Source organism: Carcharhinus amblyrhynchos, chromosome 24 (genome assembly GCF_965287045.1).
Source record: "Carcharhinus amblyrhynchos chromosome 24, sCarAmb.v2.hapA, whole genome shotgun sequence".
Lineage (NCBI taxonomy): Eukaryota > Metazoa > Chordata > Chondrichthyes > Carcharhiniformes > Carcharhinidae > Carcharhinus > Carcharhinus amblyrhynchos.
The window spans coordinates 22352858-22497036 of NC_137347.1; the positions used below are offsets into that span (position 1 = coordinate 22352858).

Sequence of the window (144179 nt, forward strand, 5' to 3'; positions counted from 1 at the left end):
GATATCTTGCTGGTCACATTTGTGTGGTAGACAGAGGGGAACCAGTGGATGTGGTGTTTTTAGATTTCCAGAAGGCGTTCGATAAGGTGCCTCACAAAAGGTTCCTGCGGAAAGTCAAGGTACATGGAGTTGGGGGGAAGATGTTAGCGTGAATTGAGGATTGGTTATCTAACAGGAAGCAGAGAGTTGGAATCAATGGGTGCTTTTCTGGTTGGTAGTTGGTGACTAGTGGAGTGCTGCAGGGATCGGTGCTGGGGCCTCAGCTGTTTACCATTTACACAGACGATCTGGAGGAGGGGGCTGAGTGTAGAGTAACAAAATTTGCTGATGACATGAAGATGAGTGGAAAAGTAAATTGCGTGGAAGGCACGGAAAGTCTGCATAGAGATCTGGATAGGCTGAGTGAGTGGGCGAGGACCTGGCAGATGGAGTATAACATTAGCAAATGTGAGGTTATCCACTTTGGTAGAAATAATAGTAGGAGGGATTATTATTTAAAGGGTGAAAAGCTGCAGCATGCTACAGTGCAGAGGGACCTGGGGGTCCTTGTGCACAAATCGCAAAAACCCAGTCTGCAGGTGCAGCAGATGATCAAGAAGGCGAATGGAATGTTGGCCTTTACAGCGAGGGGGATAGAATATAAAAGCAGGGAGGTTTTGCTGCAATTATACAGGGCACTGGTGTCGCCGCAACTGGAGTACTGTGTGCAGTTTTGGTCCCCGTATTTGCGAAAGGCTATACTGGCCTTGGAGGGAGAACAGAGAAGGTTCACCAGGCTGATACCAGAGATGAGGGGGTTAGCTTATGAAGAGAGATTGAATAGACTAGGTCTGTACTCGTTAGAGCTTACAAGGCTGAGGGGGGATCTTATAGAGACGTACAAGATAACGAAGGGGCTAGATAGGGTAGAGGTAGAGAGATTCTTCCCGCTTAGAAAGGATAGCAGAACTAGAGGGCACAGCCTCAAAATAAGGGGGGGGGGGGCGCAGTTTAGAACGGAGTTGAGGAGGAACTTTTTCACTCAAAGGATGGTGAATCTCTGGAATTCTCTCCCCATTGAAGTGGTGGAGGCTACCTCGTTGAATATATTTAAGCCACGGGTAGATAGATTTCTGATAGACAAGGGAATTAAGGGTAATGGGGAGAAAGCGGGAAAGTGGAACTGATTCACTTCAGATCAGCCACGATCTTACTGAATGGTGGGGCAGGCTCAAAGGGTTAGATGGCCTACTCCTGCTCGTATTTCTTACGTTCTTATGTACGTTTTCCCCTCAGTCAGCAGGTTAAGGGTCCAAACCGAACTTAAGGAATACATTCAAACTCACGTTATTATTTTGAAGAGCAGGGATTTTCACTCCAGTACCCTGGCCCATGTTTTCCCCTCAATCAACATCTGCTCTTACATTACAAAATGCTGGAATTACTCAGCAGATCAAGCAGCATCACACAATGTTAATTTCTCTCCACTGACACTGTTTAGCCTACTGAGTTCTTTGAGTATCCTTAGTTTTAGTTCAGATCTTCAGCATCCACAATATTTTGCTTTTGCATTGATAAAACTGATGATCTGGTTATTAGTATGTTGCTGTTTAAGGAGCATGTTGTGTATAATTAGCTACCACATACATTACATTACAATATTCCAAAAAGTACTTAGGCAGCTGTGCAATGCTTTGGACATTGAGTTTGTGAAAGTCACTATATAAATGCAAGTGGCTCCAAGAAATTCAGAGCACAGTAGGCATTCATTTAGCTGATCCTGTCTTCACAGACTCATTGAAAGAGCACTTAGCCCCATATCCATGCTTCTTGTCCACACCATTCGTCATCTTATTTTGCATTGCCTATTACTCTTAACACAAACTTGCTTAATCTAAACTGAGAATTTATTATAGACTTATACTTTGAGTTCTAAATTCATCAGTCTAGATATTAACTCTGTTTTAATTTGCACTTTAAAGTTTGTTTTTAAATAAAAAATAAACTTTGCATTCACGTATCTTACAATGGTATCAGCCATCAGCTAGATTGCATTAAACCAATAATGGTATCTTATCTCATTAGACTATCTTAAACCATAACTTACATGCATCGCCACTTGCTTTACAATTATAGGAACAAAGCAGCATAAGCATGCAGCAATTGATTAGAAATCTAGTAATCACCCACTCCTACTGGCATTAGAAAACAACAAGAGGTCTCACAACACCAAGTTAAAGTCCAACAGGTTTATTTGGTAGCAAAAGCCACTTTCAAAGCGCTTTCAAAGCGCTGACTGTCTCTTCATCAGGTGAGTGCTGACAAACACCTGACGAAGGGGCAGCAGCGCTCTGAAAGCTAGTGGCTTTTGCTACCAAAAAAACCCGTTGGACTTCAACCTGATGTTGTGAGAATTCTTACTGTGTTTACCCCAGTCCAACTGCCAGCATCTCCACATCATTAGAGCACAACAGCACTAACTAAAAGACTTGCATTTATATATCATCTTTCACAATTTCAAGATGTTCCAAAATGCTTCACAACAAACTAAATAATTCTGATATGGAGTCACTGTCACAATGTAAAAGATACGGCAGTAATGTGTGCACAGCTAAAATTCCACAAATAGCAAAGTGATGATGACCAGATGTGTTTAAGGTATTACTGAAGGGATAAATATTGGCCAGGACACGAGGGACATTCTTCTGCTCTTTTTCAGAAGTGCCACAGTAACTTTTATATCCAATTGAGCGAAAATGAGTCCTTGGCTTCACGTCTCATTTGAAATATCATCTATGGCCATGCAACACTCCCTCAGTCATGCATTGAAGAGGTAGCCTCAATTTTAATGGTCAGATCTCTGGAAAATGATTTCAACTCAAGAAGCAGGAATGTTACCAACCAAACTATATTCCTGACAAAGACGGATTACTGAAATGACATTTTGAAAATTTGTTCTCGAGTGCGTGGCTGACATTGACAAGGCAGAATTTATTGTTCATCTCCAGTTGTTCTGAGAGGGTGGGAGTACAGCCACATGAATGCCAGGATGGCAGTTCACTTTCTTGAAAGAGCTTAAAGTGATCACATTAGGTTTTCAAGGGTTTTATGGCCATTCATTTCAGATGCCAAGCAGTTATATTACTCTTTGAAAAATTCCCCCTTAATTTGTTTAATAGTAGGTCATGGAGTCAGAGCACAGAAACTTTGGCCCACCACATACATGCCGACCATTAAATAGCGATCTATTATTCCCATTTACTAGCACTTGGAAAATAGCCTGATATGCCTTGGCAATTTAGGTGCTTGTTCAGATGCTTTTTAAACGTTGTACCTCTGCTTCCACCATTCTCTCATGGCAGCATGTTCCATATTTTCAACACCCTTTTTATGCCTTCTTCACCATCCTAACTACCTGTGTGGCAACCTTCAGGGATCTACAGACTTGTACATTAACATCCCTTTGTTCCTCAATACTCCCTAGGGCCCTACTGTTCATTGTGTATAACCTACCCTTATTAGAGCTTCCAAAATGCATCACCTCATACATATCAAGATTAAATTCCATCTGTCATTGCTCTGCCCAACTTACCAACTAATCAATATCAGTCTGTAGCGTCAGACTATCCTTGTCACTATCAATGATACCAATTTTCTTGTCATCTGTAAACTCATATCTTCTATTTTCACATCCAACAGCATATAACAAACCGCAAGGGTCCCAGCACCGATCCCTGTCGTACACCACTGGTCTCAGGCTTCCAAACACAAAATCTCTTTGCCCCCTAATAACAAGTAATTTGCCATGGATCCCATGGGTTCTAACCTTTTGGATCAGTCTTCCATGTGGGACCTTACCAAGGGCCTTACTGAAGTCTATGTAAACCACATCAACTGTGCTACCCTCATCAATATATTTATTTAGTCACCTTTACAAAGAAAACTTTAGTTAGACAGGATCTCCCGCCAATAAATCCGTGTTGACCATCCTTGATAAATCCCTGCCTTTCTAGGTGTTCGTTAATCTTGACCCTCAATTTTTTCCCACAATTTCTGTCACTGACGTATAATTACCTGGCTTATCCCTGCTGCCCTTCTTGAATAAAAGGTACCACATTAGCTATCCAGCACTGCACCTGTGGCCAGCAAAAAATTAAATATCTGTGTCAGGGCCCCTGCAATCTCTTCCCTTGCCTCCCATAGAAGTCTTAGATACATCTTATCAAGCCCTGGGGATTTATGCACTTCTGTACCTGCTAAAATATCTAATACCTCCTCCTTATCAACCTTAACATGCTTAGAACTTCACCATCCCAAATAAAATCTCCAGTTACCATGTCTTTCTCCTTAGTGAATAGAGGTAGAAAATATGCATTTAAGATCTCATCCACAGATTGCTCGACACAGATTGCCCCTATGGTCTCTAATAGGCCCCACTCTTTCCCTGGTTATCCTTTTTCTTAATACATTTATAGAATGCCTTGCAGTTTTCCATAATCTTATTTGCTAATTATATTTGTCCTCCTAATTTTGTTTCAAGCACCCTACCCCCTTACACATGCTATACTCCTGAAGGACCTCCTCCCCATCCCATTTTTAGGGCTGCCACATGCTTCCATTTTTTAAAATCAAACTTTTGATATCCTGAGCTCTCCAAACTCCTCACCCTTGTCCTTCATTCTTAGAGGAACATGTTGGCCCTGAAGTCTTGCTATTTCATTTTTAAAAAGACTCTGACTTTAGAAACATAGAAAAACTACAGCACAGTACAGGCCCTTCAGCCCATAAAGTTGTGCCAAACATGTCCCTACCTTAGAGATTACTAAGCTTACCTATAACCCTCTATCTTACTAAGTTCCATCTATTTATCTAAAAGTCTCTTAAAAGACCCTATCGAATCCACCTCCACCACTATTGCTGGCAGCCCATTCCGCGCACCCACCACCCTGAGTGAAAAACTTACCCCTGACATCTCCTCTGTACCTACTCCCCAGCACGTTAAACCTGTGTTCTCTTGTGGCAATCATTTCAGCCCTGGGAAAAAGCCTGAGAATCCACCCGATCAATACCTCTCAACATTTAATACACCTTTATCAGGTCACCCCTCATCCTTTGTCTCTCCAAGGAGAAAAGGCCAAGCTCACTCAACCTATCCTCAAGGAATGCTCTTCAATCCAGGCAACATCTTTGTAAATCTCCTCTGCACCCTTTCTGTGGCTTCCACAATCTTCCTGTAATGGGGTGACCAGAACTGAGCACAGTACTCCAAGAGGGATCAGATCAGAGTCCCATATAGCTGCAACATTATCTCTCGACTCCTAAACTCAATTCCTCGATTGATGAAGGCCAGTACACCACATGCCTTCTTAACCACAGCTTCAACCTGCGCAGCTGCTTTGAGCAGCATATGAACTCAGACCCCAAGGTCCTTCTGATCTTCCACACTGCTAAGAGTCCTACCATTAATATTATATTCTGCCATCCTATTTGACCTGCCAAAATGAACCACATCACACTTAAGTGGGTTGAACTCCATCTGCCACTTCTCTGCCCAGTCTTGCATCCTATCAATGTTTCGCTGCAACTTCTGACATCCCTCCACACTATCCACAATACCTCCAACCTATGTGTCATCAGCAAACTTTGTGTTTAAAAACTTTGAAGTGTTACTTACACAAAGTGTAGATTACAGAGATCAACACTTTAGTGTGTTATTAAGAAAGCTAATGAGACAGTGAATAAGGCAGAAAGTAAACGAGGGGCCGAAGAACAATGCCCAAACAAAGTAGACAAACACACAAATGGTGGCAACAGAAAGATGTGCCAAAAGCAATCGAAAGACATAAATTAATTCGAGAGTGGGAATCAGGAGAGTTACAGGAAAGGAGATACTTTTCAAACAATGAGTTATGGCACAGGATTAATCCGTTAGAATGAATTGTAAGCACGTACTTAAATATTAAGTTATTTCAATTCCGCCCAGTTGGCAGAATAGATTAGAAAAATATTTGGCACTGCAGAAACAACCAGCCTATTTTGTAATATATTGCACAGGGCATAGAAAGTGCCTCATCAAATAGATACTGACTTCAGACAAATACTTCAGTCAATGTTTCCTTCATCTTTATTCCTGTTCTCATTTTTTACGTGAACAGCAAATAGCCAGTGGCAATATGTAGTCCTTTAAAAGATTGAATAAATGGGGGAGGTGCATTATGAAAGCCACAAAGCGCTCTTGTTGAATGGATAATTCAATAGGTGGCTCACAAAGCTGTGTCCTCAGCTCCTTACTATACACTTATGACTGAGTGGCCAAATTCCCCTCCAACTTGATTTTCAAGTTTGCTGATGACACCACCGTAGGGGGTTGTATCTCAAGCAACGATGAGACGGAGGACAGGAAAGAGATTAATTTCACCATATCTCCATACAATCCAGTAAATAAATATTTCCTCTGTACCCATTTCCTGTTGGCTTAAAGCAGAAATGAAGATTTAGCACCCTGAAGTCCTGAAAAAAAAAAGACAAGTACACAACTCATCTACGTCTGTGTCACAACTTGGTGCTGATCTGTAATCAAGAAACTGAAATCCAAGTAGTGTAACAGACTGCAAACTGAAGAAAGATATTTACAGAGGCTGCAGCTTATTCAGTACGATTGTAAATTGAGATCTGCAAACTTGGACAAATAAAACAAAAGAATTATACTCCCAGTATAAAGTTCTCATTAGTCTCAAGATGATGTGGCTCAATTGAACAGCACTTTGGAAAATTTAGGAGATCCTTGGCAGTATACTAAAGATGTAGACGTACAAAACAAATAATTTATATTTTTCCATGTTTCACAAAACTGTGTTCTGTTTGAAGATGAAAAAAATTACCCATCATGTTAAAAAAAATTAGTATCTGCAGAAAGCATCAATGATGTTGCAGCAGGGATTAAATTACAGACATCCTCCATCTCCACAAGGGAGTTAAAAATGCACTGTGGGTTAATGTTGTTAAGTACTGAAAGAAAAAAAAAAATATTGTTACAAGATTTACTCCTCACACAAAAAAACAAAACATTCAATTGGCATATTCTAGATTTTATGCCAGTAAATTGTTTAATTTGAGGAAGTACAGGAAAAACACACAAAACAATCTGCAATATATGAACGAAGAAAAAATATCTGCATTACTCAAAGATGGCCTTTAACAGAAGCATGTACTTTCACCAGACTTTATATCCAACACTTGCTCAAGTCGCATTTTCTATTTAGACAAATTAATAATCGTGTTTAGACATTTAGAATAAAAATATTGCGCTTGGGTCTTAAACATGAAATAGAAAGGAAAAAGGACAAACAGGTCGACAATAATATATCACCTCAGCACATCATGGAAACATTCCGAAGTGATTAACAGAAAATGAAACACCAGAAATGGATTTAAAATAAATAAGCCACAGTGAGTTGCAGTTTAGAAGTGAGGTGAAATTTGGATGCCAGTGCAATTGAGTCACAGTATCATACTCGCAAGAGGTACCCATTCTAACTGAAACAGTGAGTTGCTGAAGGTGGGAAAACCTTTGAATATCTCGACTGGGTGTCACAGCAGCTGACTTCTTCCAAAAGAGGAGATAAATACATTAGCTATATGTATGTATGTTCTAAAATTGTAACATTACTTCCCCATACAACTCTATATTTTCCATTATCTCATTGACATTCTTGTGCAGCAGCATAATGCCAAATGTGACAGAGTGTGCTCTATCTGAAGTAGCCACAAGTCATTACAGCTATGATCATTCATTAAAAAAAATCATTTTTGGGGGATGAAGGATAGAAGGTTTGTTATCACCTGCACAATGTCAGGGAATTTGAGGGAAAATGAAAGATATTTTTATGCAGTAAAAAATTGCAAAGAAAGTGAGACATCTCAACAAAAGCAAAATACTGTGGATGTTGGAAATCTGAAATAAAAACAGAAAATGCTGGAAAAACTCAGCAGGCCTGGCAGCAACTGTAGAGAGAGAGAGACACACACACACACACACACACACACACACACACACACACACACACACACACACACACACAGTTAACAGTGAGTCCAAATGGCTCTTCCTTCAGAGTCATTGTCTCAAGACTCATATGGATTTGAAACATCTCCACAGATGCTGCCAGACCTGCTGATACATCCAAAGGAATTTTGATTGAACATTCAGGTTCAATCAAGACTTACTTTCAGTTCCTTTTTCATTTTGTAGATTGCTCCCTGCTTGTCCAAAAGAGCATTCTGCTTTTCATTGTCAGGTTTCAGGTGGCCTGATAGTTAATAGTCCATGCCATAGCCACATGGCTCGATCCCAAACTCAGAATATCATCATTTCAGTGCTGCATCCGTATGTCATTTTTAAATATGTTCAGACTGACGATTCAGATTTAGACAAATTATGCCACATCCTGGGACTTCTGTTCTATGGATTCATTCTCATTGGACAGCATGGTAGCACAGTGGTTAGCACTGCTGCCTCAGTGCCAGGGACCCAGATTCGATTCCTGGCTTGGGTGACTGTGTGGAGTTTGCACATTCTCTCCATGTCTGTGTGGGTTTCCTCTGGATGCTCTGGTTTTATCCCACAGTCCAAAGATGTATGGGTTAGATGGATCAGCCATGCTAAATTACCTCTTAGTCTCAGGAGGACTAGCCAGGGTAAATGCATAGGGTTATGGGGAGAGGGCCTGGGGGGGAGGGGGGAAATTGTGGTCGGTGTAGACTCGATGAGTTGAATGGCCTCCTTCTGCACTGTATGATTCTATGACATCTATGATTCTACTAAGAATTGCACTGATATTGTCCAAATTGATTTTTATTTTGGGCCACCAGAGCTGAAAGGAACAGGATATTTCTAATGACATTGGATTGGAAAATTATTCCAATATACAGTGCACAGTTAACTCAAGGTGAAAAATCAAAAGGAATCTTTGCCCTGTATTTATTTCAGATTCACAATTCTTGTGAACAATTTGTTTTCTTAAGGTATGTTACTGATTACAAAACATCTTCTGGAGGTGGACGGGATTTTAATACCTCCTGTCCAGAAGATTTTTGCAACCAAGAGCAAAAGTGAGTGAGTGCCAGCGAGAGCGGGTAATCAAGTGATTTCCTGGCTGCAAGAATATACAGAGATGCAGTTGCTGCAACTCCCAACTTATCAAAATATTTGAGTGCTCCAACTTTAATCTGCTAACGTTAAATGTTTCAAAACAAAATATAACTGGTTTAAAAAATTCTTCAGCATTAAAACTTGTCACCTGCTGGAAGCAGTACCAAGCTCCAGGAATCTTCAGATTATTGCGCTGGAAGCCTTACTTGGCCATTTCAGTTGGATGAGGTTGGCTAGTCACTAATTTTGACAGAGACATTGCTCCAAAGCTGACATTCCATACAGGTTCGCTTTCTCCTCACCATTATTCAGCAATATAATGTCTTTACATGGTTTGCTGTTCTTTGCCAGTTCAGCTAAAACACACTGGAAGGCAGCGATAATGTCAAACTCAACTGTCATGGGTGAAGCCTTATTTAGCAAGTCGAAAATGTCACTCAACCATTCTGATTCAATTACACTTTGTGGCAGCCACGGCAGTAAGGGTATACAACTACCGAAAGCCTGCATTCCCAGAAACCAAAGCTCTGAGATTTGATCCCAAGCTTCGTGGTATCTCTCGGTCACCACAATCTGCGTTCGGTCAACAACCTCCTCCAGCTGAGTTGTATGTGCTTTGGATAGAAAGTGAATCGCCCCTCGGAAAAAGCCCCTGGATACTGTGGTTCCTTGTAACACTAAAGAAAAAATAAATTACTTTCAATATATAACTTGGAAGACAAATTCAACAAAACCTTCATTACAAGTTTATGCCAAAAGATTCCTTTTGAACTGAGAACAACTTCTCGGCCTCCAAAATAGAGGACATGCATTTGTCTGTCTTAACATCCTCTTCACATTTCCATTCACGGTCTTTCCTGAATTTTTCAAATCTCTTACAAAGACAGCCCAGACTCCAAACCTTCTAGCTTCATTTAATCCATCTCCATGAAACCCAACTCCTTCACTGCTGATGTCAGTGACACCACTTTTTTCATCATTCTGTTCCCATCTGTCCCAGTATATCTCCTATAAAGACTCCTTCTGCCCTTGCAAAATGACCTCTGCTATCCCCAACATTGTATGCAAATTGATATCAAGCCATTTATTCTTTTCTCCAGCATTATACTTTTACAGATGCTCAGCACTATTTGTTCTATAAGCTTCTGTTCACAAACTACTCAACTCTTCTGGTTTTACATTGTATGCAGTGCTTGGAGATCGTGATGATGATTAAGGTTGGAGGAATGGTTAGGTTAAACAATTCACTTTTTGTACCTGGTGCGCCAGCAAGTATGCGACTCATCATCAGCCCCAGAGTGGTGAAGTTAGCCGCAAGAATCAAGTGACGTTGGCTATAAAGCAATGACTGCAGGGATTCCATTAACAAACTAAGTAAAGATGAGAAACATTCTTCCTGCCTGCAGCAACAGATAAAAAGGGCAAGGGTAAGCAAAACTTAAAACAGTGCAGGAACCTCCCCCCACCCTTAATAAATATCAGGTCTCACCAAGAATCATTGCGAAACCCATTCAACAGCTTAATTATTTTAAATACCATTTTCGGTCCTGAGGGAAAAATCAATAAATTGCCAGCCTGTAAGCAGCAGTTCATTTGTGAAAATGGATGTTGAATATTAGATACAGGAAAAAAGATGCCTGACCATTTAGTAAATTGAAACACTGAGTAAATAGTTTTAATAATGAATTTCAAAACTGTCAATATTCAGCTTTCTGATAACTCAGCAGATTAACATTGCAAGTTGTCAAATCATACCACCTGGGAATGACTCAGGATTGATCCATCAACTCACAGAACCATAGAAACCCTACAGTGCAGAAAGAGGCCACTTGGCCCATTGAGTCTGCACCAACCACAATCCCAGCCAGGCCCTTCCCTCATATCTTTACATATTTACCCACTAATCCCTCTAACCTATGCATCTCAGGACACTAACGGGCAATTTTAGCATGGCCAATCAACCTAACCCACACATCTTTGGACTGTGGGAGAAAACTGGAGCACCCAGAGGAAACCCACGCAGACACAAGGGAAACGTGCAAACTCCACACAGACAGTGACTCAAGCCGGGAATCAAATCCAAGTTTCTGGAGCTGTGAAGCAGCAGTGCTAAACACCGTGCTGCCCCTCAGGCAGGAATCTGCCTGCCTTACTTGGTCAAACCAATACATGACTCCAGTCCTATACAAATTGAATCTTAATGCTCATTGACCAAATAGGATAAACAAAAGAACTTGCACGGGATGATGGGCCTCATGTGTAATGCCCCACAATTGAATTATCTGCTAGCAGTCACTGGTAAAACTTATGCATGTGCCACAATAATTTGAACACCATACTACATCCCAGCAAAAAGTCATGCCTTCTGGAGAAGTGGAACGGATATATCAGAGAGGAATTAAGGATACATATTCATAAACTGTGTCTGTGCTTTCATCGAACAGCATCATAGGCAGGGCATTAATGGTCAGAGTAATTAAAACAAAATGGTGCCATGGGCAGCACGATGGCACAGTGGTTAGCACTACTGTCTCACAGCACTAGGGACCCAGTTCAACTCCAGCCTTGGGTTACTGTCTGTGTGAAGTTTGCACTTTTTCCTTGTGCCTGCTTCCAGGTGCTCCGTTTTCCTCCCACAGTCCAAAGATGCGCGAGCTAGGTTGATTGGCCATGCTAAACTGACCCTAGTGTCGGGGGATTAGCAGGATAAATATGTGGGGTTATGGGAATAGGACCTGGGTGGGATTGTGGTTAGTACAGACTCGATGGGCCAAATGGCCTCCTTCTGTACTGTCGGGATTCTATGATTCACTGTACCAACAAGTCCATCTCTTACTTTGTCTCAGCATTGTCAAAGTGGTTGATTTCCCTGGCTTGTTTCTGCCCTGACACTGGACAGGAAGAACATACTCAAAATATATGTCCAGCCACAGGAGCATTGCTGTTGCCCATCCTGGAATCTGGCCCGGAACCTGGGCCTTTAGCAGGATGAAATGGAAAAAAATTATAAACGTAGCTTCAGCACTGGACCTCTGCATGAAGTTTTCCAGCTGCTGGAGTTTAATAAGCTCATTTTGATCAACTCCAACACCAGACCGAAAAGCAACAATTTGCTGCAGCTTACATTTTGTATATAAACTGCAATTACCTGTTGCATTGAAGGATGTGGCATTGAGCACTGCTAAACTTTTGTTTTCTAACCACTGTTTTTTTCCCTCCAAATTCATTCACTAACCTTCTGCCTTCCATTTCAATTTCTGATTTTGTCTCAGCCAAATTCACCTTTAGCTTCCCAAACCCCTGCCAACAATTATACACTAAATATTGTAAACCTCCTGACTGGGGGGTGGGGTGCTGAATACCTGATCAATGCAGGCTCTGTTACCACAAGGTTTAGAAAAATTCCACAGGCCGTTCGAAGACTCATCTCTGCATCATCTGGCAAAATCAGTGCATTTTGAGAAGAACTGAAGACCTCCCACTGTTGTGTAAAATAACGAAGAAGCAGAACATGAAACCCATGTGAAATTAAGATCCTCCGAGGGATGTCCTCAGCTGAAAGGTGACAGAATCCAGGTAACAGGAACCTATATGTGGAGACATACCATTAGTAAAACACTGCAAGACACAGCTTTCTAGATATAATCTTCAACACAATTTTAGCAATAACTAAGTTAAAAATTGAGTTAGTGGATCTTTCATGGTTAATGGGTACAGTTGCACTACTGTTTCATCATTTAATTTCAAACCTCATTAATCTGCCAACTAAAGCATTTCACATGAACATTAGTAATAATCATGATGCTGAAAAGCCAAAAAGGAGGTAATTTTGCAGACTGATCTCCAAATTTATCAACAGATGGAATGGCCATAATTTTTCAGCAACAAATCAGATCATATATTCAAAACCCTATCTCCTGAGCACAGAAAGTCTGAAGCGTGGAATGGAAAACACCTAGGAAGTGTTCACTGATTCAGCCAGTGATAATTTAACAGTTTGTCTGTGAGGAGCGAGGTCACTTTAGCAAGATATAGCTGTGATAATTGTGGCAAATTATACATTGCTGCCCCCCACCAAAAAAAACCTGAGATTTGTTTGGCCATTGAATGATAGAAGTAGAACATCAGCCGAAGAGACGGTCTCACCCAATCAGGTTGAGAGGTTAATATTACAATGCACCATATTAGTGATCATTAAATGGACTCCATTTAATGCTGTATCATATTTTCATTCTTACCTCAAGGCATCTTTAGACCAGGTTGTTGCCTCGGAGCTGTCAGCCAGTGATAGCCCTTTCACTTGATTGTCTAGGTCATCAGATTTTATTGGACATTCAAACAACACCTGAGCATAATGAATCAGAAAAGGCAGTACGTCACAGATTTCCTGTCTGAGTGCATAAGTTTCTTCAGCCATCCATGCGCCCAGAATCCGCACTGAAGCGAATAGGAATGGGCTCCACAGCTGTTCCTCTGTAACCTACAGTATAGGAAGAGTAAACAAAGGTGAATTACATATGCTTTTTAAAATATATAAAAGAATTTCACAGCAACAATGTGTACTGTAAGAGATTGAAACTAAGCTTCGACACCATAAGTCAGAGTCAAAGATGTTTACGGCATGGAAACAAGCCCTTCTGCCCAACTTTTCCACAATGTCCCTTTGTTTTTAACCACTAAGCTAGGCCAAATTGCCCTCATTTCTCTACACCTATCTTACCCGTGTAACTGTCTAAATGCTTTTTAAAAGACAAAATTGTACTCGCCTCTACTACGACCTCTGGCAGCTTGTTCCAGACACTCACCACCCTCTGAAATAATTGCTTCTCTGGACCCTCTGTATCTCTCCTCTTGCATCTTAAACCTATGCCTCCTAATTTTAAACTCCCCTACCTTTGGGAAAAGATGTTGACTATCTAGCTGATTTATGTCCCTTATTATTTTATAGACTTCTACAAGATCACCCCTCAGCCTTCTACATCCCAGAGAAGGAAGTCCCAGTCTATCCAGCCTCTCCTTATAACTCAAACCATCAAGGCCAGGTAGAATGCTAGTTTTTTTTTCTGCACTCTTTCTACTTTAATAATATTCAATAATAGAGTGATCAGAACTGTACACAGTATTCCAAATGTGGCCTTACCAATGTCTTGTATAACTTCAACAAGACATCCCAACTCCTGCATTCAATGTTCTGACCAATGAAACCAAGCATGCCGAATGCCTTCTTCACCACTCAGATTGCAATAAACAAGTGAGGTCTGCATCATTGGAGATAAATTGGTGAAATGGCACCCACTGTTTCTCAGAACAAGAATAAATTGACTCACACAAGATTAAACACCATTCATTTTGTAATCCTAAAAAAATCTTGTAGAACAAGGAGGTAAGACTGAGCTTGGAAAATAGGTCTTAAATATTTACAACATTTGTAAACCTTCAACCACTGGCTGCCTGCAACCTTCATACTCATCTGATAGAAATTCAGTTTCCCCTCTGGCACTTGCTGTCTACTTTTCTTGGTTACTTTCTCTAGATCAATTATGGCCAACTGGACTGCACCAAGTGTACTGCACACTGTTCCAACTGAATCTGTGGTTTGATCATTTCTGAACTTTCTCAAGCAGTTATCAAATATAATAGCACAGCTGGGAACCAACTCCCTCACCCCACCCCAATCTGGCTGAGATCAAGGATTTATGATCTGTTGTGAAAACATAACAGCAGTGTGTGACAGCCTGATAGTTCTAAGAAATGATAAACTTCAAACAACAGCAATAAGAATTTCCACCATGCAAAATATACTTTTGGAGGTGAGACAGGCACTGTTTCAAGTCCACATCCACTACAGACCATAACACAAAATATTGAATGTGGGAAATGCATTATTTGCACTGCATTCATGAAATGGTTAAGGGCCTGCATTACACTAATCAAATATAAGAGACCCCTGAACTACGTTATTCTGACATAAATATATGATTACATTCACCCCATTAGGATGGCAGGGTAGCACAATGGTTAGCACTGCTGCTTCACAGTGTCAGGGCCCCGGGTTCAATTCCTAGCTTGGGTTACTGTCTGTGCAGAGTTTGCACGTTCTTCCTGTGTCTGCATGGGTTTCCTCCAGGTGATCCGGTTTCCTCCCACATTCTGAAAGACGTGCTGGTTAGGTGCATTGACCCAAACAGGCACTGGACTATGGCAACTAGGCTAATTTTGCAGCAATTTCATTGCAGTATTAACATAACCCCTAATTGTAACTAATAAATCAACTTTACTTCAACCCACTATCCCAAGTTTCCCACTGTGAGCAACATTGAATGAGCTAGATCAAAGGGGAAAATAATAGCCTGAACATTAGTGAATGTTTGAGTGCGAAGATTCAAAACCAAAGCAATCATAGAACATAGAACATCACAGCGCAGTACAGGCCCTTCGGCCCTCGATGTTGCGCCGACCAGTGGAACCAATCTAATGACCCTCTAACCTAAACTATTCCAACGTTACCCATATGCCTATCCACTGACCATTTGAATGCCCTTAAAGTCATAATTTGCACTTTTGACAAATGTGGTTATAAGAAAATACAACTTACAAATACAGTAAATTATTCCAATGATAGTCACATTTCCATACTTCACCTGCTTAAAATAGCCAATGACTGCTCCAAAAGCCTCCACCATTATCTGTACTAATTGGTTACTTTCAGCTTCTGTTAGACAGACTTTATCCCCAAGTACACAAACCATCATCCCAAACTCAATGATACTGTAACATGCTGTGATGACATCTGGCTTAGAGTTAGCTGCATCCAGGTCTGGGTCTTCCAAACAAATCCGAACTTCCACACAGGCCAGATTCACCATCAGTGCCAGAAATTTACTACTTGTTTCGGGATTTTCTGCCAGTATCCAGTCTGAACCATAGACAGTCAATAATAGGCCGGCAAGTTTCAGTGCTGGGTCCCGTTGTGAGATACTCAGTTTGCTGCTGAGAATGCTGAAGAGACCAGTGTGAAAGTTCTTTAAGCACCCAGTGAGAGACGGGTCGTCAGTTAGGATAGGTACAGCAGGCAGAAAATGCTGCAACACGTTACACAAGTTAAATTTGCGGTTATCTTCTTCTGTAGCAAACTGTTCACTGAGCTTGATCAGTACCTTCAAAAGATCGAGCTTACAAGTTTTCCAACACATGTTTTCCATTGCATTCAGGAGAGTGACAAGAAGACACAGTGCCTGCTCATGGCCATGATTTTGGCTTAGATAAGCCTGGCATAATGCTGACACTGTTCCTTGAGTTACTAGATGTTTCTGACCCTGAGGATGGGCAGAAATCGCATGGAGACATTGGTAACAGTCATCGATCATTGGTGTGAAGGTGACAACATCTGCTCCAGAGTCTACTTCTGAGCTAATAATTTCATTAAAAATAGGGATTTTGTTGAGGATTTGTGGGTGAGTAACTAATTCTGGATTTGTGGAAAAACATGCAAGCAGAGTAATGCCGAGAGCTCGGAAAATTTGGCTGGGACAGCCATGTGGTGACTCCTTGGTAATAAGAAGCCGGTTTGGGAAAGAGAATCCAATTGCATCAAATATCCGTCGACGGGTTCCCGCATCAATTTCACCTGCCTTCACCACCTTGGTCACCTAAAAGAAACACATTTAATTCAATGCATTGTCAAACACTGTGAATGATCCTGCACAAAACTGTCAGGAAGAGTCTTTCAATTGTCTAATCAGTTCAATGATAGTGTTTCTTTTCTCTGTTTTTTTTTCCCAAATGGAATACAAATCATAAGGTTAATTCTTTATTCTTTCATGGGGTGGATGGGTGTCGCTGGCAAGGCTAGCATTTGTTGCCCTTGAATTGAGAGGCTTTATCAGCCATTTCACAGAGCAGTTAAAATGCAACCACATTGCTATGGGTCTGGAGTAACACGTGGGCCAGAACAGGCAAGGGTACTAGTGAACCAGATGGGGTTTTATGACAATCAATGATACCTGTCATGGTTACAATAGCTTTATGTTCCAGATTTATTAATTGAATTTAAATTCCATAGCTGCCATGTTGGAGCATTAACCTGGATCTCTGGATTATTGGTCCAGTGATATTAATGTTGCGTTATCGCTCCCTGATAAGAAATAGCAGGTGTAGGCCAATCAGCCCATCAGACCTTTTCTGCTATTTCATAAGAACATGGTCAATCTGATTGTCACCTTAACTCCATTTTCCTGGTTGAGTTACCCTCGAGTCCTTTACTAATATTCTTTTTCTAACTCAGTCTCAAACAGATTCAGTGACTCAGTCTCCACTGCCTGCTGGGAAAGTTAATTCCAAAGATTAGCGATCCTCAAAAAAAATCTTTCTCATCTTCATCTTAAATTGGAACCAACTTAATTGGACATCTACTCTGTCGAACCACCTCAGAACCACACGTTTCAATCAGATCTACCTCATTTGTTCTGAACGCCAATGAATATAAACCTTTTCAACATTTCAACCTTTCCTCAGAAAGAGAACCAACCTCTTCACCCCAGGAATCAGTCATATGAACTTTCTCTGAATCATTTCCAACACGAGTATATCCCTCCAAAGTAAGGAGAGCAAAAACATTCACCCTATTTTAAGCGTAGTCTCAATAATAATCTATACATTTGTATCAAATCTTCCCTACTTTTATACTCCATACCCTTTGCAATAAAGGCGAATATTCTATTTGCCTTCCTAATTACTTGCTATAGCTGCATGCTAACCTTTTGTGCATCGTGTACTTACGATTGCTCTACACTGTAGAATCCTGCAGTCCCTCTCTGTTTGCAGACTCTTTTTATGCTCTTCACGACTTGCTTTCCCACTGATCTTCACATTGCAGCCAACAATCTGCCTCATGTCATTAATATAGTTGAGGTCTCAGTACAAATTCTGATTTGAATTTGCCTTTTCTGGATCACTCGTCCAGACCTCTGACTTACAAGCCCATCAACATGTCCACGATAAATACTATATTCCTAAATAACCTGGTTTCATAATTTAATCTTTTAAATCCCCGTTTTATTCTAGTGAACCTGCATTGACCTCCTGCAAGGCTAACATGCCTCAGAAAGGTTGTGTCCAAAATTGCGTGCACTCTTGATGGGATCTAACCAACTCTCTGTACAAATAGAATAACTTTCCCCACTTGGGCCTCTTGAAAGAAAGGACAAAAATCCATTAACTTCAAATTACTTCCATACTTGTGCATTAAGCTTCAGTGATTTGTGCACATACAACCAAATCCCTTTGATCATCTATAGTTACTGGTTTCTCATCAAGAAAATATTCAGACTTGTCCATGCTGGATCCAAAGTAGATGTCCTCACACTTCAGACAGCTACAGATTTGCTTAGAACTTAATCTGTCCATGTCCCTTTGCAACTTCTTGTTCCCATGTATACAATTTATTGTGCTCTTTAATATAGTATCTTCCGCAAACATGGGACTCTCCATTCCTTCATCCATGTCAATGATTGTTATGGTAAAAAGTGGAGACCCTAATTAGAATTTTCAATTTCCATACATTCTGACTACTAGTATCCAACCAATTATCATTCAGTATCATGAAGTTCTCTCTAAGTCTGTTTGCTTTCAGTTTTGTCAATAATCTCTTGCGGGTAAGGTATAGAAATGCAAGTCCCTGACTGGTTATATGAAGTAAGAAGTCTCACAACACAAGGTTAAAGTTCAACAGGTTTATTTGGTAGCAAATGCCAGTAGCTTTCAGAGCACTGCTCCTTCATCGGATCAGTGGAAGTTCTGTTCACAAACAGGGCATCTAAAGACACAAATTCAATTTACAGAATAATGATTGGAATGTGAATCTTTACAACTAATCAAGTCTTAAAGGTAGACAATGTGAGTGGAGAGAGCATTAAGCACAGGTTAAAGAGATGTGTATTGTCTCCAGACAGGACAGTTAGTGAGATTTTGCATGTCCAGGCAAGTCGTGGGAATAACAGATACTGTGACATGAACTCAAGATCCTGGTTGAGGCCATCCTCATGTGTGCTGAACTTGTCTACCAAGCTAGTAGCGTTTGCTACCAAATAAATCTGTTGGACTTTAACCTGGTGTTGTGAGACTTCTTACTGTGTTTACCCCAGTCCAATGTCGGCATCTCCACATCACGGCTATACTAACTCATCCACTTGAAACTCAAATTAAAATTATTTTTATTCACTTGTGTGCTCACCAATGTTGTTAGAGAACACAATACTTTTTTTTTAAATCACAACCATCTGCTCAACTCAAATCTCAGGAGGAACATTTTGCACTGTAATTTTCTCCCCCCCATAGGCACTTACATGTCTTCACCAAATAAATCTGCCAGCTAAGCACAAGCCTTTGTTTTATTGAAGCACTGTTTCACATAGGGAGTAGTGGAAATCTAGGACACACATAGGGAACATAACGAAAGCTCTCTTCCCCAACGGCTACTGAGGCCAAATCAATTTAAAATTTCAAAACAGAATGACAGAATTATGGTGCTGGAGGAGGTCATTTGGCCCATCGTAACTGCACCAACTCTCCAAATGAGCGTCATGACTTACTCAAAACAGAAGCGGAGAGACACTTGTTAGTCAAGAGTTTTCAGGATTATAGAACCAAGACAGGAAGATAAGAGTTAAAATACAGATCAAGTATGGTGTAAATAAACAACAGGGTGAACCCGATGACTGAAAGCTCTGCTCCTTTTCCTTTGTTCTTATTTTATATTGGTGATCAACACCAAGTATAAAACACTCAGAAATGTACAACTACTAAAGATGAAGATTTTCAGCTTTAATCGTGATGGCTTAAAGTTGGCTCAACAGCATACTAAAGTTACTGCAGCAGCCAGTAATGTTCATTTAAAATGGAAGCTTTTATTTTTAAAAAAACATATCCCAATTTCAGTTATTCTTCCCTCAGCCAGGATTGCACTAAATATTATTCAAATAAATTGAAAATATGAGAAATTAACTGCTTAATGAAGTGGTAATTCACAGCAGGCAAAATAAATGCTTTAATTTGATAAGTTGAAATGTAAAGTTATTTCAATACACTGGGAAACTTGGGTGTAAAATACTCAGACTGTTACTTTTAGTTTGAACAGAGAAACAAAAACAATATATTTGTATTAGACCAGAATATTAAAATGTTCTTACCAGTAAAAGAGCTGCAAACTGCTCACTATCATTTTTTGCATCTTGCAGAACCTGGAGACATTGCTCGAGTGCTTTGTTCCTTGCCCCATCTTCAGTCCCACATGGATTTTCTGAATTTGATGCCATTCGTGCAATCCCAACTACAATAAAATAGTGAACAAATTCTGAGCAGATTTCAATAAAATGGTGAGTTTTAACAGAAAATTATCCAGGCTTTGCAAATAGAAATAGATTTTTACAACTTGGCAAAAACATTTAGAAATACTTGAGTAAGCACAAGAATGACATAATTGCACCCAACACCAATTCTTTGTCAAAAGCTAAATGCTTTCATATCTGGGTAAGACAATAGTGATAAATAACCAAAACATCAATTCAGCTACAATCATAGAATCTTACAATACAGGAGGCCGTTCGGCCTATTGAATCTGCATCGAGCCACAATCCCACCCACGCCTATCCCCATAATCCCATGGATTTACCCGAGCTAGTCCCTTTGACTAGAAGGGATAATTTAGCAATGGCTAATCCACCTAATCTGCACACCTTTGGACTGTGGCAGAAAACTGGAACACCTGGAGAAAATGCACACAGACACGGGGAGAACATGCAAGTTCACACTGATGTGTGAGATTTATAAACATTTCAATTCATATAAAGGTACCATTAGCAGGTATAAAAATTAATTAGAGAAGCAATCTTCAAAAACAAATTGATTAATAACAAATAAACATTTAAAAAGTGTCCAAAAACTGTCCCCCAAACACAAATGTTTTTGAGTGGGAACCTAATCTAATGCAAACTTACACAAGTGAAACATACATCTAACTGATGAATAAATAAATTCTCCAACAATGTCATAAAGAAGAAATAGATCTCCCTTTGTGGAATTTTGTGCATTTGCAACAGTACTCTAGCAATACTTGCAGAAAAGTGAGGGATGCTATTTATCTCCAGTAGCAAACTCCAGTTCTGAGCCACTGATTCTATCTTTCACCCAGTAACTCTGAAATGGAACAGGACTATTTACAGTCTTGTTTTCATATCTGACACCACGATAAGCTTCCGGCCATGCATCCTTTCCATCAACAGGACTGACTCTTCCACTCTGCCCCTGCCTCAGCTCATCTGAAGCTGAAATCCTCATTTATGCCCTTGTTGCCCAACTTGAGTTTTTCAATGTTCCCCTGGCGAGTGTTCCACCTTCACCCTTGTCCACATCTCTACTGCTCATATTCTACCTCAACCCAAATCCTATTTATCCATCAATATCAAATTATGACCTGCATTGGTTCTCATCCCATAATGCGTCGTTTTTAAAATTCACATCCTCTTAATCTCTATAACCTCCAGCCCTGCTGGATCATTGCAGTCCTCGAATTCTGGCCTTTTGTGCCTCCCAGATTATAATTACTCCATCATAGATGACTGTGCCTGTAGCTGTTTAGGTCTTAAGCTCTGACATTTCTTTCCTAAACCTCTCCATCTCCCTCGTGGCATTTAAAACCATTCTTAAAATATACCTGTTTGACCAAATCTTCGGTCATCTGACTGAATCGCATCTAATGTGGCTTAGTGTCAATCTCTAGTTTTGTAACACTCTTCTGAAGCATTTTGGCAAGTGGTAGATAAATGCAAGTTAAGGTAGCTGCTGAAGAATGGAATGCTTCCCATTTCAGGCACGGGGATCAGATAGAGAGTAAAGCTTTCACTGCCCCAATTTCAAAAAGAAATTCAACAGTTGTAACACTTTCTATGACAGTCATATCCAATCACAAAGTGCTGCAAAATTGACCCACATCCCACTGCTCCTTAGAAACTGGACTAGACCACCAAAATTCAAACACTGCCAAAAAAATATTTACACCAGCAGAGTGCTGGATTTTGGTCAGGCGTTTAACCTAGAGATTAGATAATAAATTAATATAAACTGTTTCCAACATAAATAACTTTTCCTTGCTAAGGCTGATAAGCATGATGCTATCAATAATTTAATTTTATACGAAATATTCAACCACTTTCACCTGATGAAAACACATGTTGTAACAAAGCATCTTTTCCCAACATTGGTAGAAGTTAAATAAAAGATCTCCCATGCAAGAAATTCCAAATTTAATCCCCAAATTACATCAAGATGATGAATGGGATGGATAGGATAGAGGTGGAGAGACTCTTCCCGCTCAAAAAAGACAGTAGGACTAGGGGGCACAGCCTCAAGATAAAGGGGAGGCGGTTTAGAACGGAGTTGAGGAGGAACTTCTTCACTCAAAGGGTGGTGAATCTCTGGAATTCTCTGCCCGTTGAAGTGGTGGAGGCTGCCTCGCTAAATATTTTTAAGAAGCGGGTTGATGGGTTTTTGATAAGAGAAGGGATTAAGGGTTATGGGGAGAGGGCGGGAAAGTGGAACTGAGCCACGACAGATCAGCCATGATCTTATTGAATGGCGGGGCAGGCTCGAAGGGCTAGATGGCCTACTCCTGCTCCTATTTCTTATGTTCTTAAAAACAATTGTGATTTCTATCTCCAAGGTTCCATAATTCTGCAAGTTTTTTTGATCACCTATGTTGCAAGATATACCACACTATGGTATATTCATGACTTTGAACTGTTGGGGGCTAGGGAGCCAACCACAAAAGTTTAAAATGAAAGAACAACCTGGCAGCAGTGATGATCACTGCTGCCTCACAGCACCAGGAACACAGGTTCAATTCCAGCTTTGGGTGTCTGTGTGGAGTTCTATGTTCTCCCCATCTGTGTCAGTTTCCTCCTGGTGCTCCAGTTTCCACCCCACAGTCCAAAGATTTGTAAGGGGTGGGGGTAGCCATGGGAAATGTGTGGGGTTACAGGGGGTGGGCCCGGGTAAGACACACTGTCAGAGTCAGTGCAGACTCAATAGGCTGAATGGTCTCCTTCCACACTGCACAGATTCTAACTTTTTCTTAATATACTACCTAAAAGTACTTTAGAAACCATTGGTTATTTTGATGGGTAATGCTCACCGTTTTCCAGGAGCAATCCTGTACACAGCAAGATTCCACAGACAGCACAGTGACACAGTGTTTGGCACTGCTGCCTCACAGCATCAGGGACCTAAGTTCATTTCTAATCTTGAGCGACTGTGTTGCGTTTGTATGTCCCCCACCCACCCACCCACCCAATGTCTGCTTGTGTTTCTTCCAGACACTCTGGTTTCCACCCACAGCCCAAAGATATGCGGGTTAGGTTGATTGGTCAGGCTGAATGGCACCCCAGTGCCAGGGGGATTAGTAGAGTAAATGTGTGGGGTTACGCGAATAGGGCCTGGGTGGGATTGTTGTCAGTACGGGCTCGATGGGCCGAATGGCCTCCTTCGCTATTAGAGGGATTCTACGAAGCAGAAAGGAAGGAGCGGCTGATTTGATTGTGAGGATAATGGTGTGTGTGTGTGGAGAAGCGGGGGGGGGGGGGGGGGTGGAATTCGATGTGGTTGTAACAGTGACAGAGAACCTTCAGTCTCCACCTGAGCCACCTCAAATGGCCCAAGTGCGGCTTCAGAAAGACCTCCAGGGAAGCGGCACTAGGGTGGACAGTCAGCTGAACCAGGCTGAAGCAAAAGCCAGCAAATCGTAGACCACACAGCGGCACAGCTGCTCGGAACGCTCCCACTCAGGGAGAACCGCGCGGCCGCCGGCAACCAAACGAAATAAGAATAAAACAGAACCAGGAGCAGCCACTCACCTTGCGCCGCAGCAGCAACATCCGGGGAACAGTGAACTCTAACCTCCCCCCGACCGCCTCCCAGCAGCATCAGCCAATCAGCGCCTCCTGTGGGCGGGCGCACGACTCCCCCCGACCTATCAGAGCTCGACCCATCCCCCCGGCAACTGTCGCTAGGCGGCGGGCGGACCAATAGGGAGCGAGAGGTCCGCGGGGAGTCACGTGGGGGCTGAGCTTGCGGTTCTGTCCTGTTCAGTCTGACATTCGCAGCCCAGCTCCCGAGCCGAGCGCGCTGCTCTGCGCCGCAGGCGATGACTAGTTCTTAAACACCAGCGCGTCTGCAACTGCGAGTATTGTTGTTTTAAATCCCTCAACACTGAAGTCTGTTTCGTCTGTCCTGTTCAAACCTTTCGTGTTGAATTGGTTGCAATAATTATTCACCCTCCCTCCCGGAACCAATGTCCCCGGTCCCTCCGGATCCTGTTTGTGTGCGCACACATTTCGCCCTCATGGGGGGTTTCAGGCGCCAAGGAGAACCTGTTTCCCAGCTGATCTGTTGGTACGTATTTCCCTGACCCGCTGTCTGGTCGGGTATTGATCGGCGTCACCGATCCATTTATTTATAAATTATAATCGGGGTTTACGGGGGGGGGGGGGCGGTGAGGATCATTGAGCGGAAATGACGGAGCTTGTGTTTGAGATGCTGGAGGCGATGCCAGTTGGAATCCTGAATCGGAGGGGAGAGCGAGGGAGGATTGACAGAGAGAGGGGAGAGAGAGGATTGACAGACAGTGGGGAGAGAGAGGATTGACAGAGAGAGGGGAGAGACAGGATTGACAGAGGGGAGAGAGAGAGGATTGACAGAGAGAAGGGAGAGAGAGGATTGACGAAGAGAGGGGAGAGACAGGGTTGACAGACAGTGGGGAGAGAGGATTGACAGAGAGAGGGGGGAGAGAGAGGATTGACAGAGAGAGGGGGGAGAGAGAGGATTGACAGAGAGAGGGGAGAGAGAGAGGATTGACAGAGAGAGGGGAGAGAGAGGATTGACAGAGAGAGGGGAGAGACAGGATTGACAGAGGGGAGAGAGAGAGGATTGACAGAGAGAAGGGAGAGAGAGGATTGACGAAGAGAGGGGAGAGACAGGGTTGACAGACAGTGGGGAGAGAGGATTGACAGAGAGAGGGGGGAGAGAGAGGATTGACAGAGAGAGGGGGGAGAGAGAGGATTGACAGAGAGAGGGGAGAGAGAGAGGATTGACAGAGAGAGAGGATTGACAGAGAGAGGGGAGAGAGAGAGGATTGACAGAGAGAGGGGGGAGAGAGAGAGAGGATTGACAGAGAGAGGGGGGAGAGAGAGAGGATTGACAGAGAGAGGGGTGAGAGAGAGAGGATTGACAGAGAGGGGGGAGAGAGAGAGGATTGACAGAGAGAGAGGATTGACAGAGAGAGGGGAGAGAGAGAGGATTGACAGAGAGAGGGGGGAGAGAGAGAGAGGATTGACAGAGAGAGGGGGAGAGAGAGAGGATTGACAGAGAGAGGGGGAGAGAGAGAGGATTGACAGAGAGAGGGGTGAGAGAGAGAGGATTGACAGAGAGAGGGGTGAGAGAGAGAGGATTGACAGAGAGAGGGGTGAGAGAGAGAGGATTGACAGAGAGGGGGGAGAGAGAGAGGATTGACAGAGAGAGAGGATTGACAGAGAGAGGGGGGAGAGAGGATTGACAGAGAGAGGGGGAGAGAGAGAGGATTGACAGAGAGGGGGGAGAGAGAGAGGATTGACAGAGAGGGGGGAGAGAGAGAGGATTGACAGAGAGAGGGGGGAGAGAGAGAGGATTGACAGAGAGGGGGGAGAGAGGATTGACAGAGAGAGGGGGGAGAGAGGATTGACAGACAGGGAGGAGAGAGAGGATTGACAGAGAGAGGGGGGAGAGAGAGGATTGACAGAGAGAGGGGGGAGAGAGAGGATTGACAGAGAGAGGGGGGAGAGAGAGGATTGACAGAGAGAGGGGGGAGAGAGAGGATTGACAGAGAGAGGGGGGAGAGAGAGGATTGACAGAGAGAGGGGGAGAGAGAGGATTGACAGCGGGGGGGGAGAGAGAGGATTGACAGAGAGAGGGGGAGAGAGAGGATTGACAGAGAGGGGGGAGAGGGAGGATTGACAGAAAGGGGGGAGAGAGAGGATTGAAAGAGAGGGGGGAGGGAGAGGATAGACAGAGAGAGAGGGGGGCAGAGAGGACAGACAGAGAGAGACGGGGGCAGAGAGGATAGACAGAGGGGGGCAGAGAGGATAGACAGAGAGGGGGACAGAGAGGATAGACAGAGAGTGATGGAGGGAGGGCAGAGGATAGACAAAGAGAGGGAGGGAGGGCAGAGAGGATAGACAGAGAGGGGGGGGGCAGAGAGGATAGACAGAGTGATGGAGGGAGGGCAGAGAGGATAGACAGAGACAGAGAGATAGGGAGAGAGGATAACTAGGTAAGGAGAGTGGGGAGAGGAAACGGGAGAAGGCGAGAGAGGGGATAGGACACGAGGTACGAATGAGAACATAAATAAGAGGGAGATAAAGAGGAAGGAAGGAATATTAGACAGTAGGAGAGAGGGGAATAGAGAGGAAGGGATGCGAGAGAGGGATAGCTGACCAGATAGAAAGAGGAAGGGATAATTGATAAGAGGGTGAGAGACAAGGTGAGCCATGGGACAGAGAGATCGAGGGCGATTAAGGAGAAGTCGGGAGTAAGGAATATAGAGATGTGGGGGGACGGGGGGGCGATAGGATTGCAACAACCAGGTGACCGAGGAAGGAAAACCAGGGACAAGAGTGAGGGAGAGATCTGGACAGAGACTCAGAGAGCCGGTTACTGCAGCATCGGCATCGCCGGGGGCAATAAACAACAGTGATGTGTGCCAGAGTGTAAGCTTGACAGCCGGATATTGTTCCGGTGACACTCATCCTGACCAGGCGTCTGTGGAGCCCGAGCGGCAGGTGCCCGATGCGTTTTATTTGTTTTCATATTCGTTGCCCAGCAATATTTTTCTCACGCACTCCAGCTGAAGCAGAGATTTCACTGGCATTAACCCGTTGTTCCTCAGTCTACATTTACCATATGGTCGATGAATATTCTGGAAGTTGGTAGCAGCCGAATAAGCACTTGGAGTTGGGAAATCTGCTCTGATCATTTACCTGACTTTATACAAGTATTGTCACATCGGTTCAGTTGATTGTAGTTTTAAGTCTTAAACAGTGATGAGCAATAAGCGTTATTCAGTTGTGCTACGAGGTATGATAGGATCGGTGTGATCACTTGAATGGTCAAAGATTTTTTGCAATATTTGCAATAACATGCTTTTCATGTTGGAGATTTTTTTAAAAAAAACTTGCATTTTTATAGTGCTTTTCATTTCCATACGATATCCAAAAGTGCTTTATAAGTAAAGTGTTATAATGCAGTTGCTAATTTGCACACAAATGGCAGTGCTGGTTCAGAGGTAAAGGCTGACCAGCACAAAGAACTGCCATCTTCTTGTACGTTGAACAGAAGAATCTTGGTGTAGGGTCTTGCCAAATGGTTGACATTTCTGCTGATAGTGTTCCTTCAATCTTGGACTACAGGATCAGGTTAAACCAGTTACTCATACTCTGGAATGGGTATGAATCTGCAACTTCCTGGCTGAAGTGAGACTGCGACAACTGAGGCAAGCTGACATGAGAGAATTAATTAACTCTTTCAGGGTTTCAGAATCATGTTTGTAACATTTTTAACTTCTTTAATCAAATCTGCATAAAATTGTGTAAAATTTCTATTTGGATTTAACAGTTGGTGGCTAAAATAGATTTTAGAATGGGAAATGTTTTAGTGTTTATAGTTTAGTCGATGCATGGAAAATCTGAAGGAATGTTTTTTCATGTAGCCATGTTGTATAAACTCTGTTTCACCAATTAATCATGTAAAATGAATTATCCATATGGAGTTTATTGAGTAACTAACAATTCATTGTAGATGTCTTTAGCTAACACTGTTGGATAGACTATTCTGCAAATGATTATGAACTGATGATGAGCATTTTATGTAGTAATATTTAACTTAAAAACTTGACTATGCATAGCATTTTCAAAAGTTTCCAGAGATGCACAGTACCGTATTGTAGGTCACCTTTTTAAAAAGGAAACTAATAATGTGAATAGTTTTCAAGGGCAAGGTTCATTGCTCCAGAGAAAGTCTTTGGGAGTTATGCTCGGCATTTAAATGCAAGTACAATGTGCATATTTAGGAAATAATGAACATTATATTTGACTTGAACAATTAGTAAATTACATTGGGGTGTTTATTATCTAAATGCTATATGAGTGCAAGATGCTGCATTATCAAAATGTTCAACCTTTGAATTTACAGAAAGTTGGAACTCAAAGTTTATCATTTTTGGTTTCCTTCAGACTTTCACTTCTTCCACTATCATCTGTAGTGTGAGGAAACATGAAAGAGTGCATTCTTAAGTATAAAAAAAACTGAAACTTGCAACATAATGTGGATCATCCATGGTGGTAATCTCTTTCTGGTTTGCTATTTGATTAAGTGTCTTCCAGCCAACTGCAATACAAGTGTAAAAATGGCTGAAGCTTAACTCTTACTTAATTCATCTTGTTAAGTAGTCAGTTAATGAGGAATTGATACAGTACTTTGATGGCATTTGTGCTGTGAATTACTGAGGATCATAAGAAAAGTTGTAAGGAGCCCAAAAGGTAGCATGCTTGTGTAGCAGAGCTTGTTTATGCTTAAATCCTACAAAAATCCTACAATACTATGTCAAATCTCGTGTACCAGATGGTTATTAGATGTTTCCCCGACCCTTCACTTCTTAGAAGAAAAACGGTAAGCAAATTAAACATATTAATAACCAGCTCCAGCAAAATTAGGAGTAAATGGAAATTGATATGTGCAAGCCTGAAATTATACCTTTTACTGGAAACTCTCAGTGTAAAGGAGTGAGAGGGAATATGCCCTCCATATTGATTCCATAAAACATGTTTTGGAGGAACGGGCTAAATTAAAGTAAAGTTGCATAAATACTTACTTAGAATATAATTTAAAGTTTTCCTCCTTTTTGTTGACCTTGTATCCAGTTTTCATTATGATAATTCCTCTAACGGTAGATGGTTCAATTACTGATTATACCACAATGTAGACACATAAATGTATTTGTATAATTGTTGGGAGTAAACATGGTGAAATGTGGTTTATATATTGTCAAGCTACAAGTAGAGTGAGTCAGATCCCTAAGGTTAAAACTGCATCAAAACAGCATCATTTGACGTACCTTTTTAAACTAACTTGCCCTAAGATTTCAATGGTATTCAGGAGTCAAATGATTTGAAAAAGTACTTTGGCCTTCCTTGATGGTTACAGAATATAGTGCAATTTGTCATAGATGGTTAATTAGTTAACAGTAAAGCTAAAATTCTAATCATTGAAGACTGTGAGAGAGTGCTTTGATATTTACAGAGCACGCTGAAGGCTTGTCATAAGAAATGAAATGAAATGGAACTTCATTTCCAATCATGTAATTCATTTGACAGATCCTGTCATGCGAAGCTCTCCATCCTGATCCTAGCTGTGGGCAAAATTACATCCACTAAAAAGATGAATAAGGTCAACCCACAAGTTTCCCTTGCACATTATGTTCCAAACTGTATTGGTTTGGGCTCTATTTCAACAGCGACGGTGTTTTTTGGACTGTTGACAATCACAGTGTAAATAAAACGAAGCAGAGAAGTTTACTAATGTAGCTTTTCTCATGACAACAGTAAAGCTGTTCAAGCACTCGGTGACAATAAAATACTTCTTAAAGTGTAGTCACTGCAGTAATGTAGGAAATGCAGCAGCCATTTTGCACACAGCAAACTCCCACAACCAGCAACGAGACAATCAGATAATCTGTTTTAGCGATGTTGATTGCGGGATAAGCAGGAATAAGGACACTGGGGACACAATATCTGCCCTTTTTCAAATTAGTGTCATGTGACTTTTTTTCTCTAATATTCACTTGAGAGAATAAGTGGGTCCTTGGTTTAATGCTCCATGGCACCTGCAGTGGTACAGTCATCCTGCTCAAGTCCTGGATAACTCAAAGCCACAACTGACTCAAATGCACAACATATGTTTTAATTAACTAGAAGTCTTTCATATCTTTCTGGCTTTTCAGTGTCATGGCTCATGCTACACCTAAAAGACGCAATAGCTGCTACTTCATAGTGAGAGTAGAATAATTTTGCGTTGAACATGACTGTAGTTTTTTTTCCCTGAAAATCTTATTCACCTGCCATTTTCTTTTGTTGAGTTAGTAAATTTCTAATAGTCAAAATAAGGGTATATATAAAATTTCTTTACTTAATATGTTTGTCTCACTCTGAGCTCTGTGTAGTGAGCTGAATTTGAACTGTAGTCTTTTTGTCTAGTGAGCCCAGTCATAGTAGATTATGTGCCAACCTGGATGTTTTTAAACTTTTTTTCATCTTGAGCAAAGTCAGCAAAGAAATTTCAATGCTTCTTACTCATCAATGATAAATACAATTACCTAGTAAAAATAATGTCATTTTATTTCATACGGTCCTGAACAGTCGCTTTATTTAAATGGACTTCAATTTGAGGAGACGCTTGGGAATAATGAGCCAAACTATCAATGTAAAGTAACAGAAGGATTAACAGAGATGAAGGGTGATCAACTTGTATACATAAAACGTGATGTGAAGAAAAACATTGTTTTAGAGTATAAGTACAATTAATTTTTCTTAGAAACTTTAGATTTATTACAAAAAGCTTACCACATTTATGCTGGAAGTTTTGCTCTTAAAGTGGGAAATTTTTGAAAATTTGGATTGGGAAGTTTCCATTGTTTAATATTGATTTTACTTGTACAACTGTGTCACTTTTTTTTAAGCCTCTGCTCAGAAGAGGAAGGTGAAGGAGAGCTTCATTTAAGTACTGCCTATTCCCAGACTTGGGATACAGCTTCCCCCCGCCCCCCCAGTGATGCTCTTGGAACTGTGGCCACAGTTGTAATGTAGGAAACGTGACAGTCAGCTTCAGCATCGCAAGTTCCACAAACTGTACTGAGATGAATAGTTTTTGTTTGTGATGTAGGTTGAGGGATAGATATCAGTTAAGTCTGGGAGAACCTCCTGCCTCTTTGGAAAGCACCTTGAGTTTTTTGTGTCCTCCTGAGAGGGCAGATACGGCCTCAGAAGTTGCAGGTCCTGTTATCTGGTGCTTTGTTGGTTACCATGATGCAGGTGTAGGCTTCCATGTACTACCTGCCACAGTGCTTCGAATGTGAGTCCCAAGATAATTTTGTATGGCTAATTTATTTGGTGAAAATTCCTGTGTTTTATTATTTTTTTTGCTATTTCACAATAATCGAACTTTACAGAAATTTCTCTTAATACTGTATGACACATTTATATGTGATCGGAATAGAAAGAAGAGGAGATAGATGAAAAGCTGGTCCTCTTCATGAATAGGCTCTTTATGACCCTTGTGGGCTAAACTATGTGTAGTATCCCATTGTTCTGTAGTTTGTGTAATGAATCCAGTGTAATACAAGCCTGGCCTGGTTGCTAATGTCACAATTAATAGGATATTGCTGCTGATGCAATCTGAAATCTTATGCTCAGAATCTTAACTGACATGAGGGGTTTTTTTGCACTTAGTTGTTGCTCAATTAAAATTGAATGATCCCAAATGTTGTAAACTGTTCTGCTGATGAGGTTCAAGGAATGTAATAGTCAGTCCATTGAAATATTTTCTTGCAGTGGCACTGTTATATTTAAGTTTTTGTCATTTAGGCCAATTTAAGCATGGTTGATCTCAGCAGGTCTGACAGCATCTGTGGAGAGAGATTAGCACTAACATTTCAGAGTCTGACTAAGGGTCATCCAGACTAGAAACATTAGCCCCATTCTCTCCACAGTTGCTGTCAGACCTGCTGAGATTTTCCAGCATTTGCTGTTTTGTTTCAGATCGCAGCATCCACAGTATTTTGCTTTTATTTTGTTTGAGTGAGGTTAATTTTTGCATGACTTATTTCTCGGCTTTGCCAGTTGTGTGAGAAATGAGTGATAGTTCAGTGTGACAGCATAAAGTACGTGATAGACAGCTATAAATTTCTGCACTTTCCAGTGAATGACATTTAAAGAGAAGACTGGGCGGCACGTTAGCATTACTGCTTCACGGCTCCAAGGGACCTGAGCTTGATTCCTGGCTTGAGTCACTGTCTGTGAGGAGTTTGCACATTCTCCTCGTATCTGCGTGGGTTTCCTCCCACAGTCCAAAGATGTGCGGGTTAGGTTGATTGGCCATGCTAAAATCGCCCATTAGTGTCCTGAGATGCGTAGGTTAAAGGGATTAGCAGATAAATGTGTAGGGATATGGGGTAGGGCCTGGGTGGGATTGTGGTTGTTGCCGACTCGATGGGCTGAAGGGCCTCTTTCTGCACTGTAGGGTTTCTATGATTTCTGTGACTGCTTAGGCACATCAGCCTCCTTGATCCTTACGTATCCTTTTGTAAGTAATGTATATCTGCAACAACCAAAGTTTCAAATAGAGAGCTTCACCATTTTAATTTGGGGCAGGTTGAATGGCTCCCATGTGAAATAATTGGGGAACCTGTTACTAAAATGTATTGATAGTATTTTCTTATAACAGTTGTTTTGCTATCTGCACTTATTCTTCAGTTCTTTGCCTGAAGGGAGGTCTGACCCACAGTGCCATGGTGTTCCCCACAAATTGGGCAAAGAGGCAGGTCCTGAGTCCAGTTTAGCTGGAACAGGAATGAACCCCATTTTGGTGAAGATCTGATCCACACTGGCCATCTAGCCAACTTGCCCCCAAGGAGTCAGAGTTGCTGTGGAAAAGTGCACTTTTATATGCATGTTGTAACCTAGAGCAATGGATAGTTATGGTAGAAACTCCAATTTCTTTCCATTGCATAGATGACCAGAAGTCTTTTCTGCTATTATCACCTGTCATTTGAGTATATTGGAAAGATTTGCAGATTGATACTCGACCTATTTCTGTTATGCATGCATCTTCCTTTGCCATTAAGCCCTGGAATGGGATTTGAATGTGGAGCTTCTGACTCAAAGACAGGGATGCTACACTGCACTACGTGACCTCTTCCATCTGCAAATACTATTCCAAAATATCTAGTTAAAACACTAAAACATTCTTAACTAGCCAAGGATAATTTTCCCAAGGGGAGACTGAGGAAAGATTTCATAGGTGTGTTAAAGATCTTGAGGAGTCAGCGTAACTGAACAGTGAAAGTGTTCCTGTTGGGTAGAGGGTCAAAAACCAAAGGACATTGATTGAAGGTGATTGACAAAAGAACCAACAATGGCATGAGAGAGAACTTTTAATACGCAGCGAGTGAATAGGATCTGGAATGCACTGCCTGAGTGTGTGGTGGAGGCAGTTTCAACCGTGATACCTGAGGAGAGAAAATTTGCAGGGTTAGGAGCAGGGAGTGGAATTTGACAAATTCATCTTGTAGAGAGCTGGCATGGAGATGGGGGGGAGAAAGAACCAAACACAACAAATTTTACCTCAGTAAAGCTATTGAAATTTGTCTTTTAACTCTACTGCAAATAATTGTACTCTGAGCAGAAACTGCTAAAAGCCAGTGGGAAATATTCCACAATATAGCTAACTGGTATTGATGCATCATGGAAAGTTAGACTTTCACTGTCCATGCTTTGACTGCAGAATCCAAACCCAGCTCACAACAAAATTCCAACATAAAGTTCAAATCCAAAAGCAAAATTTTTGGAACTGACAGAAAATACAACTCACATAATTTGGGTATTTAATCCTAATGCAATTATGTAGTTGTGTGGTGTTGGACATTAGAACTTAAAAAAAACATTTTATGATTGTTGGAACTCAGTGGCAAGATTGTCCAGCCTAACCACCAGCTTGCACAATCGTTGAGGAGTGTCATGTTATTTTCCATTAAAAAATATGGGTGTGGAAAGAGTTGTGACACAGCATTAATGATTTTTGCAGTGACCTTTTTGAAGCAATTTTCAAGAGACCATTTCCTGTGAGCTTTTCCACAGTGCCTGAGTTGATCCAATCTTGTGTGGATTGCACAGTGCATTTACAAAAGTAAATAAATATCAAAAGCAACTAACATAAGCTTGCAGTTGTTTGGCAGGTAATGGATTTCCGGTGGGTCATCACTCATGGATTAGCCTCTAAGTGTATTAATGACACCGTGGGTATAGATGTAAATACTGCTTCTGAAGGCCTAACTGATGGTATTTTTCTGATGAAGTTGTGCTATAGAATGGTGAACACAGATAAACAATTTATGGAGGGATTTAATCTTATTGTATCACTTAAGAAAAAGTCCTAGTGCAGTCACATCCATAATGAAAATTGATTTATTTTGTCAATTCTCATCAATTGTATCAACATCAGTTATAGTTTAATGTGATTGCTGTAACTAAATCAAACATTAAATAAAAAATATGCAACAACAGATTAGTGTTATATTCAAGTCTGATCTGCATTTTCTTTCTCTACAGGTGACCGTATGCAGTAGCATTGTAGCCATGGACGGAAGGCTGGAAAGTTTATTTATCCCTGTGATCTCTTCTGTAGTAATTGGAATTTTCCTTCGGAGGACAAGTGTCCCAAAGCTTAAGCTCCTGTTGTATAGCTGCTGCTTCTGTCTGACTACATTGAATTCAATTACTAGTGAGTTTACGCATTCAGTCTAACTGTGGGCATTTAATTACAATGCAGTCAATTCTCTGCCAAAATATTAATTCCATCCGGTTCTGATTCCTTGATCTAATTAGTTGATGTGGTGTTTGAAATTGCTTATACTGGGTGCTTGAGGAGAGAATAGTTATTGATGTCTCAAGGAAAGGCTATGGAAAATAGTTAGCAATAACATAGGTATATTCGCACTGGTCCCTGTGTTAATGGATGAATATACTGTAAGTCTGCATACACAGGGTATTCATAATTAACTGCAGATAATTCCCATTTTTCAGATATTTCTTCCACATTGGAGCATTCCTTTGTTGAGTTGAGGTTGTGGGCAGTTGAATTGCTCCTGGCTCTCTGCCATTGCTGTTGTGCTGCTCGCCTTTAGATTTTCCTTTGTGAACCAACTAAGAACTCATACAATGATTGTTCATGTGCAATATATCACACAAGGCCTAATCTAAAATGGTATTTAAGTAACAAGTGGCCACTGCTGCATTACATGGATGGTAGAGCTATACTTGTGTAAGGTTCAGTTGAATCTAGAACTTCTATAAATGTCCAAGTTATTAAAACTTGAAAACAGGAAACTTGGATGTAATAGAAGGTATTTTGATTTCTACGTGGAATTATGGAGAAAAACTGTCATGGTGTAGAAATTGACTTGTTGTCCTTGAAAGGTGATGGTGAATCTTGATTCTGTGTAGGCAGAGCATGTTCAGAGAAACTCATAACTCTCGTCTCCTTTTGAGAATTTGTTTTAGTATTGTCAGGATCTGATGTCTGTTCTGGGCTTTACAGACAGCATATAGGAGTATTCCATTATTATTAGTTTGTGCTGTTATCTTATTTTCAATTTATTAGTGTGTTTCTGCCTGGAGTTCTCTTAAACCAATATATACACATTTCCAGAGGAGAAAAATGGTTGTGTGTAGCCAGTTCAGGGAATTTCACCTGGAATGATCAGAATCATAGAATCCTAGAGTGCAGAAGGAGGCCATTTGGCTCATCGAATCTACACTGACCACAATCCCACCCAGGCCCTATCCCCACAACCCCATGCATTTACCCTAGCTATTCCCCCGAACACTAAGGGGCAATTTAGCATGGTCAATCAACCTAACATGCATATTTTTCAACTATGGGAGGAAACCGGAGCACCCAGAGGAAACCCACGCAGACACGGAGAGAATGTGCAAACTCCACATAGGCAGTCACCCAAGCTGGGAATTGAATCCAGGTCCCTGGTACTGTGAAGCAGCAGTGCTAACCACTTGTGCTTCCATGTTGCCCTAAATGGGTCCTAAATATCCCATCCATTGACTGTATTCTTACTTCCCCTGGGGCAGTATAAAAATTGCCTATTTTCTGTGTTCCTTACAATTCTGTTGAGACTGCAAACTTGCCAGGAAGGCCCAAAGATGAAGATTCACATCTGACCACTTCGAACAGATCACTTCATCTTTAATTTTGTCACTGAATTTCTAATACTGTATAATGTCAGTAATATTGTGCAATAGCTTTAAAAGCAGATCAGTGGATGGCAGTTAACTTTTAAGTTGATGATGTTTGTAGTTTGGACATTAATCATCAGTCGTTAAAAAGTTTGGTTTATGTTGGGTGTGCCAGTATATGTCTCTAAAATAAAGCTGTCCAATCACTTATGGAAGAATTTTTAATTGTTTTGTACAGAGTAAAACAACTAACCCAACACTTTATTGATCTATTTCGTCAATCCTCATCAATGACGCATATATAATCAGTTCAACATTAGTGCGTGCTCGTTATTACTGAATTGAACATCAGTTTATCAGTTAGTTATTTGGACAGTGTGGGCAGCAAAGCACAATTTCTAGTAGCTTGTAGCAGTAATATGGAAGTTCTATTTATGACAAGAGTTCTGCTACTCTATATTGGGTCACTGTATGAATGGAGTTTGCACATTCTCCACGTGTCTGTGGATTTCCCCAGGACGCTCCGGTTTCTCCAGGGTGCTCCAGTTTCCCCTTGCACTCCAACCCCTTTTTGAGAGGATCCAAATTCTAGCTCTTTGATTTATCCTGTAGGGTTTAGACTTGATCTTTTTGCCTGCCAATTCACTCTTCCCTTTTCAATAACAAGAACACTTGGTGGAAAATAAAAAGAACACACTTGAAGCTTTAAAGTGTGTGCGCTATGACATTTGAAGTGCCTTTCCCAAGTGATCATTCTTCATGTGTGTAATGAGACACTGAATATTTGCAGGCTATTTACCTTTACTGTTGCCACCATCCTATTTCACTGCAAATTTACTCACAATTGTGCGGGCATTCTTTCGAGCTACCAATTCTCTCACTGGAACTTCAGACTGAAATCATCAGCTATTGTTGCTGAGCATTTTAGTAAAAGTGTCAGCTACCTTTGCTTATTCCTGAATCAACAACAACAGCATCTAATCAACTGACTTAATCATGCTGCATGTTCTGTTTGAGGGTAATGTTGACATGTTTACTCTCATTTGCTGGTTGCCAGCTGTCAGGAAGTGGCTTCTGCTGAGTACACAGCTCAGAAGATTACAGCAGGTTAACTCTTGAGTACTGAATCTCCTAATAGCCCATATAAAGTCTACGTTTCAAATTGCCTAATCTATAAACTCTGACAGATGTGTATTCTGAAGTAACATAATATAATCGGAATTTGAAGAAGTATCATGTAGAAACTTCAAAGAATGCTCACTTGCACTCTCTATTGGATGACTGTCGTATTATTTTCACTGGCACTTTTCTGAGTACAAGTGAATCATTCTTTTTAACTTGGTAGCTTAAATTTCAAGCACTTATCAATAAATTGACCTTGCAACTTAAATTTGGGGAAAAAATGATGCTTCTAACTTTTTACTACTTGGCATGCTGAAGGTGACCCAGTGGGAGAAGTATTTTGTTTTGATATTGCAGCTTGTATTGAGTATTCCAATGTTAGAACCATAGAATTTCTACAGTGCAGAGGAGGCCATTCGGCCCATCCTTACCAGCTTTCTGATGGTATCCGCCCAGGCCCTATCCCTGTAACTCCAAGTATTTACACCACTAATCCCCTAATTTACACATCTTGGGATACGAATGGACAATTTAGTATGGTCAATCCACCTGACCTGCCCATTTTTGGAGTGCAAGGGGAAACCTGAGCACCCTGGGGAAACCCACACAGACAAGTGGAGAACGTGCAAACTCCATACAGACAGTGACCCTAGGCTGGAATTGAATTCGGGTCTCTGGTGCCTGTGAGGCAGGGCTAACCACTGTGCCACCGTGCTGCCCAATTCAATTTGTTTTAAACCAATTATGTTTTCTATTTTAAAATTAAAATTAACGTCATTTATTTACCTATATTTTTGATTTTTTTTTAAAGCCTGTTATCAAAGAGGTGGGAAAAATGGGAGTGTAGGATTGTCTGGGATTTGTAGCAGTTTATTTACTCACACAAACAGTAAACACTGTATCCGAGCTGAAGGAGTTAGTTCGTTCAAATTCCTTCATAGCTGTTTTATGGCATTTTGCTGTGAATGTATTATTGTTTAAGTCTAACATTTCACAGTTCAATTGCACACTGGGAATTTGTATTTAAAGCTGTAGGACACTGGAGCCTATTCAGGTCACTCTGTACCCTGAGGCAATTTACTGTGCTGGCTGTGTACACTTGGAGGCAAGTTACACTGATTGAATGTAACTAGGTTGATATTTAGTGTTTGGTTAAAGAATGCTTGAACATTCCTGCAGTGTATTACAAATACATAATGAAATACTTAAAATAACTGAAAAAAAGTATGAGAAAAGCTATTTCATACAGATTGAAATTTTATCTGTTTCCTAACAGTTTTAACAGTTGCATAGCGCTACTTGCACCTCTGTGGTTTCTTTGTAATTTTTGTTCAATCTCGTTGAAAAGTTTGAATTCACGTTTTCCCTCTAATACTTGGAAAAGTATAGTACAGTACATTTGTCCTTGTTTTGTGTCTTCAGCATTGAAAAGAAACCTCAAAGGGGAAATAAAGAAGAATGGGAAGTTAGCAAGACATCTTAGTTGAAAAGATAGCTTTTGAGGAAGCTTTTAAAGGTGATTCAGGAGGTAGGAGGAATTCATAGAAACATAGAATCCCTACAGTGCAGAAGGAAACCATTCGGCCCAATGAGTCTGCACCAACCACAAATCCACCCAGGCCCTATTCCCATAATCCCACATATTTACCCTTGATGCACGGGTCAATTTAGCATGGTCAATCAATCTATGCCGCACATCTTTGGACTATGGGAGGAAACCGGAGCAGCCAGAGGAGTCCCATACAGACACGGGAGAACGTGGGAGGAAACCGGAGGCTGGAATTGAACCCAGGTCCCTGGCGCTGTGAGGCAGCAGTGCTAACCACTCTGCCAAGCTGAAGTAGAAACAACTGAGGGTTTTACCACTTGTGTGATGGGGAATACAGGGGGTGAGAACAGGGAGACCAGAACACCGAAAAGAAAATGTTCAAAGTTAGATTCATGTTGTAGAGATGCTGTGGAATGATTTGTAGAAGATGAGGATTTAAATTACTTTCTGTTAGATGACAAGGAGCCATTGTAAGTCAGTGAGGTTAGGGGTAACAAGTGAATATACTTTCAGTGTAGTGTTCAGAATGATTTTGAGGATGGAAATCTAGACACTAGCAAGGAAGGAATTAGGCAAATTACAGGAAATGAATTGTTAAATTTGTTCTACCTCCAGCTAATTTAAATTGATTATAGTACCATAACACCTACATTGCTAGTCTCTATGACCTTGGAAACTTGGGTCTAGTCTACACATCACTGATTAGCTTGCACAGAAGATTAATTTAATCAGCGTTATAGTCATCTTGGGAAAGCATGAAGTGCTCAGTGGCACATAACTTAAGGCATCAGAATGCAATATTTTGTACTTCTGTGTAAATATTACAGCTGAATAGTGTTGTTTAGGCTTTTTTGCTCAAAAATATGCCATAGCGATTCTAATTTGGAACAGGTCTCTTTAGGAGTATTCCTACGTTCATAGCACCCCATTAGTGCTGAAGAAGGCCATTCGGCCCATTGAATCTGCACCAACTCTCTGACAAAGCATCTTACCCAGGCCTGCCACCCTGTTCTATTCCCATGAATCCATGCATCAATCTAACCTACACATCCTGGGAAACTAGGGGACAATTTAGCATGGCCAATCTGCCTAGCCTGCTCGTCTTTGGACTGTGGCAGGAAACTGAAGCACCCAGGAGAAACCCACACAGACACTGGGAAAATGTGCACAGACAGTCACCCAAGGCTGGAATAGAACCCAGGTCTCTGGCAACAAGACTGCAGTTCTAACCATGGTGCCACATTTAGATTTGAAAATTAATTTTAACTTGGATAGCAAGAATCAAAGTATTGCTGAGGTTGGAAATCTGAAACAAAAACTGAAAATGCTGCAAATGCAACAGGTCAGTCAGCATCTGTGAATAAAAGACAAGCCAGCATTTTGACTGGAGACTCTGTAGAACTGCAGGTTTTTTTCTTGTATGCCAAAATTTGAAAATATTACCTTTTATTTCATACAATATTGAAATAGTTAAAACGAAGCATACTTGAGTCAAGTTAGGAAGAAGATTTGTCAACAGGACAGTCACTATCATTTGGAAATTCGTCAGGGCATGAGAGCTTGACTTTTGAAGCAGGTTAAATTGTATGTGGTCGAGCTATTTGAAACTCTGAAGCTATATGAAACACAATTGCTACTGTTTAGTAGCATTCTGTGATAGAATGAATGATAGACTTTTATTTAATGTCTTTCATGCCCACGGGACTTCTTAAAGCACCTATCACCCTGTGAAATATTTTTAAACCGAAGTCACAGTTGTAATGTATGAAATACAACAGCCAATTTGCACACAGCAAACTACCACAAATAACAATGTGATATTGACCAGATAATCCATTCTTTTGTGATGTTGATTGAGGGATAATTATTGGCCAGGACACTGGGGTTAATTACAAATTAGTGTCACAAGATCTTTTACATCCACTCAGAGCTCCAGAGTGGACTTGGTTTAATACCTCATCCAAAAGACAACACCTCTGTTCCAATTTACATAGAACATAGAATACTACAGCGCAGTACAGACCCTTCAGCCCTCAATGTTGCGCCGACTTGTAAAAACCAACCTAAAGCCCATCTAACCTACACTGTCCCAACATCATCCATATGTTTATCCAATGACCATTTAAATGCCTTTAATGTTGGCGAGTCCACTACTGTTGCAGGCAGGGCATTCCACGCCCTTACTACTCTGAGTAAAGAACCTACCTTTGACATCTATCTTATATCTTTCACTCCCTCAATTTAAAGCTATGTCCCCTTGTGCTAGCCATTTGGAGCTTCTGCTTTTATTTGTGTGTTCAAATCCTGGAGTGGGACTTAAACTCAAAACCTTCTGATCCAAAGGCGAGAGTGCTGCTGACTAAGCTATAACTGGATACTCTGCTGTAGATCCTGCAGTTGCTTTGCTGCCTAGGTTTAGATAAGTAAAGTTTATTTATTAATCACAAGTGAGGCTTACGTTAACACTGCAATTAAGTTTAATTGAAATTCCTCTACTCACCACACTCCGGCACCTGTACGGGTCAGTGCACCTAACCAACATGTCTTTCAGACTGTGGGAGGAAACTGGAGCAACTGGAGGAAACCCACGCAGGCACGAGGAAAGTGTGCAAACTCCACACACACAGTGACCCAAGCCGGGAATCAAACTACAGTGCTAACCACTGTGCCACCATGCCACCCATACCCACAGACCGGCTCAAATTGTGAAGAATTCTCCTGCTGACTTTAGTCCCGTCAAAAATATAAATTTGATGGATGAAATAAAATTTACTCCTCCATGAAAAACATCTATCAAGAAGGTCTATAAGCTGTAGTCCTAACATTTCCATCTAAAATTTCCATCAGTTGCCAGATTGCAGAAGTGATGTGTTCTAAAAGGGTGTTTTAGCTAGATGAGACTGATTCTGTTTTAAAAATTGTGTGGCTGTGCTTATTGTGCTCAATTAGTTGCTTGTATATGTCTTTTAGTTAATCTAGATATTACTAACTTGTATACATCCAGTAATATACGCATTGGTAACTTGTGTATGTCTATTAATTAATATACACATGCATTTGATATTTTTTCTTAGCTTGCATGAATTGTTTATGTTGTGTGATGTTTTTCACCTTTCAGGACAAGTCGGGAATAAATAACTTTCAGTGACTGTTATAAGAACGTAAGAAGTAGGAGCAGGAGTAGGTCATCTGGCTCCTTGAGCCTGCTCCGCCATTCAATAATATCATGGCTGATCTTTTCGTGGACTCAGCTCTATTTACCTATCTGCTCACCATAACCCTATAACCCGAGGCAGAGAGTGGGGGTCAATGGGTGCTATTCGGATTGGTGGTTGGTGACTAGTGGAGTGCCCCAGGGGTCGGTGCTGGGGCCTCAGCTATTTACCATTTATATAGATGATCTGGAGGAGGGAACCGAGTATATGGTGTCGAAATTTGCTGATGACACCAAGACTGGTGGAACGGCAAATTGTGTGGAGGGTGTGGAAAGTCTGCAGAAGGATCTAGATAGGCTGGGCGAATGGGCCAGGAACTGGCAAATGGAATTTAATGTTGGCAAGTGTGAAGTTGTCCACTTTGGTAGGAATAATGGTAGGAAGGACTATTATTTACATGGCGAAAAACTGCAGCATGCTATGGTGCAGAGGGACCTCGGGGTCCTTGTGCATGAGTCGCAAAAACCCAGCCTGCAGGTGCAGCAGGTGGTCACGAAGGCAAATGGGATGCTGGCCTTCATAGCAAGGGGGATTGAATATAAAAGTAGGGAGGTCTTGCTGCAACTGTACAAGGTACTGGTGAGGCCGCAGCTGGAGTACTGTGTGCAGTTTTGGTCACCGCACTTATGCAAGGATATTTTGGCCTTGGAGGGAGTGCAGAGGAGGTTTACTAGGCTGATACCGGAGTTGAGGGGGTTGAACTATGAGGAGAGGCTGAATAAACTAGGCTTGTACTCGTTAGAGTTTAGAAGAATGAGGGGGGATCTCATTGAGACATATAAGATGATGAATGGGATGATAGGATAGAGGTGGAGAGGCTCTTCCCACTCAGAAAGGACAGTAGGACTAGAGGGCACAGCCTCAAGATAAAGGGGGGGCGGTTTAGAACGGAGTTGAGGAGGAACTTCTTCACTCAAAGGGTGGTGAATCTCTGGAATTCTCTGCCCATTGAAGTGGTGGAGGCTGCCTCGCTAAATATACTTAAGATGCGGGTTGATAGGTTTTTGATAGGCAAGGGGATTAAGGGTTATGGGGAGAGGGCAGGAATGTGGAACTGAGCCACGACAGATCAGCCATGATCTTATTGAATGGCGGGGCAGGCTCGAAGGGCTAGATGGCCTACTCCTGTTCCTATTTCTTATGTTCTTATAATTCCTTTACTGTACAAAAATTTACTGATCCATCCATGAAGATGAATACTATTTTAAAAAATATTTTGGGGAAATTGTGTTCTATAAACAAGACATTGTGTGGGTACATGTATGCATGTCTGTGTACACCATGTGCATTGGTATGTATACATCCATATGTGTATGTATGCTTACAAGTGAAGATGTGTGTACACGTGTGCACATGCTGTGTATGCATGTGTGTTGTGATTTAATTCAGATGGGGAAAGATTGAGAGAAAACCTGTCTAGGAGAGTTGAGAAGTAAAAAGGGTAAGGTTCTAAATGCATGCGTTTGTAAGAAGAGGCCTCAGTGAAGCGGATTTATAAGTAAATACATTGGGTTTAAAAATATCAAGCGATAGGCAGGAACTTGGCTTTTCAGCTGTTAGATTTCAAAGGGCAGTGATGGACCTTTACAATTTACAAAGATTTCATTAGTAAAGAGGAGGTTATTAAATTTTATTTGACCTGCAAAGGGAAGTGAAAGGAAAACAGAGCGGTTTTTATACTTTGGAAAAGTTTAGTTCAATGAGGTGCTGAGGGCAACAGAATCGAACATAAAAGATAAAAAAGATATTCATAGAACCCCTATAGTGCAGAAGGAGGCCATTTGGTCCTTCAAGTCTGCACTGACCACAATCCCACCCAGGCCCTGGCCCCGGCCCCGTAACCCCATATATTTAACCTCCTAATCCCTCTGACACTAAGAGGCAATTTAACATGGCTAATGCACCTAACATTTTTGGACTGCGGGAGGAAACCAGAGGAAACCCACACAGACATGGGGAGAACATGCAGATTCCGCATAGACAGTGACCCAAGCCGGGAATCGAACCTGAATCCCAGGCTCTGTGAGGCAGCAGTGCTAACCACTGTGCCACCATGCCACTCCATTTGTGGAAAGATGTTGAGCTGCTTTGCATTGGCTGTTTGGGGAACATATCCTTGGAATGCCTCTATGCTAAGAGGAGGTGTAAAATCAGAAGCCGCCATCCAAGAACCAGGAAAGTGTTTGTGTCAGAAGGTGGTCTTGTTTCTGAGTTTCTGTGGATAGCCATGAGAAAGAGGAAGAGTTTGAGAACTCATGTGGCAGACCTTTACTAAAGTGATAGCAGTTTTGCCTTGGGTAAGACTACTGAATTTTTAGAAGGTTAAAAATCTACGAGGGACTGTTGCTTAGATGTTTACTTGTGTGTTCTGACCAAGCAAGATTTTGTGGGGAATGTTTTGTAAAACTGTTTTAACTATGTAACTTTGACCTTGCGTGCTTAAGGTTTTCTTCTTGTTAATAATAAATATTTTAAGTTTTAAAATCCCAAAAGTGTTAGTGGGATTCTGTACTTCTGGGATCAGGAGGTTTCTCCTTGTTTTCAGAATATATAAAAAAGATTGCGATCACCAAGATGAATTTCCCTCTGGGATTTGACTTGCTCAGCAAGTAATATCTCCTGTGGCTGTCACACTGAAGCATGGTATCCCTGCACTACTTTTGAAGTGTAGTTGCTATTGTGCAAGTTTAACATCAGAGGATATGGTAGCGGAATGGTTATGTAACAGGGTTATTAATCCAGTGGCCTGAACTAATGATCTAGAAACATAAGTTTGGATTCCACAGTGGTAATTGGGAACTTAAATTCAATTATTTCATGAAATCAGGCATGAAACAGCTGGTCTCAGTATTGGTGGCCATATCCTTTGGTTTTGTCACCAAAACCCACCAGTTCATGTTCCTTTCGGAAAGGAATTCTTTGGTTTTTGCCCAGTCTGGCCTCAGCCTGACTCCAGAAACTATTTAGCCAAACCACTTCTTGTATTCAACAACTGGCTCAATCCATGAGTCTTTTATGTATACTTGAGTGAAATGACAGGAACTGAGTTATTGAACTGTTCATCTTGTTTTGGAGTAGGGCAGCACGGTAGCACAGTGGTTAGCAGTGCTGCCTCACAGTGCCAGGGACTTTGGTTCGATTCCCGCCTTGGGTCACTGTCTGTGTGGGGTCTGCACGTTCTCCCCGCGTCTGCGTGGGTTTCCTCCAGGTGCTCCAGCTTCCTCCCACAATCCGAAAGACATGCTGGTTAGGTGCACTGGCCATGCTAAATTCTCCCTTAGTGTACCCGAACAGGCAATGGCGTGTGGCGACTGTGTTTTTCACCGTAAGTTCATTGCAGCGTTAATGTAATCCTACTTTAAAATAAACCTAAAGCTCATGACCTTCTGTCATCGAGGTGGGAGTGTTGCCACTGAGTTAAACTGAAAAATGTACACGGGAGTTTGTGATCGCTGATGAAGTATATCTTGTCAGGCTGCTCGGTAAGTCTAGACAAGCTAATCCACAGACATGTATACATGGTTGCAAGTTTTTGGTTACACAAAAGCGTACAAAAGAGTTGGCAGAGGGAAGAAAACTAGTTCCATAGTCATAATGCTTTTAAGCATCATGATTCACAACAGCCTCGCCACCAACAATCATGTAATCTCCTGTAAGAGAGCAAAAAAAATTAAAAACCTTAGTCTAACCCCCAAACAAAGTTCAGAACCAGTCAAATTACTCTCCCGAAATGGCAATGTGATTAGGTTCAGTGAAAATCCAGTAAGGAAGAGAGAGCAGAATAATGCAAGTGAGATTGAGGTTCTCTCAAGTTGCAACTTTTACCAATCCTGTGCAGGAGTTGTAAACAGCATAGACTGTGGAAGTTGATGTGATTGTTCTGAGTAGCACTTGACACAGCTCTTTACATAAGAACATAAGAAATAGGAGCAGGAGTAGGCCATCTAGCCCTTCGAGCCTGCACCGCCATTCAATAATATCATGGCTAATCTGTCGTGGCTCAGTTCCACATTCCCGCCCTCTCCCCATAACCCTTAATCCCCTCGCTTATCAAAAACCCATCAACCCGCGTCTTAAAAATATTTAGCGAGGCAGCCTCCACCACCTCAACGGGCAGAGAATTCCAGAGATTCACTACCCTTTGAGTGAAGAAGTTCCTCCTCAACTCTGTTCTAAACCGCCCCCCCTTTATCTTGAGGCTGTGCCCCCTAGTCCTACTGTCCTTTCTGAGCGGGAAGAGTCTCTCCACCTCTATCCTATCCATCCCATTCATCATCTTGTATGTCTCAATGAGATCTCCCCTCATTCTTCTAAACTCTAACGAGTACAAGCCTAGTTTATTCAGCCTCTCCTCATAGTTCAACCCCCTCAACTCCGGTATCAGCCTAGTAAACCTCCTCTGCACTCCCTCCAAGGCCAAAATATCCTTGCGTAAGTATGGCAACCAAAACTGCACACAGTTAAGTATAAAATGGCATCTTGATCCATATTGAAAGTGTGTAAAGATTGAGGACAGACTTTATATGAATGGAAGGAATTGAGGAACGAATATATTTTAAACCAGTCGCATACCGAAGAATAAAATACCAGCCTGCCCTTTCAAACTGTGGATAAACTTATCACTGACCAGTTTAACCCTCAAACATTGGTACGAAAAACAGAAACTGCTGAGAAACTCTGGCATCATCTGTGGAGAGAGAACAGAACCAGTGTTTCAAGTCAGGGTGACTGTGGGCTGCTTATTGATATCTTGTTATGTCGATGCCCTATGTTTGTTTAATATGCAGACTTTATGCATCTGGCAACAACACCAAAGTTAACTTGTCAGATTAGGGAAAGTGCAGTTTTTACAACTTAAGGGTGGCACAGTGGTGAGCACTGTTTCCTTACAGCACCAGGGACCCGGATTCGATTCCCGGTTTGGGTGACTGCATGGAGTTTGCATGTTCTCCCTGTGTCTGCATGGGTTTCCTCCCATCCTCCAAAGATGTGCCGGTTAGGTTGATTGGCCATGCTAAGTTGCCCCTTGGTGTCAGGGGGTTAGTAGGGTAAACAAGTAAGGTTATGGGGATAGGGCCTGGTTGGTATTGTAGTTGGCGCAGAGTCGATGGGCCAAATGGCTGCCTACTGCACTGTAGGGATTCTATGAAAAGCCTGGACCTACGCCATTAAGAAAGTGCCCCTTTTTATCCTTTCTCGATCCAAAATGAATAATACCATATTTGCTTTCATTGTGTTAGGGACCAGATCAGAAACTCCAAGGTATGTTATGAAGTTGGCCTGGATCCCAACTTTATTTGATTTAGGTACTAGTGCGAGCATAAGGTGTTTTGCTCCAGGTATGATTCGATTGATCCACTAGGTAGTTTTTATTGAAACAAACCTTATTTAAGAACACAGAATACAACAAAAATAATTAACATAACTTTTACCAATTTAAATACTTAAAACATGACAAAGTACAATTCTTAACAGCTATCTATCACTATAGTTCCAATTTAAGCAATATCCCCATAGACATAACTCCTACTTCAGAATCGATTAGCAGCAAAAGTACATTTGTGCACATGGATGCTAGGTTTCCAGCCTTTTAACCCCTCTAAACAGCTTTAAAAAGATATCTGCTCTCTGACTCCCATACTGCAATTTCCAAAGAAAGATCTACCTTCAAGCAGAGGAACTTCAGAGAAAGTGAACTATTTTCTGGCAGATTTCAATCTCAAGAGAGAGGAAGATGCAGATAGAGCTTTTTCTTATCTTTTACAGATCCCAAACAGCAACTGAACTGGGTTGCTCTCTGTGAGCCTAGCCCTGCCCGGTCACATGATGTTTCCTGTCAAAACCTAATCAAGCTCCACAAATAACCCTGTATTATTCCAGATTAAAAACTAACATTTCCAGCAATTACATTCAATTATGCTGCTGCAGTAACACGGGCTGCCGGGTACTGACAAAGCAGCGTCAATAATAAAACAAACTACTAAAACAAATCCTGCACAAGAAACATGACCCATATACATTTCTTAAAGGCACAGTATTATCACACATTGGAACAGTTTGAAAAATGGGTTTCCTGCATTCACAAATCTATCAATGCCTCTGTATGTTTACGCTTCCATGTGCAGTGCAACCATTCTTGTGGCTTAGCTCAGCTGGCTGGATGGCTGGTTAGTGATGCAGAAGGATGCTAACAGTGTGAGTTCAACAATGTTTTCTCAACCCTGTCCCTCGCTTGATGACCACCAATCAGCTTTCCCCTTCAAAGAGGAATACACACACGCTTTGTTTTCTTTCCACTGGTGGTGCTTTTTTGCACATTACCTTCGTGTTGAGGCATATAACAAAAATCGTTATGTGTATGGATAACATTTAGTGGGAACATAGATCTCTCCAAATCTTCTGGATATGCCAGATATAGTTCTTTTTGGGTAAGATTTTGTATAACTCGTTGACATGTTTTGTAACAATGTTCTTGCCCCATATCGTTAACTTCATGATTTGCATCAAAAATAAAAACAAATTGAGTAATCATTTGCAAACAGTGAGGGATCACCCAACTCACTTTAAAGAGATATTTTTTCAAGTGTTTATACATATGAAAATTAATTACATTTAAACTGATATTCCAATCATGTACAAACAATGAGGGAACTTACATATAACATTGGTTATTCAACTCTCAGACTTGAACAGAATGTTGGGTTTAATTTAATTCAGATAATTCATGTAGCCAGGGGGAACAGTTTGGGCAATCTTACATCAGTTCTTGATGGACGTGGGAGTATGTCTATAATTTTGCAACTAATTTGCAATTAGATCAGAATTATTGCACTGGTGCAGTTTGGAAGAGATATTGAATGTGTAGTACTTGGAATCTGTTCCTGAAGTGCAAGCAAATTATTCTCATTTGAGTTTATATTTCCAATTTGTCTTGTTTAAATTTTGAAGGGACTGGAGGTTTGTTGAGGACTGTTCAGTGCAATCGCCTTTGATGGTTGAAGACTAAATTAGAATACCAAATATTCATGGATTGAAAAGTAGAGACGTGGTGGCTAAGGTTCCATGGTACTTGCATATACCATATTTTGATTGATGGGGTGGCACAGTAGTTAGCACTGCTGCCTCACAATGTCAGAGACGTGGGTTTGATTCCCAGCGTGGGTCACTGTGCGGAGTCTGCATGTCCCCCCCACCGTGTCTGCATGGGTTTCCTCTGGGTATTCCGGTTTCCTCTCACAGTCTGAAAGATGTGCTGGTTAGGTGCATTGGCCATGAAAAAATTCTCCTTCAGTATATGCAAACAAGCACTGGAGTGTGGTGACTTGGGGATTTTCACAGTAATTTCATTGCAGTGCTAAAGTAAGCTTACTTGTGACACTAATAAATAAACTAAAAGAAAATGTGTAAAAAAAAGCTTTAATCCAGAGTACGCAATGTCAAAACTACCTTGATCATAAAATGCACTGGGGGAAAGTGGTGATTTTGAAAGAGGAGGTGGGTAACATCTTTGACCTGCAAAGCTTATGGCACATTACTATCAGCATGGTTTGCTGAGCAGCAATGCAAATTTTGAGGTGCATGATCTTCAGGCAGATAAAGGCCAGCTGATGTTCCTCAATGATAAGAAGAAGGAAATTTGTGCAACGCTGGCACGTTCTTCTAGAGATCACTGGAGACTGGAGAAAGACAGATGCCTTTTTTGTTTTTAAAGAAGTAGCAGCAGTTATCTGGGGGACCATACATCAATAAGTCTGTTGTCTGATGCAGTCGAAGTTATGTTTTTATTAAAGACAAGATCACCGTGTCTGGATGAAAACAAAATTTAAAAAATGGTAATTTTTCTCTTGATGCTTTTCTTTTCAAGGTTTGACAAAGGAATTGGCTTTCAGTAAGACTTCTCATTCAGTTCATCTGCTACTGAAAATAGAGTGAGAACCTGTAGGAATAGTTTAGAATGATTGTGTAATTCGTTGACTAATGGAGCCCAGTGGGTTGTATATGGAAATTGTAATTGACCTTGCAAAACGTGACCAGTGGGTTTTCACCAGGGTCTGTTCTGTGACCTCGCTTAATATCTTCATGGATAGTCTGGAGCTCGAAGCCGCAAACAAAATGGTTAAGTTTGCAGATAGTCTACCTTCATCATTAGCTTTGCACTATGATGCTGAAGAGTAAGTTACACAAATATCTGAATTGCATCTGCCACCAAATGTAGAGAATTACGAAATGCTTTACTTGGAAACAAAAATGTTTAATAAGGGTAGATCAAATGGAAATAAGTAATTTAGCTGGTAAATGAAAGAGATTCAGGAGTCTGGTTGTCAGACTCATGCTTCAGCAACAATATTTTTGGCAATGAGTGAAGCAAATCAGATTTTGGATGTATTAAAAGGTCATTAATGGGCTGAAGTAGTGAAGTAATCAAATTACTCCAAAAATTATAACAACGGCTATTTGTGTCCAGCTCTGGCCGCTACTGGTCAGAAATAATGTGGTATAAAAAGGATTTTGCAGCTATTGAAATAATACAAGAGAGAACAATCAGAATATGAGGAGGGATTGCCTAAATTGAACTTATCCTTACTGGAAAATTGAAAGGCTTCTAAAAGGGCTAGAAAACATCAACCATGACATTTTTTCACTTTGTTTTGAACCGTAGAACCAGAGGACATGACCATTGCTTGATGGGGTGGATACCATCTTCTTAAACATTATTGCATTGACCAAGTGCTCAATTATGGGACATGCTTCCCAAGGGAAGAATCAGCAATATTCTTTTCTTTAGAGCCTTTAAAATAAAATCTCTTAAATAAAAACTATTGGAAGCTTCAAGACAAAACAAAAGAATGGAGTGAAGATAGAACCATACCTTAAGAGGGAAATTTGTTAATCGTGGGCACAGTGGTTCGCACTGCTACCTCACAGCACCAGTCCAAAGATGTGCAAATTAGGTGGAATGACCATGGTAAATTCCCCCTTAGTGTCCGAAGTTGTGCAGGTTAGGGGGAACTAGCAGGGTAAATGTATGAGGTTATGGTGATAGGGCCTGGGTGAGTTGCACTGTAGGAGAGTCGATGCAGACTCAGTGGGCCTAATGGCCTCCTGCACTGTATGCACTGTATGTATGATTCAAAGAAACATTATGCTATATGTGGTCCTGTGAAAAGTCATTTTTTTTAAACTATCTTTGGATTTTTACAACAGATCTTGTAATAAATGGAATACAAACATTAAATCCTAAAAAAAATTCAGCAGATCAAAGCAGCGTTACCTTTCAGAACTGGAACATTAACAGATGCTGATGATTATTTTATGTTTTTATTTCAGATTCCTGTATCTGCAGTTTTTTACTTTGATAATTCATGGAATTAGTTTTTTTTTTAAATCATCTTTTAAAAAACCTGAATTCAAAATGCATTGAATTACAGCTGTTGATTATTGTGGTTGAAATAGTTCCTAATCGTAGAATAATTTATCATCTTGGCTTTATTCAAAACAATCATGATCACAAACTATAACATTTATTTCTTGAACCAGCAATCTTGCCTACAACCATGGTGTAGCTATATCATTAACAGGCTTATGTAGAGCTCATTGCTTTTCGTTCATATAATCATTTTGAATTGTAAAGTACAGCACAATGGTTAACATTTTATCTGTATAATAAAATAGTAGGGTGGCACAGTGGTTAGCACTGTTGCCTCACAGCACCAGGGACCTGGGTTCAATTCCCAACTTGGATCACTGTCTGTGCAGAGTCTGCATGTTCTCTCCCTTTGCCTGGGTTTCCCCTGAGATGCTCCGGTTTCCTCCCACAGTCCAAAAGGCGTGCTGGTTAGATGCATTGGCCATGCTAAATTCTACCTCAGTGTACCCGAAAAGGCATTGGAGTGTGGTGACTAGGTGATTTTTACAGTAACTTCATTTCAGTGTGAATGTAAGCGTACTTGTGATTAATAAATAAACTTAAAAATACAGCTCCTCTGCAGCAAGTGAAGCCCGATAGCATAGAAATCAAGTTTGTGGTTAAGCTAATAAATAACTAACTGAAAAGTTGCGATGCTGCCTTGGACTTGTCATTTTCTTGATTTTCATTTATTTTTGGGCTTTCTCATGATGCAATCCTGGAAAATAAGGTGTGAAAGAGCCACAGAGAGGGAAATTTGCCACCCTCACTTGGGTTCGTCTGCGTGTGAGTCCAGATCCAAAATAATGTGGTTGGCTCTTAAATGCCTTCTGAAGTCGCTGAGCAAACACTCTGTGCAAGGACAATTTAGGATGGAGGATAAATGCTGGCCCTGCCAGTGATGCTCACACATCCCATGAATGAAGAGAAAAAAAGGCTGCTTTTCCCTGCCCCTGGGTGATGGAGAAAGCATATAGTATTATATTAATAAAAATAGATTGATTTTTGACGTAATGCTTTGGAATACAGCATATGAATAATTGAGACAATCCATATGCTAAATGTAACATGGTTGGGTGGGACAGATGATTTTAATTCTTGGGCCTATGGTTCCACCTGGTGCTTGTCTCACCTCATGTCTTGGTCTTTGAATGCAAATTGACAGAGGCTGATTACTGTTATTAGTCAACAATTGAATTAATGTTGTACCATGTGACCACCAAAATGGAAGACAGTAATCTTGGTCTTTAATCTTATTCCAATGTTTGCCCAATTTGAAGATTGACAGTGACTGGCTAGAATTCAAATTCTCCTGTTATTGAAAGTTTTGTGTTTTTTTAATGGCTAATTATATGTCTATGTTCTCATTCTGAGCCATGTGAGAAATTTGCTAGTAATGTTTGACTACATAGAAACATAGAAGATCGGAGCAGGAGGATGCCATTTGGCCTCTCAAGTCTACTCCGCCATTCATCACAATCATGGCTGATCGTCCAACTCAGTAGCCTAATCCTGCTTGCTCCCCATAATCTTTGACCCCATTCGTCCCAAAATGGAAGACAGTAATCTTATTTATCTTATTCCATTGTTAGACCGAACCAGAGGCCCAAGAACTAAACTCAAATTTATTTTTACTGAGTAGCAGAAAAAATACTTTTGCTATAGTTCTGACTCTAGTTCCAAATGTCCTGTTTTGCCTTTCATTTTTAATCCTTGGTCCATGCAACATTCACAATAACACAGGTGTAGAACATTTAGTTTTTGGCAGTCTGAATTATTGGACTGTGATTTGTGCTTTGAAATGAGTACCATGAATCTATGGAAAAGTTTCAAATTGATGTAAGAATGAAATGGAAGTGACAGAGCTAACTGATAGTACATGGAAAACTGGGATATTTCACCCTCCCACCATTAATGCATTTCTGCCTGTGTCCTTTGATATAGGTGCAAGTACAGAGAACTGCAAGACAGCAGCAAGTCATACCGGGGTGCTAATGCAACTTGGATGGGAAAGTCGATTTGTGGAACAGTTAGAGAAAGCTAATTCCATTCAGTCTTGCAGAGATGCCTGCTGTCGGAAATGCCACTGTGATGTTGCCTGGCTGCTGGAGGGGAAATGTTACCTTTTAGACTGCAGGCTACAAGGAAACTGTCAGCTAATTCAAACGGACAGATCAGACTCCATTTTAATATTTATTCATAAACTTCCTCCTTGTGGGGATTCACCAAGTCCTGTGCACAGAATTTTAAAAGAAAATTTTCGTCACAAACCTGAGCCTAGCACTTATGATCTGGCCGCAATTGACAGAACCCTGGTTAAAGGTCAATTATCTGGAGAATCACTGGTAGCAAAGCAAAATAAATTATTTTCCAGGACAAGACGTGAGGCATCTGCACCATCTGGTAGTCCTGTAAAGTTGCCACAAACCGGTAAAGAATCTGCTTCTAAACAATCACAAACCACACTGCCTATCAATGACAACAAGAAATTAAGTCCATCTGGAAACACAGAACAGAAAAACACAAAGCAGTTAAAACCACAACAGCATGCAAATGAAGATCTACAGTCCTCTGTGAAAAGCCCCAAGGAGAATGATACTGCAAACGATCAAGTTAATAAGCTTTCTGCACCCATGTCAAATGGGAGAGGCTTGATGGAGATGCAGACTCTATCTCCTCAGGTAAATCTTGAATTTTTTTTAAACAAACCTTCCAATCTGAATAAATGCTTAACTAGAAATGATGGATACAGAAATGTCTTTCTTCTGTGTTTTGGTAGGCAATTGTATTCTTAATTTAACTGTGTAGTGTACGTTGGAAAACAATTGGAGGCACACCATGTTTGGGTGTCAATGAATGTGTCACAGGTGTACATTGATTTCTCACATGGTGAATTCCCAGTGAAGACATTAGTGCAAGTTGAGTATTTCAACACAATGGCATATTCTAAGATGACTCCAAAAGTCATCTTAGCTATTCTATTTACATTCAACCAGTGCAACATTAGAAGTGACCTGGGGAGAGGGGGGGAAAATGTTCTCGTAACGAGGAGTATTATTTTGCTATGACTTAACAAAGTGTAAAGTACTTTAATTATTTATTATAAATTTGATTTAATATTTTCCTTGCATTTTGAAAAAATAGAAAACTAAATTTTATCTCAAATTACTGTAGATGTTCTTTAATTCATTTGTGGGATGTGGGCATCGCTACCTGGGCAGCATTTGTTGCCCATCCCAGGTTACCCTTGGAGGGCACTTGAGAGTCAACCACATTGCTGTGGCTCTAAAGTTACATGTAGGCCAAACCAGATAAGGACTGCAGGTTTCCATCCCTAAAGGACATTAATGAACTAGATGGGTTTTTTTTTGACAGTTGGCAATGGTTTCATGGTCATCAGTATATTCTTAATTCCAGATATTTTTTACTTAAGAACATAAGAAATAGGAGCAGGAGTAGGCCATCTAGCCCCTCGAGCCTGCCCCGCCATTCACTAAGATCATGGCTGATCTGTCGTGGCTCAGTTCCACATTCCCGCCCTCTCCCCATAACCCTTAATCCCCTTGCCTATCAAAAACCTATCAACCCGCGTCTTAAAAATATTGAGCGAGGCAGCCTCCACCACTTCAACGGGCAGAGAATTCCAGAGATTCACCACCCTTTGAGTGAAGAAGTTCCTCCTCAACTCCGTTCTAAACCGCCCCCCCTTTATCTTGAGGCTGTGCCCTCTAGTCCTACTGTCCTTTCTGAGCGGGAAGAGCCTCTCCACCTCTATCCTATCCATCCCATTCATCATCATATACGTCTCAATGAGATCTCCCCTCATTCTTCTAAACTCTAACGAGTACAAGCCTAGTTTATTCAGCCTCTCGTCATAGCTCAACCCCCTCAACTCTGGAATCAGCCTAGTAAACCTCCTCTACACTCCCTCCAAGGCCAAAATATCCTTGCGTAAGTGTGGCGACCAAAACTGCACACAGTACTCCAGCTGCGGCCTCACCAGTGCCCTATACAGCTGCAGCAAGACCTCCCTACTTTTATATTCAATCCCCCTTGCTATGAAGGCCAGCATCCCATTTGCCTTCGTGACCAGCTGCTGCACCTGCAGGCTGGGTTTTTGCGACTCATGCACAAGGACCCGAGGTCCCTCTGCACCGTTGCATGCTGCAGTTTTTCGCCATGTAAGTAGTAGTCCTTCCTACCATTATTCCTACCAAAGTGGACAACCTCACATTTGCCAACATTAAATTCCATTTGCCAGTTCCTGGCCCATTCGCCCAGCCTATCTAGATCCTTCTGCAGACTCTCCACACCCTCTGCACAATTTGCCGTTCCACCAATCTTGGTGTCATCAGCAAATTTTGACACCATACACTCGGTTCCCTCCTCCAGATCATCTATGTAAATGGTAAATAGCTGAGGCCCCAGCACCGACCCCTGGGGCACTCCACTAGTCACCATCCGCCAATCCGAATAGCACCCGTTGACCCCCACTCTCTGCCTCCTATTTGACAGCCAATCCTCTATCCACGCTAACACCCTACCCCCAACTCCATGCCCCCTGACCTTCTGTAATAACCTCTTGTGAGGCACCTTGTCAAACGCCTTCTGAAAATCAAGAAAGACCACGTCCACCAGCTCTCCTCTATCCACCGCCCTAGACATATCCTCATAGAACTCCAATAAATTCGTCAGACATGACTTCCCCTTAACGAAACCGTGCTGCATCTGCTCTACCAAACAATTCTCCTCAAGATGCCTTGCTATTTTCTCCTTGATCACGGATTCTACCATTTTTCCTCCAACAGACGTTAAACTAACCGGCTTATAAGTTCAAATTCCACCGTTTGCTGTGGCGGGATTTGAACCTGGGGCCCGAGAACATTAGCTGAGTTTCTGGATTAATAGTCCAGCAATAATACCACTTGGCCATCTCCTCTTCTAACTGCTAAACACACAGGTTCCCAAACAGGGTCCTGCAGACCACAAAGGAAACGTGAAGGGTTTCTAGGGGGTCTGTAAAGTTGGCAGCTGACATGTGCCTGGAAAGTGCCAATTTGAATGTGCAAAATGTCAAAAGAAGTATAGAAATCAGTGGAGCAAGGCATCTTGGAGCACTGGATGCTGACAGGCTCATTAGGCAGCCTGTCGACATCCAGTGCTCCGAAAGACCTTGGTCCGATTGGCCTGTTTGAGTTATTTCATCTTGCTGTAGCTAGGCAGAATCCCCCATGGCCTACAGTGAGGCCAAGGTGAAGCAGGAGGCGAATCAGCCAAAAACCAACACCGGTGAGGAGAGGCTGCACATGGTCTACAGGCAGTGGCAGGGCATTGGGAAAGGTCAGGGCAGGGGCCCGGTGGGCGATATGTGTGTGTGTGCGCGCGTGGCGTTTTGTGTGTGTGTGTGTGTGTGTGTGTGTGTGTGTGTGTGTGTGTGTGTGTGTGTGTGTGTGTGTGTGTGTGTGGATGTGCGCAGGGGAGGGGGGTGGGCGCTCTGCGTGGATGTGCCTGTGTGTATATTCATTTTGAATTGTAAAGTACAGCACAATGGTTAGTATTTTATCCGTATAATAAAATTGTAGAGTGGCACAGTGGTTTGCACTGTTGCCTCACAGCACCAGGGACCTTGGTTCGATTTCCAGCTTGGGTCACTGTCTGTGTGGCGTCTGCATGCTCTCCCCATGTCTGCGAGGGTTTCCTCCGGGTGCTCCAGTTTTCTCCCACAATCTGAAACTTGTGCTGGTTAGGTGGATTGGCCATGCTAAATTCGCCCTCAGTGTACCCGAACAGGCACTGGAATGTGGCGACTAGGGGATTTTTTTGCAGCAACTTCATTGCAGTGTTAATATAAACCTACATGTGACACTAATAATAATACGCAGGTTAAATAGGATGGAGGGAGCACGGTGAGTTGGAGTTGGTTTATTGTGCTTCTTCACTTCATATATCCAATTTGTACGAATTTAATTTGAAGAATGTAAAATGATGCAGCAAATTAAAATAACTTGGCACGTTCTCCACATTGCAATTATCCTTTAAACTTAATGAAGAGCTATGCTACAGACTGAGTGACTATTGACATGTTTTTAATGCTAAAATTCATGAAGCATACTTCAGTGTTAGAATTTCTCAGAAGATATTAAACCTCCTAGTAAAAATTAATAAATGCCATTCATCTGATGTTCTGATGTATTTGGTTACTTGGTGCTCCATTATTGGGGTTTTGTTGATTAAAGGTTAAGTTTATCATGATGTGCTAAGTAAAGGCTGATTTGTTTCTAGAGTTGCAAAAAGCATTCTATCATTCCAAATGTACAGAGATTGTTTGGAATAACTGTGTACTGTGGTATTATGAGAAGTGGGGAGAGATGCTCTGCTCGACAGACTAATTGATATCTGGCAATGAGCTATGCATGCAATTCACTTCTTTAAGTGATCCTAAAGCAGTACTGGAATGCTCTATGAATGGCAGAGGACCAAGATTCAATTACGGCCCTAAAGGGGAATAGCATTGTAGGTTTAGGAGTGGTTCTCAAGCTTTATTTTTGTTGAAAGACTCTTTTCCCCCACCCCACCTAATGCATGAGTAATCATGGACCCTCCCCCCGTGGCTGACAGTGTGTATATTGTTATCATTTGACTGGTTTCTAAGAGATTGTAATATGCACTTGAAAATTATATAAAGTCAGCCTGTAAGCCATCAGGCAATAAACGTCGTTGTTATTGTCGTAGTCAGCTGCAAATGATTCATAACATTTGGCAGAGGATCCATTTTGTAAGCAAGCTATTTGCACTTTCTTTTCAATTACACTTCACTTTGCTATTCACAGAGTAACTTCAGAGCTGCCTGAATATAATGAAATAACACTGCTGAATAAACATTCAGGTAATCTGGAAGGATATGGTATTTCTAAGAAAAAATATTTTATTGATTGGGCAATCTTCATGTTTATATGGAAATATTCAGACTCATTTTGGTTTCATTATTTAATCTTCATAACGATTTTGAGTAAAGTTGTGAGAAGTTTTTCATTGTTGTGCATTATTCAGTTGCCATGTTGATTTGGTAAGTTTACCTAGTGAGTAGCAGAGGGATAAAGAAACAGGTGGGTGTCAGGTCCATACTTTGTGCTGATTTAGCATACCTCACTTCTTTTGGTAGTTGGCGTGTTTCTGTTAGCCTCACCAGCCCTGGTTTAGGAAGATAAAAATTAGCCAGGCCTCCTATTCTTGCTGTCTGTCCAATGACCCATGTATGAGTGTTTGTGTATATGTACTTAGAATTATAGAATCTCCACAGTGCAGAAAGAGGCCTATCAAGTCTGCACCAGCTGTCTGACAGAGCATCCTACCCAGGCCCATCTCCTGCTCTATCCCTGTAACCCCACATATTTACTCAGCTAACCCCTCTAACCTACACAGATTGACATTAAGGGATAATTTAGCACGGCCAATGCACTTGACCAGCACATCTTTTGGACGGTGGATGGAAACTGGAGTACCAGAGGAAACCCATGCAGACACAAGAGAACGTGCAAACTCCAGATAGTCGCTTGAGGCCAGAATTGAACCCGGGTCCCATGACTTGCACAGGCTTTCTTTATTACATTCTCAGGGAAGTATATTTTAGGAACTTTTGTAATGTGCATATTTTCTGAAGATATTTTGAAGCCACTGGATACTTTGTTGTAGAGGACGGCACGGTGGCAGTGGTTAGCACTGCTGCCTCACAAAGCCAGGGACCCAGATTTGATTCCAACCTTGGGTAACTGTCTGTGAGGAGTTTGCACGTTCTCCCTACGTCTGTGTGGGTTTCCTCCAGGTGCTCCGGTTCCTCCCATGCTCCAAAGATGTGCAGGTTAGATTGATTGGCCATGATAAATTGCCCCTTAGTGTGAGGGGGATTCGGAATGTAAATATGTGGGGTTATGGGGACAGAGCATAGGTGGGATTGTTGTCAGGGCAGGTTCGATATGGCCTTCTTCTGCACAGTAGGTTGTATGATTCTATATCCCTATACATAACTCATGAAGTTATTGCGTGTTCTTACTGTGCTGTGCCTGTGGGAAGATTACATTGAATGTGCTTTTTTTGGCCAGTTACTTTTACTTTTGGTTTCTGAGAATTAAGGGAGCTTGGAGATTGATGGGAGGGGCACTGACTACTGGATGCCTCCCATGGTTGGTTTCAAGCCTTCATGACCATAGGCAGCGTAGCTTGTTTTGAGTGGATCTTTGCGAATGGGTCCTGGATTGCTTGTATTTCGCCAGGTCCAGACAGTGGCTGTAACGTTCCTTTCATGTTTCAGGCATTTGATTGTTGTAATTGAAGCAGCATTCCACCTCCCCTCACTCTCTCAAATCTTCCAATTTCTTCTCTGCTCACCTCCTCTTTATTTAGGACATTTTGCTTAGTTAAAAATACTATATAAATGAAACTTGAAACTATCATATGACCTATCTGAGATTGTACATTGAAACTCTCATTCTTAATGGATAAGTATTGTAACACTTCTGTTAAGCAAGATAAGTTCAAGTGTTTGGATTTCTCTTTATCTCTTTCAACACTATTGTACAAATAGTTTGAAAGCTTTGTTTGTAATACGTCTTGAAATATTCTTCCATTTTGAATGAATTTTCAAATAAATTTGTAAAAGTCTCATTTTAATGTTACCAAAATGTAGGTGTAATCAAAGCATTGATTTTCTTGTCAAATTTCTCTAGGTGCCTGAAGGAACCTCTTTGCCAAACGCTGCCTCCATGGTTGGTCCTCCTTCTAATTCCAATTTGTCCAGTCCATCAGACAAACAGAAATTGATGCAAATGAATGCAACAAATAACAGTATAGTTGAGACATTGCCAGTTACCAGCATTCCAACTCTGCTGCTGGACACTTTACCAGCACAAGTGAAAACTACTGCGATGGCACAAGGTACAACTCCAGCTTATACATCCAACACTACAAGTACAGTCAGAGGTATACCTGAGAAACCAGGTGAGTTGAATTCAATGACTGCTCTGACAGTATGTACAGTTCGTTGTTTTGTTGGTGCTTCAGTAGTAGGGTGAGAGATCAACAAAAATAGATATCACAGAACTGATGCCTGTTCAATTTAATGACAGTTAACAGAAGGCTGACTGCAAATTTCATAATCACTCTAATTCTTTTTAACCAGGAGGCATGACCATCACCAACTTAGCCAGTCACCCATTGTAACTGGTATTCACTTAATTTTCTTCCTATCACTATTAATCAGATGAAAAGTGGGTAGGACCTGCAATTGGGTCTGCCCAAGCAAATTATTGGTCATGAGCGAGTATTGGTGAGTTGAAGGTGAAATTTAACCTTGCTGTTTGTCACGACCAAATTATTTTTTAAAATACCAGAATGGAAAATATCTCCTTGTACAGGGGCTTTCATTTCATAATGTTTTGACAGAGGGAACAAAAATCTAATTTGAAGGAGAGAAAGAACTTGCATTTATAAAAAGCCTTCAGTGGCCTTGGGGTCACCCTGGAGTGCCTCACAGTCACTGAAGTACTTTTGAAATAAAAGCAGTTTCTGCTGGAAATGCTCAGCATCTGTGGAAAGAAAAATGGAGGGCATCACTCCTTCAGTACTGCACTAAAGTGTACGGCCAGATTTTGCACTTGAAGCTTTAACCTTCTCACCCTGAGGCAAGAGTGCTATCATTGAGCCAAGGCTAACACCTGAAATGACTTTGCCAGCCTATTGCTTCACATCAATATGTGATTTTGATTTAAAAGTTAGCTCTTAATTCAGTCTTGATTTTTAAAGATATTTTGGAATCCATTGAACTTGCAACTACAAACCTTTGTATATAACTGGAAGTGGCTCATACCTGTTCCACTTGTCTCATAACCTAGGATCAGGTGTTGAACCTTCAATATAATGTTCCCAATTTCTCAGAATCCTGGAAGTTACCATTAACCGGAAACTGAACTGGACTAGCCATATAAACTGTGGCTACAAAAGCTAGTCAAAGATGAGGAATCCTGCAGTGAGTAATTCACCTCCTACTCCCCAAAACCTGTCCATCATCAACAAGGAGCAAGACAGGAATGTGATGAAATTCTCTGCGCTTGCCTGGATGAGTGCAGCTCCAACAGTCAAAGAAGCTCAACACCATCCAGGACAAAGCAGCCCAGTTTATCATACCCCTTCCACAAACATTCAATCCCTCCACCACTGATGAATAGTGGTAGCTGTGGGTACCATCTACAAGATGCACTACCGGAACTCATAACGTTCCTCAAAAACAACCTTCCGAACTCACCACCATTATGACCTAGAAGGACGAGCAGCATATACTTGGCAACGCCACCATCCAGAAGTTCTCCTCCAAGCCACTGACTCACTATCCTGACTTAGAAATATATTGCCATTCCCTCACTGTCACTGGGTCAAAATCCTGGAATTCCCTCCCTAACAGCACTGTGGATGCACCCACAACTCAGGAACTGCAGCAGTTCAAGAAGGCAACCCACTGCTACCTTCTGAAGGGCAATAAAGGATGGACAATAAATGCTGGCCTAACCAGCGATGCCTACATCCCATAAACGATTGGAAAAAAATGCAGCGTTATGGAACCATTCACATAATTTAATCCTAGGCTACAGTTTACATTGTTGGCATCTATACCGATGTCTCTGATTAATTCCTCATGTCTGTGAAATGCAACATATTTTGTTTTTGTACTCTGTTCCACCACCTCCCCTTCCACTCCTCTCTCTACATTGCTATTACCAAAATCAATAACTTTATAGAAACATGATTTTCACTGGAAATTTGACTCCAAATCCATGTTGCTCATAAGCTAACAGCTCAGAAAAAATGTTATTAATTTGAGTGAGGGCTGGTCATTATCTAAGGAGAGAATTATTACTTGTGCAAAAGAATCAAACTCAATGTCCTTTAATATTGTTTTAATGGATTGAGAGTGAAATATTCAGGGAGAATCATCTATCTAGATCACTCAGAATTCAGAATAACAATGATCATAATCAGTTTAACAACCAAATACTTAAAGCAAATTTACTCAGCAAAAAAAAATTAAAATTACATTTTATAAAAGCAAATAATATTTAATGAAATATTGAGTTGAGAGGTGATCGAATTGATGATTGGGTGAGAGTGATTTTAAAATATTGTTTCCGGTCTTTTTTGTCTTCTGAGTTGACTCCCTCTGACCCAACCTTGTCGCATCACCCAGTTGCTACCTTATCCCCTTACCCATTTGGTCACCCACCCTATAACACTCAATCACTAGCAGACTTTTAAAGTTGTTTAAACATCCCAGAGTTTTTTGGCATGTTACTAAGCACTTGCTTGAGAATACTAGTGCTGAAAAAAAGAGAGCGTGGTTTCTTTGTGGGTTCCCTTCGCTGATGTCTCTGAGGTTTCCTGTGCTGACAGAGTTCTCCATCGATAGATTACCCCAACAAATCAGGGGAAAGTAAGTGGGTTCATTTTTGCCAGATCAGGGCTGGAGAAGAGGATTCTGCCCCTGAATGGAAGATTTAGACCATTAACTTGGTATTTAAGGATGTTGATTCACAGGTTGCTGGTAAGACAGTTTGTTCTCAGTTACGTTTCAATTGTCTCTTTACATAAACTAAAAATGTTAATGGGACTTGGCAGTAGGTTAGCTTTTCAATGGTCAGAATAGAAAAGTATTCATATTTTTCAACATGCCAAAGACAATCATTATTCATTGTGTTGAATTGGAGCTGAATAGTTGGCTAATGTAAGATATTTGTTAGGATTCTCTATATATTAAAGGATTGTTTGTCTCTCTGTGTTAGCGATGAAGGAATTAGTTGTTTCTGCGGGAGACAGCGTGGAGATCACTCTGCCAAAGAATGAGGTTGAGCTGAATGCATATGTATTACCAGAAACATCTGAAGGTAAGAGGATTGGATTTCTAGTTTCTAAGGAATTAGAGCACTTAATGCACTGTTTTATCATGGTTAATATTCAAATCATTCATGTCTTCACTTGCAGATATTAAAATAGTGCAGAACCCCTTCCATTTACCTTTTTAGGTCTGATCTCTAATGATCCATATGTTCTTGGATATCCCCTCATGGAATTGGAAAATAACATGGATGATGTTCGCCTAGACACAGTGTAAACTTTCCAATCTGAAATGCTTGGGACAAAGACATTTCTGAATTTTGGAATTTTATATGTGTGTGGAATAATGTTAGAATGTCTAACCATAAGTGGGCGAACTGGATATAAAATGTACAAAAGAGTCCAGGGGATGTTTTCACTCGGAGGATGGTAAATGTTTGGAGCGTGCTGCCAGAGACAGCAGTAGAAGCGGATACAATTTTGTCTAGTAATAAGCATTTAGACAGCTGCATGGCTAAAATGGGTATAGAGGTATATGAGCCAAGTGCGGGCAACTGGGACTAGCTTAGTAGTAAAAACAGGGCGGCATGGACAAATTGGGCCGAAGTGCCTGTTCCATGCTGTAATCCCCTGAATCATAGAATCACTACAGTACAGGAGGAGGCCATTTGGCCCATCACAGATTACTACAGTGCAGAGGGTGCCTTTCGGCCTGTCGAGTCTGCGCCGATGTAAAAAATGCCCTGAACTGCCCACCTAATCCCACGCCAGCCTTGAATGTGCCAAGTACTCATCCACGTACTTTTTAAAGGATATGAGGCATCCCACTCCATCATCCTCCCAGGCAGTGCATTCCAGACCTCCATCTGAGTAAAAAAAGTGTTTCCTCAAATCTGCACCCACCCCTCACTTTTAACTTGTGTCCCCTCATAACTGATCCTTCAACTAAGTGAGCCAGCTACTCCCTCTCCACCCTGTCCATGCCCCTCATCACCTTGAACACTTCAATCAGGTCGCGCCCCTCAGTCTTCTGTGCTCCAATGAAAACAACCCAAGCCTATCCAACCTCTCTTCACGACTTAAATGTACCGTCCCAGGCAACATCCTGGTGAATCTCTTCTGCATCCCCTCCATCGAGTCTGTACCAACTGCAAGCCCATCCAGGCCCTACTCCCATAACCCTACACGTTTACTCTGCTAATTCCCCTCGGGTAATTTAGAATGGCCAATCAAATAAGTAACAGCTGACATTTTTCTGCACTTATTCAGAAACCACAGTTTAAAAAAAATTATTTCCCGTGTCTGCTGAAAAGCACTGCTGCAAATGCACTGAGGGCAGAAAATGGTGGACAATGGGAGGACTTGGTGACTGTCGCGTGGAAAAAAATGCAGCATGAAGTCTCAGTGTAACACAGAGCCCAGAATTAGCACTATCCAGGCTGGGGAAAAGAGAGTGATGATTATTTATTAAAGATTCAACAATTAAAAACTGAGACCTATTTCTTTCCCCAGAAAAATTGGGCAATATACTACTACTGTGAAAGTTTTCATTTTTAATTCTCATTACTACCTCATTAGCTGACTTTTCTTGCTTCATCTCGTGTCTCTTTTTCATGCAGTCTTCCAGTGAAATAACCAAAGGCTGTAACTGTTATCCTCAGTAGAAGCAGGATAATTAGAATAAAGACCATCGTGCACACCCATTTGCTGTATAAAATGAAACTGAGTAAATACACGTTTCATGTGTATAGAAGGATAACTTATTCAATCATTGTGTGAGATTTCTCTCATGTAGACTTTCTGGCAAGAAATGAAAGAAGTCTGTTGTTTTCTGCAGTTGGGTATGTGAAATGTAAATATTTCCCAGCTAAAGAGCCCTAACCCCATTTGCACCTGTAAAACCTCACAATGGTTTTTCTTCAGTTCCAAAAGTTACTTGAAACAAGCCAAATGGGTTTGAGAGCAGGCCAGAGGTGCTTCCCAGTTCAGATTCTTCCAAGAAAACACCAAGCGTTAGTACTGATGCCAATCCAACAATTCTAGTGGAAGCAAATTCACTTGATCTCTAGCTGAGGATTTCCATGGTGAGACAGAAAATAGGCGCTGTCAGAAAAAATATAAATCGCTCAGTGGGTTAGAATATTTTTAAGCAACGGGGAGGCACAGTGGTTAGCACTGCTGTCTCACAGCATTAGGGACCCAGGTTCGATTCTTGTCTTGGGTCACTGTCTGTGTGGAGTTTGCAAGTTCTCCCTGTGTTTTTTTTTAAAAATGGCCAAAATTTAATAAATGCTCATGGTATAACATTTCATAACAGATATAAATCTCTAATTTCTGAGAAATGCCAGGACTAGTTAAATGTACACTCTCAAATACTGAGGTTCTATTAAAGATTATTTAGGATTGCATTTTTTTAAACTTAGAAACAGTACGTACACAAAACCAATATTTATAATCGAGCTACTATATCTTTAGTATTCTCTATTTTCTTTCTCATTTTTATCTAGTAATGTCTGTTCAAGACTCAGTCTGGCATCTTTAAAATCTGGATTCAAGGTCAATGTTCGCTTGAAGTCTTCCAATGCCTGGTTAAAAAATCTATAATGTATCAGTCCTTGATTATAATGAGGAACTTCAAAATCTTCTTTGTTTTGAATTGCTAATGTGAAATCTTCATAAAAGTCAGCTCCTTAAGTACTTGATTTGACCTCTGTTGTTGTGTGCATTAATAGTAAAAAGTCTGACAACACCAGGTTTAAGCCCAACCGATTTATTGTTGTTATGTGCATTAGCCAGGTCCTCAGCACAGCATTTGTTTTTCCATTTCTCCTCAGTGCAAATATGAACTTTGTGTAGAATTCTTCTGCAGTTCTGAAGTTCTGCTTCTGAAAATGGAAGTCTGCTTCTCTCAGAACTGCTCGACAGTCCATCTGGCTGTGTGGGTTTCCTCTGGGTATTCTGGTTTCCTCAACCAGGATCTTGGGTTCATGTCACACACACTATCTGGCATTCCCATGAATTGCCTGGGCTTGCAAAATCTCACTAACTGTCTTGGCTGGAGACAATACATATCTGTTTAACCTGTGCTAACCCTCTCTCCACTCACATTGCCTGTGTCTTTAAGACTTGATTACCTGCAAAGACTCGCATTCCAACCATTATTTTGTAAATTGAGTTTGTGTCTTCATATGCGCTGTTTGTGAACTGAAATCCCACTCACCTGATGAAGGAGCAGCACTCTGAAAGCTAGTGGCTTGTGCTACCAACTTTAACCTGGTGCTGTGAGACTTCTTACTGTGTTCCTCATGCAGTCCAAAGATGTGCTCGTTAAGTGGATTGGCCATGCTAAATTGCCCCTTAGAGTCAGAGGGACAGGCTAGGGTAAATGCATGGGGTTGTGGGGGGATGGGGCCTAGATGGGATTGTGGTCAGTGTAGACTTGATGGGCCGAATGGCTTTCTTCTGCACTATAGATTCAATAGACAGAAAGCTACTTACTATTGAACACATTTCTTTTACATGTTCAAGTGTAGATAATTTTGCCTCGAAGAATTGTTGTAACAGCAGGCACTAGCTTTAAAATGCAACATCGCATTCATTCTGCATTGTTCGTGTTTTCAAGGATTGAGCTATAAATATGATTGGCAACTTACCACACACCCAAAAGACTACGCGGGAGAGATGGAGGGCAAACACTCAAAGACTCTTAAACTCTCCAAAGTAAGTGGATGAAAATAATTAATCATCTAAGTGACCTAGTTGTTATTGTAATTACTAATGTATTGCTTGGCTTCTTCCTTAATGTGCTACAACATGAATAATACTGCATAGACTGCTGTAATAGTGCTACATGAATGAATGCAGGATGTTGCTTAGTGCAGTATTTTTGGCAACTGCTTATTTGATGTAAGCTTACACAATTAATTCTCAAGTGATTCTCAGTGGTTAGCTCTGCTGCCTCACAGCGCTAGGGACCCAGGTTCGCTTCATGCCCTGGGTGATTGTCTGTGAGGAGTTTGCACATTCTTCCCAATTCTCTGTCTTTTGGGTTTACTCCAACTGCCCTGGTTTCCTTCCACCATCAAAGGATGTGCAGGTTAGGTGGACTGACCAGCTGTATTGTCCCAAGATGTGGAGGTTAGATGGATTAGTCTAGGTGAATGTTCAGTGTTATGGGGACAGGGCTGGAGACAGAGCCTGGGTAAAACACTCTATCAGAGGGTCTGTGCAGATTTGATGGATGGAATAACCTCTTTTTGCACTGCAAGGATTCGATGAAGCCCAGTGATTTGACTATGTTCATCAGTTATTGAAAACAATTTGGATTCCCATATTAATAATCAATTGGGAAACGTTTGCTTGTAGTCCATTAACTCTTTCTGAAACCAAATCTTGACCAGGCATTAGACTTGATTTGTGCTATCACCACAGATAGCAGTTATGGGCCTTGAACGATGATTTAAAACATACATTTTTGAAACATACATTTTTAATGAACAAAGCTAAGAGCAAGGGTAGATAGACTATGTAGTTGTTCACTGAATTTGATTGCAGTAAAATTCCACCTTTCACGACATCCTTGTTCATGTATTCAGTGTCTGGAAGTAGATTTATTCCATTAATACTGGCTGTGGACATTTGTTTTTTTTTAAGCAACCTTCCGACAGGGCTGAGAAGTAGGGCCTGGAATGATTGCAGCTGAAGTATAGCCCAAACAGAGAGATTAACCTGGAAATGTCCAAATCTGTTAGTCTAGAGCTGCGGTAATGGCTCGGTGCAATTTTGAAATATTCATTAATTTTATCCGCCAGTTTTGAGGTGATTCTTTTGTTCAAATGAAGATTGTTCCTTCTTCAAATTTTCAAGATGAGTTGTAATACTCAGAGGCTCCCCCACCTGTTATATGCAGGTACCACAATTTTCTGTGCAGTAACTACATAAATCAATACTGCCTTCACATTGCTGGAACCTATCAAATTGACTACACTGAAAAGCATGTTAATTGTTTTGTGATTTTGCTGTTTATGGGGTTTCATGGGAGCATAACCCTCATGAATAGGACGGCTTAACAGTATATCATTATTCCTAAAGTCATTAGTTACTGTTCTGGCCTTCAAATTGTGTGGCATCAGAAAAAATTATGCTTAATATTTAACAGTTAACTGGGATGTGAATTATGTAGGTCAGTAAGCATGTTGACTTCTCTGTAAATAAACAAGAACCTAAGCATAAACCTCAATTGTTAATTTCACCCTTGAAGTTGACCTAAATGACATGCTTAGCCCAGTAAAATGTGAGTAATGGTCAATTTGGCAAAAGATTATTGTACATTTTTAAAAATGAATTAACGCATTATTTTTGATTTATCACAACAATTGGGGCAGTACGTTGGCACAGTTGTTAACACTGCTGCCTCAACGCCAGAAACCTGGGTTTGATTCCCGGCTTGGGTCGCTGTTTGTGTGAAGTTTGCACATTCTCCCCGTGTCTGCGTGGGTTTCCTCCACATTCTCCAAGTCCAAAGATGTGCGGGTTAGGTGGAGTCGCCATGATAAATTGCCCCTTAGTGTCAGGGGAATTAGCTAGGGTAAGTGCATGGAGTTATGGGGATAAGGCATGGGTGAGATTGTGGTCAGTGCAGACTCGATGGGCTGAATGTCCTCCTCTTGTACTGTAAGATTTTATGAATTTGTGACTCCTTACCCTGATACAACTACCTTTTTTAAAATTTACCTGATGTTCTTCAATAGATTTGCTGCAGAAGGTGTTTTTTAAATATCTATGTTCTTGCATTTCATTCTCTAATTTTTCTACCATGCTTTTTCTCCTTTTCTCTTTCTTGTATTTTCTCATCGATCCATCTCAGTTTGCCTACCAAATTTTTATTTGCATTGGCTGTTTCTTTATATTCTCACTTCTATCTCTCATCTGAGGGATTTGATGAAGTCCACAAACATTCACTTGGGTTCAGAGTGGAGAGTATATTTGACCACAGCCTTTCTGTGTGTTTGAAGGGATATTGTGTTACTGAGACCTCTATGGCTTGTGATATATTTTATAATCCATGTTAACCTTCAAATCCGTGTATTTGTTCAGCTAAGGGGTAAGTAAAGGAGGATTGTATCATAATCCAACTTCTCCATGTTTAGTAAATATTTTTGTTCTTGTTGTTAAAGTGAATTACTGGTCCTGTGAATGTGTTCCTCCTTGCTTTATTGAAAAAAAATGGCCTTTGAGCTAGGATTCTTTTCTGGGATCTTCCCATCCAATTTAAGTTTATTTTTTATTAGTGTCACAAGTAGTCTTATATTATTACAATTAAATTACTGTTATAACATCAAGTGGGGTTGCAACAATATAATGGCAATAAAAAACAATGAAGTTTGTTTTTACACCTAGCAATTTGGTCAGTGGCGTTAAACATTTTAGTATTAGCCTGTGTTGGGATCTACTTTGCTCTTGGTTGTGTAGATGAATCTAATCCACAATTTTAAAGGCTGATGCATTGTGAGGAAAAAAATCTGAAGGGTGTGAAGTGCTGTGGCAGCATGATGGCCCAGTGGTTAGCACTGCTGCCTCACAGCGCCAGGGACTTGAGTTCAATTCCAGCCTTGGGTCACTCTATGTGGAGTTTGCACGTTTTCTCCGTGTCTACATGGGTTTCCTCCGGGTGCTCTAGTTTCCTCCCACACTCCAAAGATGTGCCGGTTAGATGCATTGATTATGCTAAATTGTCCTTAGGGTTGGGGGTGGATAAGCAGGCTAAATATGTGGGATTGCGGGGATAAGCCTGGGTGGGATTGTTGTTGGTGCAGGCTCGATGGGCTGAATGATCTCCTTCTGCACTGTAGGGATTCTATGATTCTAAGAGTTTTGATAATGTGGACCATTTCATCAATCTATGTTGTAGCAGTTTTAAGTTATTAGTTTTAAAAGCTGTATTTTTAAGAGGAAACCAATGCGTTGACCAATATTTCTGTCATAGAAATTAAAGCTGTTAAACATAAAAAAAAGAGTTTTGATATTTATAATGCAGTATGTGTTGGCTATATTGTATCCTATTATGAAATAAACTTTCATAATGGAAAATACATTTTATATGTGGTTTTTGCACAAATGCAATGTATATATGGGTGTACCGCATCATAACCTGAACGGCACTTCAATTTTTCAGCTTTCGGTTGGTTTCTACATGTTTAAATTAATTGTTCAAGGAGATAATGCATATGGAGAAGGATCAGTGAATGTGACTGTTAAACCAGGTTAGTATTCCTTTAAATATGACCAAGTATAGCAGGCGATGCAGAATAAGAGCAAATTTTTTTAAAAAAAATACAGCGCAAGTGTATGTTCAAATGCTAACAAGCTGACTGGTAAATCGGTCTCTGCAGCAACGAATAGCTAAGTCAGGATGCCTTATTGTAGGACTGAGTGTGCTCACGAGTGGGAGCATGGATTAGAAATTAAGTTAGAATGGAGAAGAAAGTCAATTGGGATGACCCAAAATTATTTATCCAACCAGGATGCAAACTTATATGTAATGTCCTTTAATATTTTTCAGAATGTGCTGAATATTTGTTGTATAGTGACATTACGACTGCTTTCAGACTATAAAATGTAAACAAATGTTACCACTTACGATATACTTAGGATGGCACAGTGGTTAGCACTGCTGCCTCACAGCGCCAGGGACTGGGTTCAATTCCAGCCTTGGGTGACTGTGTGTCTTTGAGTTTGCGTGTTCTCCCTGTGTCTGCGTGGGTTTTCTCTGGGTGCTCTGGTTTCCTCCCACAGCGCAAAGATGTACATGTTAGGTTGATTGGCCATGCTTAATTGCCCCTTTGTGTCAGGGGGAGTAGCAGGGTGGGGGTAGGGCTTGGGTGAGATTGTCATCGGTGCAGGCACAATGGGCTGAATAGCCTCGTTCTGCACCGTAGGGATTCTATGGTTCTACAACAGTTTTTGCCTTTTTGACGCATCCAGTGAAATCAATGTGAAGAATCTACATTAATCACACAAGTTCATTTTGTACAATTTATTAGTTGCAATTTCAACTTGGCATTTGTGAAAAGGACAGACTTGCTTCTGAAGGTTTTAGATGTTTTACTTTTAGGTGAATTTTTTTAATAACTCAATGGAGGTGAAAGCCCCATCATCAAGTTACTTTATTTACACCACACATCCGTTTACACCGTTCACAACCAGCTCTCCAATTGCTGCTGAATGCAGGCTGGGAATCTGACACACCTGCTTTAAATAGGGAGCATGACGTTCCCTGATTTAACCATCAATTAAGACTCGTCAGGTAGTTCTTTTCATGGGCCAAATGAGTAAAACGAACTCAAATTAACTTAGGGACAAATTAATAGGGGCAGCCCCCCAAAAAGGAAGGGGAGAACGGCCCAAACAGAAACCAAAGCCCAAAGGAAACTTAAAACATTAAATCAAAATGTGATTATAAGGGTCTGTAACGCACACCAGCCCCTGCGGTGCCCAGTGGGCACGGAAGGCGTCAACTGCGTCCGTGGACGCCGCATGCTCCCTCTCCAGGGACACCTGGCCGCGAACATAGCCGCAGTAGAGGGGCAGGCAGTCGGGACGGACAGCCCCCCTGATCGCCTGCTGCCTGGACCTATTGATGGCGCGTCTCGCCAGGCCCAGGAGCAGTTTCACGAGGAGGTCATCGTCCCGATGCGCCCCTCTCTGCACCAGGTGCCCGTAGAATAGGAGCGTGGGCCTGAAGTGCAAACAAAACATCAATGAAAGGTGTTTGAGAAAACCAAAAAAGGTGTACAGTCTATAACACAGAACATAGACATGGTCCACGGACTCCTCGAGGCCACAGAAAGGGCAGTCTCGGGAGCCTGTGTACCAGAAAACCTATGGTTGTACGGCACCGCTGCGTGCGGGGACCTCCGCCGCCCAGCGGCAACAAGGCCTGCCAAGGTGTATCCGGGCAACAGGCGAGGATGCGGTAGTGGAAGGTGTGCAGCAGCAGCCTGTACAGGAAACATCTCCGCGCGGTGGAGAAGGGCACAGAGTTCATTTCCGCGAGACGGCTCTTGCAGTGGGGCACCTGACCCGATGGGGGGCACGTCTAGGCTTCGGGCCAATGCAGAATTCTGTCCGAACAGGGGAATGCTCGGACGGGATCCCACCACACTCCTGAGCCGCTTCAAGCCCGCGTGTGCACTCGGGGCGAAGCACAACTGTCTTAAGACCTTGGATGGCTTTGGGCGCGTGCCAGACAGGCACCCTCGCGCGCTCAGCCAGCACGTAGGGGCTCATCCAGCCCGCTCCTCCGCCATCCAGCACGTCCCCGATCCTGGTCACCCCGCTGCCCACGGCTCTCCGTTCCGCCAGCCACCTGAAGTTGTAAGGCTGGAGGTGCGGATTCCTGAGCAGCGGCTCTCGCACAATAGCCGCTACTCCTGATGGGGGAGAGCTGCGTCGCGAGGTGACCGCATTCCAGATCATGAGGAGGTCCTGGTAAAAGACGGGCAACTCCTGCAACGAGGTCGGAATACGCCCCAGGTTGATGTGCAGGAGCTGCACATCATAGTTGAGGCTGTGCAACTGGCAGAAGAAATACATCGCCAGGGCACGCCATCGTGGAGGAGGCTCGACGCATGGGTATCTCTGCAGGGTCTGGAGGCGGAAGGTCGCTACCTGCGTGTGGAGGCACACCAGACCTTGGCCGCCCTCCTCAAGCGGGAGATGCAGAACCTCGGCAGAGACCCAGTGCAGTCGATTGTCCCAGAAGAACCACACGAGGGTCTTCCGCATGTTTGTGACAAAGCTCGGGGGAGGGATCAAAGCGACCAGCCGGTACCACAACATGGAGGTGACCAGCTGGTTTATGACGAGAACTCGCGCCCTGTAGGACAGCACTCGGAGCAGTCCTGTCCAGCGACCCAGGCGGGCGGAGACTTTGGCCTCCAGCTCCCGCCAGTTCTCTGGCAAGGATTCCTTGGCTGGGCAGAGATGGACCCCTAGGTAGAGGAGGTTGGTCCCGTTCCAGGTGAAAGGCCTGAGCTCCTCTGGAAGGGGGTTTGTCTCCCAAGGACCGACTAGGAGTCCGGAACACTTGGCCTATTTGATCCTGGCGGAGGACATGGCGGAGTACATCGCCTGGCATTCTCGCATCATACTCTAGCGAGCCAACCTCATTAGCCTGGCTGAAGTCATCACACTTTTATACAGAGGAAATTTTTACAGATGTAAACTTTTCTAAGTTTATTACCTGCTTATCTTGCACAGCATTGCACACGGAATTCAACACGAAGTATATATCTGTCATCTGGAAAAAGTACAGTTAAAGAATTTGGGGGAGGGATGGTAGAATTCAACAGGAACAGAAATATAATTCAGTCCCACTGTGAAATCAGACATTCTGTTGTTATTACTTATATTAAAAAACCTTGTGCCTGCACAAAATTCCTGTCAACTTTTTCATTTTAAATTCCTGTGATCATATTGATAATGGAAACTACTTGTGTAACTATAATTGATTAACCTATGTCAAATAATTGGTGTATTGACTCCATTGACACAAGGATGTAGTTGCAGTGTGATGAACTTAATATGTTAGTTTCCATTATAGCTCTGTATATAGAAATTAATAAGGTGTTTAGATTTTTTGAATAAGACCAATCAGTTTTCCATTACGTTGATTGCAAGGCTATTTTCCTTTTAAGAAAAGGAAACTGGTTCCATTTTGAATGATCGAATGCAAAGATTGGAATCAATAGAAAAACAGAAACTTATTTTTAAAACAGTGGGGTGGGGAGCCTGTGGGTACAACTGAGGCTATTTTTAAAAATATAATGGAGCAGAACCAAAGCTATGGAATCAAAAGAGCCAAATTGTTGTTTTATTTTAAAATATTGAATTATTAAACACTGCCGGGCTTTTAAGAATGCATAACGGCAGGCAGGACAACTAATTCATTTTTTAAAAATAGAATGGCGTTATGCTTAACTAAACAAACATAGTTGGGGCTGTTGGGGCAGAACAAGTGACTAACACAACAAAAACAGTAAGAGGAAAAGCAGCACTCTGAGTATTAAGGAAAAGAGAGTTGATGTGGCCAGTTGGAACAAAAATCCAAATAACTGGAGTACTTTATTTAAAAGTGATAGTTTTCTGAGAGAGTTTGGGTGCATCTGGAGGCCGGTTAGTCTAATCTCTGTAGTGGGAAAATTATTGGAATCAATACTAAGGGACAAGATAAGCTGTCATTTAGACAGGCATAGATCAATCGTTGGATAGTTGGCATGGATTTAAGGGAAGATCATGTCTGACTAATATGATTGTTACTTCCCCTAAAAAATACAAAGAGAGTAATGCAGTTCATGTGGTCTTGATGGATTTTGGCATGGCTTTTGACAAGGTCGCACATGACAGTCTGGTTAAAAAATAAAAGCTGTGAGATCCAGGTGAATGTGGCAAGGAAGGTACAAAATTAGCTGAGTGGCAGGAAACAAAGGATACTTGTTGGTGAATGTTTCTGTGATCGAAAGGCTGTTTCCGTGGGGTTCTGCAGGGTTCTGTATTTGATCCTCTGGTTTTTGTATCATTTTAATAACTTGCATGTCAAAGTAAGTAGAATGCAAATGAGACAAATATTGGCCACATGGTTGATATCAAAGAAGATTGTTGTAGCTTGCAGAAAAATGTCAATGAACTGGTCAGGTGCATAGAGAAGTGACAAATGGAATGCAACCCAGAGAAATGTTGGGTGACACATTGGGGAGGTTAAATAGGCAATGGATTACACAGTAAATGGGAGGATACAGAGATGGGGAGAAAGTAAGGAACTTTGGAAAGAATGTCCACAGATCCATAAAGGTAGCAGAACAGGATAGCAAGGTGGTTAAAAAGGCATATGGAATCCTTTCATTTATTAGCTGAGGCATAGAATATAACAGCAACAAGGAGGTTGTGCTGGAACAATATAAAATGTAGGCCACAACTTTAACACTGTGTGCAGTTTTGGGTAACTGCGTTACAGAATGGATGTAATTACGTTAGAAAGAGTACAGAGGAGATTTGCAAGGATGTTGCCAGAATTGGAAATTGCGTGAGGAAAGAATGGATAGCCTGGGGTGGTGGTTCTTGGAACAGAGTACGCTGAGGAGACATTTGACTGGGATGTACAAATTGAAGGGCCTAGATAGAGCCTATTTACTTTAACAGAAAGGTCAGTGACTAGGGGCATAGATTTAAAGTAATTAGCTAAAAGATTAGAGTGGACAGAGGAAAATGTTTTCACCCAGAGCGTTGTGGGAATCTGAAACTCACTAACTGAAAGGGTTGTAGAGGCAGAAACCCTCAACTCACTTAAGGTTGTTTGGATGTGCACTTCAAGTGCCATAACATGCAAGGCTACAGACCAAATGCTTGAAAGTGGGATTTGGCTGGGTGGCTTATTTTTCAGCCAGCACAGACATGATGATTCAAGTGTCCTCTTTCTGTGCCACACATTTTTCGTGACTGCACATGAGCAAAAGACAAGGGAACTGAAACTGATCCAGTGATGGTCCTAGTTGACATTGTCCATCCAAGTTTTCCACTCTGTTGAAAATGGCCATTTTACATCAGTTTTTTAATTTGAATTGATCGAAATCAAACTCATCCTCATGAATTCGTACTGAGAGTCCTACTTTGCTGTCCTGATTGGCCCACATTTTGCTGGAGGAGTATCAGCATTCACTATTATTGAGCAGCAAACAGCAATTTTCAATACCTGCATATGTGCAGCTAAATGTGGAAAATGGGATATTATTTAATAAGTCACCCTGTGTGAAGAGTAAGAGTTGACTTGATCGATCCTGTCAAGAACCCTCAGGATCTTATATGTTTCAATGTGGAGAACATGCTTTCTCTTGTGACAACATCTAGAAATAAGAGTCACTGTTTAAAAATAAGGAGTCACCCTTTTTTTCTGAGGGTCAGGATTATTTGGAATTCTTCTTCAAGAAGTAGCGGAAGCAGAGCCTTTGAATATTTTTAAGGTAAAGGTTGAAAGATTCTTGCTAGGAAAGGTGGTGAACGGTTATTGGGGCAGGCAGGAATGTGGAATTGAGATTACAGTCAGATCAGCCATGATCTTGTTAAATGGCAGAGCAGGCTAGAGGGGGGCAAGTGGTCCACTCCAACTCCTAATTTGTGTGATTTGGTATTGAATTAACAATTCCATTTATACTGCCTGGCTTAGACTCTGTGACTCTGTCAGGATTCTTAAATTTGATTGGATAAGGAAGCATACCTTTGCCTACCCTGTTCACCTATATCCTGCAGATAGTGCCACGCTGACTCTAATAACCTCAAGTACAAGTGCAAATGCCAGCAAAACCTGTGGAAAAGTGTAAGTGCAATGAATGGTTAAAGCTGTTGGCACTGACTGCAGAACCTGGGCTATTGTGACAGAAGCATGGAATCAAGAAGTCAAGGGGCACATAAAGTTGTACACATGCAAAAATTTTCAAAGTCTTTCTAATGCTGTTCCTCAGTTTTGTTTTATTCATTCCTGGGATGAGAGCATTGCTGGCAAGGCCAGCATTTATTGCCTATCCCTCACTGCCCTTGCAAAGTATCCAGATTGTATTAAGCATTGTACATATTTGCATCATTATCTGAATAATCCTAGAAATAAGTTAACATTTGGACTGCTAAAAACGATAGTTCTTTCCCTGCTTCCATTCTAATGCTGTGATGGTTATTCTGTAGATCTGAGTTTGTTGCTGCATTATTCAAGCAATGCTGATGATTGCCAGTGCTGAATACCTATCTTTATTTAAATGATTGTTGTTTCAACAAATTAACTACTTTTTAAACAAATTGCAGTTGATTTATTTTGCAGCACCTCGTGTGAATCAATTGCCAGTGGCTATCGTCTCTCCAAAATTCCAAGAGATCTCACTGCCTACGACATCCACTTTTATTGATGGCAGCCGTAAGTTTACAGCTTTATTTTAACATAACACAGGTCCACTATTTGGCTGTAGTTAGAATTCTGTTAATGCTTTTCCTTTTGTAGTCAAGATCCCATCGTTTGAATTGTGCCCCTATAAACATTAAAGGAAAATACAAAAAGTAAACATCATATTTAGTGAAGCGTTAGGCATATAAAGTTAGATCTTAAATGTGCCTTCAGGTGAAACTATGGAGTAGATTGACATTACTAAACATTGATAAATCTGAATAATTATGCATTATATCCTCTTTCGGCCAGGATTCTGCTCAACTGAACTTGTTAGTTGGGAGGGCTTGTGCCAGAATAAATATCCATCTGCTTTGTATTGACTGAAATCAGTTGCTAGATTTCTTGTTAAAGGTCAATCATATACTTCTGTGATTTGTAATCTTTGCAGTACCATTGAGTAGTTTTGCCATAATACAGCTGTCAAGCTGAAATTGTAATAAATGCTGTTGCATTTGCAGAAAGTACAGATGACGATAAAATTGTAAGTTATCAATGGGAGGAGGAGAAAGGTCCATTGCGAGAGGAGAAGGTGTCTGCAAATACACAGATACTGAAACTGACCAACTTGGTTCCAGGCAATTACACATTCAGGTACACAAATTAAAGTAAGACTATCTGTTTGGAAATAATTGAGATGACTAATGTGATTAAAGCATTCCCACTGATGTTTCAGTTGTGTGCTTCAGTCACTGACCACGTCAAACAGAGATCATTTTTATCCCAATTATGGCCAGTGGCCCGTTTGGAAAGCCGGTGCAGATAGGATGGGCCAAATGGTCTCCTCCTGCACTGTAACAATTCTGTGACAGTGACTCCTGGCACTTTTACTTGGCAGCACTCAGTTAGCAAGCTGTACTACACCATTTGCGAAACCTTTTGAATGTTGCAAAGCAACCTGAAATTGTACAGCGCACGTCTTTATTGGCTGATGTAATTGTATGCCAGTATAGCTTTAATTTTTCTCTTTTAGTGCATTTGTGCTTACTCCCTTTCTATAACTCTATCCATTCCCTATTTCCATTCCACTGCCAGAAGCTGGCAGCTTGCATGTTACCAGCCACTTCTCAGTACCGGTTTTACAATTGGGAGTGTTTGAAGATCTTAAATTGTAGCTCTAGATGGTTTCCACTGCTCCTGCTCTTTTCAGAATGTCTTGATACCTCTTGGATAGTGTGGTTGAGATTGAGGACCATGTGGTGATTACAGGTGCAAACCTGTAACCTAGGCTGTGATTGTATATTGTCACTGAATTTACTTATAAATAATATTCATCGAAACATACAATTGAATGATGTAAATCTGGGTCACCCAAAATTCTGTCACTTTCTTTCTAATATTATTGTCTTTGGAAAATGCAATACTAATGAATAGATCAGTCATGGCATACTCTGAAGCAATTTCAGTTGCTATGGGTTCTTTAAAATGTTTTAGTTTTCAATGTAAACAATGCTTGACAAAGCCACATTTAATGTCTGTTCTTAGTGATCCAGAACATCACTGAATCCTTGTGACATTTGTGTCTCCCTGGTGATATTGTTCTGCTATGGTAGCTTGGCTTTACAATTGTTAGGCTTGCTTAAGAATCAATTACATAGTGTGGAACTGAAATCAGACAGGCAAGACCTGGCAGAAGTGAGGATTTAATGTGAAGTTAATATTAAATCATTTTTAAAAAGTCTGCCCATGACTGTAAACACCTCAAGCTGAACCCTAGTCTGTTACCTAGTGGTCTGTATTTAAAGAACATGCCACGTGGACACTTGGTCTTAATTAATTTGTTGTTTTTTGTTCAGCCAGTCGTACTGGAATACAAGTTAGTATTGGCAGGTTTAACACATTTATTTTGTTTTAGCAACAATTGAATGCTTTTTCAGAATTTAGTCCCAGTTGTGCAGTACAGTGTATCTTCTTCACTGTTCACTATTTGTTGAATTGATTTATGATGAATTGTTGTAATTTCCCAGTTTGTGAATATCAGCCTGAAAATATAAAACTGAACAATATTTATGTGGCAACGGTCTGACAGTAAAAAACAACTGCCTTTATTTGACACATTTCAGCAAAGTTTGATCCAAGATCAGTGTTGCAGCAAAGAATGTAAATGTGAGCAAATTAATGTGCTCCAATCTGTTAAAAATTGACTTTAATACTAGCTCATCAAGTTGATATTTTGCAACTTCAGCAATAAAACACTCATTCGGTAGTCATAAATAAGGAGAGCTTCTGTACTTGTTGACTCTGGAAAATCAGTGCTTGTTTTCACACAAATCAAGGAAAAAAATTCTGATTGGTTGTTAATTCCAGGATTTAGATGGAGTGGCTTTGAGGCAAGCGGATGGAGTGGCTTTGAGGCAAGTAGAATAATTGGGCAAGGACTTAAAAACCTTAGGGCGCATTTTAAAATAATACATTCTATCCTTTTTATACATCCTTGTATTCTATATAGTTATTAGTAAATAGCAATGTTTGATAAGTAGATGACTGAAGCTGGTTGAAGCAGTTCAGGGGAAGGAACTGGGAAATGAAAAACTAAGGTATAACCACTCCATCACTCTTGTGGGGAGTATGATTACATAGGAATAATGGAAGAGGAAGAGGCCATTTGGCTTCTGGAACTCATTCTGCCATTTATAAAATCATGCTGATCTGCACCTTGGATCCATTTACCTGCTTTTGATCCACATCTCTCTGTATCCTTACTTAACAAAAACGTGTCAAATTCAGTTAGAAAAGTTTCAATTGACCCACCATCCAAAGCATTATGGAGGAGGGCATCCCGGATTTCCATTACCTTTGTTGTGGGAAAGATGTTTCCTAATTTCATCCATTAATGGTTCTTGCTCAATTCTATGTTTATTCCCCCTGCTACCAGGAACAGTACTTTCTCTAAATAGTGTGGAAATTCCACATCATGTAAGGATTTCTGTTTGGATTACCCTTCAACAATCCAAATTCAAGGAGGCAGAAACCAAACATCCTTGAAATTTTAATTTTTTTGATTCCTATCAGTTTAAGGGCGGCATTGGCAAGTTGGGCCAAAGGGCCTGTTTCCATGCTGTAAACCTCTAAGACTCTATTGTTATTCTGATGAATCTGTGTTGTATGCTTAAAGGCCAACTTTCTACCAACCTTCTTTAATTACCAGTTCTTTAGCTTTTGTCAAGTTTTGGAGCTAGAGATCTAAAATCTGTCTGCTCCTCGGCAACTTGTAGTCTGTCACCATTAAGACAATATGATGATTTGTCTTTCTCTGATCCTAGAAAACATGCTTGTCCATGTTGAACTTCGTCTGCCTTGTATTTCACCCTCACTCAGTCTGCCTGTGTTCCTTATAATTTCTCTCTGTGCAGCACACTGTGCTTCCTAACTTAGTATCACCTGCAAAAGTGATATTAAGTTAGGAAGCGCTTGGAATGGATACAACACTCTCTTATCTCTTCATCCAAGTCACTGAAGATAGACACGTTGAAAGGGTGGGGCTCCAGTACACGTTTCTGGGACATGTCACTTTATAGATCCCATCGACCAATAAATGTTCTTTTATCCTACTTGTCAACCAAATGTCATCAAACAATTTTGATATAAAAAGTGCGTGTTAAGCAGCTTGCAGCATCCTACTAAGAATGTGATTGGGCAGAATTTGATACCAAACTGTATAAGTTGGACAGGTGAACAGAAGCTTGGCCAAAGCAGTCGGTTTTCCGAAGAGTCTTAAATGGTGCTTACAAAGGTTCAGGGAGTGAATTCCAAATTATGGGCCTGAACAGTTGAAGGTCTGACTACCAATAAAGAGGCACAAGAAATCAGCCACAAGGTTCCCTCCAATTCAATGCGCTTTGTTTTTTGCTAATAATCTCTGTGGGCTTTAATTACAACGATCAGTCTGTGTGGGCACTTTCCATTATAACCGTGGGCTTAGGAATTTAAATTGATACAAAAATATGCGAACAGGAATTAAGGTTTTGTAGACAGAAAATTTATACAGACAAGATATTTAATACGTAGGCATTTGAATTGATTATTGCAATTGTATATTGTGGCGGACCAAGTTAGAATAGGTATACTTAAAATTGTACGAGTTGGTGAGTTGTTCCAAGTATACATTTTAACCACACTATGGAATGGTTGTGTTCAAATTGCCTTTGTGCAGCATGTGTGAATAACATGAACCCTTGCAGGTCATGCATAACATTATTTAAGAATAAAAGTGAAGATAGTGTTGAGTTGCTGCGTGGGCCACACTGTTTGAGCATAGAGGCTGTATATGATCCATGACTAATTTGGATATTCTTGTACAGCTTTAAATGTCAATCGTTTTAAATCTCTCCAGACTTGATGAGGATGGATGCTATATTGAAAGATTGTAAAGCTCTACCTGACATAAATGTGATAATTAGTTGCCACAAGAGTATAACCCAACCACAATATAGATGTTTATTTCACCATGATCTAGTTTTAAGTAAAAGCCTCAGTCGGCCTATGCTGTTTTTCAGGAAAAAAAAACTCCTGCTAACTGTATAGAATCCCTCTACTTCATGTATTTTTATATGTTTGAATAATATTCTGCAGTATCTTAGTATAACGATACAGTGTGAATACACGGGGAACAATTTTCAATGCAGTGTTTTTAAGGCTTTTTGTTTTGTATCTTCCAGGACTTTGTAGCCCAGGCAATTTTTTTTTTTGAAAGGTTTGTCAGATTTATTTAATTTGCTTTCCCTTTCAGCCTGACAGTGGTGGATTCTGATGGTGCCAGTGACTCAACCACGGCAGCAGTCACTGTGCATAAAGCAGTGGATTATCCACCTGTAGCCAGTGCTGGTGCAAATCAGGTCCTTACACTGCCCAAGAACTCCATCATGCTGTATGGCAATCAAAGCACAGACGATCATGGAATTGTCAGCTACGAATGGTCCCTAAGCCCAAAGAGTAAAGGAAAAGTAGTTGAAATGCAGGTAGGAAAATATTTGCTCAGTACTTTCTATATCCAAAGTTAAGAATATTCTATTTTGAGGAGAAAATGATTATGATACTTAGGGAATAAATTCAGTAATGGAGCCATAAACGAATATTTATGGCCTGATGTAAAGCAGGAGAACAGGTCAAAACCACCAGTATTCCAATTTCACAGTCATTCTGGATAATAAAAGAATGGATAGAGATTCATTATGCTCCTTAATATAATTCAGTATGGTAGTTGTGTTTTATCACTTAGCTTCCTTCCACTAAAACGGGAGGAGTAATATCCATGACAGCTATTAGCTAATGGGGAAAAAAATCTAAATTAACATCGTTGCTAACATGTTGAGACTGTTCATTTTATACCAAACAGTAAGTCTAGGCAGGAAAGGCTATTTAATACATGGGGCATTTTACATAATTTTCTCTTGTTTAGGGAGTGCGAACATCATCTCTTCAACTGTCAGCGATGCAGGAAGGGGACTACATTTTTCAACTAACAGTCACAGACTCCGCAGGCCACCAAGCTACTGCGGAGGTGATGGTTATAGTACAACCAGGTGTGTGTTTAGAAAGAGAATGTTTGTAAGTATCGTGCAAGAAAGATGACAAAATATTTCAAGTTTTCTCCCTTTATATATTTCCTCCAACCAGATTTCTGTTTATCATAAATATAGGTGAGAGGCAAGTGAAGAAGAAGAAGAGTCTGCAGAGGGGTGTAGACAGGTTAAGTGAGTGGGCAAAGACTTGGCAGATGGGATATAATATCAAAGTTAAGAACACCACTGAGATTAAATGTGAGGGGATCCCAAAATCCTGAAGGGTATCTTGGAATACTGGTTCTTAGTGGTATATATTTTTAAATTTGATACTGTGAGAAAAGATATACAAACCAGTGAGGAACAGTCTAGTCATTTTGTGATCAGTTAATAAAGCATATTTATTAACTTAAAAGAAAAACACAACAAGAAGGACAATAATACACTGCAATAGTACACTTGACTACACTGATGGCCATACACACACTATCACATGAACTTACCCCTTTCTTTCCTGGACTCTGAGATACTCCTTGTTCTCACACATCATCCAGTATTATATCTATGAGCTAAATCCAGCAGGTGGTTACCACCCACAGATTATTGTTCACCCTTTAAGGAAATCATTCTCAGTTTCAGCAAAGGCGTGGTCTTCTTTGTTTGAGTTTTGGATTTTAACCAGCTGCCTTTTAGCAATGTTTTTGGAGGAGAGAGTTTTTCACAGCCCAATGTGCTCTATTGGTGGCTGCTTCTGCTATGCCCGTTTCTCCAGTTATTGTGCTATGAATATATCGTTCTTTCCCTTTGTTGTTACTCACCCTGTGGACCTGGCTTTTAGCATACAAGGGCCAATTCCCTTATCTCTCCACGTTAAAGTCATCTCTTCTACACCCCTAGTCACAAATGAAATGCTTGCTTTTCTCACTGGTATGTTCATCTGCATATCAAAACATCCCTTCAAGCACCTGCACTTTTTTTTATTTTAATTTTATTTTTAATCTTAATTTTCACCAATTCTTAACATTTGGAAAATGTGAAGTTATGCACTTTTGGCAGGATTTGATTTGATTTATTATTGTCACATGTGTTAGTATACAGTGAAAAGTATTGTTTCTTGCACGCTATACAGACAAAGCATACCGTTCATAGAAATGAGTGCAGAATGTAGTGATACAGTCATAGCTAGGGTGTAGAGAAAGATCAACTTAATGCAACGTAGATCCATCCAAAAGTCTGATGGCAGCAGGAAAGAAGCTATTTATTCAGTTGGTACGTGACTTTAGACTTTTGTATCTTTTCCCGACAGAAGAAGATGGAAGAGAGAATGTCCGGGGTACATGAGGTCCTTAATAATGCTGGCTGCTTTGCCGAAGCATCAGGAAGTGTAGACAGAATCAGTGGATGGGAGGCTGGTTTGCATGATGGATTGGGCTACGTTCACAACCTTTTGTAGTTTCTTGCAGTCTTGGGCAGAGCAGGAGCCATACCAAGCTGTGATACAACCAGAGAGAATGCTTTCTATGGTGCATCTGTAAAAGTTGGTGAGAGTCGTAGCTGACATGCCAAACTTCCTTAGCCTTCTGAGAAAGTAGAGACATTGGTGGACTTTCGTAACTATAGTGTTTGCATAGGGGGGCCAGGACAGGCTGCTAGTGATCTGAACATCTAAAAACCTGAAGCCCTCAACAATTTCTACTTCGTCCCCATTGATGTAGACCAAGGCATGTTCTCCTCTATGCTTCTTGAAGCCGATTTTGTTGACATTGAGGGAGACATTATTGTTGCAGCACCAGTTCACCAGATTCACTCTCTCATTCCTGTACTTTGCTGTCATTGTTTGTGAACCGACCCAACGCGGTGGTGTCATCAGCAAACTTGAAAATCGAAGTGGAGGGGAATTTAGGCACACAGTCATAGGTGTGTAAGGAGTATAATGGGAAGAATAAAGGAGTAGAATATTAATTAAGTGGAGAAAGCAGCAACCCGGAAGGATTTGGGAGTCCTCAAGCATAAATCACAAAAATGCTAGCATGCAAGTTCACCAGGTAATAGAGAAGGCAAATGGAATGATGGCCTTTATTTCAAAGGGAATGGAGTATAGAAATAGGGAAGAATTGCTAAATTGCTAGACCACACTTGAAATACTGTGAACAGTTTTGGTTCCCTTATCTAAGGAAATATATACTGGTGTTGAAAGTTCACTAGGTTGACCCTGGGTATGGAGAGATTTAATGAGGAGAGGTTGAATAGTTTGGGCCTGTGTTCATTGGAGTTCAGTAGAATGAGAGGCAACCTTATTGAGACATATTGGATTCTCAGGAGGGCTTGTCAGGGTGGATGTCAAGCGGTTGTTTTCCCTTGCGGGAGTGTTTAGGATCAGAGAGTTTAATCTTCGAGTAAGGGGCAGTCCATTCAAGACAGATGAGAAGGAAATTCTGCTGTTAAAGGGTAGTAAGTCTGTAGAATTCATTACTGCAGAGGGCTGCTGAAGTTGGGTTGTTATGTATGTTCAAGGCTGGTATAGATTTTTATCAGTAAGGGAATCAAGGGTTATGGGAATAAGTCAAGAAAGTGGAGTTTCATTTATATCAGATCAGTCACGATGTTATTAAGTGTCATAATATCTTTCACTTGGCAAAACATCTTAGCATTTTCAATAACGCAACACCCTCTAAGTACTGAAGTTCATTTTCCTTTGTTTTACCAATTTTCCTTTCCAGAAAACAATAAAGCTCCTGTGGCTGATTCAGGACCTGATAAAGAACTGACCCTTCCAGTGGACAGCACAGTATTAGATGGCAGCAAAAGCACAGATGACCAGAAGATCGCTTCCTACCAGTGGGAAAAAACAAGGTGAAACACAGCATGTGAAATATAATTGTTCTTTCAGTGGGTCCATTAAAAACAGGCGTAATGCATTCAAAGGTGTGGTTAGAATTTCTTACCATAAAAATCATGACAAGATTCTTCTGATCTCTTACTTTGAGTAATTTCTGTCACTACAGTTTTTCACTCTGTTTGCTCCAGTATTTTCATCCTCTGAGTAACTGTTTTCAATATCTGTTGAATGCGGTGCAATCTTGTCATCCAGAGTGAAGCCCTTTGGTGTTTGCACTGCACAAAATTGGGATTGCACTCTGCCATGTATTGCATCATTTTCCTATCCAGGGATGTTTGGCTTCCATTTGTTGCTCCTCTCTGACAACTGTTGGCAGACATAATTATTTTGATGTTTTGAACACACCAGCTCTGATCAAAACCTGTGAAGTGATTGAAAATTCCGCTTTATTCACATCAGCAGCCTGGAAATCTGATCGGCCCACTCTCCTTGTGGTTGTGCATTGGAGCAAACTTTAAATGAATTTACTTGCAAAGATGTAGAGCCCATCATATACCCCAGTAATAGGATAGGACCACTTACTTGAGGCAGGTGGAATGTGCCTGTAAGGGCAACACCAGCAGTGCCCAACACTCCATTCCTAGAAAACTGGAATACCATCCCGTGGCTGCATCAAGTAAGTTAGGGGCTCTACCTATAGGAGCAGCTATGGCACATTTTTCCCCTTGGCCTCAAAGCATTGCCAAGATTAGCCTTTAAATGCAATTGATACCTTTTCTCCCAAGCATTTTGGAATCTTTCGTTTGTCCATTACAGAATGTTGGCAAGGATTCAGAAACAGAAAATGCTGGAAAATCTCAGCAGGTCTGAGAGCATCTGTGGGGAGAGAATAGAGCCAATGTTTTGAGTCTGGATGACTCTTCATCAGAGCTGGACTTCCAGCATGACATTTCCCAGCATTTTCTGTTTTAGTTTCAGATTCCAGCTTCTGCATTATTTTGCTTTTGGCAAGGATTCACTTGTGCCTAACACATGGCATACTGTAGGATTTCCTGGAGGTATGTGTATGCTGGGTGAAAGCAGTGTGGTGATGAGTGGAACATTTGACCTCTCCAAGGGGCAGAATCCCAGTACACACTATATTTTCTCAACGCACCTACCCCATACACAGCAAGTGACATGGGCTGTATGCCTAAGCCCAGGGTGCAGTGTCTGGCCCCAGGTATTTACAATTACGTTCCATTGCCATTACCCCTTTTTAAAAGCTTGTTTAAAAATCTCTAAATTGCTCAGTTTAGCGCCATATTCTGTTGGTTAAAGCAATGGAGAATCTAATTTGTGTAAATTGATTAGAATGAGAAAATATCAAGAAGTTGAGACTTTTAATTAAGCTTGTAACATTTGAACCATGTTACAGAGAATTCCAATTAAGGTGGTGAAATATGTTCAGTTAATATGCTCAGTTATTAGCCACTGTTATCCTGAGGTGAAACACTGTTCTTGTCAGGCGTCTGGCTGCGGAACTGGTGAGACTTGTCTGACGCATACCCAATGCATTTCAATATTTAGCAGCTGTGCAACAGGTACATGTACAAATCCAGGATTTGAAGTGAGCACAGGAAGACCTCTGCATTCAGACAATGTACACTATAAATCTGAGTCAGAGCTCGCTGTCGTTACCTCCTGTTAACGCAAACATAAGGTGAAGTTTGACAGTTTTGTCTTTCAGCGGCCCTGACGGTGTGAAAATTGAGAATGCAGACAGTCCCATCGCCAAAGTAACAGGCCTTCAGGTTGGGTCATATGTGATTACACTGACAGTGAAGGATGAAAGAAACCTGGAAAGTCATGATTCTGTTAGAATCATTGTGAGAGAGGGTATGTATGTTTTACAGATGTACTAGATGGCAATAGATTTAAATTGATTAATAAAAAGAAGTAGCCGTTTAAAGTAATAATGTTAATTGTATCCTTTGAAGTATATTCTTGCTATTGCTTTTTTCTTTCTCTTGTTAATGGCTATTGCACTTTGAGTAAAACATGTTACCACATTTTGCTGATACTGAATAAGCATAGGGGCCTATTTTGCACAATCCTGGAAGATGACGGTTATTATTTCAGGACAGCTTATGTCAGCAGTTAGGTCTTTGAAATTATTACGGAAGCCAGAACATTGAAGAAACTGGTGATGTTACTAGTTGGGTTACACATATGAATGAGTTTCTGATTGTGCTTTCAATTACAACACTGCATTCAAACCTGAAATATGAATTCCATTTTGAATTTTAATATTTTATAAGAGCTATGATATAACAAACGGATTTGTGTCTTATAGAAGTCAACAAGGCCCCAGTTGCTAAGATAGCAAAGAATGTAGTGATCACCCTACCCAGTAACACAGCTATGCTTGATGGATCAAAGTCATCAGATGATAAGGGAATTGTCAGCTACCTGTGGATGAGAGATGAGAGCAGTCCAGCAGCTGGAGTAAGTAGTCCAATTCACAAATTAAATGAGCTATAAAGAATATTGTTCCAATTCAATTGTAGGCATTATTTAATGAGTTACAAAGATATATAAGTGACTAGTTATTTACAGGGAGGCTGTATTAGAGTGAACATGATATGCAGCACTGGTGTCGGAATGGGGTAGAGGTGTGATGCAGAACAAGCTCAGGGATGCAGTGGTCTTATCAATATCAATGATAAGATCTTATTATAATTTTCTCCTTCCTGGTTTTGGCTGCTGAGCAGGAAAACTAACTGCACAAAGCTGCAGCCAAGGACAGTCTCTGATAAACTGGTGCAATTTGACTTTGGAGGGAGGGGTAAATTTAAATCGGCTCCCAAATGCATGATGGGAACCTAATTTTGGTATGCTGATGAAGCATCCCACCTCCCCGGCTTTTGGTGGCCAGGATATGTATTGAGACCAAGATATCACAGGAATTTATAAGTTTTGAAGATTCACGTAGAAATACAATTGTAATGCAAAGTCCTCCATTAGAGTACTGTACTTATATATTGAATCACATTTATCTTTTTAGTTTGTTTTAAAGTGATCTCCTTATTGAATGTCCTCTTCCCTTTTGCTTTGACCAAACATGAATAAATAGGATGATTGCCTGTTGTAGATAATCTCACAGCAGTCAAACAGTGCAGAATCATTCCAACAAATCTGAGGCAATATTATGATAATTGTTCTGAGATCCAATATTGCAAAGCAAGAAGGTGTTCAAAAAATTCTCCATTTGCTTTCTTCCTCCTAATGATGAGTAAAGTGGCAATATTTCTGAACCATGTCCAGAAAAATATTGCAAAATCTTCAGTTTTTCCTTATAATGAATGGACTATTAATTTTTTGCATATATTGTGGTCTATCTATGATATGATGTTTGATGCACTTCACTATATTTGAAAGTGGATCATAACATGACCTTATTCCAAACTTTGTTCTTAAAAGTTAATTTTTTTTAAAATTTCTTATGTACTTTTCACCAATCTGTAACAGGATGTGCTGAATAACTCTGATCACCAGCCTGTGCTATTCCTGTCTAATTTGGTTGAAGGACTATATACATTTTGCCTAAAAGTAACTGATGCAAAAGGAGAAAATCATATCGATAGGGCAACATTGGAAGTCAGACCTGGTGAGTAGAAATTGGCCTTCAGTCTTCCAATGGGCTATTGTGTTTAGTCAGATTAGATGGAGAGAGACAGAGACCCTTGGCAAGGATCTTGCTTTGTCAGCATCTCATTTGCTTGAACTGGTCTGCAGAGAAAACAGGTACTTAAACACAAAGGGTTAGCTGGCTTGTCATATGACCCTTGTCTCACAAACTGCCCAGTGACCAAAACGTGGTCATGGCGAGTGGATTCCAGTTACCTGACTTCCATGATTAGATTGCATTGGGGGGAAAATTATTTTTGTACCCAGGGTACCATTGCCTGAGTACTTGCATCTAATGGTTTGTGAGTATCCCAGGTGATTGTCTGGATGCCTTGCTAATGGGATAGGCGATGGCCTCGTTTCATAATCCTTCAAGGCAGTTGTTCAGGTTGAGATTTTTCAGATATGTTGCCCCTGTATCAATGGCTTTGGAATGTAGAAAATACAGTGGTGCAAATGTGCAGTCGTCTTTGACTGTGATTTCAAGTCATTGAAATGTGACTTAGTCTTTTCAAAAAAATCAATTAGTGGTTTCCAGCCAGTAAGTTGTAAAATTGTCCTCAAAATCTGAGCTTGGTTGAGGGAGGGATACAGTCTACATAGGAAGGATTCCCCACTGGTATTCAAAGAGTGTTCCGGCATCTTTAATATTCATGTACTACCAGAGCAGGCATATAGGATCCTGGCTTGACATCTCATTCAAAGGAAGGCACCTTCAACAATGTGGAAAATCTGAGTACTGCAATTAAGTGTCAGTTAGATTATGTTTTCAACATGCAGCGCACTGCTCAAACCCATTGCTACCTGACTGAACTGAGAGTGAAATCAACTAAGCCAAATTTATCATGATAGGAAGCAAAAAGCATGCACAACAATCACACTGGAACCATTTTCCATCCAACTGTGATGAAATTGACAAGGTAAAAAATTGGATATACTTCAGATTAATTTTGCTGAGGAGTGGGACTGTTTCTTGAGTTTTAGTTCCTGAATATGTCTCCTTCCAGATAAAATTGAATTATTTTGACCAGAATTCTGATGAATTGTAAACAAAAGCTGGGAGATTAGAAACTAAAACAATGAGGTTGAAGCAGTCAGTTAGATTTTTCCCGTTGCTGCTACATCCAGGGTCATTTTCAGGCACTAAAGTCACTTGCATTTTGGATACGTTGTACTTTACATTTGTGTGGCCATGTCTGACTAGCTATGACTTTGAATCGTTTGTTTTATTTATTGTGCACTGCTTTACTGTACACCCAATCTTTGTGCCATGTGTGAGTGTGCTTTTTAGTGTATTATTTTTCTGTGACATTGAACCTCCAAGAATGTGTTAATCTAGAGAGCTGATTTAATAACTTTGTTTCCAAACACTGAAATTTTGGTTTTTAATTTTATAATGGAATGTGAAATAATTCACTAATCTGAACTGTGCTAAAGTATTTACATTCTACTTAAAGAGAAGTTCAAAATCATAGAATCCTACACTGCAGTGCATTTGGCCCATCGAGCTTGCACTGTCAACAATCCCACCCAGGCCCTGTTCCTGTAATTGCACATATCTACCCTGCTAATTCCCCTGACGCTGAGGGGCAAATTATCAATCAACCTAACCTGCACACCTTTGGAATGTGGGAGGAAACCTGAGCGCCTGGAGGAAACCCACACAGACACGGGGAGATCATGCAAACTCCACAGTCACCCAAGGCTGGAATTGAACTGGGGTCCCTGGCACTGTGAGGCAGCAGTGATAACCACTGTGCTACCATGTCACCCAGTCATCCACAGCTTGAGGAACAGGAAATCAGAAATCATGTCAGTTGAGTTGTTTTTTGTTATTAGCAAGAACTGTGGATGTCTTGATTGACTCTTCAACTCAGTTTGTTTTTTCATCTGTTTTGTATGTTAATCCTGCTGGGCTCATGTAGAATACAAACCTAACACAAGGTAAATTTAAAGTTGTGCTACGTGGAACATTGTTTGAAGGGTTGTGGTTGGGCAAAGCAAGTCGCATCAAAAATCAAAGACTTTAAAAGATTTGACAGTTGAAACTTTAAAATCCCTTTTTTTTTTGTTTTCAGATCCCAGAAAGAATGATCTTGTAGAAATTATCCTGGATGTCAGTGTCAGCCAGTTAACCGAGAGGCAAAAGGGAATGTTACTTCGGCAAATAGCTGTCTTGCTTGGAGTCCTTGATTCAGACATTGTTGTACAGAAAATTCAGCCTTACACTGAACAGAGGTGGGGAGCTTTGTATGTGTATATAAAAGGAAAAGCATTAATGGGGTGACTGTGCTGAAAAAATAATTATCCATTCTGCGTAAATAGTAACATCAGATGTTCTTGAACCCAAAGAAAACTCTGAAATGTTGCCAGCAATCCTCCACCTTGGTCTGAATCGTACTTGATGTATAATCGAGTTGGCATCAGTTAGAATGTATAAAGTTCATAATTTTTATTTAACGATTTTTTTTCCATTAGCTATTTGAAGTCAACATATTTTAGAACGAACTTTCTAATTATGGCCACTTTATTCAAACCTTTGTTGGCTCACAGGGAAGTGTTTTTCAAGTAAAATTATTTCTTTATACCATAAAGGTGATATAGACGAGTTGTGTTAAAACATGGTCAGTGTGCAGCTGTTCATTATGAGTCACACAATGTCTTCAATTGTAATGCCTCTCATTTATTTTCACAGCACACAGATTATCTTTTGTGTAAGGAATACACAAGCACATCAGGTATTGAAGGGACAGGATGTTGCTCGGATACTGAAGAATAAATTCCGGAAACAGAAATCAGACTTCCTAGTTTTTCGTGCTCTCCAAGTTGGTACAGTCAGTGAGTGAGAATTAATCAGTAAACTGTTTTGTTCAGATTCGTTCCAAAGTGATTGTTTTGATTGTATCGAGTTTAGTGTACTTTAAACCTCTCATTCCATGCACCTACTGACCTATGTTGACTCCCTTCAAGCAATGTTCTGATTTTTTTCAAATTCTCATCCTTGTTTTCAAATCCCTCCATGGCCTTGTCCCTCCCTATCTCTGTAATGTCTCACTCCATAGCTTCCTGATATGTCTGCACTCCTCTAATTCTGGCCTCTAGGAGAATCCCTGTTTCTATTTTTTTAAATTGCTCCACCATTGCTGACCTCGTCTTCAATCACTGAGGACCTAAACTCTGGAAATCCCTCCCTACAGAATGTGGCTTCCTTTCCTCCTTTAAAGCACTCCTTAAAATCTACCTCTTGGGACCAAGCTTTCAGTCATCTGACCCAATTTCTCCTCGTGTGGCTCAGTGTCAAATATTGTTTTCTAAGATTTCTGTGAAGTGCTTTGTGATGTTTTATGATGTTACGGGTGCTTATATAAATATAAATTTGTGTTGGGGGAGTGGCGAGCTTGTAGAATATATATTAAACAAATAGTCGATATAATGTTGAGAAGAACTAAAAACTGGTGCATCTTTTATTTTCTTGCCACTTTTGATGGGAAGTAAACTGTTATCCCAGGATCTTAAAAGCCAAAAATGAATGAGGTATTGAACGCTGAAGCTGCTTTTCAAGAACATTATTGTTTGGCTGTGTTCCCATTTTATTTCAAAAAACATAGAGGGGCTCTTTTTGAATTCCTTCATATGTACTTGTTATACTTCTGGATTTGAGTATGGCTGGAGACCAGACTCGAAACATTCTTTCTAACCATTTCACAGAGGGCTTTAACTTAGAGGGGTAGAGTTAGTGAAGCAGCCAAACCTAGCTGGGAGAAGAACTGGATAAGAGGGTGAAAATGGCTCAACGCTTCTCTAAAATCCATTCCCATTCAGGTTTTTATCTCTTAATGGAGAAAACTTGCACATAGTGGGTGGAATTCTTCCAAAAAAATTTGAAGTGTCGAATTCACGTAAAAACTGGAGTAATTCACTGCAGAGGCCACCAACATGAATATCATTAAATTTCAGGGAACGGGGTCTGTCCCCACTGGAGAGGCTGAAATCAGTGCATTAAACTGGCCACTGCGCTGCCGGCCTCCTGATCGCTGGTCAGCTCGATTGCTGCCTCCCCGACCATTCCTAGGCCCAGCGATCTCCACCCTCACCTGCCCCAATCACTGGCATCCCTGATTCCCCCGCCGATCCCTATACAGAGTGGCAGTGAAATCCCCCTGACCCCACCGATTGCCCCCTAGGCTCCACTCTTCATTTTCAATGCCCCATGCGTGATGGATACTGCTAAAGTGCCCCCTGAGTATGGGTACTTTGCCCCTTGAGCAGTGCCAATGCCCAGGGGGAACCCCCTCGCTACCTGGCCCTCTGGGGGGGTCCCAATTGCCACCCACCCCGCTTCATTCCAATGGGGTTGGACTGTTAGTTCCCCATTAGTGGGGAGCTGCTGTAAACACAGCTGAGGTGAAATACTGTGGCAGGGTGAGAGATGCTAGCAGGCCTGGAGACTTCAGTCCCGGGCCTGCTAATCTCATACGAATGATATTAAAATGACCATTTAAATGGTCTTTGTGTCTCCTGCCGATTTTTGGCATAGAGCAGATGCTGCTGGAAATCCGGCGCTGGAAGACACAAGCAGGGCGCGAATGCAGCATGTAAATGGCACAAATTGGCCAACGCGAGAATCTTCCGGCCTGCTGTGCTAAAAAAATTAGAGCAGTGGGATGGGAGAATCACGGCCATCATGTTTACTTTCACTGCCTCGAGTCTTATGTATACATCACATACATGCTGTGCCCCATTCTCTGGTATCTATATGGCAGTTGAATTATGATTGGCACAGCACCAAATCCACCCTCAGTGTTATCTGCTCCTCAAGTCAAAATAGTGTCTTCCAGTTTTCAAAAGCCTTATTAAAAATTCTCTTCCCCCTGAAATTTCTCCTTTTCCTGATCAGTATTGTCTGTCCCATTGTGAAATGCTTTGAAACAGAAAGCATATCAATAACTGAATGCAGCTTATCCATTTGGTATTTTTATGGAGTGAAGCTTTCAGATCATTGAGAGTGGGAAATCTGGTCATTCGCCTTGCTCCCTTTGCCCATTGGGTCACAGTTAAAGTAATGTTCCTCCAGAACCATTAGTATAGCTTCATTAACATCAAATGTGAAGCACACCACTTATTGAAATGGAATTAACGTTCCCTCTGCTTGGTTTTTGTTTTAAAAGATTTTCTAGACTATGGTTTATTTGCACTCCAGATCTGTGCAGACATAGTCTTGGGAATTAAGGACTGGGATAAGGCTCTAACTGTTCTAATGCAGCACATGAAGTTGCATGCCTAATGACTTTGCTATCTTCAAGTGCCTATTTTAATTCAAATAGCTCCTTAGAGGTCTGTACATATAGTGGATATAAGTATAATGGATACTAAGGCAAGAATGGCAGGTGCCTAATTGTGTAAATGCTTTGCAATATTCTGGTACTGGAACTGCACTGGTCACGGAATTATCCCAGCTACGAAGCTAACATAAGACTCCTCCATGACCTTTCTTCACAGTTTTTTGTATATGGGACCAGTTTGTACCAAGTTCTTTCTTAAAAAGAAAATCTGACTAGATTGGGAGATTTTGTTACTCTTTTTAAGAGATTTGGGTCAGGCTAAACCTGCACAGATATTATCTGTAATGATGGTCTGGTAGCTATAGTCAATAACATTTACAGATCTTGGTGGGATGATTTTAATATGTATACAGCCTTGTGCTTGCATGCAAATTAATCACTTAGAATAAATGTTAAACCCATTTATTTTGATCTGCCAGTTCTGCAAGAAGCAAAGCCAGCTGGGCAGGTATAGCTTTGTCATGGCCAAAGGGTATTTGTGTTTTTTAATTGCGCAAGACGATTCTGTTCTGTTCAAAACCTAAACCTAGTAGAACGTCTTTCTTTCACAAATAAAAAAAAGTTCACATTGCAAAACTTCCAAAAACTAAAACCATTCAATCAACTTTTATTAGCACTGTTACCTCACAGCACCAGGGACCCGGGTTTGATTCCCGGCTTGGGTCACGTTCTCCCCATGTCTGCGTGGGTTTCTTCCGGGAGTTCTGAAAGACGTGCTGGTTAGGTGCATTGGCCATGCTGAATTTTCCCTCAGTGCACCCAAACAGATGCCGGAGTGTGACGATTAGGGGATTTTCACAGTAACTTCATTACAATGTTATTGTAAGCCTATATGTGACACTAATAAATAAACTTTAAGCTTTAAAGTTTGTGAGAATTATGTTACCCACACAATATCATGGAACCTTGCCTTTTGGTAAGAATCTGTGCTTTGAACAATTCAAGCATTAGTTTTTCAGGTCAGCTCATTCCAGATGTCTACATCTACTGATTATGCTCATGGTGATGCTGTCACATATTTCCTATCCTCACAGACTGTATCATTTCTTACTTGCAGGGAACTATTTCAGTCTCTAGTGTATTGACAGCAATTATGTTTCTGTTCTCCAGACAAAATAACTTAAAACATTTTAAGATAAGTCTTTTCAAAACTGTCCACCAACAACTTGTAGGAGGAAAAACGTTATTTATTAGTGTTACAAGTAGCCTTACATGAACACTGCAATGAAGTTATTGTGAACATCCCCTACTCGCTGCACTCTGGCGCCTGTTCAGGTAACTGACGGAGAGTTTAGTGTGGCCAATGCATCTAATCAGCACATCTTTCGGACTGTGGAAGGAAAGCAGAGGTTTGATATTCATTATGGCCATCATGCAGTTTTTCTCAGCTTGGTGGAAAAGGAGGAATTCTTCCTTTTTCATTTAATCAAATCCCTACAGTGCAGAAGGAGGCCCTTTGCCCCATCGAGCCTGCACCGACTACAATCCCACCCAGGCCCTATCCCTGTAATGCCACGTATTTGCCATGTTAAGCCCCCTGAAACTAAGGGGCAATTTAACATGACTAATCAACCTAACCTCCACAATATTTGGACTGTGGGAGGAAACCAGGGCACCCGGAGGAAACCCACACAAACACGGGGAAAATATGCAAACTCTGCACAGCCATCCAAGACTGGAATTGAACCTGGGTCCCCTGGCGCAGTGAGGCAGCAGTGCTAACCGCTGTGCCGCCATGTCAATATATCATGGAGAGTTGCTTTTAATGGGGAAGAACCTGAACCTGATTCTCCCTTGCATAAAATTCTTTGTTGCCATACATCAGTTCACTTTGCAATTTGACTATTTCTTTTTCCTCTTGTGAGAATGCAGTGTCCATAGTTGATTTGGCTCCTTGCTCTGCCATTAAATCTGTTACCTGCCAAGAAATACAAGTGCATTTACATTCAGGAGCTCATACACTCTGTGATGATATTCTCACTTAAGTGTTGAGTTGATTTGAGTAGGAACTGTTCATCCTCATTGATTTTTGCATTTAAATCGAGATAATGTTGTTTTGATAGCACAAGAGGCTTGGTGATTTTTGTGAACACAAGTTACTTTGACCTGAGGAATGAGAACAATTGAGAATCATTAACAGGCACTTAACTGAAAGCAAAATAACTCACTAGGCATTAAGAGTTTAGAATAGTTACTAATCTGCTTTATTCCCCTCCTTTCACTTCTGTTGCCTCCTGATTAAAGTCTGTCAGCTGAATTGCTCGGATCATGGTCGATGTGATTCTTTCAATAAACGTTGTCTCTGTGACCCATTCTGGATGGAGAACTTCATTCGAGTTCAGCTGGGAGATGGAGAAAGCAACTGTGGTAAGATGGAGAAAATTATTATTAAACTGAATCGAGTTGCCCATTTTAAGTAATTCTAAACAGGACATAATATACATACTTTATGAAACCATACATTAGTTATGTCTTATTGTTTTGGGGAATGGTATACATATTAAAAAACTGTTTACGGAAAAAAATTATGCTGTATAAACTTGTGTATAAACTATCATGTATACAAGATCTGTGTTTCCTTGACAAAAACCCTTTTGAAAATACCAAAACTTAAATTAAAAATATGTGATGGCCCAACAAGCGCTGCAGTAGTAAACATTAAATAGATTCTTAAAAGTATTTAGGAAAGAAGCATACACCAAACAAGCTGCATGAAATCAGGTGCAGTGTCTCAAAACCGGAAACCACAGGACTAAGCCCAAGCCGGATTTCAGATCATGCCGGCTTTCAGGTCAGGCCATTTTGGGCCAGTTCAGGCGTGCAGTATATTGAAGGTGTGCTTTTCAAGTAAGGCTTGCAAAGGGCAATTTGAAAGGAAATAGAGGCTACAGGTGGAATTTTACCAGCATGTCCACTTGAGGTTTATACGATCCTGCCCAAGGCCAATCTAGAATGCCGTTCTCTGAGCCTCGCCTGCTCCCGGAATAGAGGTGGGCTTGCTGGTAAAATTCCGGCCAATGCTGCAAGATGATCCAGGAAATACTTTGAAACTGTTTCAGATCCCTCACTGTTAATTTGCCAGAATTGTGGCAGAAGCTCTGTTTAAGCATGTAAATAGAGTTCATGAGATTTAGGAGCGGAAGTAGGCCATTTGGCCCATCTAGTTTGTTCCACCTTTCAATATGATCATGACTGATCTGGTGTGATAATCCTCAATTCCATTTTCCTGCATTATCCTCACAACCCTTGATTCCCTCACTGATTAATAATCTGTTTATTTCAGCCTTGAACATTCTTAGCGACCCAACCTCCTCAGCCCTCTGCGGTAAAGAATTACACAGAATCACTGCCTTCTGAAAAAAGAAATTGTTCCCTATTGTCTTAAATGGGCAACCCCTTACTCTGAGATTATGCCCTCTGGTTCTAGAATCTCCCAGAAGAGGAATCAATCTTTCAGCATCTACCCTGTCAATCCCTCTGAGAATCCAATTTGTCTCAATAAGATTGCCTCTCATTCTTCTAAACTACAATGACTACAGGCCCAACCTACTTAACCTCTCCTTATAAGAGAATCCCATCATATCTGGGATCAACCTAGTGAACCTTCTCTGGAGTGCCTCCAATGCCAGTATATTTTTTCTTGGATAGGGAGACCAAATCTGTTCACAGTATTCCAGGTGTGGTTTAACTAATACCTTGTATACATGTTGCAAGACTTCCCTGTTTTTCTACTCCATTTCCTTTGAAATGCCAACATTAAGGGAAGGCAATGGCTAGAATATTAATCCAGGAACTCAACTAATGTTCTGGGGAGCCAGGTTCAAATCCTGCCATGGCAGATGGTGGAATTTGAATTTAATAAACAAAAAGTCTGCAACTAAGAATCAACTGATGATCATGAAACCATTGTCAATTGTTGGAAAAACGCATCTGGTTCACTAATGTCCTTTAGGGTAGGAAATCAGCTGCCCTTACCTGGTCTAGCCTACATGTGACTCCAGAGCCACAGCAATGCGGTTGACACTTAAAAATCCTTGGGTAACTAGGGATGAGCAATAAATGCTGGCTCAGCTGGCGATGCCCACATTCCATGAAAGAATTTTTTAAAATCCATTTGCCTTCCCTACTACCTGCTGAACTTGCATGCTAGCTTTTTGTGCTGCAGCTTTCTGCAGTCTTTTTCCATTTAAATAATATTCAGCTCCTTTATTCTTCCTACCTAAGTGCATAACTACACATTTTCCTACATTGTATTCCATCAAGTTTTTTGACCACTCAAACTGTCTATATCCCTCTGTAGACTCATCCTCACCACTTGTCTTCCCAATCATTTTGTGTCATCCACAAACTTGATAATAGTATAGTCACTTCCCTTGTCCAAGTCCATATATATTGTAAATAATTGTGGCCCCAGTGCACAATATGGATCAAAAACTCAAAATACTGGAAAATCTCAACTGGTCTGATAGCAACTGTGGACAGAGAATAGAGCCAACATTTCGAGTCTAGATGACTCATCATCAGAGCTCTGTGAATCCCTGTGGCACTCCACTATTAACAGGTTGCCACCCTGAAAATGTCCCTCTTATCACAATTCTGTCTTCCATTAGTTAGTCCTCTATTCATTCTAATATACTACCCTAACACCATGGGCTCTTATCTTATTAAGTAGCCTTTTGACCTGTACTTTATTGAAAGCATTATTACATCTACTGGTTCCCCTTTATTGATCCTACTCATTACCACCTGAAAGAATTCTGATAAATTTGTACACCATGATTTCCCCTTCATGAAACCATGCTGACTCTGCTTGATTAATAAGAACATAAGAAATAGGAGCAGGAGTAGGCCATCCAGCCCCTCGAGTATATTATATTATATTATATCAAGTATTTCTAAATCCCACTGCATTTCAATGAGGTGCTGATGGGGGATTGGGAGTAGCTCTAAGGAATTTCCCTACCATGCAGTTAGACCAAAAAATGTCAGTGAGAAGAAGTAGTTCAGACCTTGGCAGATCTTAAAAAGGTTACTTTTTAAAGGGTGGGAGAGGGAGAGTCACAAAAGACGCTTGAAAACATTATTGAAAATGAGACTATAAAGACAAGGTAAAGGGGTAACAAGGTGAAATATTAGAGAGAGTTCCAGAGAATAGAACCTTAATGGCAGAAGGTTTGGCTACCAATGTTGGAGCAGTTAGAAGAGAGAGATTGGCAAATGGCCAGAGAATTGGGCAAGGTTGCAGAGTTGGGGTAGGTGGAATCAGGAAAATTTAGGGGTTTAAATTCAGTGTTTTGGAAGATAGAAAACCAATGTATCCACGAAAATGAAAGTCTTTGGTGACGAAAGCACAGAGGAGAGTTTCTACAGCAAATGGGGGTGGATAAGGGAGGTTGGAAGTAAGTGTGGTCTGGCTGAGAAGTTGTATAAAGCTCAGCTCTGCATTGAATAAAATTCCGGCTTGGGTCACTGTGTGGAGTTTGCACATTCTCCCTGTGTCTGCGTGGGTTTCCTCCCACACTCCAAAGATGCGGAACTCAATAACTTTATTACAAACAGACAGACAGAATTGGTTGAGGGAAGTGAAAGAGGCACAGTTATCAGCACATTTGGCACCTGCTCCCATGCTGCATATCGTGTCACTGAAGAGCAGTGTGTAGGTGAAGACGGGGAGAGGGTAATGGATGGTTCCTGGGAGAAATTTGGAGGTGACCATGCAGGAACTAGAGGCTGCAATTGGAGATGGCTGTTTGAGGATAGATGGGCCATTCCAGTGGAATTGGATAATTCAACAAGGATGCAGTAATTGATCAACCATGTGCATGGACAAGTTGGAGTAGGTTTTTTTCACAAGGGACCAATGCTTGCCATTTAGAAATAGATCCCCCAAAGCACTTTCACTTGTTACTATTGATGTATATGTGTGCAGCATTCTTTCAGCCCAATGAACAGTCTTTTTGTGGCCCTTCTGTTTCCACTGAGATTTTGTTTTGTAAGGAGCAAAATTGCCTCAAATATTTGGCAAATGGCGGATAAAAGATTCCAATCAATCTGAATAGATGCTGAATTAATTGATACCAGTGTATAATATGCACACATTGTATTAACTGGATATCATTGGAAATTACTCACTTCACTATTTCACTTAAATAGCCCAGCATTAGCTTCGCTCCAAAACTAGCCTAACATAAGAACTTAAATAAAAGCAAAATATTGTGGATGCTGGAGATCTGAAATAAAAACCAGAAGGCGCTGGAAATCTCAGCAGGTCTGGCAGCATCTGTGGAGAGAAAAAGAGTTAACATTTTGAGTCTAATATGACTCCTCTTCAGAACTGGTTCCATTATTCAGTTCCAAAGAGGAGTCATAATGTTACGCCAAACGTCAACTCTGTTCCTCTCATCACAGACCTGCTGAGAGTTTCCAGTCTCTCTTTATTTCTAATATAGAAACTGGCCTTGTAAATTATGTATATGCTGCACATACATAATATATATCTATTTAAATCGATAGTTTTGATAAATGGAATACCCTGTATAGCAACAGGTTGTTTTGGAAAAACAAACAATATCTTTCAGTTGAAGTCTACTTTTTTGTCAGCATAATGGAGTTAGGGAATTGTTGTTTGTGATGTGCCTAGCACCAACAACCACATTCTTTTTCCATCTACTAAGAATTTGTATTCCTGACTTCTTGCTTTCCCCTCTAGAATGGAGTGTTCTCTATGTTGTAATAGCTGCATTTGTCATATTGGTCGCTATTGGAATTCTAGTTTGGATGGTCCTCTGCTTCTGTAAAAGGTAATGATCAGAAATCCTCCGCAAACTGTCTTTTTTCTTAGCCTTCTCCTTGAGATTTCTTCAACGATCCCTCTCCTTTTAAAGTAGGTAACTGTTCCTCTTTCCCACAGGACTTCCATTGTCCTGCCAAGTTCATCCATGAAAATGCATTCCAAACGGAGGGCACGCTGAATCATTCCTTGATGCCCCAAACAGAAAGTTTTGTATTTACCCCATCCAGTCATTTAAATTCTGCCATTTCCTCAACGCAGTTCTCCTTGTTTCTTGATGAGTAAAGTCCTGACCGGTATTTATCATAGAATCCCTACAGTTCGGAAGGAGGCTATTCAGCCCATTGAGTCTGCACCAACCACAGTCCCACTTAGGCCCTATTCCCGTAACCCCACAAATTTATTTTACTGATCTCCTGACATTATGGGGCAATTTAGCATGGCCAGTCCACCTAACCAGCACATCTTTGGACTGTGCGAGAAAATTGGAGCATACAGGGAGAATGTGCAAACTCTACGCAGACAGTATGAATTAAACTGGGATCCTGGCGCTGTGAGGCAGCAATGCTAACCACTGTGCCACTGTGCTGCTCACTCAGTCAATGTCATTTAGAAACAGATTACCTGATCATTCACAACACTGAATGGAGCTTGCAGTGAACAAATTGGCTTCTGTATTTCCTATATTACAAAGCACAGTGACTACATTTTAAATGCATGAATTGATTGTGAAGTGTTTTGAGAATGAATGGCACCACAATACTGGGTGTGAATGCAAGGTTGTCTGTCTTTAGAGTTTTAAAAAAAAAATTTATTTTGATTTCAGTGGGCAAAGAGAACAGAAAACATTTTCCCATTAATTAAACCATCAGTCATCAATATGAGAAATCGGACATAGAAAGAGAACCAAAATATAGGAAGGGACTGGTTAATGTTAGTGAGCATACACTACTTGTGCCTTGTAGCTATACACAAGAAGTGATTCAACTAGAAATCCCCCTGGAGGGATTGAAATTGCTTATGCCGCCTCTCTCTCCCTCCATCCTCCACTGCGTGCACCTGCCCCCACCCCCCCCCCCCGCCCCCCGCCAAGTTAAGTTACTGTACAAATGTGCAATAGTAGACTATCAGTGTATCCTCTCCAACACTTTTTATAAAGAAAATGAGTTCTCTCTTCTTTTGATAATCTGTTAAATTTTCCCCAGTTTACTTGTTTCAGCTTGGTAATCTATATATTTGGAATTATTAATTACTGAGGGTGGGGCAAGTGTTACTTAAAGCTAAGTTTGAAATATTAAGTTTTGGAGTGAAGTGGGGGAGAACTATCACTCTTATGCGTACATTGTCAATCTGTCAACCTTATTTCTTCTGCAGTATATCTGGAATATTGGCACACAACTCAGTTGACATAACTTTCTAAATATTATGGATTGTTATTTCAGACGCAAAGGAAAACCTAGAAGGAAAAGTAGATATAAAATACTAGATGCGACAGATGATCACGAAAGTCTGGAATTGAAGTCTAACTCCAAACCAGGTATTGGGATATGAAAAAAACGCTGAAGCTTTAACTTTTAGGCGTTGCCTGACTCCCTTTTTCTCTCTCTTGAGTCTCACCACATCACTTGATATTCTCCATGACTGGTAGGGTGCCTTCCAACTTCCTACATGCTGCTTTTTTAATTTTCCTGTCAAAATGGACAAATTCACATTTTCCCACGTTATACTCTGGTTTGCCAGATATTTGCCCACTCAGTTAATCCATCTATGTCCCATTGTCGTCTCTTTATGTCCTTTTCACAACTTACTTTCCTACCTACCTTTGTGTCATCAGCAAATTTGGCAACCATACCTTCAATCCCTTCATCCAAAGTCATTGATATAAATTGTAAAAGTTTGAGGCCCCAGAATTCATTCCTATTTTACACCAGTTGTTACATCCCACCAGCCAGAAAATGTTTCCTGCTAGCTAACCAATCTTCAATCCATGCTAATATGTTACCCCTTAAGCCATGAGCTTTTATTTTCCGCTATAGCCTTTAATGTGGTACTTTATCAAATGCCTTCTGGAAATCCAAATACAGTACAGTTCCCCTTGATCTACAGCATGCAACTCCCTTAAAAACAATAAATTGGTTAAACTCAATTTCCAATTCACACAACCATGTTGACTTTACCTGATTATCTTGTATTTTTCTAACTGCCTTGCTATAAACATCTTTAGTAATAGCTTCTAACATTCTCCTTATAACAGATGTTAGACTAACTGGTCTGGAGTTCCGGCTTTCTGTTTTCCTCCCCTTTGAATCAAGGAATTACATTTGCCAGTTTCCAATCTAATAAGCCTTTCTGAATCAGGGGAATTTTAGAAAATTAAAACCTGTGCATCAACTATCTTACTAGTCACTTCTTTTCAGACTCTAGGATGACGCTGGTTCGGATTGGGGATTTGTCAGAGCACAACTCCAAGAATTTGCTCAGTGCCACTTCTCCCTCCCTTTCTTTTTCTGACTTATAGCTATTTCTGGGGTGTTACTTTATCCTCTGGTGAAGATCAATGCCAAATACCTATTCAGTTCATCTGCCATTTCCTTATATCCCATTAGTAATTACACAGACTCACTTTCTATAGGACCAGTGCTCATTGTTAACTTTTCTTGTTTAAATATCTCCGGAAACTCTCACTGTCCATCTTTATATTTTTAGCTAGCTTTCTCTCATATTCCAAGTCTCCCTCCACCCCCATTAATCTTTTTGTCATTCTTTCCTCTTTTTATTTTCTGTTCAGTTTTCTGACCTGCTACCTGTCTTTGCACAACTATATGCTTTTTCTTTAAGTTTGATACAGTCTTTAACACTTTTCGTTAACCATGGATAGTGAATTCTCCCCTTGGAATTTTTCTTTCTCATTGGAATGGATCTATGTATTCTGAAATATGCTTTTAAATGTCTGCCACTGCATCTCTATTTACCTATCCCATATCCTATTTTGCCAGTTCACTTTAGGGAGCTCTGCATTTATGCGCTTATAATTGCCCTTATGCAAGTTTAAGACACTAGTCTTGGACCCACTTACCTTTCCCTCAAACTGAATGTAAACTTCAGTTATTTTTGATGCTACCTAGATGTGCCTTCACTGAATCTATCAGTTAATTCCATCTCATTAGAATCCTAGTGGAATACCAATTCAACCCATTTAAGAATTTTTTCCCACCTCCATCTATGCAAAAATAGGACATCAGCCTTCCCAATCTCTGAAATATTCAATACTTAATTGGGATAAAGAAAATGTAACTGTGTTTCCACAAATCCAGAGAATGCTGGTATTTGAAATTGAATTGCAAGACACCTTTCTCAAATAGCTGAAGTGTAAAATGTCTGTTGTAATGAAAACAAGTTCAGCACGTTCTGCAAGTTACTGTGTTATGTTTGTGGACACCTTCAGGAGTGGGGACCCTAAAATCCTTCTCTATAAATTTGAAGATGCTGCTTCTGTATTCATAAGAACATAAGAAATAGGAGTAGGCCATCTAGCCCTTCGAGCTTGCTCCGCCATTCAACAAGATCATGGCTGATCTGAAGTGGATCAGTTCCTGCTCTCTCCCCATAACCCTTAATTCCCTTGTCCGTCAAAAACATATCTACCAATGACTTAAATATATTTAGCAAGGTAGCCTCCACCACTTCAACGGGCAGAGAATTCCAGAGATTCACCACCCTTTGAGTGAAGAAATTCCTCCTCAACTCCGATCTAAACTGTCCCCTCCTTATCTTGAGGCTGTGCCCTCTAGTCCTGCTATTCTTTCTAAGCGGGAAGAACCTCTCTACCTCTACCCTATCCATCCCTTTCATTATCTTATACATCTCTATAAGATCCCCCCTCATCCTTCTAAACTCCCAACGAGTACAGACCCAGTCTATTTAGTCTCTCTTCATAGTCCAATCCCCTCATCTCCGGTATCAGCCTAGTGAACCTCCTCTGCACTCCCTCCAAAATCAAAATATCCTTGCGCAAGTGCGGCGACCAAAACTGCACACAGTACTCCAGCTGCGGCCTCACCAGTGCCCTGTACAGTTGCAGCAAGACCTCCCTGCTTTTATATTCTATCCCCCTCGCTATAAAGGCCAGCATACCATTCACCTTCTTGATCACCTGCTGCACCTGCAGACTGGGTTTTTGTGACTCATGCACAAGGACCCCCAGGTCCCTCTGCACCGTAGCACACTGCAGCTTTTCGCCCTTTAAATAGTAATCCCTCCTACTATTATTTCTGCCAAAGTGGATAACCTCACACTTGCTAACGTTGTACTCTATCTGCCAGGTCCTCGCCCACTCGCTCAGCCTATCCAGATCCCTCTGCAGACTTTCCACACCCTCCGTGCAATTTGCTTTTCCACTCATCTTCGTGTCATCAGCAAATTTCGTCACCCTACACTCAGCCCCCTCCTCCAGATCATCTATATAAATGGTAAATAGCTGAGGCCCCAGCACCGATCCCTGCAGCACTCCACTAGTCACCAACCGCCATTCAGAATAGCACCCATTGATAGCAACTCTCTGCCTCCTATTAGACAACCAATCCTCTATCCACACTAACACCTTACCCCCAACTCCATGCACCCTAACCTTCTGAAGCAAACTTTTGTGAGGCACCTTATCAAACGCCTTTTGAAAATCTAGAAACACCACATTCACCGGTTTCCCTCTGTCCACCGCACTAGTCACATCCTCATAGAAATCCAATAAATTTGTCAAACACGACAAATATTCATTTTGATCATTTATTTCTCTTAATGAATGTTAAACTTTGGAGCCTTTGTTGATATGTTCAGATATGCTACAGTACATTCCTACTTCAGCTGATCAGCCAAAGGAAAACATAATAGTTAATTTGTCACTAATACCACATTATCAGCGAAATGGGGCTAGGCTGTCAGCGGATAGGAATACATAGCTGCTGCCAACTGTTAAACTATTTGATTTACTATTGTCACATGTATTAACATACAGTGAAAAGTATTGTTTATTGCGCGCTATACAGACAAAGCATACCACTCATAGAGAAGAAAACGGGAGAGTGCAGAATATAATGTTACAGTCATGGCTAGGGTGTAGAGAAAGATCAACTTAATGCAAGGTAGGTCCACTGAGGAACTATGACCCTGATGTAGTAGTTACTCTGCTTAAATTTCTAAAATTCTATTTTCCATTACTAAGTATTATCATCAAACTAATAGCAATTACACCAGTAAGAATACCACACAAGATTTTCCTTCAACATGGTTCTTGCAATCTGATTCTTCCACCCCTGTTCTGTGTTGCAGTATTGCTGATAAAATGTTTCATTGCAGTTGGCAGGCTGAAAACTCCAGCACAGAACACCAGCTTAATGGTTTCCGAATCTGAACTTGACAGTGATGAAGCTATCTTCACCTGGCCAGACAGAGAGAAAGGGAAATTATTACGAAACCAGAATGGATCAATCCACAATGGCCAAGTGATTCAAAAAACCAAGAAACAACGGGAGGAAATCCTATAACTGGAATCCAGCTGCCAGACTTGTAGAAGCTATAGATCTAGGGGAGAAACTGTCTCCCAGTATTATCTCTGCTCAGTAAGATGAAGATTGATCTAAAGCAATAGTGACTGCTGTGCTGCATGCAGAGTGTAACAATCCTCACAAAATGAGTCAGTACAGCGTTCTAGTGCTTATGCTGATCTACCTGTCTGAGATTAACAAAACTGGTTTCTCATTTGAAGGCCAGAAAAGAGACTCAGGAGAGATGCAAACTGGCCAAAAAAAAAACCTTGCGTTCTTTAATTTGGGAAGCTGAAGCTTGGAGTGCAGCCCTGTCTGCAGTATTGTGGTTCTAATGTCCTGTGTTTCCAGTCAGATGTCCACAGGAAATCTGTTCAAAAAGAAAAATACTTTGAAGCCAAAAATGTGATGCGAGAACACACTGGATGTCTTGTGAACGTTTGACCGTTTTACCTGAGGTTTGGATTGACCATTTCCTTCAGTTCAGCAACTATATTAATCAGCTGGCACCCACGGAAAGCTGAATACTGTGATACTAAGCACTGTCCTATAATTCTGGAAATGTTGCAAAGAACTTCTACCTTTCTCCTGTTGAAGAATTGTCACGCAGGCAAACACAAAGGGATTTGTTGGTTCACGCCTGTTGTTGTTTAGAGTGAGTTGACTCTTGTGCAGAAATATTGCACATCCAGCAATGACCCTGGATCGTTTTAGTTTTATAAAAAAAAATTATTCTCACTACTGATTTTTTTTGTGTTAATATTGGGAATGTGTTGGTTTAAAAACCTTTTAGTAGTGTGAAGTATTAACAGGGTGTTTTTAATTTATTCCTTGGGAATGAACTGCTTTGCAGCATTATTCCCTTCCAATGAATGTAGTCTTTTATTTGCTGCTGATTTATTTCTCCTTTTTATTAAAAAAAAGTGTCTTCCTTTTAAATACACTGGCACCTGACTTCACATCTTGATACTGGTGAACAATCCAATTGGTGGTAATTTAATATAACAAATAGATAGTGTAATGAACGAGATGTTAGTGACCCCTCCCGCCCCCTGCCTAGTGCCTTCCAGAAATAGAAATGTTTTAATTGTTTTTGAGATGTATCCGTTGTACACCAGCCAAACAAAATGCTGTGCTGCTAATAAGTAAATTAAGAACGTTTAAAAGGAACTATGTACCTTTAATTTAAAATGACAAAACATTGGAAACTTTGATAACTGGAAAAATTCTAGATGATGTGTTCAAAAAGCAAAAAAAAACTGATTATTTTGTCCATCTGATCTTTCAACATTTGGCAAGATTGCACTATTTTAGTAAGAACTACACACAGCCATGTTCTCTCATCAGGCAATTAATGAAGCGCTGTCTTGTTCCTTTTTTTAAATGCAGTTACCGAGGATTGCTGTAAGTAAACATTTCTGGCAATTACTTCAGATACAATGTACCCTAAACATATGCATAGAAAAATGATTCCTGTAAGAGTAACAATATAAACTGGATTGCTTAATTATAATACAGGGTGACGAACTGTCTGTAGAAGAGAAATCAAAACCAAAATCAGAAATTGGTATCAACGTACAAGCTTTTTGGGCATATCTGCAGATTATTTTTTAAAATTTTCCAAGTTTGGAGCATCTATGCACTGAGCTACTCTGTTTAAAAAACATGGGATGAGGTCTCACAGGCTCATTGATCAAATGCATCAAGGGATGTGCTACTGAGTCTCCAATTCTGGGTGTGTGCCTGTGAAAACTTGCCTCAGTTGCCTTCCGGGAAAGAGAAAATTATCCAGGTATTCCTGCTGAAAAAGCACACATGTATTGATTAGCTTTAACTTAGTGGTGATGCCTCGAGCCATCGTGTAGGCTTGCTTGTGTGTAACAAATGGCTACATGAGTAATGTACCAAAAGGGCGCTGCTGGCATCAATTGAATTGTATTCTAATATGTGATTCATTGGCTTGAAGAGACAATGTACACTCAGAGGAAAATTCAATGGACTGGTCCCCAAACCTGTTGTTGTCCATCTTTCTGTGGCAATTGAGTACAATTAAAGCAGGCCTTCCTTAGGAAGGAAAGAACTTTCATGACCTTGATACCCTCATAGCACTTCCATGGCCAATGAAATATTTTTCCAGTGCGGACACTGTTATAATGTGGGAAACGTGCTAGCTAATTGTAACATTTGCAAGACAACAACAGGATAAATAGTCACTTGCTATTAGAGAACTAGAAAATTGCTCAAAAGAAAGACCTGTCGTCGAAGCTTTTTATCTTGCAGATGTCAGGACAAATAAAAACAAATGAAATTTTATTTTAAAGTTAACTCCCCCTGTTCCTGGTCACGTAATGCTGTGTTATCTTTTACACAGCTTGAGAGGGCAGGTGGGACTTTGGTTTAAAAGCTCACCTAAAAGATGGCACCCTTGACAATGCAGCACTCAATCAGCATTGCACTGATGTGTCTGAGTTGATTCTGTGCTCGGGTCTCAGGAGTGACTTTTGAGTCATGATTGGCAGCGCAGCTATTCCATTATTCCATTTTATGTGGGCGGGAAGAAGCTGATTAATTTTTTGAAAACAAATTTGTACTTTTATTTACTACATCCTGAGAAAACTGTCTAAGAAATAGCAAGTGTGGTCGATATAAGTTTTAATTGATTAAATTCAGTGCGGTATAGCTATCCCCAATTATTTGTATTCACCATCTATCAGGTTACCAGAAGTAGCTTTTCTCTGGGTGGGGTTGATGGGAGGGTGGTTTGAATTGATGGGCAGATTGACATTGCACCTTCTCATTCTTTATATGAAACACTCGTATCCCTGATTAAGCCGCAGAGTAGCATAGCAAGACTTGCAGAGTCTATTCAGCCATTTTACAATAAACTTGTAGAAATTAGTGTAATGGGCATTCAGATACTTAATGAAAATTCACACACAACTGTGATTTGAAGTAAAACCTTTGTGTCGAGCTTGGTGAGAGGATATGGTGATCATGAAGTGTTCTTGAACACACAGCTTCTGAACCCAGGTACATGGAAAGTAAACTTGCACTAAAAAAAATCCTCGGAGATTAATCATTCATTGTATAAAAATAGGTAATGACCTTAAAAGATGTGAGCATCGAGTAAATTTACACAGTTGGAAGAAATGACAACAATTGTATTGTTCACCTTTTCTTGTGTAGCGTTACACTGTATTGGAGAGTTGCACTATGCACCAGCGTCTGTCACTGAAGAATTTTGACTGAGCTCAGTGTTTGTATTGTTAAAGCACAAATTGTGCTTTTATAAGTAATTGGATAGTTTCTGGGAATAAGCAGCTGATAAGCTGAAGTAAAGGTTTTTTTTAAGTAGCAAACTGTTAAGTGTTCAGTGTCTGAAATTTATTTTCCAAAACTAAAAGCATTTATTTTATTTTTTAGAAATGGTTAGCTCCTTCATTGGCATATTAACTTTTATTATGACTGATGCCAACAGCGCGGGTTCAATTCCCGCACAGGCTGAGGTTATTCATGAAGGACCCCCTTCTCAACCGTGCTCCTGATCTGAGGTGTGATGTCCCTCAGGTTAAATCATCACCAGTTGGCTCTCCCCGTCAAAGGGAAGAACAGCCTGTGGTCATCTGAGACTATGGCAACTTTACCTGTTTCAACCTATTATGTTTACTAAGCAGATATCCAACAAGGTCTGATTGATGTGACATTGCACAATTATGCAGGAATAACAGTGGATTGAGCATTGTAGTTTCCAGTAAGATTACATCTTGATGCAACATCATTTGATTTCAATTTGTTAGTGTTTTTGTTATGAATTGTTAATGTTATTTTCAGATGTATATGTTTGTAACCAGTCACACAAAGAATATCTCATGAGGAATGACAATAAAAATTTCCAGCCAACCTGGCATGTGGGGATATTGAGCTTAGCTGAGCTGATAGCTGATATTCTCCACAGAATGTTTATTTGCCTGTGTATTGATATTTATTGTTTAAATTTTAGATGTGCGTCAATACTAAATTATATCTAGGTAACAGTATGCCATTCCCAAATTAATTTGGATAGTCTATGCAAATGTAAAACTTGAAAATTATACCTTATGCTATTGGTCGAGGAAGTAAATTTTAACATGATATTGTAGCAACATTTTGTCAAAACTTATGTATAGCCTTGCTAGTAAAGGGATTAACGATCATCGTGGATGGTTTTGATACCAAAGGCTTTTTTTATTGCTTGATGCAAATTGAATAGAACTGTGACGTTTGCAAAGAAATTCACATTACATTTAAAAGCCAAATTCTGTGTCTATTTCTAACCCTTACTTTCCATTTTCTATAATGTTCTACCAATTGTCCACATTTTCTTAAGACTGTTACTGATTTGAAAAAAAAGACTGCTTTCATTAACCGCCTGACTGTTGGTACTTCCGCATTCAAGGCCACAGAACAAGTGCTGGAAAATGGGATTAGAATAGGTAAATGCTTGTTGGCCAGCGCAGACGCAATGGGTCAAAGGGCCCCTTCTATGCTGTAAAATCCTAGTTTAAAACTTCTTATACGAACACAGCAATCAAAGATTACACTGTGCATAGGCTGTTTAGATATCCAATGAACTTCTATTCAATAGATATACTTTGTTTTTTTTTGTATAGAGTTAAACATCTCATCAAATTCAAGCCAGAACTTTAAAAAATATATAGTTGTGGCTTTGTCTAAGAACTGTTCTAGTTCAGTTAAACTCAGATTTTCAACTTAGATTTTCACCAAACTCCTTCATTGTCAGTACATTATAGACTTAATAAAACAATAGGAGGGTGGCAGAGATGGCACATCACTACCCCCAAAACCATGTCAGCATGGAGCCAACATGATTCACACCGATCTGCCCCACAGCTATAAAGCGCTGCCAAGAGGGCTTCGCGAGGGCCAGGTGAGACTTCCATCCCTCAATGAGGTAGATGTCCCACCCTCTGGAGCTGGTAGCCAATTTGGCCGACAGCTCCATCAGTCGTGACAGTGCCCGGAAAGTATCAGTGACAACTGCCAGGATTGTGGGAGAAGATTATCAAGGCCCATGGATCTCCAGAGCAGATAAGACGTGCCCTGTGCCAGGAGGGTTTGGGTAGGTTCAGGAGCGGGGGCATTGGGAGGGTTGGGGGAAAGCTGCAAGGGAAGGAATGGATAGAAGAATGAAAGGGGGTTGGGTTGTGAGGGAGGTTGTTCAGTGAATGGCAAAGGGCAGCCCCAGAAAAGCACCCCCCCCCAAACCCTCTCACTCCAGCATCTGATTTTAAAGAAATTGAACTTCCCGCTTCTGCTTGCTTGCCCAAATCAAACGTTTTATGATGTGGGCAACGCATTATTATATTCAATTGGCTTGATAACCAGTCTAATTTACCCTTAATTATGCTTAAATATGGTGGACATGTTGCAGACTTTGGCACCTGTCCGTTCCATTGTATTATAGGGACAAGCTCGGGGGTGGGTAGGAGGGAGAGTGTTGAGATGGGTGTCCATCCCCTCCCCTCAGCATATAAAACCTTCTTGTAGTTGCTGGCCTGTTGTGATTTCAAAATAGTACCCTGAATGGAAAAGAAATTGAGAATTAACATTCAAAATATTTTAATCAGTCTTAAAAAAAAGATGGGCAACTGGGGCATTATAAAAAATGGAGATTCGGGGTTGGGAACAGCTATTAAATTTGGCTTTCATGTATAAAATGAAATTCTTTGGTTTATACGCAAATTGCCTCCAACAATTATTTCAAGCTATAGCCTCTCTGCATTACCTTGTGTTGACCAAATGGATTTGATATAAAATTTATTTTACATGTATTAATTTATGTCTGTAACTGCATTTTATTTTTGTTGAAGAGTATTGGTGTGTGTACTGTGGTCTGGATAAGATCTAGTATGCTCTGCTTTGAAATTCCCTTTTCTGCCAATAAATGAGCCATTCAATTTTCATGTTTCTTTTGTACTGGAAAATGTCATCTTCCAACTGTCCGTAACCTTTTAATACGTGTGGTCCAAGTTAGTGTGATGTATGTAATCAACTGCACTGTTTTAGATCCTGAGGTTTACCACTTTTAAATGTTTAGGGTGGGATTTTTCTGGGCCTTCCTGCTGGAGGGATCTTCCGGTCCTGGTGAAGGCAATAGTTGAGCCACACAGAACACCACAGACAGTGACAAGACTGGTAGATCCCACTGCTGGCCAATGGCACACAGCCTCCAATGCCAGAAAACACGGGGGCGAAGGGCCTGGAAAATTCCACCCTTAAATCTTATTTTGGTGGAAGTTGTGTGGAATTGTGAATTCTAGACTGATTTCTAATTTGTAGCACGGGGAAATTGGAAAAAATAATCAAATGGAGAAGTCAGAAATAACACAAATAAGTGTTACCAAACAGCATTACCAAACAGAATGATCTCTCTGATATTAGACCCTCAACTGCATCACGTTGCTCCCATGTATGAGGAAAAAAGCAAGTGTTTAAAGGCTCAAAAGCCGGGGCTTCCTCAGTTTTGGTGCCATAATCTCTATCTGCCTGTAATTCCCATTGCTCATGTATAAGAACATAAGAAATAGAACATAGAACATTACAGCGCAGAACAGGCCCTTCGGCCCACGATGTTGCACCGACCAGTTAAAAAAAACAACAACAATGACCCACTAACCTAAACCAATCCCTTTTCGTCCATAAACCTATCCACAGACCTCTTAAACGCCCCCAAACAAGGCGCAGGAGTATGGAGCAGGAGTAGGCCATCTAACCCCTCGAGCCTGCCCCGCCATTCAATAAGATCATGGCTGATCTGTCGTGGCTCAGTTCCACATTCCTGCCCTCTCCCCATAACCCTTAATCCCCTTGCCTATCAAAAACCTATCAACCCGCATCTTAAAAATATTGAGCGAGGCAGCCTCCACCACTTCAACAGGCAGAGAATTCCAGAGATTCACCACCCTTTGAGTGAAGAAGTTCCTCCTCAACTCCGTTCTAAACCGCCCCCCCCCCCGCCCCCCTTTATCTTGAGGCTGTATATTATCAGGATTACAGTTTCCCAGCCTTCCCTACAGTCAGTTAACCCAAACTAGGGTAGTTTAAATCTTTGGTTTGTCCAGATGGGAAGTCTGGACAACCACTGTCCAATTTCCACTTTAAATGATTTCTTCAGATACTTTGATTTATTATTGTCACATGTATTAACATAGTGAAAAGTATTGTTTTTTGCGGGTACTTACGCAAGGATATTTTGGCCTTGGAGGGAGTGCAGAGGAGGTTTACTAGGCTGATACCGGAGTTGAGGGGGTTGAGCTATGAGGAGAGGCTGAATAAACTAGGCTTGTACTCATTAGAGTTTAGAAGAATGAGGGGAGATCTCATTGAGACATATAAGATGATGAATAGGATGGATAGGATAGAGGTGGAGAGACTCTTCCCGCTCAGAAAGGACAGTAGGACTAGGGGGCACAGCCTCAAGATAAAGGGGGGGTGGTTTAGAACGGAGTTGAGGAGGAACTTCTTCACTCAAAGGGTGGTGAATCTCTGGAATTCTCTGCCCGTTGAAGTGGTGGAGGCTACCTCGCTGAATATTTTTAAGACGCGGGTTGATGGGTTTTTGATAAGAGAGGGGATTAAGGGTTATGGGGAGAGGGCGGGAATGTGGAACTGAGCCACGACAGATCAGCCATGATCTTATTGAATGGCGGGGCAGGCTCGAAGGGCTAGATGGCCTACTCCTGCTCCTATTTCTTATGTTCTTATGTAAAGCATACCATTTATAGAGAAGGAAATGAGACAGTGTAGAATGTAGTGTCACAGTCATAGCTAGGGTGTAGAGGAAGATCAACTTAATGCAAGGTAAGTCCATTCAAAAGTCTGACCACAGCAGAGAAGAAGCTATTCATGGTTGGTACATGATGTCAGATTTTTGTATCTTTTTCCCAACAGAAGAAGGTGGAAGAGAGAATGTCAGGGATGCGTGGCGTCCTTAATTATGCTAGCTGCTTTGCTGAGGTAGCGGGAAGTGTAGACAGAGTTAATGGATGGGAAGCTGGTTTGCGTGATGGATTGGGCTACATTCGCGACCTTTTGTCGTTCCTTGCGGGCTTGGGCAGAGCAGGAGACATACCAAGCTGTGATACAATCAGAAAGCATTCTTTCTATGTTGCATCTGTAGAAGTTGTTGAGAGTTCTAGCTGACGTGACAAATTTCCTCAGTCTCCTATAGTTAGTGGCTAACTATAGCATCGCCATCAAAGTACCCACCATCAAAGGATAATTATGCTGATTGAGATGTGTATAAATAGATGTTAGCTAAGGAAGATAATCGAGGCAGCAGCTCAAGGTGCAGAATACAGCCGTCCTGTTTGTTAAACAGGTTGCATTTAAGGAGTTTGTGATACTCAGTGGCATCATTAGTTTGAATATGATGTTATACAGTTTTGCACTGGTTGGTATGTGACCTCAGATTTTTGTATCTTTTTCCCGACAGGAGAAGGTGGAAGAGAGCTTGTCCAGGGTGTGTGGTGTCCTTAATTATGCTGGCTGCTTTGCTGAGGCACGGGAAGTGTAGACACAGTCAATGGATGGGAGGCACCTATGAAACAATCGATGAAAGTTGTTTTAGGACTCATCCAAAAAGGCCAAACAAAAATAAAATAGTTCACTGGCAATTAAAGAAAAATGTGGCAGATGAATAAATGTATTTTCAGAAGATTGCAAGATTCAGTATTTTGTCTTAACCTACCCTTGGATAATTCTGGACAGCTACAAGGATCCATAAGTTATGATACTGGGGCAGAATTTTCCCGTCCGACCCACCACGGGAATCGTGGGGGGGAGCGTGCAAAAGTCCATTGACCTCTGGTGGGATTTTTGGGTTTTGGGGCGAGCATGGCAGGGAAATCTTGCCCCACATGTTTCCAGGAGCAGAGAAAACTAGCCGTTTTACAATGTCTACTTACCCATTGGCATTATATGAATAAAGAATAAAAATTCACATTGTAGCCTTTTATCTTAATCTTGAGATCATACTTTATTTTTGCTACTAGTGTTTAATATTTTTATAATGTTACTATTTGCGATTGTTCAGATTAAGGGCACCTTCAGTTTGTTCGTGTGACTTCAGAGTTTGATGAAACTGTCCCGGTGGTAACTTATTGGGTGCTCAAGCTTCCATTATCTCAGTATATTTGTAAGTAAAATGTGGACTTTGTGCCAGCAATGAAAATGTGTGACATTCAGCTGTACTGGGTGTTTTACAATCCCATTTATGTCAAGATAAAAACTAAATGAATGGATCATGGATCTGGAAGAATTTTAGTTGTTACTTTCTGTAAATGAAAACAGCTGTTGTCTACTAATCTCTCTCCTGGGAAAATCATTCCTAGTTTACCAATATTAAGGAAAATCTTATGGGAGATGTTTGTATTTATCTAATTTGAAAGGCTACTTTATTGATGTGGCTTCTTCACCCATTGTTTCTCTTGTCAAGCCTCCTAGTTATTGCTCTAATTCCAACTTCATCGGACTCGAATCCATATTTTGTGTTATTCTCATCAAAGTGCTCCTTTGTATCACTTAAAATTTTAACATACCATCCATTTCAGCTAATGGATACCATTGAAATGGCCCTGGGCTGATACATTTACCATCAGATCTGAATGAATAGCATGTCCTAGTCACTATTTGCCTTTGTCATACTTATCTTCCTGTGGTTGTAGTCCCATGTACAATTCTTGATCTGTGCAGGCTTGGCTAATCTCATCAATGATGATGGCATTATCATATCATTTGCTGGGCTTGAGAGGGAATAAAATTGGCCAGTGGTTAGACTCCTAACTTTTATTGGGTGACTTTGAACTCAGCTAGTTGAATAGCCTCTTAACAATTCATTACTACTCTGACAGATGAAGAATAATCATTTAGGCAAGACACCGCGGGGCTGCCAGAACTTGTGGAATCAGACATGAATGTGTTCTTATTTTAAGGGGAGGATTCAAGGAAAAAAAGTAAAGGAAGAAATATCTCTGCCTTCTTTACTATCCAAAAAGATATCTTCTCTTTAACTCATGTCCTTGACATTTGAGGCTACGGTCCCACATTTCAGTTTGTGAAGTATAAAATTTGTTTAATTTATTTATTAGTGTCACAAGTAGGCTCGCGTTAACACTGCAATGAAGTTACTGTGAAAATCCCTTAGTCGCCACACTCTAACGTCTGTTCGGGTACACTGAAGGTCAATGCACCTAATGAGCACATCTTTCGGACTGTGGGAGGAAACCCTGCACCCAGATGAAACTGATGCAGACGTGGGAGAATGTGCAGACTATGCACAGTGACCCAAATCGGGAATCCAACCCGGGTCTCTGGCGCTGTCAGGCAGCAATGTTAACCAGTGTGCCACCATGCCAACCCTTGTGGAAGTGGAGAAAAGTTGACTGAAATCATAACTTTGAAAGAAAGATAGCTTTGAATTATTACGGTGCCAAAGTACTTCACTTCAAAAGCACTTGAAGGCTTAAAGGTCATTGTTTCTGGAAGTGCTGCAGACTATATGTGCACAGGAAGGTCATACAAAGATCATCCTTTGTAGGCGCTGGCTGAAGGATCAATATTGGCTAGGGCATTGGGGGCATTCTTCTGATTCTCAATTGGTGCTGTGAGATTTATTTTGCCTCCACTTGAGAGAGCTATGTTTGCTGTATTGTCTGAAAGATGCACCTCCACCAGGGCAGCACTCGCTCAGTGCTGCACTGAAATGTCAACTTAGATTTTCTGCTGAATTATCAGCAATTCAATAAACCATTTGCACCTCATCCAGCTAAAACCCCAGATAAGCTGTCACCAAAAGAGCTGTTGCTGTTTTTGGGGAGGGAGAGAAAATGAGATCATTATGAGATCATGTTATGAGATTAGTTGCAATTATGTTTTATTGATGCAATTTATATTACTATGGGATTGATACTGTAAGATTATCATGTTATGCTAACATAAAGTGTCTGCTCGCTGTGTAAACTTTAGAACAGCAATGCCTCACTAACAACTTGTTTTTATAATTGCTATTTATTTAGGGAAAATCTATGGCTGAATCACTTTTTTGCATACCTACTTTCCAAAACCAGCCCATTTTAGCGTTCTTCTAAGAACAGGTAGTGGCACTTTGGATAGAGAGATGGAAAATGCAAGTTTTAAAGTTTAAAGTTTTTGAAGTCTATTTATTAGTGTCACATGTACAAAGAACAGTACAGCACCAGATCAGGTTTTTTGGCCCTCCAAACCTGCGCCAATCATATTATCCTATCTGGATCAACCGCCAGTATCCCTCTATACTGCGCCTGTTCATGTTTCTATTCAAATGTTGCTCACACATCTGCCTCAACCACCTCAACCAGTTTGGCAGTGCATTCCAGGCCCTCATGACTCTGTGTAAAAAAAAAAAAATCCCCCACGCATTTCTACTGAACATTCCCCCTCCCCTGTTGAACTTATGCCCCCCTTGTAATTGTCATTTCTGCCCTGGACAAAAGCTTCCAATTGTTCACCTTATCTTTGCCCCTCATAATTTTATAAACTTCATTCAGGTTGCCTCTCAGCCTCTGTCGTACCAGGGAGAACAATCCCAGTAGGCTTACATTAACATGGCAAAGCCAGATGCATTCAGCTCTTCTTTGATTTCTTTTTGCATTTAAATGTAGAATTAACATGTGTAGCACTGCAAAGTTGGAATCAAGTCTGATTTTTTTTTTAAAAAGTGTTATTCAACCAATTAGAATGAGTTTGCTCTTCAAATCCTTACTCTTAATAACCACAGTACCAGTGACATTTTTTCTTCAGGACATGATTAAGCTGTTTTCATGGCCAGCCGCTGAACTCGACAGATAATGAGTAATTGCACTAGGAGATTTATACTCCTGAATGATATCTCAGTAAAGGAGTGGTCGCTGGACTTTGTGTCTGTTATCAGAAAAGAGCCTTAAACAGCGTTTTCCAAACTCCGAGTGGAATTATGCAGATCCAGCACAGATTGATTATTGAACCTGAAGCTCACTAAAAATATTGCAGTCAGAGTAATTGAGTCAGATGATTATTATTTTTATTAGTCTCACAAATAGGCTTACATTAACACTGCATTGAAGTTACTGTGAAACCCCCCCCCCCATTCGCCACACTCTGGCCCCTGTTCAAGTACACTGAGGGAGAATTTAGCATGGCCAATGTGCCTAACCAATACGTCTTTTGGACTGTGGGAGGAAACCCATGCAGACACGGGGAGAACATGCAAACTCTGCACAGACCGTGACCCCAAGCTGGGAATCGAACCCAGTTCTCTGGCGCTTTGAGGCAGCAGTGCTAACCACTCTGTGACCGTGAACAGATGCCGAAGATGTTCTGCTAGTCCAAGATTGTGTGAATCAAGTTAAGAATCTTGTTGCTGTAATTTATTGAACTCAACTACGTGGCTATTTTTTTAAGTAGAACATAGATCCAGAAAAGGCTACTTAGTTGTGAACCCTGAATAACAGTTGTTATGAACTGTCCAGTGCATTTTAGTTTGTGTCCTTTTTTTTGTATTGCAGTTTGCTTAAAAGAGGTGTGGAATTGGAATTGCACCTTTAAAACAAATCATCATCAGTAACGAAAACAATTTTGATTTTAATGAATGTTTTATCTTTTAACTTCTTTTCAGTGTCATGTATTTATATTTAATTTGTATATGCATATACTGTCTTGGCTACTTCCTTGGAATGATTACTTAAGGAGTTGCGTTACTGATCTCGAAGTGTTAAAGCTTATTGCAGTCCCTTTGCAAAAGATAATTAAATTTGTTGCTGCTAGTTGATGGCACTGCTTCCCAATGACAAAAATGTATTTTAATCATTGAATCACTACAATGCAGAAGGAGGCTATTCAGCCCATCACGCCTATATTGATAACAATCCCATCCAGGCCCTATCCCTGTAGCCCCACGTATTTAACCAAAAGAGAAAATGCTGGAAAATCTCAGCAGTTCTGGCAGCATCTGTAAGGAGAGAAAGGAGTTTTGAGTCCAGATGACTCTTTGTCAAAACCCCACGTTTACCCTACTAATCCCACTGACACTAAGGGGTAATTTAGCATTGGCAATCCACCTAACCTGCACATTTTTGGACTGTGGGAGGAAACCAGAGCACCCAGAGGAAATCCACATAGATTCATAGAACCCTACAGTGCAGAAAGAAGCCCTTCGGCCCATCGAGTCTGCACCGACCACAATCTCACCCAGGCCCTACCCCAATATCCCTACACATTTATCCGCTAATCCCTCTAACCTATGCATCCCAGGACACCAAGGGGCAATTTTAGCATGGCCAGTCAACCTAACCCGCACATCTTTGGACTGTGGGAGAAAACTGGAGCAGCCGGAGGAGACCCACGCAGACACGAGGAGAATGTGCAAACTCCACACAGACAGTGACCTGAGCCGGGAATCAAACGCAGGTCCCTGAAGCTGTGAAGCAGCAGTGCTAACCATTGTACCGCCGTGTTGCCCTACAAAAGAACCAACAAAATTTGAAAAATCATTTTGAAAATCACACGTCAACATGTTTTAGTTTTAAAGGGGTAAAAACAGAAATCATTACAGTCAATGGCAGTAAGATTTGCGATAAATAATTCCTGGCATTTAAAAATACATCAAAAGTACAGGTTAGGTTTGAACTGCTGCTGTTGATCTCATGTGAAAGACAATGATGAATCCAAACATGTGGGCATACGAGTAAATAGCCAGTGTGGATTGTTCAGGTGTGAAGTAAATTCATGTGGACGATGTAGCCACAGTTCCTGCTTATAAAACATTAGAAGATAGTAAGGTATGAATTTTGCTGCCTATTAGTTTTTTCCCAGTATTTCCCACCTAATCATTAGATTTGACACAGTGTAATCAGGTGAGTGAGTGTTACTGGTAAATCACTGGAGTAAAACCATTGTGAAAGTTTAGTAAGTATAGGAGGAATAAATCGTCCTTCCTCTTTGCTTTCCTAATTGTTTCAGGGCAGCAGTTGCTGTTAGTTTGGCGGGAAGGGGGCAGGGGGGAGGCCTGGGCATATTATTACTAGAGAGGGACATAAATTCAGCATTTATCAGGCTCTGCTGATGACTTCCCTGATTCTACTAGTAGCACTGCAAGGTCAATGAGGTGGTTTCAATATCGGAGGCAGACACTGCTATCCTATTTCTTACCCGAAGGCTAAGCAGCACAACATTTTCACACAAGTCAGCAATGTGAGTTTGCACTTCCATTTACCATCATTAGTCAAGGTGGGAGGGACTGGGGGTAGGGTCATTGAATATTTTTAAGATAGAGGTAGATGGATTCTTATTTGGCAAGGAAATCGTAGGTTATTGGGATAAGTGGAAATGGGGAATTGAAAACACAAACTGATCAGTCGTGATCTTATTGAATGGCGAAGCAGGCTTGAAGGGCTGAATGGACTACTCCTGCCCTTATTTCATATGGAATCATTGAATCCCTGCAGTACAGAAGGAGACTATTCGGCCTGCACCAACAACAATCCCACTCTATCCCTATAACCCCACATATTTACCCTGATACTCCCCCTGAAACTAGGGTCAATTTAGCATGACCAATCAACCTAACCCGCACATCTTTGGACTGTGGGAGGAAACTGGCGCACCTGGAGAAAATCCATGTAGACATGGGGAGAATGTGCAAACTCCACACAGACAATAACCCAAGCTGGGAATTGAACCTGGGTCCCTGATGCTGTGAGGCAGTAGTTCTAACCACTGTGCCACCATGCCACCCATATGTTCTTATGAATAATCCAGAAATTAAATCATGAATTAAGAAATGATCCCATATCCCCAACTTTTGACAGTGTGGTTCCTGTTATATCAGGCTTGTGGAATATGTCCTTTCCTGATTTATTTTTATTCAGCAGTGGGATGTAGGCATCCTTGGCTAGGTCAGCATTTTTATTGCCCAACTCTCTTTGTCTTGAGAAAATTGTGATGAGCTACCTTCTCAAACTGTTGAGTTCATGTGATGTAGGTACACCTGTAGTGCTGTCAGGGAGGGCATTCCAGGACTTTGACCTACTGACAGTGAAGGAACGGCGATATATTTCCAAGTCAGAACGGTGAATGACTTGAAGGGGAAATTGCAGGTGATGCTCTTCCCAGGCATCTGCTGCCTTTGTCCTTCTAGGTGGTCACAGGTTTGGAAGGTGCAGTAGAAGGAGACTTGGTGAGTTACCGTTGTGCCTCTTGTGGATGGTACACACTGCTGCCACTGTGCACCTGCAGTTAAGGGAGTGAATGTTGGAGGGAATGTCAGCCACGTGGGCTGTTTTGTCCTGGATCGTGTCGAGCTTTGAATTAACACTGTTGAATGTTGTTGGTGTTGTATCCATCACACTCCGACCTGTGTTTTACAGATAGCGATCTGGCAGCAAGGAGTCAGGAGATGAGTTACTCGTCACAACTGCCAGTCTTTGACTTGTTCCTGAAGCTCCAGTATTTAAATGGCAGGTCCAGTTCAGTTTCTAGTCAATGAAACCCTTAGGATGTTGAAAGTGGGGTATTCAGCAGTGATGAGGCCATTGAACGTTGAGTAGTGATGGTTGGATTCTCTCTTGTTGGGGATGATAGTTGTTTGGCATTTGTGTAGTGTGAATGCTGTTTGCCACTTATCGGCCCAAACCTGAATGTTATGTATGGGCATGAACTGCTTCAGTATCTGAGGAATCATGAATGATGCTGAACATTTGTGCAATCCCCCACCTCTGACCTTATGATGGAGGAAAGGTCATTGAAGTAGCAGTTGTAGATAGCTGGGTCTAGGACACTGCCCTTAGGAACGCCCGCAGAGATGACCTGGAACTGAATGGATTCAATTCCAACAACCATAACCGGCTTCCTTTGTGAATGTATGACTCCAACCAGTGGAGAGTTTTCCCCCTAATTCTTGTTGGCTCCAGCTTTGCTAGCGCTCCTTGGTGCCACACTCAGTCAAATGTGGCCTTGATGTCAAGGGTAGTCACTCTCACCCTGCCCCACAGTTCAGCTAAGCCTTTAATGAGGCCAGGAGCAGAACAGTCCTGACATAACTCAAATTTAGCATCAGTGAGCTGGTTGCTTCTGAGGAATTACAGATTGATAGTGCTGTCAATGTTCTCTTCCATCACTTTGCTGATGATTGCAAGCAGATGGATATGACCAGGTTGGATTTGACCTGTTGGGGACAGGATATATCTGGACAGTTTTCCACATTGCTGGGTAGATGCCAGTACTGTATCTGTATGGGAACAGCTTGGTTTAGGGCATGGCTAGTTCTGGAGCACAATCTTCAATATTGGAATATAACCTTTGCAGGGCCTTTAACTTTGCAATATCCAGTGCTTTCAGCCATTTCTTGATATTATGTGGAGTGAATCGAACTGGCTGGAGACTGGCATCTGAGATGCTGGGGACCACTGGAGGTCGCTGAGGTGGATCATCCTCTTGGCACTTCTGGCTGAAGATTGCTGCAAATGCTTCGGCCTTATATTTTGACACTGATGTGTTGGGCTCCTCCATCATTGAGAATGGGGATATTTGTGGAGCCTCCTCCTCCAGTGCATGTTTAATCGTGCAGCACCATTCATGGCTGGATGTAGCAATTCAGCAAAGCTTAGATCTGAATAGTTTGTTATGAGATTGCTTGGCTCTATCTGTCAAATGCTGCCTTCACTGTTTTGCATGCTAGTAGTCCTGTGTTGTGGCTTTACAATGTTATAGCTCAGTTTTAGGTATGCCTAATGCTGCTCCTGATATGTCCTCTTGCACTCTTCACTGATCCAGTGTTGATCCCTGGCTTGGTGGTAATGGTAGAATGGGTGATATGCTGAGTCATGAAGTTATAATTATGGTTGTATATAATTCCATTGCTGCTGCTGATGGTCCACACATCTCTTGGGTGCCCAGTTTGTGTTGCTAGATCTATTCAAAATCTATCCCATTTAACACAAATATAGTGTAACACAACAAAATGGAGGGTATCCTCAATGTGAAGTTAGGGCTTCATGTCCACACGCACTGTGCGTTGATCACTCCTACCATTACTGTCATGGACAGATACATCTGTGATAGGTAGGTTGGGGAGGATAAGGTCATGAAGGTTTCTCCCTTCTTGTTGGTTCTCTCACCACCTGCTGGACACCCAATCTAACAGCAATGTCCTCTAGGATTTGGCCAGCTCAGTTTGTGGAGATGCTACTGAGCCATGTTTGGTGATGGATAATGAAGTAGTCTCCACTCAGAGTTCTGTGCTCTTGCCACCCTCAGTGCTTCTTCCAAGTGGCATTGAACATGGGGGAGCATTGATTCACTTTCTACGGCGGGTGGGGAGACAGTGCGTGGTAAGCAACAGGAGTGCCTATGTTCGACCTGACACCATGTGACTTCATGAAGTCCAGAGCTGATGTTGGGAATTTCCAGGGTTACCCCCTTCTAATTGTAGACCACTCTACCGCCACCTGCTGATTGAGGATGTCACTACCTGACTACTCTCAATGCACATAATATTTTAGTAAGCATATTTTCTTCTCATACAGTTGATGATTTATTGACGTCATTCATCTTAATATGACATTTTATCGAGCTGTGCCAAATCTGATAACTGGGTAGAAAAGATTGGAAAATATCAGCTTACAATTCAAACCTCACTGTTTATTTATCTCATGCAATGTGTGCAGCTGTGCTGCAGAGGGAGTGCTTTTATTGCAAATAATTTACCTCCAATCATTCAGCTTTCATTGTCCTTCCTGCTGACTACAGAAGTATTGCCCCTTTTTTATAAAAAGGCCAAGAAGGAAACCATTTCTTATAGCTTAGTATTTTTTAACTGTTTCAATACTGAAACCTAATTTTGGGATCATTTTCAGTTCACTTCTTGTTCAAGTAGATTTCAGTTAATGACAGCAATAAACAGCAGAGCATTCTGGAAATCTGAAATGAAAACAGAAGGTGCTGGATAAATTCAGCAGGTAAGCTGAATAAACTGCTGGATAACCTGATAGCGTCTGTGGAGAGGAGAACAGAGTTAATGTTTCCAGTCTAATGTGACTCTTCATCAGAACCGTTCCGATGAAACTCTGATCCACGGGGATTTCAGCTTTTCTGACTTTCCGCTTCTTAATCTCCACCCTGCACAGACTCCAGCTGATGTGGAATCCATGTCCAGACTCCATTCCCTACTCAATCCTGCTTAGCTAATATCCCTGTCTTTGCTGCCCTCCACTGACTCCCAGACCTGATGAGACATTCCAACACTTGCTGTTTTTATTACAAGTAAGGCTGATGCCGCAGACATGCAGAGCAGGTGTGAATTCATAATTGCAGTTGGTTTTGCTGCAGAATGGCAGCTGGATCAAAATGATAGCAAGAAAATGAAGGTCTGGCTAATGTCTAACTTCTTGGTGCTATTAGATTGGAAGAACAGCCTATCTTCCAAATTTGTAGTTTAGTTACACAATTTGATGCTATTATCTATACAGTTCCTGCAATAGTGTTTTAAAGTTTAAAGAAAGTAGTTCACCACCACCTTCCCAAGGGCAACTAGGGACTGGCAATTAATGCTGGATGGCCAGCGACAACCATGCCCCATAAATGAATTAAAAAAATTATTAGTGTCATCAGTAAATTTATGTGAACACTGCAATGAAGTTACTGTGAAAATCCCCTAGTCACCACACCCTGGCATCTGTTCAGGCACACCGAAGGAGAGTTTAGCACGGTCAACGTATCTAACCAGCATGAATTTCAGACTTGTGGGACGAAACTAGAGGAAACCCATGCAGAGACAGGGAGAATGTGCAGACTCTACACAGACAGTAACCCAAACCAGGAATTGAACGTGGGTCCCTGGAACTGTGAGGCAACAGTGCTAACCATTGTACTACTGAAACCTCTTGCAGACCTCTCCAATGAAAAAAGAAATCAATGATCTGAACAATCTCAATATAGAAACACAAAATTGTAAAATTGCCCCTATATAGTATTGGATTTCTGGACATGCACAGCATCCCTACTACCAATTTAAAAATGTTACGTCCTGATGAGCTTTCATCAAAATATTGAATTTCCTTCAAAACAGAAAGTGCCCCTTGTCTAATGTCTATTTTTCTATCTCCCATCACCAAGATCTCATATTTCCATCCGTGGAATATTGTGTGGCACTATTCCTATCATGATTAAACTCTCATCCACAACTTCTTCAGCTTTTCCTACTTCCTACTTATCCGCTTCCTGATCTCCACCCCTACACTAACTCATGGAATCCACTTTTTTTTTGTTGTTCATTCTTGGAATGTATGAATCATTGGCTGGACCAGCATTTATTGCCCCTCCCGAATCGTCCTTGAGAAGGTGGTGGTGGGCTACCTTCTTGAACTGCGGTGAACTGAGGTGTAAGTACACCCACAGTGTTGTTAGGGAGGGCTTTCCAGGATCTTGACCCAGCGACAGTGATGGAATGGCAATACGTTTCCAAATCAGTATAGTGAGTGACTTGGAGGGGAATTTCCAGATAGCATTCCCATGTGTCTACTGCCCATGTCTTCTAGATGGTAGTGGTAATGGGCTCGAAGGTGCTGCCTAAGGAAAGTTGGTGAGTTTCTGCAGTGCGCCTTGTAGATAGTATACACTGATGCCACTGTTGGATGATGGTACAGAGAGTGAATATTTGTAGATGGGGTGCCAGTCAAGCTGACTGCTTTGTCCTGAATGGTGTCGAGTTTCTTGAATGTTGTCAGTACCATCCAGTTAAGTGGAGAGCATTCCATCACACTCTTACATTACACATTACACTTGTGCCCTGGTAAACAGACTTAGGGGAGTCAGGAGGTGAGTTACTCGCCACAGGATTCCTAGCTTCAGACCTGCTCTTGTAGCCACTGTATTTATATGACTGGTCCAGTTGAGTTTATAGTCAATTGTAGGCTTCCAGGATGTTGATAGTGGGGGATTTAGCAATGATAATGCCATTGAATGTCAAGGGGCAATGGGTAGATATTCTCTTGTTGGAGATGGTAACTGCTTGGCACTCGGGTAGCGTGATCAAGTGGTACTTGCCACTTTTCAGCCTAGACACTACTCCGTACTCAATTTTTCTTAGCGACTATCCCAGTATTTACAAATCTCCACTTGCTCCCACATACTGTGATATCAAAATAGCTGTCCTTGATCATGAATTCAGAAACAGACTCGACCCAATTGACTGCTGCAGGTGATCCAGCCCTAGCTTCCAGTTTGTACCTTTCACTCTTCCAACTCTGACCTGTCACTCCTTTCTCTCTCCACTTCATCGCTGCTGGTAAATCCTTTATCCATTCAAGAATTTTCTGCCCAAACTGATATATTTTACTTAAACTCCCCCCATCTTCTAAAGCCCCCTCAAAAACTAGGGTGCTGAATTTTCACTCTTGAATTGGCGACAGGAAAATTCCTGACTCTGCAAACCCGACTTGGGGAAGATTCCTGATATTTGTTTTGGGGTGTTAATGGGGGTTGTGTCCACTGCCCCTGGAGTCACCATGCAGGCAGCCGCAAGGGCTGTGGGATGCCGGGGTGAATTGCCACCATTGTGCTCTGGGACTCTAAAACTAAACAATAAAACCAAAAGGACACCCCATCCCCACATACTCTCTGTGCCCCATCCCTGCCAACACATGTCCCTCACCCACTCATCATGGTCTCTCATACCCTCCATACCATCTATTCAGTCTCCATGGCCCTTAATAATCCCTATGTCAAGTTATTGCCAATTTATGCCAACCCATGGCAATACACCAGAAGTCAATCTCAGGATCCATTCTAAGTGTTAATTGCAGACTTTATTTTTTATAAACTCTATTTGATAAAAACCATTCAATACACATTTACCTTCAAGTACTTAATCTCTTATGAAAACACAGAAGCACAGAAACTAGGAATAGCAGTAGGCCATTTAGCCCATCAAGCCTGCTCTACCATTCAAATGATTCTCTATCTCAATGCCACATTCCCACTTTCTCCCTTTACCCTTTGATGTAACTAAAATCTAAAAAAAATCAAAAAACAAGCGTTCAAGTATCTTCATGTATTCGCTTCCCTTATGAAAACAAATATTTTGTTAAAGCATCAAATCCCTTACGAAAGCAAACATTTGTGTTCATAGCCCCACATTAAAAACTTAGAGTCAATCAAACTATGAACTTACAGACACCTCCCCCTCCCCGGGTTAGGAATCAGTCACGCAATACTAACACTGTAATGATCACCCTCAGAAAGTGTTCATTTATTTTAACTGTAGCATGTTTGTTTTTAAATGTTTAGGGATTTAAATGCTTTAACAGCTGAACAGTTGCACCAAGGCCATTTTAATCAACATTCATATCTACTTTTACCTATTCAAGCAATAGTCCCCCTATGGACTTAAACTCTCATCTTAACAAAGACCCAGGCTTACTTGCTTCTTCTTATTAACAGTCCTAGAGCTCTCTGAACATCTGTGGAGAATCAGATGGAGACATGACTTTTTTGACAGCCCCAAACAGCAACCTCCAGAGAGAGCGAGAGAGAGAGGCAGAGAGACAGAAAGATGCCTTGTGCTTCTTTCTGAACTAGTAGTAACTGCTTGCACTTTTAAACATTTTCTCTTCTGCAAGCTTAACTCTGCCCATTAACACACGACTCTGTCAATCAACCTGATAAAAACTCTACTCTGAAACCCCAAGGGAAACCTAGGGGTTTACTTAGCTTGACTGTAAGAGGTCAAGGAGCTGCATGAACCTGGCAGATCCCAAACTGAGCAACAGTGAGCAAGTTAATTTTGAATAAGTGTTTCTTGATAGCGTTGTCCATGACATCTACCATCACTTTATTGATGATCAAGAATCAACTAATGGGACAGTAATAGGCTGGATTGTCCTGTCTTTTGAGGACAGGACACAACTAGGATATTGAATGTATATAGAGCAGTGAGCGAGAACCACTAAGTGAGCCATATCAGGATGTATGCTGCTCTGATCTCATATCTATATCTTTAATTGATTTTTTAAAATAGTTTTATAGGAGTATAAAGTTTGAAACTTCAGAAGACCACTTAGAGTCCATGTTCAACTATTCTAATACTGATTTTTAAAAATCCAGCAGCACATCTACTTTATCAGCAACCTCACAGGGTGGAAAGATCAAACAACTTCTGAGCAAAAAGTGGAATAATTGAGCAACATAAGTCTTCACACTCTTAGTGAGAAGCTTTGGAGCCCTAAGATGTCCCCGTGCAACACAACTTTAAACAATCAGAGGACAACAGCTGAATGGTTCATAGTTGTAATTTATTTTCTTGATCAGAAAGTCTGAAGAATCTGCTGATTGCTGCTTCACACGACAATATGTTTTCAATATCTACAATGCAACACAACTTTGTCATGATGTTTGAATACTTAAAAACTCATAAAATGTACCAAGATAGATTGGGATAGTGAGTACATAGGCAAATGGAGAATATTGAAGTCAATGGAAAAGCCTCTTGAGTATTGAGTGCAGTGTAATACAGGTTAATGATGCAATCTGAGCCCGTTATGTAGTCCTGTCCTGGCAATCTCATCCCACAAAGCTCGCTCACAGTAAACATTCATTAACAAATAAAATAAACTGAATATACCAGTGACTACAATGCAAACATACTTAATTGGCTGTAAAGTAATTGGGACACAGGTACTTGTATGTGCACAGGCACATATACACACTCACATTATGGGAATTCGGTGTACAATTCTTCAAGCAACAGCATGCGGTTCCTGACTAGTGCTGCACTGCTGCAACCTTCAGGCAGCATCCCAGTTTTCTGAGAGACTTTTCAACAACAACATTGGAACCATGAATCTACTTGAAGAGCGGAAGCAGCTGCACAGCAACTCAGTGGAACCGACCTCATACCGACAGAATGGATTTAAAATAAATCAGAACTCTTAGCCAGACAGGTGTTTTTAAAGCTGGTCTGTCAGGTCTGCAGTTCTGACTGCTCAGTGTGGATGACAAGAAACTCCACTTAAAACACCGAGACCAGGACCATGTTTAGCATCGTCTGCAACCGCCTCTTCTGGGCCCTGAAATTAAGGTAGAAGGCAGGGGTGATTAGGTCACTAAAGAGATGATAGCACAAGGTGAAATATTGTGATAATGAGACAATACAAGGAAGAAATGTTGAGTCTAGAGGAGTTGAGAATGACAAGAAGCATCATCATTACCAGGTACTGCTGAGCAAGAAATGGGACTAGTGACGATGATTTGCAATGAGTGAATTCAATGTTGGGCCCTGAAGGCTGTGAAGTATCTAATTGAACAATGAGGGACTGTTTCTTGAGCTCTCATTGGAACGGTGTGGAAGTTCAAAAACAGAGCAGTCAGAACAGGGAATGGGACAGAGAATTAATGTAATAAGAAATTGGACACTCAGACTGAACAACCGTGTTCCACAAAGTAATTGCCCAATCAGCATTGCGTCTCCCCCTGTCTGCATCATGAGCAACACATAAAGTACAGTAAGTCGAAAGAAGTGCACAGAAATTGCTGTCTCGCCTGGGAGGAGTGTTCAGGGCCCTGGGCAACAGGAAGGAAGGAGATAAAAGAACAGGTGCTGCCTCAGAATTTCACTGAGAATACCAAAATCACATTTAAAATGTCAAATAAAATTGCTTTTCAAAACAACTTTAAGTCATTTGTAAGTAAATGTTAAATCCAACGGGAGGGATTTTCCAATCTCGCTCTCCCTGAAACTGGAAAATTACACCTGAGACTCAACAGACCTTTCCATTGTCTGTCCCTCACCCCCACCCCCCCCGGCCCAATGATTCTTGCGGCGGGTGGATGGTAAAATTCTTCCCGTTGTGTTAAATCTTGTTGTATTAAGGTTCTCCTCAATAACTATTCATAAGCTGGCGTCATGGACTACAACTCTTCATCAAGTCTAGTCACTCCACCCTTCAAACATTGACTGCTCACTCTGGGCAGATCCCAACAGCTCATCCCACATGCAAGGTCACATGACCCATTCCCTTAAAGGGGCTATTCCCCAGCGTACGTAACACATTGCAAAGCATTTTTTTCAGGAAGCCAGTGTTTCTTTAAGTGAACTTATTTGTCAATGTGGTGACCATTACATATGTGTATTATCGTTCATAGTTATATTACATTTTATTCATGGAGAGATAATAAGCATTTCAGCATGATGAGCTCACCACCAAAATGAAGCTGCACTCTGCACCAAATGCATCACTCCCTTAAAATTCACACTGTATTACATCTGGATTGAGATCTCCAGCAATCTGCTCAATTCATGTGTTCACACTATGTAACACTATGTTCACATTCCATTTTGAGGTACAGGTTCTAGCATCTGCTGAATCGCACCTAAAACAATCAAGTAATCCCTACCATGCCAGGGAAGGAAGTCTGGAGATGAGCTTCAGTTTTCTCCAGACAACATGTGTCTTCATTATAAATATTTAAGATTTAGGAATAACGTTATTTGAGTAACAGATTGGCAGCTGGTTCAGAAATACATCCTTGCAGCCTTTAGCTGACCAGATGATTAGAAGTTATCTTGGTGACCTGCTGATAAGTGTTTGCTTGTGGCACAGACAACGCAGACGCATTGTGTTATGCCGCAGATGAAAAACGATTGTTTTCCCACTGGAGAAGGATGGGGGGGAACTGAATGGGAGACTCAAAGGCTAGCCTCTCCTTCCTGCACTAGCGTCTTGTCAGCTCTGCAGCGCTGGGTGATATCTTGGTCGCAATGATTGATAGAAAGCTTCTTGCACCGGTGGAAGGGAACAGAAATACTGCTGACTTTTGGCACCACAGTCAAATCACAGTACAGTTCACTATCTCAGTCATCCACAATCACAAAAATTGAAATCACAGTACAGTATGTTATCTCACTCATCCACCAAGCCTCTTCTTCCTGTTATCCACACACAGTTTTCAGAAGAAAAGATTTTTGCCATTTTCAAATTGCTTCAGAGTTTCAAATCACTCACTTAACCTATCTCTGTCCTTTCATAGCCTACTTTTAAAGTTTATTTATTAGTGTCACAAGTAGGCTTACATCAACACTGCAATGAAGTTACTGTGAAAATCCCCTAGTTGCCACACTCCGGCACATGTTCGGATACACTGAGGGAGAATTTAGTACGGTCAATGCATCTAACCAGCATGTCTTTCAGATTCTTGGGAGGAAACCAGGGGAAACCTATGCATACACTGGGAGAATGTGTACACTCCGCACAGACAGTGACTGAAGCCAGGAACCGAACCCAGGTCGCTGGTGCTGTGAGGCAGTTGTGCTAGCCACTGTGCCACATCCCCACCAGCAAATTTAGCAACCATACCTTGCGTCTCTTCATTCAAATCATTTGTATAAATTATAAAAAGTTGGACCCCAGCACTGATCCCTGTCACACACAATTTGCCACATTCTGCCAACCAGAAAAAGACCCATTTATGCTCAGTCTGTATCCTGTTAGCTAGCTAATCTTCAATAAAGCTAGTATATTACCACCTACACCATGAGCTTTGATTTTATACAATCACCTCTGATGGTTATCTAAGTTCAGTATATCTACTGGTTCCCCTTTAAGTTTTTTATTAGTGTCACAGGTAGGCTTACATTAACACTGCAATGAAGTTACTGTGAAAATCCCCTAGTCACCACACTCTGGCGCCTGTTCAGGTACACTGAGGAAAAATTTAGCATGGCCAATGTATCTAACCAGCACATCTTTCAGACTGTGGGAGGATACCTGAGCACCTGGAGGAAACCCACGCAGATATGGGGAGAATATACAAATTGCACACAGACAGTGACCTAAGCCGGGAATTAAACCTGGGTCTCTGGCGCTTATCCACAGCACGTGTCTCCTTCAAAGACCTTCAATAATTTAGTTAAACATGATTTCCCTTTCATAAAACCATGATGACTCTGCCTGATTACCTTGAACTTCTCCAAGTGCCCTGCTATAACATCTTTAATAAACATTTTCCCTTTGCCAGATATTAGGCTAACTGGCCTATAATTTCCAGCTTTCAACCTCCCTCCCTTTTTGAATAAAGGGGTTACATTTGCTATTTTCCAGCATAATGGAACCCTCTCTGAATCTAGGGAATTTTGGCAAATTAAAACCAATACAACAAATCTCATTAGCTACTTCTTTCAATTCCTTAGGGTGAAGTCCACCTGGACCCAAGGATGTATCACCCTGCAGAACCAACAATTGGTTCAAAACCACTTTGCTGATGATTGCAATCTTCCTGAGTTCCTCCCTTCCATTTCCTGATTTACAGCTATTACTGGGATGTTACTTGTGTCCTCTGCAGTGAAGACAGGTGCAAAATACCTGTTCAATTCATCCTCCATAGCCCTACTTTTCATTATCAGTTCACCAGACACACTTTCACTAGGACTAATGCTAACTCTATTAACTCTTCTCTGGATTAAGTATCTACAGAAACTCTTACTGTCCGACATCTCAAATTTCTTGCCTATTTTTAAAGTGCTCTGGATTTTCATTCCTGGAGAGTGTGACAAACTGAAACAGAATTGTCTTTCAGGCCATTCTTCTACATAACTCACACCTTACCCTCACAGAAACAGCACTTGTGGTTGATTTCTTTTGTGGGCCAGTTCTGGAACCACTCCTCAATTCCATTAAACTGCATAACCAAACAGGTAAATGAATGCTTTACTGATGAGTAACGCGCCTAAATTACAAGCTGATTCCACTATAATCCACAACAACAATATTACACACTGATAACACTTTGGGGTTATTTCCTTGCCATCATTAATCGTCCAAGATGTAACAATGCAGAAAATGAGGTTAAAATCAGATGGGCTATTACAATCACCTCTGATAGAGCTATTACATTTAATTGTTGCAATGTGGTGGTATGGTGGTACAGTGGTTAGCATTACTGCCTCACAATTCCAGAGACCTGGGCTTGATTACAGCCTTGAGTTACTGTCTATGTGGACTTTGCATGTTCTCCCCATGTCTGTATGGGTTTCCTTAGTTGCTCCGGTTTTGTAAAGATGTACAGGTTAGGTGAATTAGCCATGATAAATAACCTCTTAGTGTCCCAAGATGTGTAGGTTAGATGGATTAGCCATGGCAAACATGTGTGGTTATGGGGATAGGACGGGGGTTAGGTCTGGGAAAGATGCTCCATCAGAGAGTCAGTGCAAATTTGATGGGCCAAATGGCCTCTTCAACACTAGGTTGATTCTTATGGATGTGTAACTTTCCTCAGTTGGAGCAAGGCAGGATCATCTCAGATTCAACTTTGTTCACTACTTCTGTGTTCAATACAGTCAACCAGTGCCAAAACTCATCCAATCAGGGCAAGTGCATTTGAGTATCTATCAAGAATGCAATTGAACTCAATTGCCATTGAACTCTGCCTAGCAGAGTGGCTGGCAAACCATCTCTTCAGGATTTATCGTCAAGAAATAGAGTTATTTAAAATGTTAATCTCCTTGAGGCATTTTCCAGAAGTTCTCTGTTTTATTGACTGGTTTTGTGTACTAACATTGACACCCTGCATACAACTTCTTCATTTATCACAGGTGACCCTAGAAAATGTTAGCAAATTGGGCTGGATTTAATGCAGCCCAACATCGTAGAGTCATTTATGACCTAATACTGTTGGAGAGGGTGTGGAGAGTCTGCAGAAGGATCTAGATAGGCTGGGCGAATGGGCCAGGAAATGGCAAATGGAATTTAATGTTGGCAAGTGTGAGGTGGTCCACTTTGGTAGGAAGAATGGTAGGAAGGACTATTACTTACGTGGCGAAAAACTGCAGCAGGCGACGGTGCAGAGGGACCTCGGGGTCCTTGTGCATGAGTCGCAAAAACCCAGCTTGCAGGTGCAGCAGGTGGTCAGGAAGGCGAATGGGATGCTGGCCTTCATAGCGAGGGGGATTGAATATAAAAGTAGGGAGGTCTTGCTGCAGCTGTATAGGGCATTGGTGAGGCCGCAGCTGGAGTACTGTGTGCAGTTTTGGGCGCCGCACCTGCGCAAGGATATTTTGGCCTTGGAGGGAGTGCAGAGGAGGTTTACTAGGCTGATACCGGAGTTGAGGGGGTTGAGCTATGAGGAGAGGCTGAATAAACTAGGCTTGTACTCGTTAGAGTTTAGAAGAATGAGGGGAGATCTCATTGAGACGTATAAGATGATGAATGGGATGGATAGGATAGAGGTGGAGAGACTCTTCCCGCTCAGAAAGGACAGTAGGACTAGGGGGCACAGCCTCAAGATAAAGGGGGGGCGGTTTAGAACGGAGTTGAGGAGGAACTTCTTCACTCAAAGGGTGGTGAATCTCTGGAATTCTCTGCCCGTTGAAGTGGTGGAGGCTGCCTCGCTAAATATTTTTAAGACGCGGGTTGATGGGTTTTTGATAGGAGAGGGGATTAAGGGTTATGGGGAGAGGGTGGGAATGTGGAACTGAGCAGCGACAGATCAGCCATGATCTTATTGAATGGCGGGGCAGGCTCGAAGGGCTAGATGGCCTACTCCTGCTCCTATTTCTTATGTTCTTATGTTCTTATGAGAGGCCCCATTCCAGTCTCCCAAGAACAGCATCTTCCTCTGATTAAGTCAAAGGACAGACGCGGCCACGACCAGTAGGATGTCAATTAGTGAGACAAGTAACTTCCATTATCCCTGAACCCACTTCAGTTTAGTGGTGGTTTAGGGATTAAATAGATGTCTCATGACTTTCCCGTGCCCTTGGGAGTCCGTCAAGCACGTCCTGTCAGATCTGCCAGCAACCTCTAGAGTGGGAGATGAGGCTTAATAGTGCCCGATTGAGGAACCTGATATCGGACATGGGGACGCTGAAAAAAGCCCCCTCCCCAGCCGTTCCTCCTGTGATTCCAGTCCTGCCTTCACTCGCCTTTGGTCTGGAGCCCCGTGATGATCCTGGACCGCTATTGGGTGCATTGCAAGCGCTCCTATTGACAGCATGAGGGGGTGTTAGCTTCTGATTGGCCAACATCTCTCAGCAGGAGGGACATCCACTGCTGGGGACCTTCATTGCAAGGAAAGTCTGATGGTGTCCACTTAAGTGCCTGAAGAGCATTTGATTGCATCAGGCCTGCCTCACAGAAGTTCCCCGCTGGTTCTCTGACTGGTGGATGAGGTCCAACCAGCCCAAAAAAATCCTGACCATTAGTTGGTCATTAAAACATCATAGCAAACGTACTTCTACCCTCAAGTGTGCACATCCAGAGTTGGATATCAAACAGTAAAAACCCGTGTTGACTTTCTGTTGCATATTAATGCAGTCAGCTTGTACAGCAAAGATTAAAGGATGAAAAGATTGCCACATTGTGGGTTGTTTACCCAGTTCGTGGCACCTTATTAGATCAATGTTGCTTGGTACCTGACGAAGAGGGTGTCCCTCGAAAGCTTGTGAGTATATTATCAAATAAATAGGTTGGACTAAAACCTGGTGTTGTCAGACTTTTTACTTTGCTTGGTTACAATCCAGCATCGAAGAGGGGGAAAATCTCCCAAATGCCTCTGATGATGTCACCATGTAGTCATGTGACACAAGACGTAACACTTTCCCATAGTAACCAGAGAACACAATTCAACTTTAACTCCCCTACTAAAGTTCCTACTGAGATCAATTAACTTGCTACCCACTTTGATCTGGTGTGTCTCAATCAAATACTGATCATTGAAGTTACAAACTGACCAGTTGCCCATTTGTTAAATTCATTATTTGGGTGGTACAAAAAAAGAAAGAAATGCTTAATGTCAGCCCTCACAGCCACACACTCGTGCGCGCACACACACATACAGACACACATACCTCAGGTAAATGTTGTTCATTCAATTTACCCGGTTCACATGCTTACACTCATTGGGATGTCCAATGATTCATTGAGCTGATAAGCTCAGCACAAGTCTGTGAAGAAATATAATAACTGGGAAGTTCTGATTGTTGACTGAATCAAGGTCTAGTCACCAATACCAATATAACCAAATACATAACAGCTGAAACCAAAACAGAAAATGCCGAAAAATCTCACCAGTCTGGCAACATCTCTAAGTAAAGAAAAGAGCTGACGTTTCGAGTCCAGATGACCCTTTGTCAAAGCTAAAAGGAATAGAAAGTGGGAGATATTTATACTGCAGGGTGAGGGAATGAAAGATGAGTCATAGCCACAGAAACCAGGGGAGAAGACTGCTTATGGCAGCTCAGAGAGAGAATAAAGGGTGTGAATGGCCAAATGGCAGAGAAGTTAAAATCAGAGGGTCAGGTGTGAAATTTGTCTAAATAAAGTGGGAGATATCTATACTGCAGGGTGAGGGAATAAATAGGTGTTTAAAGAAATGTGCTGCATTAAACCACCTCAAGATTTGGTGATGGACACCACAACATAATTCTTCCATGTTCAAATATTTGAGTCAAGGAGAAGGTACTCATTAGGATGGGAAACATAGCGGACACTCGAACATTCCACGGTAACAACAACCCCGTCTTCATTTTCACATTTACAGTTGAAATATGAAGCAGTCCTTTGTCTCTTAATCAGCAAATAATCACATTTTTTCTTCCCAAATCAATCTAATTGTGGTTCTCTAATATACACATGCTTTATACATTTCACCAAACTGCTGCATTAATAAGTGGCCTTGAATCCTGCCAACAAAAATAAAAAACAATTTTGTCACCCATCTGTTACAGTGTAAACCAAACAAATTAGTTTCTTTTGAGGTTTGACTCTAGTTGTTCAGGAGAACCATTCTGAAACTTCATATGTTGGCAGGAACAACATTTCTGTTCCTGAAATGTTATTTCAGGAACATTTCCTGAATGTTCAGGAAATGTTCCTGAACATTCCCTATTCAGGAACTTCCTGCATTCAAACAAATCTTTTATTTCTTTTATGGGGAGGCAATGGCCTAGTGGTATTATCACTAGACTATTAATCCAGAAACTCAGCTAATGTTTTGAAAACTTGGGCTCGAGTCCCACCACGGCAGATGGTGGAGTATGAATTCAATAAAAAAAATCTGGAATTAAGAATCCGCTGACAACCATGAAACCATTGCTGATTGTTAGAAAAATCCAAATGCTTCACTGATGTCCTTAGCTAATCTGGCCTACATGTGATGATGTGGAGATGCCAGCATTGGATTGGGGTAAACACAGTAAGAAGTCTCACAACACTAGGTTAAAGTCCAACAGGTATATTTGAGAGTAAACGCCACAAGCTTTCAGAACGCTGTTCCTTCGTCAGGTGAGTGGAAAGCTCTGATCAGAAACAGGGCACATATATATGTATGCATTCTAATCAGTATTCTGTAAACTGTGTGTGCCTTTATACGCCCTGTTTCTGATCAGAACTTTCCACTTACCTGACGAAGGAACAGCGTTCTGAAAGCTTGTGGCGTTTACTATCAAATAAACCTGTTGGACTTTAACCTGGTGTTGTGAGACTTCTTACTACATGTGGCTTTGGACATGTAGCAACATAGTTGACTCTCAACTAGGGATGGGTAATAAATGCTGTGATGTGGAGATGCCGGCGTTGGACTGGGATAAACACAGTAAGAAGTCTCACAATACCAGGTTAAAGACCTGAAATCCCACTCACCTGATGAAGAAGCAGTGCTTCAAAAGCAAGTGGCTTTTGCTAGCTAACAAATGTTGGCCAGCCAGCAATGCCCACGTTCCATGAACGAATAAAAAAAAATTGGCATTGGTTGCTGGAGATCAACATATATTTTTTGAAGTGTTGCTGGAACAGATTCTGGGGTAGTACTGATGAACTGGTACAGTCTGCTGTTAATGTAGCATGCCCTGGGTCACATGACAATATGGCCAATAGCTTTGGTCTAATTGTCTGGTATTACATGAATGTAAAGATGTCCAGATGATCGGTTTGTTATTGAACATTCACTTTGAAATTGCTTTTGCTGTTTGCTTGGAAGTATTAACTTAAATAGGTATCCCTGCCGAAATCTTGACTGTTAGTAACTTACCTTAATTTAGCATGCTTAGTAGCATAACTGTAATTAATGGACTAGTCCACCAAAATGCCACATAACCTTCCAAGCTCACACACCCAAATACTGGAGATAGGGGCTCACTTTTGATGAGAGGTTCAGATGGGAAGCAACTGTTATTACAATGTGCACAGTCACCACAAGATCCCTGATAGAAAGAAATGGAAAAGCTTTTAAATGAGCACCACTTCTGGGCGCTGATAGATTCATGAGAAATCTAAATAAACTGTGCTGACAAACTATGCTGAGACTTGTGTGCTGCCATAGTGACCTTACATGCAGGGAGTGAAACTTAAATAACATTACAGGTGCATTAAACTCTACCAACAGTGCAATGCCTAATGGAGTGTGACTTTTTAAGTAGGGGCAGCCTTGAATTTAGTCAAAACATTTAAATGATCTTTCTCCCGCAGCGGCATATTTTCCTCATCTACACAACCAAAAAAAAAGGCGGATCAGTAAGTTGTGGGGAAATAAGAACCTTACAAATGGATTTAAATAGGTTAGGAGAGTGGACCAAATTGTGGCAGATGGAGTTTAACATGAATAAATGTGAGATCATTCATTTTGGTTGGAAAAATGGGAGGGTGACTTATTAAGTAAATGGGGAAAGACTTTGGGGCGCTCCTGCAGAGGGATCTGCATGTTCTCGTTCATGAGTCACAGAAAACTAGCATTGATTGGTTGTTTCCAGAGGTGAGGGGTTTGTCATATGAAGAGAGTTAGGCCTATACTCTCTGGGATTTAGAAGAATGAAGGGAGATCAAATTGAGATATATGAGATGATAATAGATATGGATAAAGTAGACATAGAGCGGATACTTCTGCTGGTGGGGCATTGTAGGATAAGAAGTCATAGTCTTAGGATAAGGGGTAGCAAATTTAAAACAGATTTGAGGAGAAACTATTTCTCCCAAAGGGTTGTGAATCTGTAGAATTCGCTACCCCAAATTGTGGCGGATGCTGGGACTGTGAATAAATTTAAGGAGGAGTTAGACAGGTTTTTAATTGGTAATGGGTTGAAGGGTTATGGGGAGAAGGCAGGAAAATGGGGATGAGGAGCATATCAGCCATGATCGAATGGTAGAGTGAACTTGATGGGCCGAATGGCCTAAATTTTCTCCTATATCTTATGAACTTATGAACAATGCTAAGAAGTCTACTGTGCCCATGCATTTCTGAATCATGTGGCAAATTCTAAAATTGAGCACAGCTCCATTTATCTAATTGGGGTGTAACCATCTCACAAATTTTGCTTTTGATTTAAGACTTTGTATTATTAACTATTAACTATGTATATTTCAAAATCATTTGATATATGTGTTAGGTGTATACACTTGAGAAGAGTAAGTGTAAAAGACAGTTTAAGCTTTAGAAAGTGCTCTTAGGTCTCCACATGATAGTTCATTGGGTAAATGAACTGTTTTGTCTTGTAGGTTCTGCCATACATTAACTTGTCCAGTTACAGTTCCACCCCCTAGTCATCACCAACTGGAAAAATCTAATTGCTGCATTATCCCAGCTTAATACTGCTTAAAGGGGATTGAGGTGGAGATTGCAGAGCACAAGCTCTCACAGATAGATGGAAAATTAACAAATGAGAATTCATTGAGGTGAAAAATGTTGCTGAGAATGGGGATGGTCATTAACTACAGGTATCTATTAGGTTGTGGGTGGCTGGTGGCACAGTGGTTAGCACTGCTGCCTCAAGACACCAGGGACCCGATTCAATTCCTGGCTTGGGTCTGTGCGGAATCTACACATTCTCCCTTTGTCTGCATGAGTTTCTTCTGGGTGCTCCAGTTCCCTTCCACATTCCAAAAGATGTGTTAGTTACTTGCATTGGCCATTCTAAATTCTTCCTCAGTGTACCCTAACGGGTGCCGAAGTGTGGTAACTAGGAGATTCCCACAGTAACTTCATTGTAGTGTTAACATAAGCCTATTTGTGACACTAATAAATAAGCTTTAAAGACTCTCGTCAATTGCACAGTCTAATCGAAAGTGTTGCGGTTGTACTTCATATGTGACGATTTGAAGCACCTTCCAATGATCAGTCCATGTAAAATGTTATAGACTGAGTTATGGAGATGGCAGAAATACAGACATTCACCTAGAAATAACAACAAATGACCCCTTCATCATTTTCAGCCACATTGTCAAAGTGGTGAAGCCATATCCAGCACACAGCCAAACTCACCTGTGTGCCTTCAGGAGTTCAAATTGTTGCCTGATGGCCTATTGGGTTGAAACCCCACCCATGTTGTTGTGACTGGCAGTAGATGTGCTTGCTACCAGACCTGTTTGATAGCTTGAGGCTACTCACTGCCATGCCCCTTCCAACCTATCATGGTCCAATAATGCCCAATAATCAATTAGCATTCCCGCCTGCTTTACCCTGAGTCTTTGCTTCTGGTATCACAGCAATGAGCTCACTCAATTCAGATCCTCCTGAGCTGTCTTGTTCCAGCTCTTCTACGGATATTTTTTGGAAGATGAATAATACTTTCCACCTCAACAAAACTTTGCAGTGTCAGCTACGATGTCCAGTGCATTAGCTCCCTCTGTTTAATGAAGTGGTCATTAGATGTTTGCTCTGAGTTTGTGAGGACTTGAAAACTCTCACGTGACACACAGTACAATGCATCAGCACTTCCTTTGTGAAAAATATAACGAGGCATAGTAATTATTCCAACCTGACGGAATTAAACCTCCTGGTCATCTGGAAGTGGTCTGGCTTTTATGGCAAACCTACAGGATTTTTACAGAGCAAACTATGATCCTACTGGACAAATAATTAAATATTGGACCAAAGAACCTCACCTTTTTTTTTATTAATTCCTAGGAAGTGGGCGTCGCTGGCTGACCAGCATTTATTGCCCATCCCTAGTTGCTCTTGAGAAGGTGGTGGTGAGCTGCTTTTTTGAATCATTGCAGTCCACGTGCTGTGGGTTGATCCACAATGCCATTAGAGAGGAAATTCCAGGATTTTGACTCAGCGACTACAAAGGAACGGCGATATATTTCCGAGTCGGGAGTCAGCGGAGGGGGACTTGCAGGTGGTGGTGTTCCCATGTATCTGCAGCCCTTGACCTTATAGATGGGAGCGGTCATGGGTTTGGAAGGTACTGTCTAATGATCTTTGGTGAATTGCTACAGCGCATCTTGTAGATAGTACACACACTGCTGCTACTGAGCATTGATGGTGGAGGGAGTGGAGATTTGTGGTGTGGGTGCCAATCAAACAGGCTGCTTTGTCTGGGAAGGTGTTAAGCTTCTTCAGTATTGTTGGAGCTGCACCCATGAAGCCAAGCGGGGGGTAGTCCATCACACTCTTGACTTATGCCTTGTAGAGTTGGTGGACAGGCTTTGGGGAGTAAGGAGGTGAACTACCCACCACAGTATTCTTAGCCTCTGACCTTTTCTTGTAACCACTGTGTTTATGTGGTGAGTCCAGTTGAGTTTCTGCATTTCTGAGAACCTGGTCACTCACATTAAGAGCCCAAACATCGATCAACACCTCATTAAAATGCTGATCCTTTATTTATTTGAAGAGCAGATGTTTTTATATTCTGTTATCAATGCTACTACTATGGGACATTGAATGAATAGGGTACTTAAGCAAATGTCCTTTGCTAACTAGCATTAGCACCTTCCTTTAAAGCAACTCCAGTGCCTCAATGTGAGCAGATTATTTCTTCATTGGCTTGTTGATCTTCCATTTATTTGTACAGCTAACAGTTTTATACCCTCCCATTACTTATTGGTAGAGTTACACTAAAGACTGGGAAATAAGAAATGTGTTAGTTTATCTAAGGAGTTCTCAGCTAACAGCTGCTGCTGGGGATTGATCTTATTCTCACGGCCTGATGACTTAGAGTGGGCCCAGGCCTCCGATCTGGTCAGGTTTCAGTTCAATCTTCAATGAATGTTCCAAGCATTCCTGTCGGCAATTGAAAGGATTATTCACTAATTCCTCATTGGGGGTTCACTGCTGCTGCACGATAAATGAAATGAAAACATAGCACTTGGATGTTGTAATGTGGTTTCCATGTGGATATTTCTCTTCTTGTTAAAAAAAACAGATCGGCACAAGTTCTATAGCTGTTAGTGTGTTCACTGTTGTCGAATGTGAGACAGTGAAAATAATCTTTCTCTAGAATGATTGGAAAGTTATGAATAGATTACTTTCTCCACACTTTGTACCCTCTGCTTGTTTGTAGAAATCTCTATCTGTGTGTCTTAGTGAGAGCGAAGCTACCAAACTGTTCGGTAGAAAATGATGGGTTTCTTGAATTGGGATTTTGAGAATTCTGGAGCTCTTTCATAGCGAAAGAAAAGACAGTTATCTGTTGCTAATGCAGAAGATAAAATGATTCTGGTTTTACAAAGACCTACTGACACGTCTTCTCCTTAAACTCTACTCCAATGGCCTCTGCTAAGAAGAACTACGACAAAAGATGGAAGGAGGTGGAGGACAAGTTTGACTTAAATGACTAACTGAAGAGAAAAGATAATCATATCTGCTCCGCTATGGGAGGGTGAAGGATACAGAGAGCATTTTATTGCCCCTACTCATTCCAAAAGGCTGAATTCAGGGCAGTGACTGAAGGTGATGTGTATATCTTATGCTTAATGTTAAATACCAATTACATACATTAGTGATGAGATTTTACTTCATGGACTGTTCCGTGGTTATTTCTAGTTGCATTATTTAACGAACTTTGCTAGATTTTCTTTAAGAAAGGCTGAGATGGTTTTCCAAACAATTTGCTTACAAATTAATGCTTTTAAATGAGATTTAAATGATTTGATGCCTGGTTATTAATAACATTGAAGTTTAGAAGAATAAATAGAAATAGAGACGCTTTGTGGAACATGAGCGTTGCTGAAATGCAGCAATCTTTGCATGGTATAGAAGGCAATGGCCAGCACTGAACACTGTAATGTGTAACATTAATTATGGTCAAGGTTTCCTTAATTTATATTTGGAAATGGGGTGTTCT

The 144179-nt window shown here is 41.1% G+C and overlaps 2 protein-coding genes across 4 annotated transcripts; one reads left to right on the forward strand and one right to left on the reverse strand.

The window, feature by feature from the left end:
- Positions 1–8910: 8910 nt before the first annotated feature.
- Positions 8911–24103, reverse strand: ncdn (neurochondrin). Its single transcript, XM_080211465.1, has 7 exons — positions 24034–24103; positions 20317–20456; positions 15772–16779; positions 13369–13610; positions 12493–12717; positions 10388–10530; positions 8911–9807 (listed from the first exon to the last, which is right to left on the reverse strand). Exons 1-7 carry the CDS (start codon positions 24101–24103, stop codon positions 9371–9373), a joined length of 2265 nt encoding a protein of 754 aa, XP_080067591.1. The 3' UTR covers positions 8911–9370.
- Positions 24104–24275: 172 nt separating this feature from the next.
- LOC145358013 (dyslexia-associated protein KIAA0319-like protein) lies at positions 24276–113025 on the forward strand. 3 transcript variants are annotated; one of them, XM_080211695.1, is made up of 21 exons: positions 24276–24571; positions 34588–34759; positions 53465–54201; positions 60244–60514; positions 63346–63447; positions 67020–67117; positions 70572–70659; positions 77262–77354; positions 77843–77975; positions 82111–82339; positions 82780–82903; positions 85603–85735; positions 87451–87599; positions 88057–88208; positions 89232–89370; positions 91469–91628; positions 92086–92228; positions 96977–97099; positions 101442–101532; positions 102965–103059; positions 106875–113025. In XM_080211695.1, exons 2-21 carry the CDS (start codon positions 34615–34617, stop codon positions 107060–107062), a joined length of 3393 nt encoding a protein of 1130 aa, XP_080067821.1. In that variant the 5' UTR covers positions 24276–24571; positions 34588–34614; the 3' UTR covers positions 107063–113025. The 3 variants fall into 3 exon arrangements, with proteins under 3 accessions (XP_080067821.1, XP_080067823.1, XP_080067822.1); XM_080211697.1 differs by lacking the exon at positions 24276–24571 and adding an exon at positions 26808–26991; XM_080211696.1 differs by lacking the exon at positions 24276–24571 and adding an exon at positions 27140–27203.
- Positions 113026–144179: the final 31154 nt, after the last annotated feature.

Excerpts from the sequence above, each read along its gene's own strand:
- ncdn (XM_080211465.1), bottom strand. The coding sequence starts at position 24,103 with ATGCTGCTGGGAGGCGGTCGGGGGGAGGTTAGAGTTCACTGTTCCCCG. Across the intron at positions 20,457-24,033 it reads TGTTGCTGCTGCGGCGCAAG|TTGGGATTGCACGAATGGCA; the intron begins GTGAGTGGCTGC and ends ATTTTATTGTAG. Across the intron at positions 13,611-15,771 it reads TCATTGGCTATTTTAAGCAG|GTTACAGAGGAACAGCTGTG; the intron begins GTGAAGTATGGA and ends CCTATACTGTAG.
- LOC145358013 (XM_080211695.1), top strand. The coding sequence starts at position 34,615 with ATGGACGGAAGGCTGGAAAGTTTATTTATCCCTGTGATCTCTTCTGTA. Across the intron at positions 63,448-67,019 it reads ATTACCAGAAACATCTGAAG|GATTGAGCTATAAATATGAT; the intron begins GTAAGAGGATTG and ends CGTGTTTTCAAG. Across the intron at positions 97,100-101,441 it reads AGATGGAGAAAGCAACTGTG|AATGGAGTGTTCTCTATGTT; the intron begins GTAAGATGGAGA and ends TTTCCCCTCTAG.